The 144,179-nt window shown below is 43.4% G+C and overlaps 1 protein-coding gene across 2 annotated transcripts; it reads right to left on the reverse strand.

The window, feature by feature from the left end:
• Positions 1 to 17,792: 17,792 nt before the first annotated feature.
• Positions 17,793 to 77,293, reverse strand: PAXIP1 (PAX interacting protein 1). 2 transcript variants are annotated; one of them, XM_088450361.1, is made up of 22 exons: positions 76,986 to 77,293; positions 71,902 to 71,955; positions 67,142 to 67,276; positions 58,647 to 58,690; positions 54,206 to 54,269; positions 53,415 to 53,528; positions 52,531 to 53,175; positions 50,528 to 52,052; positions 46,889 to 46,983; positions 46,056 to 46,151; positions 45,642 to 45,779; positions 37,513 to 37,634; positions 37,087 to 37,271; positions 34,196 to 34,239; positions 33,168 to 33,229; positions 32,031 to 32,133; positions 29,148 to 29,316; positions 28,690 to 28,790; positions 27,858 to 27,992; positions 19,948 to 20,023; positions 19,804 to 19,868; positions 17,793 to 18,267 (listed from the first exon to the last, which is right to left on the reverse strand). In XM_088450361.1, the coding sequence occupies exons 1-22, from the start codon at positions 77,064 to 77,066 to the stop codon at positions 18,256 to 18,258; spliced, it is 4,065 nt and encodes a 1,354-aa protein (XP_088306487.1). In that variant the 5' UTR covers positions 77,067 to 77,293; the 3' UTR covers positions 17,793 to 18,255. The 2 variants fall into 2 exon arrangements, with proteins under 2 accessions (XP_088306487.1, XP_088306488.1); XM_088450362.1 differs by lacking the exon at positions 71,902 to 71,955.
• Between the last annotated feature and the right edge of the window lie 66,886 nt (positions 77,294 to 144,179).

The raw sequence follows: 144,179 nt of genomic DNA on the forward strand, positions 1-144,179 counted from the left end.
GTTAAATATTCTGTTCCTGACATTGGAGATTATGGGCCTGATTCAGACCCGGATGCTAAGCAGTTATCGTTCGCTATGGGCGATTGTCGCCTGCCTGTGCATGCGTCGCAGGGCATGTGCACGAACCAGTCACTGCGATTGGAATCATGTGCTAGTAACAGAAAGACTGAGCGCTACTTTGAGTGACAGATAGTGCCGTTTGTGGGTGGTTACAGGGGAAGGTGCTTGTGAACGGGGGAGCGGTGCTGCAAACGCAGGCGTGTCTGTGCGTCAAAACTGAGTTTTATGGGTGTGCATAATTAGCATGGAAGTATCATTGTACACGTCACATGGTTGTATTTCAGCCAGCAGTGATCGCAGTGCTTGCGGTGGGGTAGGGTCTACCTCAAGCGCTGCGTGCAGCTCCGATGGTTCTGATTAATCATACACTTCCTGGAGATGACGTGTGCTAAGAAAGAAAAGTGGGCATCTTTAGACCGGCGTGCGCTCACTCTGCCGTCGCTCTCTAAGACATAGAGGGCGTCCTTACACCAGACAGTGCGATTGCGGAATTTGCAAACCGAGCCCCTTTTGGATGCGAGCAGTCACGGCTTAGCGTCCGGGTCTGAATCGCCCCCTATGTCCTGATTTGACAGGGTCAACTACTTGTTGGTCAGCCTAGCGTAGGATGCCTGTTTGGAAGTCAATGTGGACAGCCAGTCAGGTCAGGAGCCTGCTTCAATCACTCTCCTTGATCTTGTAGAGGGATCACCCCTGCCCTTCCTCCTGTTCCTCCCATTTCTTAATTTTTCTGCTACCCTTCGGTCCTTTTTCTCCCTATAATCTTTACTTTACCTCCTCCATTCTTTCAGAAAATGTGGGGTTGGTTAAAAAACAGGATTTTGGTACTTACCAGTAAAATCTCTTTCTCTGATTCCAGACACTGAGGGTATAGACAGGTGGATGAGATGAGCTGGCACTTTAAATGTATAAGTTTGAGTGACTCCTCTACCTCTATACCCCAGAAGCCCCAGTTTGAGAACTGGAGTTTGAGGAGATGAAAACAGAATGAAAAGAGACAACGTAGGAGGAGTCAAACACAACAACAGAGCTGAAGAAAAACACATATAACATTCAAGATGTTTAAAACAACATAAAGCAGGTAAAGCAGTGCTGGGAGGGCATCCAGTGTCCCCTGTGGAATCGGAGAAAGAGATTTTACGGGTAAGTACTAAAATCCTATTTTCTCCTTCATCTACCAGACACTGGGGACATCCCAAAGTTTTCTCCCTGGGTGGGAGAGCTCTGAAAAACCTACAAAACTCTGCGACCAAAACTAGATTTGGGGGCTGCAAAGGTATTAAACCGATAAAATCAAACAAAGGTATGGAACGTGGACTAAGTGGATGCACGGCACAACTGGGAAGCAGAAGCACTCTGATGACAAGCCCAGGAGGCTCCCATGGAGCGAGTGGAATGGGCAGAGATAGAGGCCTGCTGAACCCGGGCACCAGAGGTATAGGCCTGTCGAATGACCACACGAATCCATCTGGCTAATGACTGCTTAGAAGCCGGCCAACTTTGTTTGGAAGCATCATAAAGAACAAATAAGGCTTCTGCAAGGTAGCTGTTCAGGCCACGTAAATCCTAAGAGAGCGAACAACATCTAGGATAATAGAAGACGGAGAACTATCCAACAAAACCGGAACCACAATAGGCTGATTGATGTGAAAAGCAGAAACCACCTTTGGCAAGAAGGATTCCTTAGAACAGAGTTCCACATGATCATCATGAAAAATTGGGTAAGAAGGTCGACAAGAAAGAGCTCCTAATTCAGAAACCCTCCTAGCTGAAGCCAAAGCCAACAGGAGGACAGTCATCCAAGTGAGAAGCCAAAAATCTACGTCTTCTAAAGGTTCGAACAATGAAGATTGGAGAAAGGTCAACACCAAGTTAAGATCCCACGGTGCTGTAGGTGGTATAAACGGAGGTTGTATCCGAAGAAGCCCTTGTAAAAAGGTCTGAACCTATGGGATCAAGGCAAAACGGCACTGAAAAAAAACAGACAATGCAGATACCTGAACCGTCAGAAAACCAAGGCGCAAACCCACATCCAAACCGGACTGGAGGAAAAGGAGGAGACGGGAGATCCAAAAGGCAGTAGTGTGAAAACTCTGTTCCTCACACTAGAACACAAAAGCATGCCAGATACGGTGATATTGAGCCGAAGCGATTGGCTTACGAGCCCAGAGCATATTAGGTATTACAGAGTCCGGAACACCACTGTGTTGAGAGCGGACTCAACAACCATGCCGTTAAATGCAGTTGCTGTAAGTCTGGGTAAAAGTCTGGGTAAAAGCAAGGACCTTGAAGTAGAAGATCTGGTCAAAGAGGCAACCGCCAAGGATCCCTGATGAGGAGCTGCTGATGATCAGAGAACCAAGCCCTCCCTGGCCAGTTTGGAGCCACTAGGATGACAATTGCCGCTTCCCTCTTGATCCGCTTGAGAGCACGTGGAAGCAGAGGAAACGGAGGGAAGAGGCACGCAAGTTTGTAACTCCAAGGAACCGCGTCTTGAGTCCTACAACAATATCGGGGTACCTGATGGTTGTGTCTGGATGCCATGAGATCTATTTCTGGCATTCCCCCATTTCTGTACTAGCTGTCAGAAAATGTCCGGGATGAATGTACTGGTGACTGAGATAGTCAGCCTCCCAGTTGTCCACTCCTGGAATGAACACTGCGGATATTGCCACCACGTGGCCTTCTGGTTACCTCGCACATGGCCATGCGACTGACCGTCCCGCCTTGCCGATTTATGTATGTGAAAGCTGTCGTGTTGGCTCATTGGACACGAACCGGCTGACCAGCTTAGCAGAGAAACCGCTTCCAGAAGGACCTTGAAAATCACCCAGAATTCCAAAACATTGATTGGTGACTCGACTCCTGTCTAGACCAACGGCCCTGGAAGTGACGGTTCAGAATCATTGCTCCCCAACCCCGAGGCTGGCATCCATTGTCAAAATGATCCAGTTCCAAAGGCCGAACCGGTGACCTGCAGTTAGGTGATCAAACTGAATCCACCAGAGAAGGGAGATTCGTGTCTGAGGTGACAGTCGTACCAAGCGGTGCATATGAGGATGTGATCCGGACCACTGGGCCAGAAGATTCAATTGAAAAGGACTAGAATTAAATATGCCAAACTGAAAAGCCTTTTTCACCACCACTGCCACCATTTTTCCTAAGAGATGAATGCAAAGATGAATGGACACCCGCTTCGGCTTGAGAACCAGGAGGACAAGCTGATGAATAGCCTGAGCCTTGTCCACCGGAAGGAAGATCCTTAAAGCCTCTGTATCTAAGATCATTCCCAGAAATTGTTGGTGTTGAGATGGAATCAGACTGGACTGCTGAAAGTTGATTAGCCATCCATAATGGATAAGGACCAGGTGTGTTAAAACTACATGTTCGCTGAGAATATGAACAGATGGAGCTTTGATGAAGAGATCATCTAGATAAGGAACAATAGTGACCTCCAATGATCTGAGATGAGCGATCACCATCGACAGAATCTTGGTAAAGATCTGAGGTGCCGACGTCAGACCGAAGGGTAGAGTTTGAAACTGAAAATGTTTCTTCCTTAGAGCAAATCGAAGAAAAGCCTGATGTGGCTTCCAAATGGGGACATGAAGATTATTATTAGCATAATTTATTTATATGGCACCACAAGTTTTCTGCAGCGCCTTACAAAGTACATAAACAAATAGGTTGTCCAGTGACTTACAGTACAATACAATACAGGACAAGGACATAGCTAATATATATTGCTGTTTTAGCAACCATAACACCCAGATTAGCAACAGAGCAAAGTAACCAAGTGTTTGGTGCCCTAGTGGGGAGTAAGGAGTAGATGAAAGCAGAGTAAGGAGAAGCACAAGAGGGTAGAGAGCCCTGCTCATACAAGCTTACATTCTAAAGGAAAAGTGTTATGATTCCTGGGGGGAATCAATGGTATTAATGTAGAGCCAACTGATGACAGCCTTGAGGGCTGGAATGTACTGTGCTAGTTGTGGCCTTTATAGTCGTGGCCAAGGGACTGATGGTGTGGAGCAGCCTTGGGGGCCTATTGTGGCCTTTATAGTCGTGGCCAAGGGACTGATGGTGTGAAGCAGCCTTGGGGGCTGATTGTGGCCTTTATAGTCATGGCCAAGGGATTGATGGTGTGAAGCAGCCTTTGGGCTGTTGGAGCTGCCTTGGGGGCTTATTCTGGCCTTTATAGTCGTGGCCAAGGGACTACTGGTGTGAAGCAGTCTTTGGGCTGATGACACTCAGTTGAGGTATGCAGCAGGAACTGGGGCTGCTACTAGTGCCGCCGGGATGACACTGGCGACTGTGTGCTTAACAGTGCACCTGGAACACAGAGCTGCTACCAGTGCCGCCGGGAGGACACTGGCGACGGCGTGCTTAACAGTGCACCTGGAACACAGAGTTGCTACCAGTGCCGCCGGGATGACACTGGCGACGGTGTGCTAATTTGCACACTTGGAATGCAGAGCTGCTACCAGTGCCGCCGGGATAACACTGGCGACGGTGTGCGAGGCTGCGCACCTGGAACGCAGAGCTGCTACCACTGCCGCCAGGATGACACTGGCGACGGTGTGCGTGGTTGTGCACCTGGAACGCAGAGCTGCTACCAGTGCCGCTGGGATGACACTGGCTACGGTGTGCTTGATAACGCACCTGGAATGCAGAGTTGCTACCAGTGTCGCCAGGATGACACTAGCGATGGTGTGCTAGTTTGCGCACCTGGAATGCAGAGCTGCTACCAGTGCCGCCGGGATGACACTGGTGGCTGTGCGCGAGGTTGCGCACCTGGAATGCAGAGCTGCTACCAGTGCCGCCGGGATGACACTGGCGACGGTGTGCAAGGTTGCGTACCTGGAATGCAGAGCTGCTACCAGTGCCGCCGGGATGACACCGGCCACCGGATGGTGACAGACGCTTCTGGGATAGGAAGCGCTCTGTGCTGCCCAGATGGTACAAACAGCACGTGTGGATGGAATGCAGGTGGAGCAGCCTGGATGGAGAAAATGGCACACATGAAACACAGCTAGACTGACTCAGGAACTCGACTGACATGCAGGAGACAGGAACCGGAAGTATGAAAAAACTTCTATCACTGGCATGGGGTGATGTTCCTGTTAAATTCCAGCCAGTCCAAGGCCCAAACAGAGCAAGTCTCCCCTAATGATAGACCAGTGTGCAGCTGGGCACAGACAGGAGAATTAATTAGCATGCACTTGACACTGCACACAGAGAGGCAGTAATTAATGCAGTGCTTTAGGCTGGAAGCTGCAGATCCTGACAATAAGCATATTTGATGTCCATGGATGCTAGGAACTCCCCTTGTTCCAAACCTGCAATCACCGAGTGAAGAGACTCCATCTTGAATCGGTAAAACGCCAGATAAAGATTTAACGATTTCAGATTCAAAATAGGCCTGACAGAGTCGTCTGGTTTCGGAACTACAAAGAGATTGGAATAGAAACCCAGACAACGCTGTTGGACTGAAACAGGTATCAGAACCTCGGAATCCACAAGTATTTTCCATTTCTGTTGGGAGATGGGAAGAACTGTGGTTCTGCAAATTCTTGTTTGTACCCCAGAGACACCAGGTTGTGAATCTGAACTGACGAACTGGTTGGAAACCAGACATCCTTGAATCGCAAAAGGCGAGCCCCTACTCTGGAGTCTCCCAGGTGGGCCTGGAGCCCGTCATGTGGAAGGTTCTTTTGCCGGTTTGGGATCAGGATGACGAGTCGAACCAGACTGTCGACCTCTGCCTCCACGGGAACGTCCCAGAAAGGAATAAGGGGCCCAAAATGAATGAAAGGAAGGACTAGCCTGGGAAATCCATTTGTCCAATTCAGGTCCAAAAAGGAAGACCCCCGTAAAAGGGAGGCCCCTCCACAGCACTTTTAGAGTCCACATCTGCTTGCCAAGACATTAACCAGAGAGCTCTTCAAGCCGCTATGGCTGATGCTGAGATCCTGGAACCGACATGACCAATGTCTTTAGACGCTTCTCCCAAGGGTAGATTCATGAATGTGTTCTGCCAAAATGATAAGTTCGGATCTTGACACTCCTTAGAAAGTCGTGAGACTGACAAGTCTACTGGAGGAGATTCCCATTTTTTTTGGAAATGGGTAAATGAACAAAAAGCGTTTGGGCATCTGAAATTTCTTGTCAGGATGCTGCCAGGCTATAGCCAACTGCATATTTAATTCCTGTGAAAAAGGAAGAAAATAGTAGACCTTTGTTTTGTTCCAAATAATGATGCATCAGGGGATTCCGTGTACTCGTCTGGAATCTTCAATATATGTTAGACCGCCAGGATAATGGCTTCCACTCCCTGGACACCTGAATCAGAGGACTGTTGGTGAAGGTCATCACTGACTGACAAAGCTCCCAACTCACCTTCCTCCTCTTCCTGCGAAAGAGATTCTGCATCAGAGTCGTCCGACTGGATGACCACAGGGAGAAGCTTCTTTTTCTTAGATGGTCAAGCAGCTGCCCCGACCTTAGAAGAGGAAGCAGAAGAACCCATGCATTGAGCCAAGCCCTCCACAGAATGGGCCAGGTCTCTTGCCCAACGTGGCTCTTTCTGCGGAATTCAAAACAGGGGTCTGGTTCCTAGCCAATTCTCTATCTCTGCATGCAGCAGCCAGTTCCATGGAGAGATCAGCCATAACACCCACTCAAGTAGATATCCAAGGTGGTGTAGGGGCTGCATCTGAGATAAGCCTGCAATAACTGGTCCTGACATACAGGACTCATATGAAGCTGCACCACCAGAGTGTGCCGGAGGCAGCTTGGTATTACATTTAGAGCAAACAAACACCTTCTGTGATTCTGTGATGTGTTTTAGCAGATGTCCCTCTACCTGTCATGATGCAGTCAGACACACACATAGACAGAACAGAGAACACTCAGACAAGGAGAGGAGCCACAGGGTACAGAGGTAGAGGAGTCACTGTATGCCACCCCAATGGAAATTCCCTTTGTTGCTCAGCAGCCCAGAAAACACCCCAGTGTACTCACAACCTTAATAGGGGGAGTGCTGGAATGCTATAGCCACAGCCATGTTGCTGTGGAAGATACTGCAGGAGGCTGCTATCTGTCTTTGGAAAGCACCTGTCTCTGTAAAATGACGCTGAAAAAGGAAGCAGAGGGCTGTACTGGTCCCCCCCCTTCTGGGGAGAACAAATGAATGCACTGCCTCTGCCTGTCACTTCCCCCTTCTGGGTGCCAAGGAGCGCAGGTTAGGCTCTGCGCCCCCGCTGATCCCCTTCAGCCTGCAAGGCTTTCTGCATGGACAGCCGCGCTGGCCGCTGATTCTGTGAGCGCTGTTCAGTCTCCCCTTTCTCACCCTCTCCCTTATACGCACTGCCCCGAAGGAGGCTCCGTACACTGTGCCTGCTTCAGCCATGCAAGGCTTTCAGGCACACTACAGGAGGCTCCATACACAGAGCTCAACTCAGCAGCAGTCAGCATGTCTCATGTGAAAGAGCTGAGGGAGAGGTAATAACGCTACGAGGAGAGGGAGGGAAGCAGGAAGGGAGCACCGCAGTATGAAATGAACTGTCCCCTGCTAAACAGGGGAAGGAGTATAACTTACCTGCTGCCAGCATCAGGACTGCGGTAAAGAGGGAAACTTGGAGAGATCCTCTATACTAGGCTGCGGCATGTCCCTTTCCTGACAATGTCAGGATAATTGGGACCTGGACACTCACTTTTAATTAGTGGCGGCGGGTCCCCTGATGCCTTCATGTCGCAGGGTGACAGGTGGCAGATTTTAAAGAAAACATATGGTGACCATATAGATTTGCAAATATGCGTCTTCTTTATTATTATGTAGAACACACGTCTCTTTTTGCTGACCCATGGCAGAGTGGCGGGGTTTTTTTTTCCCCTCTCTTTCTGGTCTACATTCTCTTATATGGCAGCTGCAACCCCTAGATTTTAAAAGAATAGCGGCATTGGTACTAGTATCCATATTCCTTTAGAAATAATTTACCTTAATATAGAAATCTCATCAATGTCAAACATTTAGAAATTTTTTTACATACAATTAATTCTAAGCTTCACCACAATGAGACGGACAAGACACAATGACCAATGAGGAAGAGAGTAAAATAGCATCTAGATAAACGGCATGCGTTCCATATATACAGTTATAGAATATATTCCGGACCCAAACAAGAAAAAAAAAATCTATATATGGTGTGCATTGTCCAAATAATTGGCGGCCATATAAATATTGTTCCCCGTGTAACCAGGTAAGGCACTTTGATTACAGGGAGCTAATAAAACCACACAAACAAAATTTGCCAGTTAAAAATATTTATTGCAAAAGTAGATAACTTCGCTTTAGATTAAACAGTTCGGTCTAAATGTTCATGCTTTTGATCCAGGAGCCCCATCTCTGTGTGGAGCCTGAACCGCAAGATAACAGGCACCGCTGCAGAATAGTCCTGGGCAAAGCTGCCTGGAATTTGCAGGGCCCCTAACGCTTCTACCTAATGGGCTCCGCACACAGCTTACAAATATGGGTATAAACATGTCTCAGACTACACTACTGGCTAAATACTGATAAGAAAACCTTAAACAATCTAGCACATGCGTAGATACTAAAAGACAACGTCCTGAGGATATATTATGTATCTAGTTTACACATTCCTTGTACCACCAAATGCCTGACACACTCATGAAAGTGCTGAAATAAAACATGGATTTCTGCAGCTATATTTGCTCTCCTATGACAAATAGATATTAAACTTACTCAATTGATGCAATTTCAAGTATTCTACAATCTAAATATTTCCACTGTGTTCAGGAGGCATCAATCCTCTGAGATAAAAAAATAAAATAAAAAATTATATAGGTGTACTCTGTGATCACAAATTACATTTAAGAAGTGATTTTAATATATGCTCACCTTTGATGAGTTAAAAGCAGAAAACAGTTTAAATATGATTGTTCCAAATTTCCAGATGATTGTGTTCTTTGTGTTGTTCAATAAAAATAAATAATAAAAAAAATTCCACACGATAGAGAGGTGAGGGCATTATAAATCTTTTTGATAGGCAAATAATACATTTTACCCTTTGGAGCATAAGTCAAGGAAGGATGTCAATGGGAACAGATCAGTATTTTTATGTCTTCTGTAAAAATAATAAAGACTAGGCAATCTTTCAAATTTTAAAAACAATTTTGGCTCCATATCCATTATATGTGAAGTTTTTATACATTATTTATGGTTTCATTTCAAGCACAATGCATAACAATATGACATGAGTTTGAAATCCAGAAGTGATGTCACTGCCTATTTGGAACCCTTAGGGTATAAAAAGACTCATCTCCCAATCGGTGCCTCATACTTAACAAGGACACTGACAAAATGCGTCAGATGAGGCACGTACCTTTGACTGTTGGTTGCCCACCAAACACCTGGTTTTTCTGTGGTTCCAACTTTTAGGGTCTGGACCATTGTAAACCCAGACCGATGTCTCCATCATCTGCTGGTAGTTTTTCCAGAAATTCATCCTTCCGGATTCCATGTTTTATTTGATTCTTTGTATATGTGTATAAGAAAAGACCTACCAGATACAATTCACTAGAGCTTTTTTCTTTTTCCACATGATTCCGGTGTGAGGGAATTGTTAATATATATTTTTATATTAATTATATTGAAGAATCTATCTGCATTTCAAACATAAGCAACAATACTGCTTAATGTCACTATATATGCATTTTATTTTCCACACTCCTTTTCCTCACTGTCACATAACTGGGTAATACACAGAGCCTTTCTTTTGTTTTTCATATATTCAGGAAGAGATTGCCTTCCTTTGTCAAGTGAATATTTTACGCTCACTCATTTGACTATTCACCTATTGGATGGAACTTTTTCGTTTTGGATATACTTATTCCAAAAATGACTTTTTAACCACAAAGGTTTATTTTAATATTTATTTGTATCACAGCTTTTTTTTTTTGTATCACGGATTGCCCTTTATTATGGTTACATGCTCTTTTTTTCTGTACCATTGATGTGGATCTGGTGATAGTCATTTTGGTTTTTGCCTGACCAACAATCTAAAGCGCACAAAAGCAAATTGCAGCTTCAATAATTGCATTAATATTCATGTGGATAATAAAGGACCAAATCAAACAATTGACTGTGAAAGCATTGACCTAATTTCAGAAAAGGGTGAACCTTTTCGCCTTACCACCACTAGTGGAGAGAAAACTATAGAAGTGAAATTTAATCCTGGTTCAAAGTTCAACATGACCACCAAATTACTACTTTACCAAACTGATCCACAATGCATAGTTAATCTACTAGCCTACTCGGAGTTGTACTGTCGCTGAGTTTAAAATGTTCCAAGGCATATTATCAGTCAACTAGCATATGCAGTTATTGTTATATAAATATATATATATTTCTACTATGACACATATCACGGTCATTGTCTTCTATGTAGAAAGGCCAAGCTTGGGTCATCACTCCTGTTTAGGAAGAACACTGTACTGTGCCACTTTAGGATGTTTATATAGATCAATATAGTCTGAAAGATTAACGAGTTGGCCTGATGACCATATCAGTTTCCTAGATCCTTCCCCTTTATCAGGTAAGGTCATGTTTGTTTTAGAACTAGACAGTGAATAGTCAAGCTAGCAGACAGAAAGACCAAATTATCCAATAAACAAAATGTGCACTGGAATTTTTGGAATCGGTATGATATGCCTCCTGTCAGAAAACTGACAGCGGCATCCCGATGATTGGACATCCCGACAGGTGTCGGGTAAGTATACTTACCCTCCCCCGCCCTAACCCTCCCTTCTGGTAGCTTAACCCTCCCCGCTAGTTCCTGAACCTTAGTCCCCCTCCTTCGTGCCTAAACCTAACTCTCCCCCCTTACTGCCTAAACCAGTGGTGCCTGACCCTAACCCTCCCCCTTGGGGTGTCTAACCTTTACCTCCCCCCTCAAAACTTAATGCTAACCCTCCCACTCCCCCCCGCGGTTAAGAGGACGGCCGACCCGGACTTACCTCGTTCGGGCATCCGTCTGCTTTCTGGCGTCGGAATTAAGATAGGCATCAGCATTTCGACGCCGATCTTAACTCCCTTGTCAGGATGTCAGCATCGGTATTCAGACTGGTGGTCAGCTGACATCCCAGAACTTTTATTTCATGTTTGTGGCAGTCTGGAGCAAAGTGTCAGACAAATAAATTGCCACTGGACTTAGCATTTCAAAGGTTAAACAAAAAGGAACATGAAGCGCCAAATACCAATCACATAAAAGCACAGATATGGGCCTTGAAAAGACAACTGGACAGTAAGTGGAGCAAATGACAAATCCCCCAGATAGAAGACAATAGACTGAGGAAAAATCTCTGACTCCGAGGTCCTTTAACCAAGACTAGCTATGCTTCCTTGAATGGGAGGTGGATCCAAATATTATGGAGTGCATATCACATGAATGTTGTTCAAAGAAATACAGCATTAACTGTCCACAATATACTTCTGCAACACCTGATTTTCAGACAGAATATACAATTGTTGGCTGACAATACCCTGAGGGCTAAAGTGTTTTTATTACCTAAATTATCTATTTACAAAATACTTTAATTTCTTCTTTTCCTTCAGGCACATCTAGATAAAGATCTAAGCCTTCAGTCATCAGTGATACTGATTTATTACCTATTAAATACCCAAGTGATATATTTCAAGGAATGACAGCTGTAGCTCCTCCTTCTAGATGATCACCTGTATCTGTATTGGATATAATTTTTGTGGAGAAAAAGAAAGATCAATTCAAACCTGTCGATTTAATTTTATGTTGACAGAAAAAAAAATTCTTCTGCTACTTAAATCACAGCTGAGAATTTCTAACTTAAAGGTATTTTTTGAAGACAAACCACTATCATTTAAAAATAAGACAAGGTGATTTACATAGTTCGTGACATATCAAACATTGGATTAGTCTTCCTTTTTTAGTGTTCTTGGAGAAAGTGCACGTTACATGTGCTTGATTTGACTTGAGATCTTAGATAGCATGTGGATTTGACGTCTGTATTTCTTGAAGGCTTTAAGCAATGTTACTTATCAAGTTTTTATTGCTTTTTAGATTTCTACTATAATCTTTTCTAAAGCATAAACTTTCAAGTAGACACATTTTTTCCCTACAAGTCATTATGCCTCTTTGGTCATTCGAACACCACATCACTGATAAGCAATGTAGTCTCAGTTGATAACATCAGCAAAATCAATGTGGTCCAACTTGCAGCCTTGGCAGATGTGCTGCTTGGCAGGAAGGCATGTCAGAAGATTATAGAAAAGCCATTGACCATGTATCACTCGATACGACTTACAAGAAAATGTGACTCCTATATATACAGAGTTGTAACTTTTTTTTGCTGACATGGGGCTACATGACTCATCTCTATCTTCTTAAAAAAAACACTTTTGTATTTATCATTTCTGGTATTCAAGAGAAAATAATATCAATGACCTCTGACCACAATACAGCCAGAGATGGAGGAATTCATTTAATCTTTTGTCCTCATTTCTTTCCCTTCATTTGCTCCGTTGCCAGTCACTTAGCGTGGAATCGATATGTAATACCGCCGGATGTATTGCCGGCGGACTAATTACAGACGCCTGAAAGAACAGTCAGGATTCCGACTGGGGCTGTTAAATACCATAACCCTCCCCTCTCCCTCCCTAAATGGTGCCTAACCCCCCCCCCCCGCTATAACAGTCCACGCTTACATTCGTTCGGAACGCCGGGTGTTGGTATTTTGGCATCTGGCTAAAGATAGGCATCGGTGTTTAGACGCCTATCTATCTTTAGTAGAGTGGGGCTTCCAGGGTCAGGATTCCGGACGCTGGTAAATTAACTGCATCCCCTTCATTAACTGCACTAGAAATTGCAGGGATTCTATACTCCTCACTCACTCTCTGCCATATCATTCTCGTCTGTCTGCCTCTCCCCTTTAGATTGTAAGCTCTCACGAGCTGGGCCCTCTTCCCTTCCTCACTTATGTTATCTCTTGCTCATTGCAAACAATGGCACCTAACCTTTGTGTTCAGTTGGCGCTGTTTCTGTGGGTAGTATGAGTGCATGTGCAGCAACGGTTACATAATTTTTAATCCACTTTATACTATGTTCCATACTGCAAGTCTTTTGCATTTTTGAAATTTAGTTTGCACTTCTATTTATGTACTATGTAAGGCGCTGCAGACCTCTTCTGGCACCATATAAATAACTACTTCCTACAGAATTTTCTCTAGTGTACAACCACATTATTTACACCTCTGCCTGTTCGAGAAAGACAAAGTGCATAGTTATGTTCTACTGTCCTGTTGTCAATGTGCTCATATTAAGAAAGAGGGTAACACATAACCCTATCACTGTACTCTACCTACTTTTTTTTTTTTTTTTAGACATGCAATCAATGTATGTAGATGTTGAGGGACGTCAGGTATGTTTTTTTTGCTAAATAAAATGAAATGTTTTAGACGTCATGGCGCTTTAGTAGAAAAACTGGTGTACATGGCACAAATATTGGCAGATTCAGAGGTTAAGCCACTTTTGTTGATGAGTCTATTACTTCAGGCTAGGGCTGGTCATCGATGGTATCAGCAAACAATGGCTGAAGGTCCCATACCTTCCGAGGCTCCTGTCATCTGCAAATGCGCTGTCCTCAATCTTCAATGGCAAAACCATCCATGGCTTTGAATGGAGTGAAACCAAGAACAGTTTCATCCTCGATGGCAATCACTAATGCAGCCCTCTATTATTAACAATAAATCTGTTTCCTTAGGGCCTACTTAAAATGAAAGTGTGAAAATTTGACTTTTGCATAAATGGCTCTACATTTATGTACTTACATCTATATGCTTAAATCTAGTGTATTCAAGTAGATCTACGCAGTGCATAGATGCAGCCGTCATCAACTTTGCAACTTACATACTTATGGCATGTGCGAATATATGCCTCTTAATAGGAATACTTGAAACATGTGTAAGTTGACATCGGACCAAAAGCTCATGGATGACTGCCTGCCTCTCCATGTGCAAGGGAATACAATACAAGATACGCTCATGTCAAAATATGAGTGAATGCTGTTACAGTGCAACAAATCTTACATGAGTATATTTTTGGCTGACAAATATGGACTCAAATCTGATCATAAAAACAGTCCATAATACAGAGATCATTTTAGTAGTTTTACTTCTATTAAGAGGCAATTATCTGTACATGTGAAAGTAACAAATTGTTTGTTTTGGACTTATTTTAATAAAGTGTGCAGCCACATACAAATGAGTAGTGGAATGGTGATGGTACTCAACTTCTAGATTAACTATAAACTCAAGTGTTTCAACTCAATCATGCATCGTTTTGCTTCTCGCCCTGCACGTGGTTTGTAGCTCTCCACCCCACAAGCACAGCCGGCTTGCATTGGGCATTCACTTAACTTGTGCTCCTGGGAGCAGATCAATGGAACAATATTAAATAATGTCAGAGCTTGTTAAAAAATAAAAAAAACTAGCTTTCAATTGCTTTTACAGAATGAGAAAAGACTGAATCAAATTACCATCAGCAATTTTCCAATACTGAAAAAGGAGTTCTCACTGATAACACCAATTTAGAAACCATTTAATTTGGAAGTTTTGTTCAAGGCTCTAGGATTAATAGGAAAAATTATTATTGCTTTTGTAACTTCTTAAATTTGATATTTCTAAATGTTACTGTTTTCACTTTGCGTTCATACTTGCTCATCTAGATCCATATTTAATGCCAACTACTGTATATACAATTCAGACCTTCCCCCAGCCAACTGCATAATTTAACACCATCAGCCTGAAAATACTAACAGCAGGTGTTTCTGGCCGAAGAGTGCGTCATATGAGGACATGAGTCAGGGGCCGCCTGCTGCTTCAGGCTTTTGGTTGTGTTAATGATGTGATAAGCCATGGGTAGCCCAGCCCGTTTAACCTATTCTCAACTATCACATGCATTCAGCCCCCTTACAATTGTATATACATTATAAAGACAATGGCTTTTTTTTTCCCCTTACAAAATATATCTCTATATTACAATTACAGCTAGGAAAGTTCTGTAAATGTGAGTCTTAACAAAGCCACACATTAAGAACAAATTTTAAAGATACATGTAAATCAATTCCTGTGTCAGATATTGAACAGAGTATGATGGTATTACAAAACAAAAATGACAAGAACATTGCTAGAGCATCTTTAGCTTAATATTATTTGTACTAATGCTAGAAACTATTCTTGCTATAAGAATTTATTAACAAACTATTAATCCTGGAACCTAGAATCGAATACATCCAATGCAGGAATAAAGTCAGGAAGATATTTAAGCTGAATGGGATTGAAATACCAAAAGGCTGTTTAGCCGCTGGTTCAAATCCCGACTATGGCAGCCCGACAGCAGGACATGCCCACGCTGGCTGGTAAGTACTCTAACCCTCCCTTAGTGGTGCTTAACCTTAAAACTCCAGGGTGGGGGGGATGGGGGGGCGGGGGTGCCTAATCCTAAATTCCCCCAGGGGTCCGTAAACCTAACCCCCCCATCCCCAGGCTAAGTATTATACTTACCCGGCTCTTGACGATTGGGATGGTGGGGGTCAGTCTTCCGGCATCGGGATTAAGATAGGCGTTGGTATTTCGACACCTATCTTAAGTCCCGTGTCGGGCATGTATAGGTGGGATTTAGACCAGCAGCATCGCATCCGCCGGACAACATCCAATTTAAACTACACTCCTCACGGAAAACGAAGCCTCTTATTTACATATGCAATGGCACTAATATTATTTTCCCATTAAGGGCCAGATTCAGTTAGGTGCGATGTGCCTTTTCAAGAAATATTATCGCACCTGCGATATCATTTTTGCACCTGCGATTTCACAGCAAATTATCGAACATGCGATAATGGAATAGTGAGAAACAGGCGAAAAGTTTTCACCATCTCAGACCATGGCCCGTATTCAATTACAGGCGAAAAGTCGGAAAAGTTTTGCCTGTCCGACTTTCCGCCTCATTCGCCTGTTTCAGAGGCGAAATCTTTCTGTGCAAGTCCCCACTTTCCGCCTAATTAAATTCCAAAACAGGCGAAAACGGAAAGCGCCGAATGCGGAACAGGCGGAAAGTACGGAATAGATTGGGGGAATCCATCTGTACTCCAAAATAAGATGCACTGAAATCAATACAGATGTGTACTATTAGCCCTAATAAAGGTACTTTGTGTCTTAAATTTGTGTTAAAAGCTTTATATCTGCTTATTTCTAAAAGTGCTGAAAAATGGTAAAAAACAGAATTTTTTGAAAACAGGCGAAAGTCCAAATCGGCAAAAACTTTTCTCCAGACGTCACTTTTCGCCTATAATTGTATCTGGCCCCAGGTAGAAAAGACCTATTTTTGCCTAAAAATGTGGGGATTTCTTTCAGAACCCTTTGGGCATCCCCCTAATGATAAATTACCCCAAAAGTTTTTTTGTAAGTTTGCGAAATTTGGCAAAAAAAGGACCAGTCAAATTTTAGGTGAAAAAAAATAAAATAATAATAATAATAATAATAAAAAAAAAAAAAAAAGAATCGATGAAAATGGGTTTAACGTAGTGGGTCTGGTATTTTGGGGATGCATCAAGTGTTTTAAACATTGCACGAGGTTGCAGCAGGTGTGCAGGCAACTTAACGTTTTTAAGAGCGCACTTTTACAACACGAAAATATACTACACCCATTTTAATATACCCCCAATGGACATGGAACAGTAATTTCATGAGATTAAAAAAAAAAAATTGGTTTTCTAAAATTATTTTCAAATACGCAAATTATCGCCAACTGAACTCAATTTCAAGTACCCCTATCTTTTTTTATAGCACCTACCCGTTTTTGCCTGTTTTTTGGCAAAAATGGGAGGGAGCATGCCAATTTTATCGCCAGCGATATTATTGCTGTTAATTGAATATGGCCCTAAATGTCTAATTTAGACAAAAAGGATCATTGTAAAGCTTTATAGCAATTAAGGCATATGAAAAGTCAGATCAATACACATTTTTTCTTTATAAACAGCTGTTTATTTGCCTTTGGGCAGCATGTGCTAAGCATCGCATCCTCAATACGGTACATCCCGCCTCTCGAGTACATACCGTGGTTAATTACCACGGTATGTACCTAGATTATCGCAAAGGACAGCTCCCGATTAGAACTGTCCTTTGTGATGCCCCCAGACAGACGAACTTCCGGGTTCAACACCCAGAAGTCCCTCTGGCGTCCTTCTGTGCAGAAGGACGCGGGGAGTGATCCCATTGGCTCCCTCTCAGGGGGAGCATCCCGAAAAGAGGCACACAGGCGTCTATTGGGTAACGAAGCACCAGAGTGCAGTACATATCTAGTACATATGGTGCATGTGGTAAAACCCGCGAAAATTGCATTTTGGTTTTTTTTACCGCATTTCCCCCTTAGTACATCCCGCTATTTGTGAGAAACAGGCAGGGCCTCTAACAGAACCCTTGCTTTATACCTCCATATCCACTGCATACCATCAAGACAGGTATATTATGTTAGACAGGCATTACATTTTAAAGAATCACATCTATTCTCTTCCATTAAAAAAATAATTCTATATACATAAAATACAATGTGATAATTTTGATATTTTTCTTACATTATTCCCAAAAGTAATTTATGCATACAAGTAAATTAACAAATAAAACATACAACCAAAGTACATTTATTTTAAGCTTTGGAAAATAACAATATAAAAATTAACTCTGGGTTTAGAAATATAAAATAATACAAAATGTTTATTTTTCCAATTCTATTATTTTAAAACAAACCATTAGACTTTCACCTTCCCCTCCTCACAAAAATACAAGTACCTTCATTATATTACATAATAAACAAGAAACCCATGGAAATGTATTAAACCCCATGAGGGTTTTTAACCACACTATGATACATAACATAATTTTTTCTGTTAACTTAACAAAATACACATCCTAAAAAAAAAAAAAAAAAAAAAAAATGTACATAATTTACTTCCCCATTCGCTGCTGCATATTCACCAATAAAACCTGTTCAAGAAACACAAGATCAACAAAAACATTTGGTGTCCTTCAATATGACCGACATTGCAAATGTTCTTCAAAGAATCAGATCCTGGGACTTTCATAAGCGTTCATGTGAATTTATATGTGAGCTGGTTGGTTAAGGAACCTTAAGATCTACAACACTGCGAAAAGGTTGTAAATAGGATGTGATTTTGTCATTTTTTTTTCTTTGACGATTAATTTTCTGAAGTTAGAGGCATGTGACAAAGTGGAAGTCCGTTTTTGAAGCACACAAAAATGATAGACAGAGAGATACACATAAATTACAGAGACTTAAAGGTGCGTATCCACTAGCAGATAGTGAAACAACAGTACGATTAAAACACTGTAATTGTACAGTCGTTCCTCTTCCCCTGCAGTGCCTACACTGGACGACATATCGTTCAGTGTAGGTACCCACCTTCATCCCTGAACATGGTCAATCTGTCGTCATCGGCAGATTGACCAGCATGTTCAGGTAATGATTGATGTCGGAAACGACCAACGGGAGCACGCATCGCTGGTCGTTTATGACATTTGCATGCACGATTTGTGCACGATTAATGAGCGATTGCACGATAACGATCTCGTTATCTTTCAATCGCTCATTTTAAATCAGCAAGTGGGTACCAGCCTTAACTTTCTAGATCTTTAGACACACAAAAAAATGCGGTATCCTTATTGCACCAGACAATCTGTAACTGTAGGTGGTGCTGTTGTCACTAAAAAAAACAAAAACCTATTAACTCTCCACATATATCCAGGAACAAAGCAACCCAACAAGGATTTTCTGTGAAAGAACTTGCTCACAGTGGTAAATCACAAGTTCAAAAGAAATGCAGCCTGTCAACAGCAAAATAGTTGGGTAAAGACACCTCTCCTTCTCCTCCTACCTGCAACTGTGCCTTGTACAAGAGGACTCAGCAAGCTGGTCCAAACAGTATTTCTGTACTGCCCACCCATTCCATGCTATGCCAGTGAGTGTATTAAAAATACTCTTCAGACTACCACTAATTAAAATATGAGAAATGTAGTTAATAATATTGTAATCGTGACCACAGCAATGTGACAATGCTTTTAGGAAAAATGTTGTCAAGCACTGGTGTAAGCAGAGGTTAGTCATGCATTCAAAATAAAGACTATAAGGGTCACCGATTCTTTAGACAGGCTTTTCAATAAAATGTTGGGAAAAACAAGCAGTTCATTATCTATACAGAACCTCTGCAGCAATTGTTGATAATCATAATGTCGACATGCTTGCAATGTTAACATTCACCAGGTCGATACTGCTTAAATGTCAGCATGATTTGAATGTTGATAAAATGGCCTTGGTGGTCTGGTGGCCAGCGCATGACCTCCGGCAGTAGGGAGTATACCTAACCCTCCTCCTAGTAGCTAAACCTAACCTCCCCTTCCACAGCCTAACCCTCCACTGCCAGTCTGTGCAGAATGTCGGCATTAAACATGTCGACATTCCACATTCGATCATGTTGAATGTTGAGAACATCCTTCTGCAGTTGAGAGCACAGATATTATGTTAGGTTTTCTATAAAGCAATGAAATCCTAAATACCTGTGTGGAAACCTGAAGCTTGCTTTGCAATATGAAATCAGCAAATGTTTACATTACTGTAAAGGATATGATTCATAATCCAAGGTTTGTGTGAGAACTCCAGTGAGGACAAATTCTGCACTGTGGACATCTATTAAAAATAAATGTAGATATTAATACACAATTAAATCAATCACTGGAGAAATACATCACTAAAAGATTCTACTTACCTATACTGCCAGCAAAGTATTCTCTGCACAGATGAAGATCATTTTCACATGATACCAAGATAATCTCTGCTAAACTCTACAAAAGAACAGATAACTCTGAAATTAAAGAATGGATTTTTTCTTGTTTTATATTCAAACAATCACTGGAATAAAAGATTTAGGGGTATAATTACCAAAGGAACAAAAGCACTCTCTGGCAAAAAGTGGGCGTTTTTCTAGAAGACTTTTCCCTATCTATCAAAGACTACCACAGTGCTGCAGTACTTCCATGTGCCAACTACATGTCAAACTGCAATCCTCCTACAACAATCGGCATCTCGGAATACAACAGCAGCTTTTTTTTTTCCCAAATCTTTAGTAAAAAAAAAAAAATATTAAAAAATTTTTGGAACTGGAAGCATAAACCCAAGCTTCCAATCCCACTGTGCATGTGTAACCCAGCAAACTGGGTCTCACATGCGCAGTTCCCCTCAGCTTGGCCCAGTGAAGTGGTTAGTTAAGTCTTAGGCTGGGTACACACTGGAGCGATGTGTACCCGGACGATATGGCGACCAACCAGACGATAACAAGAGATATGGTAAGAACTTACCTTTGTTATCTCTGTTTCTACGAAGTCCATAGGGTCCACAGGGTTGACCTTGGGGTATAGGTTGGGAACCAAATCCGGGCACCACGCAGTTAAAGCTTTTAGCTCCCAGGATGCACTGGGTCCACTCTCCCTATAACCCCACCCCCAAGCCAGAGGCACCTCAATTTGTAAGTAGCCAAAGGCCGGAGGAGGAGAGAAAAAGAGAGAGAAAACTGGAACACTCAATAACCATACTCACAGAAATGGGAGACGGAAAACCGGTGACCAGCCACACAACCCATATGAAGCCAGGTGCGTCAGGGCGGGCGCCCTGTGGACCCTATGGACTTCGTAGAAACAGAGATAACAAAGGTAAGTTCTTACCATATCTCTTGTTTTCTACTTCAGGGTCCATAGGGGGTCCACAGGGTTGACCTTGGGGATGTCCCAAAGCAGTTCAACCAAGGGTGGGGACGCTCCTGTGCTGAGAGGAGAATCCGTCGCCAAAAAGGAAGCATCCTGAGAGGCAAAGGAAACCAATGCCTAGAACCTTAAAAAGGTGTGGACAGAAGACCACGTGGCCACCTAGTAAGGCAAAACAGCTGAGGCGCCACAGCGAGCCGCCCACGAGGGTTACATGGCCCGAGAAAAAACAAGCATCAACAACAGAAAGGCCTACCCATGGGTAGGCCCCTGAGGAAGACCTACGAGGCCATCCACCAACATTTGGTTATAGGCCGGCCATCCTTTCCTGTGAAAACCAGAAATCTCAGACCACCAATAAGGAGTCAGATTTCCGTAAGGAACCTGAACGGATCACATAAATCCAAAGAGGCCGGACCACAGTCAATGAGGCCACACCAGCCAAGAGGACTGGGGACAGAATGGCCGTACCATAAGTTCCAGAATAATATGGAACCTGAAAACCACTAAGAAGAAACACAGGGCGAGAGCAACTCACACCCTGACATGATGCCCTCCAGAAGAGGGAGCCACATGAGAACGCTCCCAATTCAGACACTCTCCTGGTTGATATAAACACCCTGAGAGAAAGAGAGAGCCTAAGCAATAGACCATGTAATGGCTATCACAACCAGCGGTTCCATTGACTGTCCCCGGAGGGAACGAAGAACCACTACTAACTCCCAAGGAGTCCCTAGGGAGGACAAATGGAAGCATAATCCAGAAAACACTCCAAAGGATGAACTGGATACCAGAGTGGAGCAATTCCATATCTTAACCATACTGACAGTGTAGAGATCCGCACTGTCAGGAAGACCAGGCCGAGTGTGAAACCCAAGCCAGCCGGAAGGAATGCCAGAATATCTGGAAATCCTGGACACCGGAGGATTGTATCGACAGGTACAATACCATAAGATTTATGGTTGCCACAGTTTGTGGTAGGTCCCAGCAAAAGCTGATCCATGTGCTCTAATCATTCCAACGATGACAAAGCCAGGGAAGCCGTAAGACCACTGTAGGGACACAGTCAAAGACAAACGACCCAGGTCCAAGGCAAAACCAAGGACCCTGAGACAACAGGTCCGGGCAGCGAAGCATCAGGAATGGAGTATCGATGGAGAGACTCCGAAAATCCAAGTACCCCTGACATCTGGGGCAATCAGGAGCCACCAGCAGGAAAGCATCTCCGTCTCAATTGAAACACTTCCAAAGACCTCGAGGAATCAGGGAGACCGGAGAACACAGGTACACAAAGTGAAAGGACCACTTCATCGACAAAGAGTCGCTGAAGGTTGCTTCAGAATCCCCAGAGCTGGACTGTAACACCATAGTGTGATAAAGTCAGAAGGCCCTGAGGGTCACCTCAGGGGGGCCCCCCCTGCTCACCAGGAGATGAAACCTCTCTTGGGGAAGAGACTAGTCCCCAGGATGCACGTCGTGACGGCTGAGGACTCCCGCTTCCCAATGGAGAGCTCCTGAAATGAACGCTGCCGAGATGGTCGGGAGGAGACCCTCGGACTATGTCCGAATATGTGACATACCTGTCATTGCCACCCAACGAACAATGTTGCTAAAAAGGAAGCCACTGTCCTGACCCTGTCGGACTGAACCTTTTCAGGTTCACCGGGAAACAAGAGTTATGCCAGAGTAAGTTAATTGACAGGGTGGAATCGACAGACGTCCAACTGCACTGAAAAGGATGCGAACCAGACACTGTCCATAGCAAAGAATACCCTGGACGAGATGGCCATAGCCACCCGGACAGGGACCGACTTGCCTCCGGAGAGAGCATCATCGTTTGAACAGTGATCCGACAGAAAAAACTCGTTCCATCTGGAGATGAGCCAATTATGGAAAGGTCTGGAATGGAACTGAGCCCATTCCACCATGCATCCCAGAGTGTAAAGACATATGTCGACTGCGCAGACAACCACGTACTCCTAATGGAAGAGTGGAGATTCCGTCTTACGCCAGAAGAATTCTCAGATTCTGAGAATCCAGCAGGGATCCTAGATGAAGAATACCCAGAGAGGGATACAGGGAGGACTTTTTCCCCGTTGATTAAACGTCTGCACCCTGAAGCCACAGTCATCCTGACCTGGCTGTAAAGTACCCCGGTGATCCCGCTAAGAGCAGGAGGCCGTCCAGGTACAGGAGCATTGGGATATACTGAACAGGAGAACTGTCAGAAAATCCAAAACACTGGTAAACCCCTGTGGGGCTGAGGACAGTCCCAACAGGCAGAGCCCGAAAAATTGTAAGTGTTGCTGTGATACAGCAAACCTCAGCCCATGCTGAGGAAAGGTCTCTGTAAGTACCCGTAGGCACGCGTCCTGTATATCCAGTGATACCATAAAGTCCCCAGGTTCCAAACATCGTATGATGGAGCATAGGGATTTCCTCCTGAGCCCAGGTAGCTTTAGGAACTGGTTCAGGGAATTGAGACAGAGAATAGGCCAAAAAGGACCATTCAGCCACCGCACCAGAAAGAAAGCAGAACAACCAGTCCCTCACTGAGATAGTGGGGATGGCCTAATTAGCTCCGCTTACCGCAACAACTGCATAGCTTTCTGGATCTGTAAGGCCCCTGTAAAGAGGCCGCCTGAGCAAAGAGAGGGCGTACCCTCCTACCCACGTAGCCACGGCAACTTGACACTAGTACCGGGCGAACTGAGAAAATCGGTATCTCCCAGTTGTAGGCCTGTCCCGTCAGGCTGAAGAGATATCCGTAGGTTCAGAAGCAGGATCGGCTGGCAGTCCAGGCCTGCTCGGTACTGGATATGTCGGCCCTTGTAGATGCCGACAGTCTACGAAGAAACAGACCTTTAGGCTGACCCAGAGGACAAAAAGACTTAACAGACTTAGTCTGAGGCCTTGTAGAGGGCATAGCTGAAAGCGGTAAACTCGTCGTTAGTAATACTGCCAATGTTACTACAATCTTGTCAAGGTCAGGACCAACCAAGATCAACCCTAAAGATGGTATCTGCACCTCTGCATTCCCAGAGCGCAGCCATAGCGTATTACGGAGGATACAGTCGCAGCCGGAACTCTGAAAGTTAGGAGACTGGTATCCAATATAGGCATTTCCACCTATGACAACTGCATATATTACGAGAGCGACCAAATACATTTGAACCCCCGACGTGTTGGAGGGGAAAAAATGTTACAAATGCATCAGCCCAATAGTATTAACCAACCATGCTATAGCCATGGTAGGATGGGTAACAACCCCTGAAAGCAAGTATACCGATTTCAGGCAGAGTTACCACCTACGGACCACGCAGGAATGGGAGGCGTAGTAACGTCTGTAATCAGACGAGTAACATGCCCATCCACCCCAGGAGGGGCTCGTGATGACCCTCAGGGAATTTGGGACAGGAGGCCAAACACTGTTGTAACACCTCCTATCTGGCAACAGCCAGAGTCCCACTATGCGATCCACCCGCTAGTCAGCAACAGGGAACCCGAAGGCACGTAAGACTGAGGGTGTATGATACAGGTGCAGGTCAACATTCACTCTAACCAGAATGGACCTGCTACCAGCCCTAAAGCAGGGATAATAATACCTGAAATAGGCTTCCCCCCGTGTAAGAGGGAAAGAGCCCAAAACAGTATCCAGTTCACGGCAGAGCCAACTGGGAAGTAACCACAGGGCGTTAACCACGCCAATTTGCGTTCGTAGAAAACGACATCCACCCAGGGTGGCTGTTGTGGTAATCCCTGCAAGGGGCATGACAGACTATTGTGGCACCAGGGGGAATTCATATACTGCGAAAAAAACCCTGTAGGGAGCGGTAGTCTGTGTCACAGGGGAAGAGTGCAAGAAACTGCGAGATACCCTGAGATGAAAAGGGCAGTATGGTGAAGTAACCCCAAGTGAGGTACAACAATGGGGCCCGCCCGGCGATCCGCAATTGAGAGGATCCCGAGAAAACAAACCGCCCAAGGGGGTCGTGAAAGGGGCCGGCACCAGATGACGCCACATACAGAACCCTTTATGAGTCAAATCCTCCGCACTAACACCTGCAGCACATGACTTGCAGGATAGTAAAAATGGGTGCAGTATAACGCTCTATCTCCTGGTCAGACATATCTGACCAACCCTCTTGGCGGAAATATTAAGCAGCGCTATACTGGTCCTGACTGATGCCAAAAATTAGCTGCAGGGACCCATTTTCAGCGTATGCAACACACAGTTCCATCTAAAATATGGCAACGTGCAGCACGCAACAGTATGTGACAAACCTCACAAATATTAACCAGTATATAAATGTGAGGTCTCAGAACCACCCCAAGTACAGCTGTATTAGGGCAGATAAGGAAAAGGGATAGATATACACTGACAGGTGAGAGAATTAAATACAGACAGTCAGCACTAGCATAAGTCACATACAATGCAGATATACACATATATACATAAACATGTCATATAATATACTGCACTATTACACTGCATTCAACTTACCCAGATTCAGTGTCTGGGAAGGCTACAGCGCGGTGTACACTGACCTGATGGTGAGGTACGCAGGGGGACTGGACTCACTGCCATCTCCGGAGCTCTGCTGCTGCACCACAAGAAAATGGCCGCTGGAGACCTCAGAAGAAGCGTGGCCCGCGGAGGAAGCAGCTCAGCGACGCCAGACTATACATACTGAAAGGCGCGCTGAGCTGAGGGGAGGAGCCGCTGTAACAGGGAAAGCTTCCTCCCCTGGCCGGCTATTAACCACCGGGACGCCGGCTCCCTGCACCGAACACTAAGTCCCTGGTGGTCTAGTGGACACACGGGGTATGGGGGGCCCGCCGCCACTGCCGGCGCCTCCGGTCTGTCCCCGGAGACCGGAGGCACAGGACTGCATATTAAATGCGCGGATCACCGCAACCGGTGATCCGCGACCTTACCTGCTCCCCGTGGATCCGGCAGCAGTCCTGGGCGCCCGCAGAGTCCGGCTAGTACAGACTCTGGGGTCCCGCTGAGATCCCCAGATCTGTACTGGCGTCTCAGCGCCGGCGGGGTGACGGAGCGGCAGCTTAGACGTCCTATGGACAGTCCGACGCTGCCGCTCTGAAAGTCCAAAGTAAAAATAAAAAAATAAAAACTCTGTACTTAGAAAAAATAAAGCTTAGGGGCTGCTAATCAGCTCCCCACTGCACTAAACGGTGACCCGACTCCGGCCGGGCACAACTTAAACTGAGGTGCCTCTGGCTTGGGGTTATAGGGAGAGTGGACCCAGTGCATCCTGGGAGCTAAAAGCTTTAACTGCGTGGTGCCCGGATTTGGTTCCCAACCTATACCCCAAGGTCAACCCTGTGGACCCCCTATGGACCCTGAAGTAGAAATTAGTATTGCTCCAGTTTGTACCCAGCTGTATTGCTGCAAGCTAGTATCACCAGAGAAGTGAGTACCACTTAGCTGCCTCTGCAAGATTTTGATAATTTGTAATTATTAGCAAAAGAAAACCAGTCCTGATGGCAACTATTAATAAATAGGGACCAAAAAATCCTTCTGGATCACACTAAATTCGCCATGGACTTTAACGGGGAACACTTTCAAAACTGAGTGACTGGGGACAATTCTTCAGTACAAACTGATACAGTGCTCATGGGAATTTTTTTTTAAATTTATTTATTGAAAGTACTTTAGCGTCTAAACTATTTTTACATCAATACACTTATATTTACGTTTTTTTTAAATGTATTTATTTTTCATTTCCACCTCATTATATACACCACTTATTGTAAATATACAACAGTGGTCCTTTTTTTGACATCATGCAAGTGTTTGAGAATAACTTGTCTTTGAACTGTGCATACAAATCTTGGCTGTGAAAACTCCTGTGGTGGGACGTAGTCGGCATCCCGGTGTGCGGGATACCGATGGTCTGAATACCGGTGCCGAAATCCCAACCGGTTGGGATCCTGGCACCAGTATCCCGACCGCCGGCATCCCGAAGGTATTGGGGTGTTAGGGGGAGGTTAGGGTTAGGTAGCGGGGTTAGACATTAGGGGGAGGGTTAGGCACCGGGTAGGGAAGGTTAGGTTTAGGCACTAGGGTGGAAGGTTAGGGTTAGGCACTGGGGAGGGTGGGTTAGAAAAATACTTACCATTACTTCCTATGGGTGTCGGTATTCTGGCTGTCGGGATGTCGCTTTCGGTATTCTGAACAGTAGCATCCCGACAGCCGGGATTTCATACCCAACCCTCCTGTGGTAGCCCAGTTAGGGAGAGTTAAATATTGAACTGCCCAACATTCACAAATTTTAATGAAACGTTCGGCACCTTCTTCCTTTTCTCATGATCATAATTCAAAGTATTCATTTGGCAACTGACCAACTGTAATGTTGCTAAAATATCTCTTGCTTTTAAACTAGTTGCTGTCGGCTGTTATACACCATGTAGGCAGCAGTCATTACAGAAAGTGCCCTTGTGTCGCTTCTTAGGAAGAAACTAGCCTAAGTGGTTTTGTATTTTAAGAAATTATGCAAATATTCATATTTTAATAAATTATTTTTTTGGCAAATTCAGTTTGTTAGTGAATTTCTCAAGCCAGGGTCAAGACACAAAAACCTCTATGCAGGACTATTCTAAATGTGTTTGCAGATGCATACAAATACTTTAATGGTACATTCACACGTGCTGCAAACATAAGCAAAACATATAAAAATGAACAGGTCATAATAACGGGCTGTCTATTACATTTGTTGTAGTAGTGCACTTTAATATACATGAAACATAGGTTATGCTTGGGACTTGTTCAATGTGGAGTTCAAAGAATGCAATCATGGGGTACGGCACAATTCATTCTTCTTATTTTTTACTCATTTATTAAGACGTGAATAATGCAAATCGGAAAGGTGTGCCAATAGTCATTCGTTTCACTAACCTTATTTTGCTTGTGCTCTACAATTTTCCGAAAGGAAGGGGGTTTAGTTAAGATTTTTCCACCTGCGCACTCCACAATAGATTTCATTGTTGACAAGCTGGGGCATATCCCGGGAGTGATATAAAAATACTTGCCCTAAAAAATAAAAGTAATATAGACTGCTACATACAGTGAAAAGTGAGAAAAGATGGTTGTTGAATTAATTGTTTTAATTATTAGATTGAAATAATATTAAAAACGGTCTCCTAAAATCTAAGTTTTATTAAATGCTTTGTGTACAATAAATAATTAATATTTATGCCAGTTGCTGTGCTTTTACTATACCACAATAGTGCTCCTTAAGCTGGGTACACAATATACGTTCCATGGTGCGATATATCGCTCCGCAGTGCAATATAGCATACCGCCGTGGATCGGAATTATATATCGTATGGATTGTGCAGTGCATTCGCCGTACATCGCATCGTCCCATCTGCTGTGCTGCACAGCAGATAAGATGATACAATAAACTAAACCATGCAGCAGGTAACAATATATTGTGCCATCATATACCAGATCGTGCAGTTTGTACAGCGCGCACAATGTATCGTTACATTGCGCTGTTACATTGCTGGGTACACTCATATCGTGTAGTGTATAACCAGCTTTAGTGTATGCACATTCTTAGAACCTGAAATTGATACTATGGATTATGGAGGTTTTTACACAAGTTTCAATTCTTGTGACAGAATGATATTGAAATTTACAGTAAGCTTGTAACAGACACACAGAAATGTAGCTAATGCCTTCCTGAACTGGTGTTCTGATTGGTGGAGCAGTCATGGAACCCTACCTTGAAGAGGGGAGCAACATGCGCTCTCTTTAGGGATTCCTCTAAACTAAAGCAGAAAAGCACTTCAGCTTCAGCATCGCGCAGTATGTAGCTCTGTTCCTCTAGTCGGGGGGAAAAAAAGAGAAAAAAATAAATAAATACTGGCTATTTAAAAATATATAAATAAAGACTAAAACATAGCAGGGCTAAAATAAATATAAATTTTATTTATACATTTAATAACAGGGACTTGTAGAACAAGGTGGTTGTTGTTTTTTTGGTCAGCATTTTAATTTAAAACTTTAGAGTTGGTATATTCTTTAGTGTTACACCATGAAGAAAAACCAGGTGATACAACAGCACTATTACAAGGGGAAAAAGACTTCCTTTCTGTTACATCTACTTGTGGACAGCTACAAAACACCTTATCTCAGTCTTCCTCCCTCCATTAGCAAAACAGTAGAGTCCCACTGACTTACCAACAAATTTTTGGCACTTAAAACTTTCATCGAGCCAGTCTGGAGTCACAATGTGCTTTGCTACAGAAATGGCAGTCAGAAATTTGACTGTTCTAGTGACTTTACTAGCAATCAAATGAGTGCATTTCTGTGCCGAGTCCACCACTTCTCCCCCAAGAATATAGAGTTTCTGAAAAATACATTTACACAAGTGTCAAGGGTTATCTAATAAACATGGAGAACCAATACAGAGTACTATACCAATTTAAAAACAAAAAAACAAATAACTCCCACAATAACAAAACCTAAAGAGAAATCTGATATTGTGCATGTACTCGCTGTAAAATCAATTTCTGAGTCCATCTGGGGGATACTGCAAAACGTGGGTTTAGAGGGGGGGGGGGGGGGGTTTGAGGAGGAGGCACTAAGTAGTTAAAACTATTGGAGCTGAAACACACTCCCCCTCCCCTTTTAAGCCCTCCCATCTGCTCCAGTAAGCAAGATATTTACCTAACAAAGCCTAAGGACAATACAACGTGCATCAGGAACAAACACAACAACAAGGGAGGGAATGCAGCGGACCCCAGATGGATTCAGAGGAATTGATTTTACTGCTAGTACGAAAATCTGCTTACCTCTCAATTTATCTGAGGGACACTGCCGATTGTGAGACTTCCCAAAGCAAGCCTTAAGAGGTATGAAGGAACACAAGTTTGACCAACAGAGGGTAAAATTACCCAAACCACGCCCTCCATGGCCAGTCTGGAGCAATGAGGAGAACATAAGAGAACATAGGACGGACCAGGTAACCCAGATGAAAGACCACCTGGTGGTCACACCGTCCAACAAGGCTGCCTGATCGTCCTGTAACACCGCAGCTTCTTGTTAGTTTGGAAGCCATGCAATCGATGTCAGGAAGACACCAGTGCTCTTCAAGAAGGTTGCACGCAGCCTGGTGCAATTCCCACTCGCCCAAACGGACCTTGTGCCAACTGAGAAAGCTGGCTTTGGAACTGTTCAACCCTGGAATGAATATGGCAGAGATGGCTGGAGTGAACAATTTCTCCTACCACATAATGCAAGCTGTCTCCATCATGGCATGATGACTGCTGTTTCCTCCCTGCTGGTTGATATATGCCACAGCCGTTGCATTTTCGACTAAATGCAAAAAAGCAGATGGTTTGCAATTCCAGCACACTGATGGAAAAGTGGCCTCTTCCTGGGACCATAGCTCCTGATACTGGAATCCCAGGGTCACCCCGTCCCAGCCCAAGAGACTGGCATTGATCATGACCAGGATCCAATCCCAGATCGAGAACTGAAAACCCTTGGACAGGTTGGGGGAGTAAAGCCACTAAACCAAGGTACTGGCAGGCTGGAAGAGAGAGACTGAACTGTTTGTCCAAGTAAGGATCAGATTTCTTCTAATGCTGCAGAGACCTGGAATGAAATCAAGTGAAGGGGACCGCCTCAAAAAAGTAGGTACCATCTTCCCCAGCAACTTTACACACCGGTTGTAGAAGGGACCGCACCAAAGACTGCAGGGCCACAATCTAGGGTTCTGGGAGAAAAACGCCCCAACAAGATGTGTTGAAGAGAAGCCCTAGAAAGATCACCCTCCGAGCCACCACCTGTAGATGACGGCTGAGAAGGGACCTGGAGGACGCCTTGATCATAAAGTCATCCAGACAAGGGATGACAGATCTCTTTGTGATTCAACAGGGCGCATTGGGGTCAGGAGCTTGAAGACCCTGGGTGCCGTAGAAAGCCTAAAGCGTAAAACCCCAAACTGGAACTTGTGGGATCCAATGTCAAACCAAAGAAGAAATCACATCACAAAGAAATCACATCCATTTACACATGACCAACATATATGTAGGTCTACTTCAAGTGGTTTATGAGGACCAGAAGAACAGATGGCTCTGAAAACTGGTCGGACCAGGCTTCCATGGCCTTGTTAGCTCAGGCCCGCCAAGACTGGCCGAGAGGTGGCTTCTTGCAAAGGAAAACAAAGACTTAAGCAAAGCCTCACACTTAAGGTCATTGGTATCTTTCAATGTAATGGCCTTTGCTAACAGAGCAATAGAAGCGTCCACCAAAATATCTCAAACAACCATGTCTTTATCAGACACGTGCACAAAAATCCTGCAAGAAGCTTTCTGTAGAGTGAGAAAAGGAAGGGAAAGTGGAAACCGGCTGCTTCTTCTTAAGAAGTCTGTCACTGAGGCAGGGGACTCATCCTCCACAAACTGCAAGGTCTGGTGACTGGCCATAAATAAGTAACCAACTCCAAAACTCTAGGGAGAGCTATCTACAGAGGCAGCGGCTATCGTGGGGGACACAGACTGTGGAGGCGGATCCAACTGAGGGACAATAGGAACTGAAGTGCTCACCTACAATTGGTTGCTGACTTCACATACCTCACTTGCCAAAGCTACAATGGATCGAGGCATGATCTTCGTCTAAGACTGTAATACCTCCTACGCCGGAAAGTCCTCGGATGCGCGCTGACTGAGTGTCTCAGCCTCACAAGCTACACAGAGAGGACACTGCTACCTCAAAGGAGTTTTTAAGAGCATTATGAGCAACTGTATCGTTGGAGATGTTTGCCCACAGGAACTAATCAGATACTAGCTATTATCTTCTATAAGGTGCTACATAAATGTTAAGTAGAATCTGATTGGTTGCTATGGGCACTTTAGTAAATATACCCATACTGAGTTTGAGAATGGTGATTTGTATTTAATTTTTTTTCATTGTTTTATTAAGGAAGATATGGAATGGATTTCCTTTTAAAAGGCGGGGGACAGTGGGAAGGCACGGGTACATAGGATGCGGCAATGTCAGCTGGCTACATTCGTATCCTATGAGACGGTGCCAGTTATGTAGTTACAGGGGTATTACCTTAACATATTGCTGGATTTGAGTTGGGTCAAATCCGGTGAACATTACATGGGGGGTCATATCAGGAGACAGTTTCTTAGTTGGAGGTGGCAGATCTTCAATTCTGAAAGAAACCAGAGCATACAATTAAAAAACTAAAAAGGAGGATTACAGATGTGTCCACAAACACCTATCTTTAAACCGTGCCAAATAGCCACGTTTAACGTGCTATGGACCTTACAACTTGAACAAGCCAAAACAATAATCCAAGTACCTAGTACACCAGTGGTTCCAAAAACTTTCTTAAATCAGGTCGCCCTAGAAGAAGACCAGCATGGTGTCCACGGCACCACTAGGCCAAAAGTATCTTATTCAGAAATTCAGCAAAAATTATCAAATTCAGTAAATTGTGCTTAAAAGGTCACCCCTATGTGGCGGTGGGCAGGGTTGCACTTCTTTATAGCCACATAATTTATGATTGGCAGCCACCAGCATTAGTTTTGCCTCTCACATGGACCATAAATAATTTAATTTGGTCCTGGAACCCAGTTTGGAAACCACTATAGTACACTATAAGCAAATCAAGATGCAAAATTGATAAAAATGTAGCACAATGGCTAAAAAAAATAAAAATAAAATAAAAAGAAGCCTTTTTACACTAGATTGTGTATTCACTTAACTTTGCTAAAGACAGATCCAAAACGAGTGACACTACACCATGCAAATTTATACCAATTCCTTTGCTACAAAAAAACATAACCCAAGTACCTAGTACACTACGTATAAGCAAGTAAAACATGAAGTTGAGGAAAAGTATGCAGCGTGGAAATCTCTACCCATGAGTCGCGCCAGCAGACTCGCGCCATATGGTGCAAAACGAATAGCTGTATGAGGACACATGTGTATATATTATACACTAGTAATTGCCTGCTGCATATTAAAGACCACACGTCTGCCCATAATAAGACATTTGTGCTTTAAGTCTGGACTGAGGAAAACATTACACAGCATATTTAAAGAAATATTTATATTAAAAGTTAAAAGCAGACCTTTACAAGTTCCTCAAACAATATGCATTTGTTTTACTACATCTATAGACTATTCTATACATAGGCACGCATAGGCACATATACACACATTGTACACACTTATTTATACCTTGGTCGTTTTGGCTGAACAGCTGGTACATTCTGCTTGGGCTTCAGAGGAATTCGGATACTCTGCAAAATCACATATATACACAACAGTATATTATGCAAATGAAGTGATTTGCAGATTGTTATTTTGTCCCCCAAGCACCTGTTTCTGCCAACCACTTCATTCTCTACATATTTATTTATTTGAAACCAACATATGTTGCATATGTTTCAGAAAAACTATCATAATAATGATCCAACTACCACAGGGACTAATGGTAAAAACAGTACTAAAAAGATTTCTGAACACAAAAGAATTAAAAATCCCACAATTAATAAATCTGAAAATGTTGTGTTTTTGAATAGAAAACAATTATACATCAACATGTACTGTATGTAGTACAATGCACAGTAACACAGCCTTATGTCAGCAAGACATTTATCTTGTGTTAGGTGGGGGTGCAACAATGCCAAGATACTGATTTTAGACTAGTGTTTTCCGATTAAAGACTACATTTCCACAACATGTGACTGAGGGAGTTTTAAGTAACACTAAAGATCTGCCTAAGTGTATGTTAGTTATTGCAGACAAAGGCACCACCGGGTCTGGTGACAACCAGTGCACACTACACCACCCCCCTGCCTGCCCAAATAGGGGGCATGGCCTCGTGGAGATCCCATACTCATCAATCTGGGGGAGTGTCCAGCATCCCTGGGAGACTGTGCCTGCACGGTCAGCTCCTCCCCTGTGACAGGAGTCGGCTGCTGCAGGAGAATTTCACACAGCAGCACCAGGCTCCTCTCACTGAGGAGGAGGGAGCCGGCATTTAGGCATCTTCCCCTCCGAGGGTAAACCCCAGTGTGGCCGCACCCCCATAGCAAAGCCACCGATTGTAGCAGATGAATAGACTGCCTATACTTTATTAATCGGGGAATACCAAAAATATGTTGTTAGGAGTATTGCAATACAAACAGCTAAACATTCAGTATTGTGAACAACACCTCATATCCAATTTTGTATGGTTAGCAAAGCGAAACAAAATACCATACCATTAGCACATCTGTTGACACCTTTATTGGCATTCTCCATGCATCTGTGCATAAAAAAAAAAAAATATATAGTGTGACAACAGGCAAATTTAGGATAAACCACCCAAACATTAACATCAAAAGAAAAAAATTAAATGACGAGGACTGTTAAATGCAAAAAAAATAAAAAACGTTTCTACTTCCAACATGCCATAGAAAGCTGTTGAGATAAAATGGTGTGACCTGATTACGGATCTACTATATCAGTGCAATAAGGGGCTCTGTATGGTCAAATTAAAGAGAATGTTCACTCAGCTGCAGATCCACTCCTGTGTTTCAATTGGCTGACCTGGGCGGTCAATTTTAAAGCATGTTAAGCTGGGCATACAGCGACGGTGCCATGCGACGTAACGATGCATTGCGTGTGTAGTACACACTGCATGATTCAGTATATGACAGCGCGATGTGTCGTTACATGCTGCATGTAGCAGTATCGCGTCGTTCATTTAATTGTTGCAACAGCAGATGGGACGATGTGATGAATGACCGTTGGATCGGGCATACGCACTATACGATGTGTACGAAATATCGATGCGATCCACGTCAGAGCGATATATATCGAATAGTGTGTACCCAGCATTACAATACTGAACCACACAACAGCAACATAGTAAGCACTCCCACTAACCACCTTTTTTGATTTTTTTTAAACCTGCAACATTTGTGTAATGCATTTAAATGACCCATAACAAGAAACCAATGTTTCCAGTGTCACCAAAATTATTGGGGTTTTATTTTAAATATAATTCTGTTGAGCTCACCTTTTAATAGGCTACTTATTTTTGCAGAAAGCAAAAGACGACTTTTGTGTGGGGCACACAAACCCATATTATGCAATGGTTATTAATGTTAAAATGTAGCTTTTATTTCAATACCCATAAACTAGATGAAGAACTGTATATGAGGCCTGATTCAGAGACGGACACTAATGTGATCGCAACTGCGTTCCCATACACAATGAGGTTGCGAAAATATGCAAATGTCAGCAAAGATCACCTGAGCGTCAAGACTCCCACTGCTGCCTTCTCACCTGTGTTTGAGTATGCATACCTACGTAAACATCAGTAACATAGAAGTACATTGGCGGCCATCTAACCCTTGCGGCAGGTCTGACCTGCAGCAGCCATGGGGGCTCTTCTGACAAGCAGAGCTGTGAAAGCAATCGCAGTGGCTAATTTATGCACACCTATGTAAAGGCATTTAAACAGACAGGCACACCTGCGTTTTTGTGACCACTCCCCCCTACCACCCCAAACGCTGGCAGTCCGTCATTTGGCGATGGATTCCTCTGTGCGTGTGTGATCGCAATGCGATCGTAGTGCACGCTCAGTGCAATGCATGTGCAATGGCAGACAATCGCTCGATTTGCGAGAAAATTGCATTAGCGTCCATAGTGTGTTAATCACCTGTTCTTTAATCTTAAAACTCTAATAATGCTGTAGCATAAATCTTTGTGGCTATATCAAGTTATATACAGTATATATTTCCTTATATCCAGTTAAGGAGAAAATATAAAATTAGTGCTTGGATATTTTTTATAATATTTATCATAAATTGCAACACATAAATCATAGAAACCACAGGTTTGTAAGTAATAATCTTCGACAACAATTTCACTTCATAAAGGACCACAGAAAAAGAAACACTTGGTCTAGTTGCACAGATCTTTAATGCTCACAGTTCTTTTGTTGTTGCAATACACTTTGCATGTTAAATATTAATTTTCCGCAGTATGGTCATAAAGGGCACAATATTGTTTCAAAGCAAATTGAGTGTATACCAAGATAATAGGGATGTAAACATAAAAAGGATCCTCTATCATAATGAAGAGAATATACTGTCTCCGGAATAGACTGATATATCAATCAAATTCATCCTTGCATATAGATACAATTTTCAGTTATTATAACAAATAATAGTTTGCATAGACTGGTATTTCAATCCAAATCAGCTATGTATATAGAGAAAGTTAATTTATCATAGCCGAAATAAATTTTTGCATAAAAACGGCAACAAAATAATGTGCAATTTTGCATTAACACGTTAATAATTCACTCAAACTTTCTTTACATAAACACAGCCCTACTGTCCTCTCATCAGCTGTTCAGTACCTGTCATAACAGCTGACAGCAGATAGGGTATGTGCTCAATATCCTGACAGTTGGAATGGCGGCGCTTAGAATGCCGGAGCCGGAATCCTGACACTGTCAGAAACCCGGTGCTGGCATCCTGACGGTAAGTACTGTGGTTAGGGGAGGATTAGGTTTAGGGTACAGGGAGATTATGTTTAGGCACCGTGAAAGGAGGGTTAGGGTACTGACCGACAAGTGTCGGTATCCTAACCATGTATGGATGCCGGCGTCAGGATTCTGCCCGCAGGATCCAGAGCCCCAGCAATCCGTACCCAACCTGCAGAAACAGGAAGGCACTATTGTGTTTTTCTTACTAAACACAGCCTATAACACATCTTCAGTGCTTTCCTTATTAAGGGGTTCCAGGCAGAGAGGTGAAGGCAGGACTCGAGAGTATAAGAAGGGAAGCGGACAGGCTGGCTTACACAGAGGCAGTCCAATCAGTGAGATCGGGGTAGGTCTGAGCATGAAATAAGAGCAGCAGAGACTTTTGCATACCCAGGTACAGCAGTGTACTAAGCTGGAAAATGACAGATGAAAAGTCACATTGTGTAAGTATCGGCACCATAGCAAAAACATACATGGTTTGACAAAACGTATTTATTTTTGCATAGCTGTTTGCCGACAATTATCCATAAGTGAACTTTCCATTTAAACCCTGAGGCAATGCCTTCTTAAACACTTAAAAAGCACACGGTAAACACTAGAAGAAAATCATACCAAGGAGATTGGAAACCAGATGCGACGAAGGAGCAAGTGGATCTTGAAGGTTGAACATTGTGTATCGGTTGTTTTGAATTTGGCGCAAGGCTTCAAAATTTCCAAGTAGAATGTCACAAAGCCAAAGAGCACTGACACAGGGAATCCTCCATTCTTTAGCCTTCTCATACTTCATACCACTGGGCCTAATAACAGGAACAAGTGTTATGGACAACACAGTAACACATTTATCTGCTAAACATACAGCAAGTTCAGTTGTTACTGGGCTGTAAGATCCAGCCAACACCATTATGCAGTTCAGTTCGCAGTGTTACACAGGGCCTCTAAAAGTGTTGCCCATGCAGTTTACATTACTAATTCAGACCAACAGTGAACGGCTCAATAAGTAATTATGAATACAAGTCTATATGTAGATCCGCTACTCACTCTTTACAAATGAGAACAGTGTTGCTGCGACACAGATACCCAGTGTATTTAGCACCAGCCAAATAGGCCATCAGTTTGAGGTCATCTCTATCACTGTCCACAAACCCAGTCACTGAAACGATCTGGAAACAGAACAAAAATGGATTTGATGAATTTCCATACTTTATTTGCTGTTCAAAAGTGTGATGGTAACATTGTGACACAAAAAACAAAAAAAAATACAACTACGAAGTTGCAATGTGTTTGTGAAAGTCCACCCCTGCAGAGACAGATTTGGGATTTTTGTACATATGTTAAATTATTTTCTGTGAATACGTTCGAGGACACTGATGTTGATGTATAAAGGGTGTATTTAGGAATATAGTCCAAGACTGAAACTCTACTATAATGCCCTCCATGAAGGAACGTCAGTTATTTTGTAACAAAGTTTCACAGGAGACAATAAAAATCGATCAAGAAAAAGAAACAGCAGCAGCATTCCCCTAAACATTTAAATAAGTACGAAGGTCATTCAAAAAGTAATGCCTAAATGCTAATAACTCTGAAATAATATGCAACATTTACTTGAAACTTAGTCAGTTTGTAGTTTAATATGTCTGCTAACTATATATGTAGTTTTGTTTAGGTAGTCCAAGAAATACTATGGAATCCAAGATGAAACAAAGAGCAGTCATTGAATTTCTGGAAAAAGAAGGCTGCAGTGCTACAGAAATCCACAGAAGACTGATAAAAAAAGTGTATGGTGAGCATACTATTGACTATAGCAATGTCAGATGGTTGATGAAGCGTTTTCAATTGGGAGAATCGTCCATGTGCGACAAACCTCGTGGTGGCAGACCATCAACTGCAGTGACAGCAGAGAACCGACACAAAGTCGATGCCACGATTCAGAAAGAACGTCGTATGACCAGTAGAGATATCAGTGATGAACTGGAATGTAGCCATGGCACTGTACAAACACTAATCAATTATTTGGGATATCGTAAAGTGTGTGCTAACTGGGTTCCAAAGCAATTAAACAGGGATCATAAGGCCCAGAGGGTGGAAGTGTGCAATGACCTTTTGACCAACTTTGAAGCCAACCCGTAGATGTTTTTGGAAAATGTCATTACAGGAGATGAGACCTGGGTATTCCTTTATGACCCAGAAACAAAGACCCAATCAAAGCAATGAAAACACCTGAGTTCACCTAGGCCAAAAAAGTTTAAATCACAGCAATCCGTAAACAAAGTCATGGCCACATTCTTCTGGGATTGCCAAGGTATTATTCTCATCGATTACTTGGAACAAAACCAATCAATCAACAGTGATCGATACATTATTACACTTAAGAAGCTGAAAAAGTCATCCGCAAAAAAAGGTAAACAATTCGATTGTCAAATGTCATCTTACACCACGACAATGCCAGACCTCACATTTCGATGGCAACATCTGCGGCCATTGCCAAAATGGGGTGGGCAATAATGCCACAACCACCGTACAGTCCTGATATGGCCCCTTCTGACTTTCATCTGTTTGGCCCTCTCAAAAAACTGTTACCGTGGTCAACATTTTGAAGACATAGAGGTTGTAAAAACGCCATACGTTCCTGGGTCAAATACCAACCACTGGAATTTTTCCAAAGTGGATTCACAGCTTGGGTTGAGAGGTGGAGAAAATGTTTGAGGGCAGATGGTGATTTTTTTTGAGTAGAGTCATTCTGTTACTAAGACTTCAAAGTATTTTACTGCAAATTGTCAAATCTGTATCTATAATATGAGATATGGTAAGAACTTACCCTTGTTATCTCTAATTCTACGAAGTCCATAGGGTTCCACAGGATACCTTGGGGTATAGGTGTGACGTCAGTCGCTGGGCACCATAGAGTTAAGCTTTTCAGCCTCCCAGGATGCACTAGGGTCCCCCTCCTATACCCCGCCCCCGAGCCAAGGCACCTCAGTTAGTTATCAAGCCATAGGCCGGAGGAGGAGAAGGAAGAGAGAGAAAAAAAGATCTGGACACATACAAGAATCACATTCTCACCAGAGGGAGACGGAAAACCGGTGACCAGAGCAAAGCCCATCTGCAGCACAGGTGCGACAGGGCGGGAGTCCTGTGGAACCCTATGGACTTCGTAGAAATAGAGATAACAAGGGTAAGTTCTTACCATATCTCATATTTTCTACTTCAGGGTCCATAGGGTATCCACAGGATACCTTGGGGATGTCCCAAAGCAGTATCCTTTAAGGGTGGGGACGCTCCTGTGCAGAAAGGAGAATCCGCTGCCCGAAGGAAGCATCCTGAGAGGCGAAGGTGTCAAACCTGTAATACCTCACGAAGGTATGGACAGAGGACCACGTAGCAGCCTTGCAGATCTGAACTGCCGAGGCACCACGTCGAGCTGCCCACGAAGGACCCACAGACCTAGTGGAATGAGCCTTCAGAGAAGGAGGGACCGGTAGGCCTTCATGAAGATAAGCTTCAGAAATAGCCATACGGATCCAGGCTGCCAAAGTTTGCTTTGAAGCAGGCCAACCCTTTTTACGGAAGCCATAGAGGACAAACAAAGCGTCCGACTTCCTAAACGAAGAAGTGCGGTCAACATAAGTCCTTAAGGCCCGCACAACATCCAAAGAGGCCTCACCCACGGAAAGACCCGGTGAGTTAAAGGCCGGAACAACTATTTCCTCGTTAACATGAAACTGGGAAACAACTTTGGGAAGAAACTCGGGCCGAGTGCGGAGCACTGCCCTGTTCCCATAAAAAACCAAGAAAGGGGGTCTACAAGAAAGAGCCCCTAACTCAGAAACACGTCTGGCCGAAGCAATGGCCAGAAGGAAAACAGTCTTAGCTGTTAGCCATTTAAGATCCACTGAGCCCAGTGGTTCAAACGGCGGTCCTTGGAGAGCCCTCAGGACCACAGCCAAATCCCAAGGCGCCACAGGTGGAACAAAGGGCGGCTGAATGCGGAGAACACCCTGCATAAAGGTGCGCACATCCGGGATTGTAGCAATCCTATGGTGAAACCAGACAGATAGGGCCGAAACCTGTACCTTCAAAGAAGCAAGGCGAAGCCCATGATCTAGTCCCGCTTGCAGGAAGGCGAGAATCTGAGACAGACGAAACTCCCGCGGTGCATAACCTCTCGGTCGACACCACTGGAAGAACGTATGCCACACGCGATGGTATATCCTTGCGGAAGACGGTTTCCGAGCTCGTAACATGGTACGCACCACAGAGCTGGAAAACCCCCGGGACCTCAGCATGGCCGTCTCAACAGCCACGCCGTCAAAGACAGCCGAGTCAGGTCCGGGTGAAGGCAAGGACCCTGAGACAGAAGGTCCGGTCGTAGCGGCAACCGCAGAGGACTGTCCACGGACAGACCCTGAAGGTCTGAGAACCAGTGCCGTCTGGGCCACGCGGGAGCTATCAACAGGAGCGTCCCTCCTTCCTGTTTGAATTTCCGGATTACCCGTGGAAGAAGGGAGACCGGAGGGAACAGGTATGCGAACCGGAACGTCCACCGGACGGACAGAGCATCCACCAGAGACGCCCCTTCGTCTCTTGTGCGAGACCCGTACACCGGCAACTTGTTGTTGTGCCGGGACGCCATGAGGTCGATTTCTGGAAGACCCCACCTGTCCACCAGTAGTTGAAAAACGTCCGGGTGCAGGGACCATTCCCCCGGATGAACGTCCTGGCGACTTAGAAAGTCCGCCTCCCAATTTAGCACTCCCGGGATGAAGACCGCTGATATGGCCGGAAGATTGCGCTCCGCCCAAACCAGGATCCGAGAGACCTCTACGAGGGCCGCCCGACTGCGAGTTCCTCCTTGCCTGTTTATGTAGGCCACGGTGGTAGCGTTGTCCGACTGGACCTGCACCGGGCGACCCTGGAGAAACCGCTGTGCCTGCTGGAGAGCATTGAAGACCGCACGGAGTTCCAAGATATTTATTGGAAGCTCCGCTTCTGTCGGCGTCCACCTGCCCTGGAACAAGTGTGGACCCGAAACTGCTCCCCAGCCCCGAAGACTGGCGTCCGTTGTCAACAGGACCCAATTTGGAACCCAGAACGGACGTCCCTTGTTGAGGTGGGTCGTCTGTAACCACCACGCAAGGGACAGGCGAACCTCCTGGGTGAGCACAATCGTCTGGGACTTCAGAGACTGAGGCAGCCCATTCCACTTGGACAGGATCAGGTGCTGCAGAGGTCTGGAGTGAAACTGGGCGTGTTCCACCATGTCGAACACCGACACCATGGAGCCCAGTAACCTCATCGCCGAGTGTAAGGACACCCGGCGGCTGTGCAGGCAACTGCGCACCCTTGACTGTAAAGCAGAGATCTTGTCCTCCGTCACGAAGATCCTTTGCTGTCCCGAGTCCAATAAGGCTCCAAGATGCAGAATCCTCCGAGACGGGATTAGAGTGGACTTCTGCCAGTTGATTAGCCAGCCGTGCCGTTGCAGCAGTGCAATGGTGAGGTCCAAGTGGCGTAACAGGAGCTCTGGAGATCCTGCCACCAATAACAGGTCGTCCAAATACGGCAACATGCGGACTCCCTGCAGCCGCAGAGAAGCCGCCATGACCGCCATCACCTTGGTGAAAACACGTGGTGCTGTTGCCAGGCCAAAAGGTAACGCCCGAAACTGGAAGTGGTCGCTGCGGATTGCAAACCTGAGGAACTGTTGATGGCGCAAAAGAATAGGGACATGCAGGTAAGCGTCCTGTATGTCCAATGACATCAAGTAGTCCCCAGGTTCCAGCGCCAGAATGATGGACCGTAGGGTCTCCATCCGAAACTTCGGGACCCGCAAAGACTTGTTGAGTGCTTTGAGGTTGAGAATCGGACGATATGACCCATTGGGTTTCTGTACCAAAAATAGATTTGAATAGAAACCCTGGCCCCTCTGGGAGAATGGAACAGGCACTATAACTCCAGCCTGGAGCATAGTGTGCAATACCTTCCGCAGCTCCGTAGCCTTGTTCCGGTCTGATGGGAGACCCGTGGTGAAGAAGCGAGCCGGGGGTCTGTGCCGGAAGGAGAGGGCGTATCCGTGGGAAACCACCTCCAGAACCCAAGTGTCTGTCGTAGTGGTCGACCAACACTGGGCGAACTGTAGCAGGCGGCCTCCCACCCTGGGATCCCCCAAAGGGAGGCCCGGACCGTCAGGCCGCAGGCTTGTCATCTGGCTTGGGGGCCGGACGTCTGGTACTCCATGCCTGCTTCCGGGGCTTGACCGATTTCTTAGGGCCAGCCTGTCGAGGAAACGACTGTGGTTTGGGCCTGCCCTGGGCCCTAGATGACCGAAAGGACGATGGTCCCGAACCAGAAGGAGCAGCGGCCGACGGGAGACAAGCAGATTTGGCTGCCGCCAGCGTGGCCACAATCTTATCCAGATCCGGACCGAAGAGAACTTCTCCGGTAAACGGCAACGCTTCCAGACCTTTCTTGGAATCTGCGTCCGCCTTCCAGGATCGCAGCCACAAGGTGCGACGAGCAGCTACCGCTGCTGAAGAAATTCTAGACACCAGAGTACTAATGTCTAGAGCCGCCTCGTTGATGTAGATGGCCGAATCACGGAGATTGCCAATCAACTCCGCCTGTTCGGCCGGACAGTCGGATTCAAAAGAAGCCTCTAATGAATCCGCCCAGCGCTCCATCGCTCTGGCAACCCAGCAAATGGCCATAGCCGGCCGTGCTGCCCCCCCTGCAAGGGAATAAGCGGACTTCAGGCAGATTTCTACCTTGCGGTCCGTAGCATCCTTAAGGGAGGACATGGATGGCATCGGCAATGTGGCACTACGGACAAGACGGGTCACGTGAGAATCCACCTGTGGAGGGGATTCCCACTTAGCAAAATAATTATCCGCGAACGGATAAGCCACCGCCAGGCGTCTCTGCGGCTGGTATCTTTTGCCAGGTTGTTTCCACGCCTCCTCTAAATGGTCCACCAACTGACCCGAAAGAGGAAAGACTGTGGCATCGCCCTTCACATCTTTGAAAAAGGCATACTTAGATTTAGCCGCTGGGGGAACTTCGTCCTCAATCACCAAGGCTGTGCGGACCGCCCGAATAAGTCCAGGAATATATACTTTGGACTTAGCATCAGCGTCCTTAGTATGGAAAGGTTCCTGATCGTAAGGATCCAGAATCTCCCCATCATCAGACGTCCCTTCGTCATCCTCATAAGGAGCGGACAGAGACGCCACCGGCCTTTTATGAGGCCGCATCACAGACTCCCCTTGCAACACATCCGACAAGTGCTGTACAGAACTCGTCAGGGAGTTAACCCACGCTGGCTCCTGAGAACCCGGGAGCGGGGAAATAGGGAGACTGTGGGGTACCACCAATTGTCGTGGGAACCCCTGCATGGGTGACGACACCACAGACTGCTGGGACAAACCCATCGGAGTAAACGCGGGCTGCGGAGCTAACTGGCCCACTAAAGCTGTTAACGCCTGAGCGAAACAAGCCCAGGGCGGCTCCTGTACCGGTGCTGTAACCGTAATAGGCCGCGCCATGGACAAACACTGCCGGCAAAGGCCCTCCGCGCTACCCTCCCCCTCCGCTAACGGTACTTTGCACGTGGTACACTGTAGCCGGAGGGGAAAATCACTTTCAGACATGATGGCACCACGTATGTGATCTCTCTCACCAATTAAGTATTAAATAGGCGAGAGACCACCCTGCAGCACCGCACCGCAAGGGCTTTAGCAGAAGAACAGGGACAGTAATAAAGCTGACAGTTTAGAGAAGAAAAGTTACAGGCAGCGCTAGCACAGTCACATACAATGCAGAGAAATAACAATTCCTGCACTAACAGCGCTGATCACTCAACTACACAGACACAGGGCCTGGTAGGACACAGCGCTGCATACACAGACCTGAGCCACAGCGGAGGAGAGGTATGCGGGGGGACCCAGACCACGATGCTTCCGTCCAGCGCTTCCAGCAGCGTTCACCATGCGTTCTGGAGAAGATGGCCGCCGAGGAGCAGAGAGGAGGCTGGCCTGGGGGAGGAGCGCTGCCACAGGACCAGTCGGCAGCATGCAGAGAGGGCTGTGTGCAGCGGGGGAGGCGCCGGCTGTGAGACAGGGAAGGCGCGCTCCCCTGGCATGCATTTAACCCCAGGGACGCCGCAGCGCTACCGTTCTGCTGCGGTCCGCTGTCCCAGGGGGTAGTGGAAAGCGCAGGTTGGTCGCCTGGCTCCACGCTGCAGCCAGTCCCCAGGGAGCCCCCTGCCTGGGGACTTAGGACCATGTGACCAGCGGGGACCCACCGCGGGACCCCGCTGCTTACCTTTGTCCCCCTTGGATCCCCGGATCGGTACCGGCGTTCTGGTACCGGCGGGGGTGTAGAGAAGACAGCATGGACGTCAGGACTGACTGTCCATGCTGTACATCCAGATGTGCAGCCACAGCTGCACTGAAGAAAGCTTCAGGGGCTCTTCTAGCCCCCCACTCCGACAGGTGCACCCGGCGCCGGCCGGGCACCAAACTAAACTGGGGTGCCTTGGCTCGGGGGCGGGGTATAGGAGGGGGACCCTAGTGCATCCTGGGAGGCTGAAAAGCTTAACTCTATGGTGCCCAGCGACTGACGTCACACCTATACCCCAAGGTATCCTGTGGATACCCTATGGACCCTGAAGTAGAAAATAAAATTTGAGTTGTGAGCATTTAGGCATTACTTTTTGAACAACCCTCGTAGTTGTTTTAAAGGAGAAGCAGTGAGCACAGTGGGTGTACAGTGACAGGTGCTGGAGGGATGTAGAGGGGAGAAGCCACGACACCACAAACAGCTACAGTTTGAAGATGTGTGCCTGCGCCAAAGATGGCTGCCTCTACACCCCATGGTAGCAATGTCTCCCAAACAGAGTGAAAGAGAAAATCCCAATGATGCTGTGGACTTAGCATTACTGGAGGGTAATGCTTGGAAGTTGCAAAGTGGTGCGCCTTCTAAACAAAACTAGCAAATTCTGATGTAAATACATTGCACTTGTGAAGCATAGTATATATATGCACAGGTGACCAATAACAAAAAAAAAAAAAAAAGTTACTCAGCCGAGCTGAAGGGCAGGTTTCCCAATCACAATGTAAGCCTGTCTAATTACCAAAGTTAGATATGCCAGATTGATTGTATAGTTTCCTTACATGCTGAGAACAAGGCTTCCCTCCTGGTGGAAATGCAACAGGAAAATGCAGAGTTCGATGAGGGGGCACCATCTTTTTCTTTTTTAAGACAGTGTTCAACCAGTGAGCTGTGATGCAGCGCCTCCGTTCTTTCATAGCCTAGTAATTAAGAAGCAATAAAAGCTAGCTTTATAATTTAATTAACTGGATTTAAAATTAAACAAATAAAATTTTAAAACAAAACAACATTTGTGAAGCTTGGAGAAGTTTAAATTACACATCAAATAACAATTAATAGGCAGTTCAAGAATTTCAGTCTCTGAGCCAAATTAACAAAAGGTTGTGGTATTTCAATTTTGAATATTAAAAGGTGTACTGCATATGATTATATAGAAGTTAATTCTCTTAGTTTTGTGCAGTCACAAGAGAACCCACCTGGGCATACATGCTACTGACTTGACTTTCACACAATAGATGTGTACAGCGGCTTGTGAGTGTTGGGTCCACAGTACCACCGTGCGCTTGTATTATCTAAGAAAAAGGGGGGAGGGGGAGAAACTGTCCTTATACAAGAGAAGACAATATACACAAAATGTTAAAATGTCTAAAACATGGCTGATCTTCAAGGTTAGAGGTCTCGGGTATGTCATTTTCTAAAACAGTCACATTAAACTTTTGAATTAAGTATTTAGTACAGTAGTCATGGGGCCTTAGAGTATCAGCATTATTTTCATTGCACCCCTAGGCCAAATAGTTTAGTCTTAGGATCAGTTATGTGGTGGTGGACAGGGTTCCACACATTTTTTGATTGGCAGCCACTATAACTGGTTTTGCCCACCATACATAATATGATTTGGTCCTGGACCACCAACCTTTGGCATCCCTGCAAGTGCCCCACAGCACCCAGTTTGGAAACCACTGATTTAGCTAAATGTTTAATTTATGAAGATGAGCTCCGCATATGTAACATATATTCTCAAATACTTAATTTCAATAGTCTAGTTAAACTTGATGTAAGCCTTTCTGTCTAGAAACAATAAACCCTCATTATCCAGGGGAAGGGTTTCATCTATCGACGTGGCTTTAAAGTTACCTATTAATGTTTATTGTTGCTTTGTCACTTAAGCTACTATTATGTTGCAGTCTATATAAGCAACATATTTCATTTAATGATTTTGTTCACACAATAAACGTTTGCTAAACCCCCAAAGACTATGCAAAGAAAACACAACATAAATAGAAGAGGAGCCAAAAACAAACAAACATACTCTTTTCCACGTTGCAAGAAGCTGCTTATCAGACATCTGCTCTGGATAGTCCGCGATCGCAAACACACAGCCCATCAAGAAGCAGTCCTCAGGAACTAACAGAGACCAAAGTCAACAGTAGGTATTAAATGCAATCTCAGCCTTTTTGTCATTAATAGAATACCCCAAAAAATATTTACAATAAAGTTCAGCATTGGTGAGCTGTGCTTAACAGTAGAAACAATGGGATGCAATAATAATTACAAGACAATTAAGCATTAAAATGCACAGAACTGTAAAACTAATAAATACAAAATGTTTGTGTATGTATACAAATGCAGGTTCCTTTAAGTAGGCAGTCACATGCATCTGGCCTACAGGTATATCATTGCATTATATTACAAAGTTTGTTAGACTACATAGGTAATAAAGACAGACTAGGGCACAAGACCAGCATAATCGGTATACATTACTCTGTTACACTAATTAAAGACACTGCACAACACCTCTCAGTGCTGGAAATGGTTGGCATAAGAAAACAGTTGCATTCATGAACATAGTTAAACATTTCAAATATGTGGGATTTTTTTTTTTTAATCTATATGTGTTTGTTGCAAGAACTTAACATGTTGGAAAATCTTGTAGACTTACTTTGTAGCAGCCCTTCAATTACATTTTACACACACCTCATCACAACATATCTCAAAAATGTGAAATCTAAAAAATATATGAAATCCTTTTTAGGGGAATCTATTGGAGTAAGCCGAACCCAAGGAACCTCCATTAAGTCTTCAGTAGTCAATATGTTCATACCCCTGCCCCCCACCTCTCAATTATATAACCCCATCCTGTTAGCAACCAAGCTCCACAGTTCAAACACCCTCCTGGCTGTGGAAATAGCCAGGAGAAATAGTTTTCCATGCAAAAAAACTTCACCTCCACTGATTCCAGAGGATCAGAAGGAGGTTGCTGTAATGCCATATACATGAAATTCAAGTCCCCAGGAACTAGAGGACTGAATGGTTATCTTAAATGAGTCACACCTTGCAAAAAACGTCTGAACCATTTTTTCCAGAAGAGATTTGCAGAGTGCTCTAACCAATAAAAGGTACTTAGATTTAATTACTTATCAAAGCCATTCTTTAGAAACAGGAGAAACAATGGTATAACTGAAGAGAAATAAACCTCATCAGTAACTAAGAATATAAATCTTCTAGAGCTTAAGATAATTCGTCAGTGCTATAAAGACTTTCTAGCTCTGAGAACACTTTTTTTTCTTAGGATCATGGCCTTAAAAAAAAGTTATGATGGTAAAATGGTCCTGGAGTTAACAAATCCTTCCTTTGAGGAAGACACCACAATGGACTCGCTGGCATCTTGATAAATGTCTTTGTACCAGGGTTCACCTTGGCCACTGTGGTACCTTGGCCACTGTGGTACCATGAACAGCTCTCTGTTTTTACCTTTTTGAGAGTTTGTTGAAACATCGCCACTGGAGTTAACAGATAAGGTTGAAATCCCATAGGACCAACATAGTGTTTATAAGGAACTTGTGTATCCCTTGCACTGGAGCAGAATTGCTTCACCTTGTTGTTAAATTGATATGCCATTATATGGTTATCTGATTTATAATCTCTTCCCAAACTCCTGAAATACATCTAGATTGAGAGACCACTTTCTGGGATCCAGGACTAGCCTGTTGAGATAATCGGCTTGAAGTTTTACATCCCAGGCATGAATATGGCAGATATCGCCAGAACATTTTGTTCTGCACCGTGCATGATCCAGCTAGTATCCTTCTTTGCAAGGTTCTGATTTAACCATATGTGCTTAAGCATGTTAAACTCTGGACTGTTAAGGTTCAGAAGCACTGGTCTAAATACATATGACAAGTGGCTGGTTGCAGTTTTTGAATCTCAACAGAGGATACATCCTGGGAACAGATTAGTTGTCTGGTCAGATGGTAGCGTGATTTGTCCCATTTTGAAAGGAATTAAATCTACAAACTATATGTCTTAATGGCAATACTATAGCTTCAAGGATTTTTATATAAATATATAAACACACATACTGATGCCTGTTTGCGAGCTAGTAGACAGTAGACAGTCTAATTCCACTAGTCTGTGGAATTAGATTATTCTGAACACCTTTCATCTAGTGTCTACCAAGAGAACCAAAAAGTCAAGCCTCTAAGGAAGGACCAGTTTGGATCACAGAAACTTAGTAATCTAACCGTAGGACTACAGTATCTATGTGGTCTTCTTGTTGTCTCCAGCAAAGTCTGGGACTTGATCAAAATACTGTCCAGGTAAGAGATAACTGCTCCATGGATTCAAGAAGCAAGGACATGACTGACATAATCTCATGAGTACCCAAAGAGCAGTCACCAGACAGAAGGAAGGAAATGAACTGCCTCTTCTTTTTAAATAGCTATTGTTAGGCTCTACCAAATCCTCGCTGTCTTGGAAGTGTAGTGCCTGCCACACTTGAAGAGTCCTCCTCAGACCAAGGACACCTCCATATGGTGAGGAAATACAATGCTGTCTTGGGGTTTGTATCTCCCCAGGGCCCATCATACTATGGACTACCATCCCGGCAAGGATAAGCCTCTCTTGTCGCCTGTGCCTAGTGTAGGGCTTCCTATGATCAATATTTGCCCTACCATAGCAAGCTGCGGCATCCTGCACTCAATGATCTTGACTGAATAACTCACTCCTCTGACCACCCAAGGAAACTCCCATATCTGGCCACTCCTCTTGGGCGCAATCTGACACTATTGAAACTGCTCAATGATGCAGTGGCAGCGCACAACCCCAGTCAAGACCTGAGTCTGCAGTGAAAATTACATTTCCAAGTGAGCTCAGTAAGAAGCACTATAAAAACAAACCTACAAAAGTTCCCAGTATCGGGATATCCTACTGAAATCCTGATAGTGTCTATGGGGACAGACATTATCAAAGTCCGAATGGAGGCTCTATATGGCAATGCCCTAGTGTCTCCCAAAAGGATGAAATAGAGAAGTCAATAAACTGAATATTTTCTTTAAAAAAAAAAAGGAGGTCAGTTTCATTAGGTACGTAAACGTGAAAGTCAAAGCTACACAACCATATCAGCATCCTCATCTCCCACAGGGCCCGTTGCTTGGTTTGGATGCAGACGTAGCTGCGTCTTTTGCCGCAATTGCGTCTTCTGCTAATGCCGCGGATGATTTTCACAAAACAGACGCACACGTGCAGCGTCTTGAGAAAGCACAGTTTTATCACTATGAGATGCACCAATCAAAACTTGCACCAGCCCTGTGGCAGGTGCAGTTTCTCTGTCCTAGCATGGCCTCCAGTGAGAGGGGTTCAGTGTTTTTGGGCGCAGACATTTTTAGTGGCACGCCAGTGCCACCTTAGCCAACCCGGTAACCCCACTAAAATTCACAAACCACACGTCAGATTCTGCACTACGTCTGAGCGCTTGCAATCAGGACTCTTGCGCAGGCTTAAAACATCGGCCAGGTGCAGCATCGACTTAGAATCAGGCCCACAAAATAGCCCACTTTACGACTAACACTGGTCCTGAATGGACCATACCATACCATTTCTAACCAGAAAAATATCCATGGTTACAACAACAGGCACAGGAAAACTTTTTTCGCATACATGTTCAACTTACTCTCTAGGGATGGGTCATGGCCGTGTAACTGCTGAGGCTGAGCTGACTGTTGATTAGGTGCTTGAGGTGGCATCTGCTGAGGCATCTGGCCTAGCTGCTGTGGGGTCGGATTTTGCATTTGCCGCTGCTGCAAACGCTGAAAGTGTTGTTGTTGGAGCTGCTGTTGCATTTGATGGAGATTGTGTTTCTGCTGCTGAGCCTGTTGACTTTGAAGTGGAGGCTGTTGAATTGCTGTCTGCTGGATCTGCGGCTGCTGCAATGCCACTTGCTGAATTTGCGATTGTTTCAGCGTTTGCTGTTGAATTTGCGATGGCTGCTGTTGAAGAGCGGTTTGTTGAATCTGTTGTTGCTGTTGCAGTGTTTGCTGCTGAATTTGCTGTTGCTGAAGCAGAGACTGCTGCTGCATTTGCTGCTGTTTAAGATGTTGCTGCTGAAGCTGTAGAGACTGTTGTTGCTGTAATTGCTGTTGAGTAAGAGTCTGCTGTTGCAGCATCTGTGATGGGATTTGATGCTGCTGATGGCCCTGCGTCTGAATTTGATGTTGCAGCTGAATATTGTGTGGTTGAATTTGATGTTGCTGTAGTTGATGTGGCTGCTGAAGTGATTGTGGTTGTACATGATGCGGTTGCTGTGGTAGTTGTGCCTGAAGCTGATGCGATTGCTGAGATTGTGCTTGATGCTGCTGAATGGCCTGAGGCTGGACCGGTTGTTGAATGGTCTGTGACTGAATTTGTTGCTGTTGTAAAGTCTGGGTTTGCTGCTGTTGTTGCAGTGTATGAGACGTAATTTGCTGCTGTAGAGCGTGAGGTTGAATTTGCTGTTGCTGAAGAACATGTTGCTGAAGTTGCTGCTTTTGCTGCAGAGACAAATGCTGTATATTCTGTTGCTGAAGCTGCTGTATGCCTTGTTGAATATTCTGCTGCAAAGCCTGATTCTGTTGCTGCAGTGCCTGTTGCTGCTGTATAGCTGGCTGAAGGGCCTGTTGCTGCTGAATGCTTGTTTGAAGGTTCTGCTGCTGCTGAAGTGTCTGTTGCTGTATAGTTTGTTGTTGCTGCTGTAATGTCTGTTGCTGTGAAGGAGTCTGTTGACGCTGAAGAATTTGCTGTATATTCTGTTGCTGCTGAAGATGCTGCTGCTGTTGTTGCAGCTGTTGAAGCTGTTGCTGCAATGCATGCTGCTGTTGGAGATGCTGCATTGTTTGCTGTTGTGGACGATGTAGCTGTTGTTGTGAGAACTGTAGTTGAGTGAAGTGGTGCGGTTGGTTCACTTGTGAAAACTGATGTGGTGGAAAAACTTGCTGGGTAATTTGTTGTTGTTGTTGCTGCTGCTGCAGTTGCATAAGTTGCTGAGGCTGAAGCTGCACCAGAGAATGGTGTTGTTGTGGCGTCTGATGGGATTGCGGTTGTAACAAATGTTGTGTTTCGGATTTCACTTGATTAAACAACATAGTGTTTGGATGCCCTTGCTGGGAATGATTACCTTGCTGTTCTAAACTCTTGGTGGAGGCAGACAGGGTTTGCAAAAGCTAAAAACAGAATAAAATAAAAATGGATTACAAAATGACTCTGTTAAGATATTATACTATACAAGCAAAAACACATTTATTGAACATAATAAATGGACTTGCCAGTTTAACACACTTTCCTACAAAAGTGTGTTAAACTGGAATACAGACCTGGATACACAGACATTCAATGTTCAAGAACCCACTTCTACAGAATCTGGGGCATTTCTAGGCAATAATATAAATGGTATATTTAAAAGTGTTTATAATGTTCATCTTTCATTATCTCAAAAGTAGAATAAACTTGCCCATCTTTTACTACTTCCCACAACAAGTCACATTTATTTCCTGTTTGTGAAAGTGCGGTTGTAGCCAACGCTAATCTCCCAGACTTACAATATGCAGATAAATTGTCGACCCAAAGACAAGTAAATTATAAAGCCAGGTGTTTATGTAACAAAAACCCCACATAATATAAATTAAATGCATAAAAACTTACATGTGCTACATTTGATGGTCTGTTAATCTGCTGTATGTCAGCACTGTTTGTAATGTTCCTAAGTGTCCTTGCTGCTGGACTACGAAAAGCCATTATATCTGGTCTTTCTGAACCTGTTGTTCCAGGGACTGATGTAAGCAAATTACTTCGGGCTTCAGGTGGCAAAATATTCCCTGGCACAGGTGGAACATTTGCACACAAATTAATCAGTCCCGAATCTTTGCCCTGGGGAAGCCTTCGCTTTGCAGTAGTCATCTGTGGGACCTCTGCTGGGGTCCAGTTCAAATTTCTTTCTTGTTTTTCAGGCGAGGAGTCAGAGGAGTCGTCAAACATCAGTTCCTCTTTAATTTTTGATGCACTGTTGCGCTTTGGTGAAAACTCATGGTTAAGAAAAGGAGATCCTTCACGCGATGTAATTGGACTAGATTTAGAGGAGTATCTGTCATCATCTGCGCTGGCATTTTGCGAATCCTGATCTTCATTTTCTACCTCTTCATCTTCCTCCTCCTCCTCTTCTTCATACACTATAAGCCGTGGGTGATAAGGTGCTTCATCTTTTCTGGTCTTCCCGGATACCGAGTCCAACACCCAGTCTGGTGTGACGATCTTAATGTTCTCACGTTGATAAGCATATTCATACTTTGTCTAAGGACGACAATAGAAATAATCACACTGACATTTATTGTAGGAAAACAAAGGGAGACTACAGCATTACTGATTTTTTGTGGGATTAATTATATTTTGTTAACACAAACTTTAGTTCTTATATTAAGCCACTGCAGTTTGTATGACTTGTTGTCGTTTGCCAGCTAATAATGGTTGCCATCATTAAATGCAAGGTAAATAGTGATATAAAAATTTGTGATTTCACAGATGGTCCTTACCCCTTTTGGCTCAGGAACAATTAAATGAGAACACTTTTTATTAAGACTCAGCTGACAGTCGCCACCGTAAAACGTTATTAGTGCCCAGAGAGCACTGCGGTCATCAGGTGACACCTGAATGTAGAAAGCAGAAACAAGGCGTGCAAGGTTTTAACAGCAGAAAAATAAAGACCCGGAGGGTGTATGTGATAAAAGATTCATGGGTACCATGACAGTATTTTGACAAAAAAAGGCAAGAGTGTGGGAGTAAAGTTAGATACACACTATGCAATTATTGGCCCAATTTGCCAATAATCGGGTGATCGGCCTGTTTTTGTATGCAGTGTGTAGGCATGAGGGTTTCGCCGATAAAACAGGCAAAAAGATGGCCACAAATGGTCAGACTTGGCAGAAGATATTTGCCAATAGGTCCTGATATTGTGCAGTGTTTGAGAATTCCTGATAATGTGCCATTCACTTTTTCATCATCCTCCTTGTGGGCAGACCTATACAAATTATTGATCCACAAGCCAGAAAATCAGCAGCTTTTTCATTTAAATTGTATAATATGTACCGCAAATATCGGGACCTTCCACTGGCAGAAAAATTGTGTAGATTGTCGTTTTGTCGAGAAAAATTGCATAGTGTGTAGCTATCTTAAGGCAACTTCTTTACAGCCCACCCCCCTAATCCCTCCAACCCTGCCTGCACCTCAAGCTGCAAAGTTATACAGTACAGGTATCAGATACATTCAAATATGCATACACGTATAGGTGCACAATTAATAAACACTTTCAAACATATCAACATACCTGCGAAAGGCAAGCGGTCACACCAAAAAATATCTGACCAGACTCCGGAGAAAAACCATTTTCCCTAATTATTTACATTAAGGAAAAATTTGAAAACATGTATAAGAACAGTTTTTTTTTTTTTTTTTTTTAAAGAAGAAACCTAAAAGTGTTTCCACATAAAAGGGTGGCTCAATAAGTAAGGTAACAAGACCTCTCATAAGTGTAATGTTCTCTATTTCATTCTAATTTCCAGCCAGGCCAGAGCATGTAGACCGCTGTTTCCGCTCACGGCCATTAGACTGTGCCTCATATCAGTCATACCGTCCTGATATCAGTTGTAAAATGGCGGGGCTGGCGCAAACATTGTCATACACTGAGGAGCGTAGCGTGATCAGATTTATGAGTCTTCTGCATCAACAGCTGAATTTCATCGCCAACTTGTCGAGGTGTATGGTGAGAACGTCATGTCACAGAAACAAGTTTGGTGCACGGCCTTTGAAAACGGCAGTACAGATGTTCAGGATGAGCAGCGATTCGGTCAGCGAAGCAAGTTTACCACATAGGACAATTTGCGCCACTTTGAAGGCCTGATTCAAGAGGACAGACGCATTCGAGTTAGTGACATTGCTGACAAATTGAACATCTCAATGGGTACTGTGCCCATTATCATTGTTGAGCAACTGGGATACAGGAAAAAAAAAAAAAAAAAAAAAAAGTGTTCACGGTGGGTACCGAAGTAACTCACAGAAGTTCACAAAACTAATAGGATGTAATGGTCTCTTGTACACTTGATGTGGTACCATGAGGAGAGAGTGCCGTTCCCGCAGCGTATTGTTACAGCCGATGAAACGTGGGTGCATTTTGTGCCACCTGAGACTAATCAAGCATCCATGACATGGAAGCACGCATCTTCCCCACCTTCAAAGAATTTCAAAACATCTCCATCAGCGAAGGTGGTCATGGCGACCGTGTATTGGAAACAGAAGGGTGTGGTTCTAGTCGATTTCCTCACCAAGGGAGGTACTGTGAACGCTGTCCACAATTGTGACACATTGAGCCGGTTGTGGAGGGCAATTCGTTAAAAAACGACCATGGTTGTTGCGAACAGGCATCATATTGCTACACGATAACTGCAGGCCACACTCGTGAGTTGTTTATGGCACTACCATTGGGAGGTACAGAGATATCCTCCTTACAGCCCTGACCTTGCACAGAGTGATATCCATCTCTTTGTGCCATTGAAAAACCACCAGGGTGGAGGGTGATTTGCAACAAACTGAGAAGTTCAGCAAGCAGTCATGTCCTGGCTTCAGGCGCTTGACACTGATTTCTTCTATGCCGGGATTATGTGGAAATGATGTGGTATTATCTGTACCAAGGCCAAACTATTGATTAAACATATATGTACGAGGTGAATAAATTTACGCAATGAGAGGTTTCCTTATTTACTGAACCACCCTTGTATAATCAACCACCACATTAATTATTCTATACTAAAGCAGTTCTCAGGCACACATTCTAAATATACATTAAAAATTATTAATTATAAACTATTAAGAATACAGCTTGCTTATAAGTAATGTATACCACCCGCCATCCTTAAAAGTGTGCTACTTTAGATCATAAATAAATGCCTATGATTTAAATTAATGTAAACTTGCTCGCTACTTGGCACCTCCCTTCAAGGTATCTCTAATAAGCTTGTTTTTACTACTGATGCCTGTTAGTATAGATCTCTTCTCTGTTTCTTGTGACAACCACATCCTTTGCTTTGATCAGTGTTAAATCATACAAAAACACCAGCACTTTCACGTCAATGTACCTAACACGGTCTGTGTTTTAGGGTGGTATCAGATGGCTGATTTTAAACCTTTATTTTGTTTCTTTGACATACAAAAAAACAAAAACAAAATACAAGTCAGTCTAAAGCTGCCAGAAATTTGCATACCCCTTTGCCACCAAACTTTTACCCTGGGTTTATTGTTCGGGCAACCCGGGTATAGGTTTGGTGTGAAAGGGTCTGAGAAAAATTGCCGTGTCGAGTTACCTGGGAATCTTACTCGGGTAACTGCGAGAGTCGAACCCGGCACCATCCAGGGTGCAATCCGGGTTATCAGACCTGGGTCACACTGAAAACCACTGATTGGAGCTAGTAGGTGCGATGAGATGATGTCATCACGGGTTGGAACCTTGTTTGAAAACCCGGGTCGGACCCAGCATTTTGGTGGAAAAGGGACATCAATGACACATGTAAGTCACACAGTTTTCATGTCACTCTATAGCTGGGATATAGCATTTTTTTGAAACTCGACATTTAACAGTTTCCCATGTATCAGACCAGATAAGCTTAAGAACGTAGCCTTAGGTGGAAGTCAGGGAGTGCTCAATAACTTGATACATAAACTTTCTCCCAGGTAAAGTAATACAGTTCAGTATCAGTCAGAATCAAATCATAACAATACAATCACGTATAAAACAAAACAGGTACAGGACATCAGGCAACGGCTAAAGAACACTTCTATCTTAGCAATTACAGCACACAAGATTTTTTTTCCATTATCCTTTAGGACTTCCAAACTAGAATCATTTAGACCATTGTAAATTCCTGCCATTGAGGGCAACCTCTAGTTTGTGTATAAATAATTTGAAAATTGTTTGCCCCTAGAAATTTGCAGGAGCGCTGGTTTCTTCCAACAGATCCTTGACAGATACACATATATATTTTCTACTTCATAATTAGGAACATAAAACATCTGACTTGTTCTTGAACATATCTATCTGAAAATAATAATTGCATACTGGAACATTGTTCCCATCTGTCCCATCAGAATGACAGGTAATTTCGTTTTACACAAAGATAAATGGTTGCATAACTTAAATTTCACGCTTGTATACATTATTTATAATGCAAAAGACGGTACGAAACTGTTCCAGCAGAGTTTTAGATGTTTACCACAATACTGTACAAGGTTTATTATGTGCCTGGTTTATTACTATAGTGCATGATATTATTTTAGAATAGGGGTCCAGTTTTTGTCTTTTTGCAGCTAGTTTATAAATTATTTCACCCTTATAAATTTTCAAGTGCTGACATATGGGAATTTCAGGATATCCAAAAGCTAAAACAGCAATGTCTTACAGCACCGCTTTACAGAATGCCTTGCAGATCCAAAATTAAAGTGTGGATGACTAGTGATTTTTAAGAGCTCGATAAACTCCCGCTATATAATTTCATTATCTCTTGCTATATTATACCACTACAAAAGGAAAACAAAGTAAAACAGGTCTAGTGTACCTTTCATACAACATATAGGCTTTTACTTTGCTATAGGCTTTCACTCACTGACATTTCCAATATTAAAACAGGGACATCGAAATACCTTTTATTGGCTTAACTGGGCAGATTTGGATTCCAAGCATTCAAATCTGCTTAACTCTCCAACAGACATGTTACAATCTAGAAGATGAAGGGGCTGATGCAGAGTTGAATGTACATCTATTTGTGATAGCGTATTTTGCATGTTTTTGTTCTGTACAAGATGCAAAACCAAGCATATCCAACTAAGGGCAAGCAAGCCAGAGTCATACACAAACCGAACAGGTGTAACTGGGCGTCCTCACTTAGGACGGAATGTACCAAGGCTAAAATGCGTCAAAACTCAGAAAACTGCAATTTTGTCGGTATTCCTATATGTATCAAGCTGCAAAATGTGATAATTTCTGGATCTTGGACCCGTTAGGCACAAAATCTATAGATGGCATTGCCTAAAAGAATGCTTTGGGCTTCTCTTCTCAAGCACGTCGGCTGCCAATGTGCAGATAGGACTCCTGGGTCATAAACCCGGAAGTTCTGTCATCGCAAAGGACAGCCCTTATCGGGAGATGTCCCCTATAACAGGTAGGGTTCCCGTGGGGCGTCGCATGCTGCCCGATTTGGAGTTGCTGAAATGCGCCCTGCCCTTCTGGCGGCGCTCCACTGAAACAGCCATCCCCACCCGTCAGCCGCAGGGTGGCCGGGGAGTTCAGATGAAATAACCACTGGCGAGCCAAGAGCCGCCTTGCCCATCCTAGAAGAAACACTAAGCAGGGACGCAAAATAGTAAATGAATTTAGCACAGTTATATGTTGAAGAAGTTGTATGGATTTTACTATTACATATCCTAAACAATACACTTTTCTTTTTACCAACATACATCACAAATCAATTCTCTAGACTAAGGAAGAAAATGGCGAGGGGGCGAAAAGAAACATGAGACAATTGTACACAGCAAAAACGGTTTTTGATCTGCATCACTGGAGAACTCTGCCTAATCTAATGCTTCTATGCCAATTTCAAGTAAAAAGTCTAAGACGTCCGACATTTATTGTTAAAGGAAAACAGGAACTAAACAAGAACATGAATGTAAAAGCAAAAAAACACAAATCCACTTATAAATGAGAACAGCAATTTAAAGGATACGGAAGACGAGCTCCACATCGAACAGATAATATGACCCACGAGGGCTGTAGAAGAAAAAAGTAATTAGATCTTCTTGCAGAATTCAGAATACATGGTTCACTAAAGTATTACAAAAAGCAACAGCTAGCAATACACCGTAGCACAGGATGTTATTTTAGAAAGTTACAGTGAAAATAAAAAAAAAAAAAAAAATTACCAGCTACCACCATTTACTACTTGTGGTAATTCAAATGTATCATTAAAAATATATTACTGGAGAAGGCAAAAGTGGTTCTGGAGATGTTTTTGTTTCAAGTCCAACTCATATAAAGACATTGGATGACTGATATCAATATAATATGAGCATGTGTCGGACACATTCAGCTTTCCAAGTTGGGATGGCCACTAAGCAATGCAAGTAAGAGACGAGAACATGTTACTATTTATTCCCATTTTCTATCCCACAATTCACACTCTTCTTCACACTGTCTGCCCAGCATTTAGAGGTTGCAAACACAAGGTTCTATAATACTATCTACAGAAGAACTGCACTTACACATTTGTCCTCCTTTCTTCATTGAACCATATTCAGAGTTGGATGCAAACGGAATCACATAACGTCTAAAAAGAGGCGCATTTTTTACAACCTATGCAGAGTTGGCATCATAGGCAACTTTACAACAGTAGCTCCCTAGCCTTCACATACATGGGTGAGATGCGAGTGGATTACGTCTGGAGGTGAAGCTTCACTACAAGTAGTAAAAATCGGTTAAAAAAAAATGGAAACATTACATTTAATGGCCAAATGCTGCAGATAATAAGCGACCAAGGGACTTGGAGCATCTGAAATTTGAAACAAACCAGACGCATGTCCATTTATTTATTATTTTTTTTAATGACAATACGTGTAGATATATGTGCATGCTTCCCCTTCCGCAGAGGAATGTGGAGCATTCTTTATTTGTGGAAATGCAGTGTAAAATTACTTTTAAAACACAGTTTCTGACTTACTGTGTATACATACAGTAAATGGTAGTTTTTAACATTTGCGGCCAGATGCAGTTTTCATCAGTGTGTAACTTAAATCAGGGCTGAAGCTATTTTGAACTTTTCGCTGTCCATTTTAACTGCAATTCACAGTCCCCTATGCAGCAGCTGTGACACTGTTGCATTTTCATCTGACTTTGAATAAGGTCCATTATTATGATTTACACAACAGGCTTACCATTATACAGTTCACGTTTGTATTATTACATGACAAAAAAGTCAACTACTATCAAAACAATATTGATTCATTCATATTGATATTACAAAGCACTTCAGTACATATAAATTCTATAGTACATAAAGCACAGATGGTGTAATGGTTAGCGTTACTGCCTCACAGCAATGAGGTCATGGGTTCAATTCCCACCATGGCCCTAACTGTGTGGAGTTTGGATATTCTCTCTGTGTCTGCATGGGTTTCCTCACACTCTAAAAATATACAGGTAGGTTAATTGGCTCCCAATAAAAAAAATTAACCCTAGTGTATGTGTGTGAGCATGTGGTAGGGAATATAGATTGTAAGCTCCACTGGGGCAGGGACTGATGTGAATGGCCAAATATTCTCTCTAAAGCGCTGCGGAATATGTGTGCGCTATATAAATAACTAGTAATAATAAGAATAATGATGATAATAATAATATTAATAAAGAGATGCTGCACAAATGGAGGCAAATAATAAAAAAACACAAATGTATACAAGAAAATTAGAGTTATGGTAGACTTACCTAGATAACTCCTATTCTTCAAGGTCCATAGGTACCACAGGGATATTATGGTTGGAAGACCAGGCACCAAATAGTTAAAGCTTCTGCTACCAGAATGCCCCGAGTCCTTCCCCATATATACCCCGCCCCTAGCCATAGGACTTCAGTTTAGTTAACAAGCCTCAATGCAGGAGAAGGAAAGAGGAGAAGGAAGAACAATCGTACACCAGAAACACTCTTACATACGATGATGGAATCTGTGACTGAAAGAATATAACCAAATTAAGCCAGGTGCATCAGGGTGGGTACCCAGTGGAACTTATAGACCTCGAAGAAAAAGGGAGTTATCTAGGTAAGACTACCATAACTCTAATTTTCTTCTTCGGGGTCCATAGGGATCCACAGGGATACCATGCGGATGTCCTAAAGAAGATCTCAAACAAAAATAAAAAAAATAAAAAAATGGCAGCTGCTCAATCAATCTGGTAGTACTTTTCAGGTGCATGAAAGGGAGGGGTCATACCAAGTAGAAAAGAGAGGGGGGTTTTAACCCCCTATTGTTCCTCAGCACACTGAATTATACTTGCAACAATATATGAACACTATATGGTAATAGAATTTTAGAGATATTGGTTTCATGCATTTGCAAATACATGGGAAGCTGCTAGGCCATGTCACGGCTTCTCTGTCACTAGCAGTCCCTAACACTATTGGGTTCACGTCCGGGGTGCAGAGCACCCCAAAATAAGTCCAGCCCAGGACCCCCCCAGGGCATCACACAAAAATGGAAAAAGAGTGACAGTGCAGTGTAAAGTATAGATGTGTGCAAGTAGTCATTAAGTGTTGAAAAAGAGGTTAAAATATAAGTGAAAAAATTACATGAATAAAAAACAAACATAAAAGGTGATGTGAAAAAGTAACTGTGTATTAAGTGGTGATGCCTTGAGGGGGCCCAGCCAGAGTAGCCTCGGGGGCCCTACGCCCAAATGCTCACCCCAAATTTAATATATACCAATTATAAGGCCTCATAATAAAGGCACATATATAGTTTGGAAAATGAAAGGCCTCATGATAAAGGCACATACATAAATGCATCCAAATGAGAGCCAGCTTACCTGGGAGTCACCCCATGGAACTCCAACTAGCACTACTAGAACCAGCATACCCTGCTAATGCTGGCTCATTCATGCATGTCATGACCACAAATAAAAAAATGGCAGCTGCTCAATCAATCTGGTAGCACTTTTCAGGTGCATGAAAGGGAGGGGTCATACCAAGTAGAAAAGGGAGGGGGTTTAATCCCCTATTGTTCCTCAGCACACTGAATTATACTTGCAACAATGTATGAACACTATATGCTAATAGAACTTCAGAGATATTGGTTGCATGCATTTGCAAATACATGCAACCAATATCTCTAAAATTCTATTACCATATAGTGTTCATATATTGTTGCAAGTATAATTCAGTGTGCTGAGGAACAATAGGGGGTTAAACCCCCTCCCTTTTCTACTAAAGCAGATCCCCCAGGGTGGGAGACGCTCCTGAGCAGAAAGGAGAACTCGTCGCCCAAAGGAAACATCCTGAAAGGCAAAAGTATCAAAGGCATAAAAACCTAAGTGTGGACAGAAGACCACAACTGTTCAGCAGAGGCACCACGACTAAATGCCCACGATGGCCCTACAGACAGAGTAGAATGTGCTGTCACCGTGCTTGGGACAGGGAGATCAGCCTGTGTGTACCCCTGAAAGATAGTCATGTGTAGCCATCTCGCCAGAGTCTGCTTACTAGCTGGCCATCCTCTTTTGTGAAAACCATATAATATCCTCATTTGTGAAAACCATAATACAAAAAGGAGCATCAGATTTTCTAACAGTTTATACACTCCACATAGATACGGAGAGCACGAACTATATCCAGGGAGGTTTCACCTACCTAAGGTCTGGAGCCTGAAAAGCTGGATCAACAATTCCTTCATACACATGAAAATGGGACACTACCATAGGAAAGTAACCCTCCCTTGTACGAAGATCAGCTTTATCCTGCTGAAAAATGGGGAGTGGCAAGAAAGCGCTGCCAAATCAGAGAATCTGCGTGCAGAAGAAATAGCAACAAGAAAAAGTGTCTTTGCTGTTAACCACTTCAAATCCAAAAGGTTCAAATGGGGAAGTTTGTAGTCCCTTAAGAACCAAAGGCAAATCCCACGGTGCTACCGGTGGAACAAAGGAGGCTGAATTCGCAAAACTCCTTGGAAAAAAAAATTGTAACATCTGGTAACTAAGCAATCTTCTTCTGAAACTAGACCGACAATGCAGAAACCTGAACTCTCAAAAGTGGCCAGGTGTAGACCTTTGTCTAATCCCGCGTGAAAAAGCCAGTACCCTGGAAATTCTGAATATCTTAGGATCAAATTTCCCATGGCAACACCATTGACCAAAGGAATACCAAACTCTGTAATAGATGTGGGCAGAGGCAGACTTCCATGCCCTAAGCATCGTTTGAATTACAGAACTAGATAAAATCTTTTGCTCTTAGGAGGGAGTGACGAACCTCTGGAGTGAGAAGGATCCTCTGAGACCTTATAAGACGATGCTGTCCGTTCCACCTGGAGAGAATCCATTTTTGTAAAGGCCTGAAATGGAACTGAGCATATTCCACCATGTTGATGGTGGATAGCATGGAACCCCAGGACCCACATTGCTGAGTGAATGGACACCGTCTCATTGCGGAGCAACTTGCGCACCTGCAATTGTAGAGCCAAAAACATGTTCACTGGTAGAAAGATCCTTTATGACAGGGTATACATTAGCACCCCCAGATGTACCATCTGCTGTGTTGGAGAAAGGGAAGACTTTTTCCCAATTGATTTTCCAGCCCTGCTCCTGTATACAGGCAGTGGTCAGCTGGAGATGTTGTAAAACCTCCATAGACTGCCAATATCAGGAGGTCGTCCAAATATGACAGTATCCTGACTCCTTCTGAATGAGCAATCATGACCGCCATTATCTGGGTAAACACCCGAGGGGCTGTGGACAGACCAAAAGGCAAAAGGTAATGTTGCTGACGAATAGCAAAAATCAGAAACCCTTGGTGCAATAATGCAATAGACACATGCAGATATGCCTCCTGTATGTCTAGGGAACCATGAAATCCCCAGGGTCCACTGCCAGCATAATTGGCAGTATGGTCTCCATACGGAACTTGGGCACATGGATGAACCTGTAGAGATTTCAGATTCAAAATAGAGCAATGAGATCCATTTATCTTCTGAATCAAAAACAAATCTGAGTAAGAACTCCTTCCTTGTTAGCTAAAGGAATCCGGGATTATCACCCGTAAAGTTAACAGGGCATGAATGGCCTTGATAGGATCTGATGGGAGAGTTGTGCAAACAACCTTCTGGGGAGTAACCCTTTAGGAAGGTATCAAGTAAGAATCCCTAGTAGGGGGATTTCCCACCAAATGCACTCTCCCTGTGGGAGAGGGTAAAAAGACACTAGTCTTTTTGGAATCTGGAACATTTTATCTGGAGTGTTCCATGCTTCCCCCATAAACTCAGTGACCTTTTCAGATTGAGGAATTCAGCCTAAGGGGTCTATTTACTAAGCAGTGTTAGGAGACAGAGTGAAAAGTGATACGGTGCCAGCCAATCAGCTCCCAACTGTCATTTTTCAAACACAGCCTGTGAGATGACAGTTGGGAGCTGATTGGCTGGCACCTTATCACTTTTCACTGTCTCCTAACACTGCTTAGTAAATAGACCCCTAAATCACCTTCTGGTGTCTGAACACCAGGCTTATTAGGCTTTAGGAGCCGGTACATCATCTTCTATAATGAGAATTGAATTAACTGCCCCTGAGAGAGAGGAACATCGACTAACGAATGACGCTCTTCTTCTCCGAGATAGGCCCAGAGTGAGAAACCTGTATATCCCCTGCCTCCACAGATGATGTATCAGAATCTGAAAGCGGGGTGGACTGAGGGGATGGTGCAGTCCACCTATACGCTTAGACGGCTGATGCCTTATTCGCCTGTAACATATGCAGATAGGTAGATGATAAAAGCCAGATTCTGGACATAACCATCCATATCCAGGAAGGATGTATGGGAAGAGGAAACATAGCAGGCTGTTCGTGTTCACTCTAGGTCCGGCAGCAGGCAGGACTCCGGACGTAGATCTAGGGCACATCTGCCCGCACGCCTGAAAAGGGGATGTGGCCAATGAAAAGGGGGCGTGTTTATGGCAGGTCCCCTTTTAGTCACTCTTGGGGGCATGCCCAGCACTTATGGACATGTTTTCCCCACCCGCGGGACACTGCGACCCGCGAGTGAAGGACAGAACCAGCAGGCTTTTTCAGCAGGGCACTGCCCTAGTGGGCAGGGTGTTTTCTGCCTTTCAGAAATAAGGCAGGGCGCGGCGCCCCACTGAAACAGCCTAGCGGGAATGCTAGGCTGTAATCATTGTGGGTAATCCAAAGTGGGAGGCAGTGTGGGGGCTGATAAGCGGTCCACTAACTGCATCATTACCGGAGACCAGGAGGACATTCAAGGTGACCCCTGAACAGGTGCTGGCAAGGTGGACTGTTGTGGTGTATAATAATCAACACACAGCCCATCCTGTATGAAATCCTGAGAGGCCAACTGCACAGGATTTACATGAAACCAGCACAGGGACAACAGTATCATGTTTACCCTTGTCCTGAGACATGGGAAATACTTGCAAGTAACCTACAACCAGTGTAGGGTTAACAATGCAATGTGACTAAACCAGGTAGTTGGGCGTTAAGAAAAAAGAAAAAGAAAAAAAAAATATGCTAACTCTGCTAAATATATATATATATATATATATATATATATATATATATATATATATATATAAGTCACATAAAATGCATATATGATATTTGCAAAAGGACATTAAAATCAACTACCTAAACAAATAAACATATAAGTTTGGTAGGATCTACATGCATATAAATATATTTGCAAATGGGTACTAAATTGCAGTCACATTGGTAGGATATAAGTGCAATGCATACAAATAGGCACTGAATCAACTTATACAAGCAAAAAAGTTGGTAGGATTCCAGTGCTATATACCTTGGTCCTAGGAGAATGGTATACTCAGAGAGCGAAACCAAATCTCCCCTCAGCAAACATTTCCATGATCAACTGCAGCTGAGTGTCTCCAATTAATTAGGAGAGAGGGGGATGGGCAGCTCAGTCTTCACAAGTAAATGTGAAGTACAATTTAACCCCTACCACATCCTGGTAGTTGAGGGTCAAATAGAGCAATAGCAGTGATAGTTATAACTGACAGTCATAAATAAAACCTGCCTTAACCCCTTACACTTAGCATACATACGTATAAAGGTAACAATGCAATGTGACCACCTTCACAAATATCTTAATGAATGTGAAGAAAGAAACCCCCACCCCAAGAGGATTGAGAGAAAAATTAAAGACAGTGTCAATACAGCAACTAGCAAACAGTCACATAAAATGCATATGTAGTATAATTACAATTGGCTCTAAATAAACTACAGCAATGCCAAGGTAGAGGTATACAGGGAGACTGACCCAGACCCTCCTGAGACCAGCAGCTACAGGGCGCACTGAGCTGGACCGTGAGCGTCTCATATACAAATGGAGGGTAGGTGGAGCAACCCAGAAGCGCAAAACCCTTCATAGGGACTGCATCTAAGTCGGGGGAGGAGCTGCCGGGGGAGCGCCTACCTCCCCTAAGCTGTGTTAACCAGCCGGGTATGCTGGCCTCGTGGTAGCAGATAGAGTCTACTGCCAATCCCCGGCGAGAGACGATAAGGCCCCGGCTGGTGTAGTGAGGATGCGGACAATTCCGGGCCCTGACAGGAGCGGCTTCTGGTGCATCTCTGACACCAGAAGCAAGGAGTGCCGTGCGCGATTCCTCGTAAGCGAGGAACTGCCTTACCTGACATCTGCAAGGATCCAGTGCAGTCCAGGTCGCCGCATTGCTGCTAGCCAAGCTCAGCCTCGACCTGCCGAAATCACCAGCACAAATACTGATGTTGCGACCCGGCGGAGGTACATGGAGTTGCAGTATGTGCGTCTTAATTCAGACACTAGACACTGACGACTCAGAAAACATAAAATAAAAGCTTAGGATTGCTCTGTAAAGTCCCCCTGTTACAAAGGTGCATCTTGATCCTGCTGCACCAAACGAACAACTGAAGTCATATGGCTAGGGGCGGGGTATATATATGGGGAAGGACCCGGAGCATTCTGAGAGCAGAAGCTTTAACTGTTTGGTGCCTGGTTTTCCAACCATAATATCCCCATGGTATCCCTATGGACACCGAAAAAGAAAGTTATATTGTATAGCATATGCTCACCGTATAAGGCAAATTTAAAATATCATGCCAGTAAGCGCTCCTCTGACGTCCCAGCATGCCCTAAAAGTCAACTAAACAGCCCAATCAGTTTTGTTCAAAATTCATGGAAATTCACCCTCCATCTTAGTTTTCAATGTGCTTCCATTTTATACCAACCTAAACAGCAGGATACAATTTAAATTAAAGCATTTAAATCTTAAACTTGCTCTCAGTTGACTAGTTTCTAGTGAATATTTATCTACAATAAGTCTTTCAACATGTATACTGTATACAAGTATATTGAAAATTTTGATTAGGCAGCGACATTTCTACATTACACCGTTATGGCTCCCCATCAATTTAATAGTGTTTATTGAAACTGTATATCTTGTAGTTTTAAAAAATAATCACCTACTTTTACTATAGGGAGATCAAAGACCTCTCTGGCTTCGCCAACCTCAGGATTGTCTCCATCCTCTGCAATAATGTGCGTAGCCAAAGCATTATAGGACACTTCTTTCGCCTTTCCCGCTTTTAGCATCTGTACAACCTATTAAAATAATAAAATATTTTTTACAACTTTGTAAAACAAACAAAAAAAATAATAAATTTTCAGCGGCACAGAATGTGTTTAAATAAGTACAAATCAAAGGCAGAATAAAAGAATTAATTGGGATTTTGAAATTCTAAAAAAAAAAAAAAAAAAAAAAAATGAACCGCTTCAATATTTGCTGAACACCTGCATAAAATGCTTCTACATGGGTAGTTTTATATTCACCCACAGAGAGCTGCAAATGACCTCAAATGGATGCTTGTAAAAAAGCAGACTATGGTATGTATCTTTGGCATCCATTGGATCTACCATGAACAAGGCTTTCAGCACTTCTGGTATCGCTGCCTTAAATATGAAAGGAGAAGGATTTAATGATCATAAGAGTTCAAACACCTGCAGCAATAGCTTTCGCACGGAGCATTTTACAACCCTAGAACTGTTAAGAGAATGATGCCAAACAAACATATACCTACTCCTACGCTGATTATACTGATCCCTATGGAAGCCATTTATAAACTGTGAAGAAAGAGCCATTAGATAATATAATTCATCACATGTAATTTTAAAAGGAATTAATTGGCATTTCAGTATTTTAAAATATATATATTTTGACAAACATGTGCATGGTCGCCAGATCTTTTTTAACCAGGTTGCAGCTAAAAATGAATAACAAAATGTTTGCATATAATATTATTTCCCCTCCAATAAAGCTCCTGCTCTCAGTGCTAGATGACTAGACATCCAATAGAGCTCTAAGGAAGAGTTGTAATAAAGCTTATTTTTTCTTAAAAAAGTTACAAACATCTCTACCATACCCTTGTTGAAAAATATATTATATAGACCATGGCTCTCTGTAAAAAGGTGTGTGGAAGGGAGGAACGGGGCTCGTTTGCCATGTTGGAAGTGAGGGAGGGGCAAATTGGATTAAGGAAGGGCCCACTTGAGAGTACATATTTTCTTTGTCTAGACTCGAGTCTAGACTAACTTTTGTGAAGCTTAGGTTTTTTTTTTACACTAGCCGAAAATCTATATGTGGTTCAGTATAGAAATGAAGTATAAGGTCAAATACTTGAATTGTTTGACCTCAGTAACCGATATACACTAAAGACTGGAAAACAAAAATCAATGCAGATGAGAGTTGCAGTTAACCAAATGACTGAATAAAAGGGACATGAATTGAACGTGGATTTGCAATATGATCGAGAATTCACTAGAAAACAAATATCAATCCATAAGAAAGCATAGAGGGTAGCATAACTGCTGGAGTACCAACTGTCCAATATCAGTGGGATAGCCCTGAGCTAATGCAACCAAAAGCTTCAGGTGACAAATTGCATGACCAGAGTATTCCACCGGTAGTACATTGAACTCACGGAGCATAACTACATTACTGCTATGATTTCACTCTAGTAAAAGAGATGGTATGCAGAATTAACTAGGTTTAAAAGTAAGGCACGAATATACTATCGAGCGAATATCACATTTGACAACCTACGAAATAAGCCAGTGGTTCCAAAATTGGCTGCCACGTCACCCCAAGGCACTTACAGGGCTGACATCTTTTGTAGTCTGTACTGCATATGCGGCCTGTTGCCTTAGAGAGGCAGCAAGTGGTCCTTTATACAGCCTGCACGGCTTATAATATTTCTGCTATCCTCACCCCCCCCCTGCAATCCCCTCCTTGGTAGATCTCCTCCTTATTGCTTCCTATGCAGAGTGACAGCAGGCCTCAATGTAAGTAGGGTCTGCTGCCTTCTAGAATCTTATCCCAATCCCTTGTTTGTCCCATCCAGTCTGTGTCTGCCATAATCTTTGTATTAGTGTCTGTGACAGATTCAGAGGTGGACGCTAATGCCGCCGCCGTGGCTGCGATAATATACAAACTCTGTGGACAGTGGAAATTAACTGAACTCAAACCCCTCACCATTTGTGCAGCATCGCTTTGATCATCGACATTTACGACGCCCTATAGCTGGCACAGTGTCGCCTTCTGAACTTTCTTTAATCATGGCCTCTTTAGCTGCGGCTGTGTGTCTGAACGTGCCTGCATTCTCACTGACATGCCCTTGACACTCACATAACACGCCCATGTCATCTCTACAGGCCACCTCCCAGGAACGCCCATAGCATTCAGCCACCAGCTTTATTACAATTGACTGTTCGCAACAGTGGCCTCTGACTACAGTCAGTGGTATGCATGCGCCGTAAGGGTTTCTCAGACTTTTCGGACATGCGAAGTAGCCCCCCCCCAAAATTGCTTAACCGCGCAAACAGACACAGCATCCACACCAGAGTCAGGCCCTCTCTCTCCAATCTGTATGTGAATCTGACCACAGCCCTCCATCTGTGTATGCTATGCATTGCTCCCCCCTTCTTTTCATCCCCTCATCTCCTCCCACAACCCACTTACACAAAACTCTTCAAAATCCCCCACCTCCTTTTGCTGGCTTCAACTTCTTTCCTCTTTATCATTCTGCTCTTCTGATCAATGTGATTGGCAGCTACCAGCACTGGTTTTGCCAATCAGAAGCCAAACAGAACAGAAGGGGATCAATCTATCCCAACTGACCCAATTTTGAATTTTGTGGTTGCTTGACCATTTTTTTTTTTAATCATTTTTTGCCCATCACCCCCCCATGTATGCCAATAGTCCAAAACTACAAGTATTTTTATTTAATTCATGGCCTTTTAAAAATGGTAGCCATCTGTATGGCGGACAGTGATTTTCATGTTTGTAGGTATTTATGCTAACAGCTCAGGACTAGAAGGAGGCACAAAAGCCATTGTATCATATCTCTTGCTGGCAACATAGGATTTTATTTTAAATCTTGGCTCAAGTCAAGGTCTATATGATAGTGAGCTACTCTGAAAATTTCAAGTTTCAGAATGAAGTGGAACTAGAGTTACATACCAAACAAATGCCTTCGATAAGGCGGTATTATACAGAAAATACAAGACAACTTTTGCCTGTGGATACAGGCTAGTGTTCCTGCTACGCTGTTTTAGCAGGACGCCACGCCCTGCCCGATTTCAAAAAGGCAGAATGCACCCTGACCTTCTGGCTGTGTCCCGCTAAAACATGCCGGGTGACGTCCCCACCCGTGGGCCGCAGTGTACGTGGGTGAGATAAATTGCGGTGCAGCGATCACCACCGGTAAATAGATGTCATGTGCATGGCATCTATTCGCAAATAAAGCAGAGCTTGGAGGCAGCCCGGCATGTCCGTAAGTGCCAGACACGCCCCCAAGAGTGATGAAAAGGGGGTGAGTCTTAAAGACCATCCCTCTTCTTGTGACCACGCCCCCTTTTGGAAACGCTAGAGTGCCCTTTCTATGGTCCGTCACCGGATATAGAGGGAACACTATGGGCACAATGTGGAGTAGGATGAGAGGCAAAGGATGTTATTTATTCAACCATATAAAAATTATACCAAGCATTACAAGAATCAGTCATGTTTGGAGAAAAGTTGAAATCCCAAGTAGTATACAATTAGACGACCTAATAAAATAAATTTTTTTAGATAATTTTATTCTGCATTTATTTTTTATTGAAAAATAGGTCTTGGAAAAGATAAAACCCTAAAATACTAAGGAATAGGATAATGATTTGGATATAAACAGATGATACAATAGTGCATTATCTAAAGGTTTTGTTTGGTACATAACTCTAGTTCCACTTCATTACCAAACTTGAAATTTTCACAGCAGCTTAGTATCATATAGACCTTGACTTAAGCCACAAAATATATTTTTTCCTGTGTTGCCAACCACAGATATTTAGCCCTAAAACAGGTACAATTTAAAAAAACAAACAAGTTTTATTTAAAAAAAATATATATATATATCTAACAAATTGCAGCAAATGACAACAAAAAATTACTAGTGTATATAAATGTACCTCACACAAACAAACCTGAGATTTTTTATCAAGCAAAGATAATGAATCTTTTCAAAGTCACATTTTCAGAAATATTTAGTTATGATTGAGCTCCCTTTTTCAATTATCAAAAAGTGTGATCGGGTAATCAATGTATGATGAAAAATGTAGCCCAGACTTTGCTGAGAAGAATGGGTTTTGTCCTAAGACTCTACCACCTCCCAGTCCTGAGATATTTGCATAAATGCCTCCAAATATGAAAATCTCTGTCTGCCATTATTTAAAAATGGCTGACCTTTCTAAAAGGAAGCGAGTAAAAGAAAAATATTTGTGGTTTTGAACTATGGGCATATAGGGGTAATAACAATTAAAAAGGTCCTGCAACCACTTCATCGGGATTAACCAAAGGGCACAGTGTCCGCCAACACATAACTGAACAGTCAGATAAAGCACCATTTTCTTAAATGCAATGACTTTGCCAAATACCTCAATAAAAAAAACAAATTGGACTAGAGGGTGCCGTGAAAAAGAAACTGCTGAGACTCTAGGGCCCTCAAAGGTTTGAAGATGTGATTTATTTTTAATCCATTAAAAGGAAACATTATTATTAAACATTTACATTGGCTATGATTAAATAGTCATGCATAAGAAAACAAAAATACAAACAGGTTTGGTTCGTGAGAATTATTTGTGCAGGCTCTTTGCACAAAGGCCAATGCAAAAAAAATAAATAAAAAAATTCTTACAGACTTGCTGACTTCTAACTTTCGTCTCTGGTTTTCAGATACATTTGTCCAGATCTGAGAATATATATGTACATTCTGTTATTATTACAGTGTTGATTTGTAAGGTGCCACAGTGCTCCACAACAGCAGACAGAACATACATTAATAACAGACATAAAAGGTAGAGAAAATAAAAGCAGACAATGGGTAGGAAGCACCTTACTAAGGAGAGATTACAATCTAGTGGGAAAAGGCCAGAAAGGAGACCAAGAGGAGTGGGTAACTTCATGTAGACTACAAACAATTAGTTATAGGTTATAATTATTATATAGGTGTGCATTTACTATCAGTAGATTTACTGTCCTTCGGTTTGTCAATGCCACCTATCAGCAGCAGCTTTAACAGATCGTTTTAAAAAAGGCAATAGGATTTAATGCTAAACAGGACTCATTTAGCAGTAATTCTGATTGCCTTTTTTAAAACGATCGGTCAAAGCCACCGTTGCTCTGGAACTGTGACAAACTGGTGGATAGTAAACATTCCTTTTCAGCTCAATGCCATGTCGTAATAAAATCACACCAGCAAGTGCTATATAAGAACCCTGATGTTTGATGTGTAATTTAAAATAATGATCAGATTCAGACGCATGTAAAATGTTGTATAATAGCTAAAGTAAAGATAATGCCCTACTAAAAATGTCAAATGTTTCCAGAAATGTTATAGCATTGTCATTTAGAAACATTTTTGATTTGTATTTTAGAAATGCTACAAAAGAGGGATGCAGTTTTTTATATATGTAAACATTGTTTGCAAGGACATCAAAGCAGAGTGGTATAAAAAAAACAACAACAGATTAATCCTTTATACTATATTTCACTTCTCCATCAGGAAGGACAAACTATAAAATAACACATGGCTTGACGCTTAGCTTGAATGAAATTGGGCGCATTTATTCTCTCGGACTGCATGTACGGTAAATATACATATATTCACCTGTATGCAGTGAGCCTATCCATACTCTCGATTTGCTGCAAGTCATCATCAGTGTGCACTTGTACTAAGTGTAAAAGGTACACCGGCAAACAAGAGCATCTATGCTCATGTCCAACTCTGCGTAGCCCGCACCTGGGTCCACACACCCTCACTGAAGTTTACCTACACGAGAACGTACCATTACGCCTCTTCAAACGCTGCATTGCCCATACTCGCATACGCTGCTGCGGGGCATGTGCAGTGCAAAAAACACACAATATGCTTTCTCCCACAGGTGTACATTCAACATCATCAGCTCCACAGTGTCTATATCATTCAAAGGTGATACAAGATAAACAGCAGGTTTGCGAAAAAATTGGTTTTACATAATGTGTCCATACAGTTTGTGATTGGCTATGCGAGCCAAGTACAGATGAAACAGGCAGTAAAAGTAAATGGCAAATCCTTTATCCTTCTTAGACCCGGGAGAGAGTGCGCAACATCTAATATTTGCACGGACTATGCAAACGCTGTACAAAACTCTAGTCTGGCATAGAATTAAACATTATCGTATCGCAGGTAAAAAAAAACTCAAAAGGATGTTAAAAAAATAAATAAAAAGGCTGCTGTTTTTTACTGGGTACACACTGGCAGATATATAGGCCGATCAATTGATCACCCAAAATATGGGATGCCCGTCGGCCAGTGTGTACCAGCAATATGTCTTTGAACGACGTCGTTCACAGACATATCGCGTTGGCTCTGCTGCAGAGCCGATGCCCAATACATCTGTAGGTACATTGGGGCATCATGCTGTGTATGGGCGGTCTGCCGACCTCCTGTTGTACACTTGAAGCAGGGGCAGCAGGGAGGTGGCCTGACACGAACCCCAGACAGTGGGACCCGTGGTCAGAAGACAGATGATGGCTGTTCAGTGTGTATGAACAACCATCATCTGTAGATATATATGTTATGTGTGTACCCAGCTTTAGAGAATGTTTAATAAAAGCATACAAAATAGTAATATCCCATGTCTGTTTTCACAAGCTTGTTTATAAATCTGAACACAATCACTTAAACTTAATCAGGACTACTCTGGCAAAAAAAAAAACCCTTCAGCCATTTATTAACTTATTGGGGAGAAATTAATTGTATTTGGACGCCAGTAGATCTCGTCTAAAGTGACGGGAGCTATTTAATTGTTTGTGCCAGTGGATAGCATTCCCACTAGGCTGTTTTCAGCAGGGCGCCGCACCCTACCCTATTTCTGAAGGGAAGAAAGCACCCTGCCCTCCAGCGCAGCGCCCCGCTGAAACAGCCTGCGGGTTCTGTCCTCCACCCGTGGGCCGCAGTGTCCCGCAAATGTAGAAGACGGCAGAGCAGCGGTCACCCGGCATCCATCAGTGACTGCGGCGCTTGGGGGCTGCACGGTACGTCCGTAAGTGCCGGGCACGCCCCCAAGAGTGACGGAAAGGGGACGCAGCATAAAGACACGCCACCTTTTCCTTGCCCACGCCCCCTTTTTGGGTGCGTGCGGAAGTGCCCTTGCTCTGGGTCCGGCGCCCTGCCTGCCGCCGGACCTAGATTCAACACTAAGTGGGCACGAGTGACGCATTCTTGCACCCCAAATGCATCGGGATTAGCTGTGTAAAGTGGCTTTTCCCATCCAAACTACCAGGTGTGCTGCAGTTAAAACATCAAAAGCCCTACCTTAGTCAGATTTCTGCTCACACCTAAGGAGGAGAAATCCGCAATAAGTGATAGGCGTCCGGTAGCACAAACAATTGACTAGCTCTTGGCATTTTAGATGAAAGCTACAAGCATCGAAAAACAACTGAATCCTCCCCTTTGAGCATATGTGACCAAAGCAGTGTACCTAGGCACTACCAACAAAGGCTAAATCCACTGGGGACCAACTCCTGTCAGAAAGAATACCAGTGGCCCGTCCCTTAGAGTTTCTTAAATTTCGCTATGTGGCAAAGTTTATCATCCAGCACAGTCAGGTTAGATTTCCATTCTGATACCGCTCTTTGTAGAGACCTGTTCACTTCTGTATGACCATCTACAGGAGGTTATGCTTGGGACAGATGGCCTTTTATTTTTTGCCTGATAGAAGGAGAAAGAGCAAATCCCTGGAAATTGTTAAATTAAAAGGAAGACCAAGTACCCAGTCACCATTGCTCTTTATGTTAATTTGCCATTATTTACATTTGTGGACATTTTGATTTAACTGTTTTACAATAAAGAGCACTTTTTTAATTAAGAAATATTTCTTCAAGTGTAAAAATAAGCTTAAGATACCAAAGGGGATGCTAGGGTGTCCAATAAGGAGACCAACACTAGGTGGCCAGGAAATAGGTTCTGGTGTATTTGGTCATAGCCGATGGAGGGACTCAGGATTTGGTGTTGTTACAGTGCATATCTTAAAATACACTTGTCAAACTTTACAATGAGAAATGTACTTTTAATGTAAACAAACATGCCAAGCTGGAAGTTTGTTGAAAAATAAATATCCAGTAGCAATACATTTTACACTGCAAACATGTAATGTACAAAGCAAAACAACAGCTTAATGGTGCATACACACGATCAGATTTTTTCTTCAGATATGGACGATAACGATTTAAAAATCGTTCAGTCGTTCATATCTGAAGGAAAATCGTTCATATCTGACATGCCTGAACGATGGACGATCAACGATGCGCGTTCCCGTTTGTCAGATAACGATATCTGACATCTGATGGGTTTGCAGTCAGACTTGGACGATTCCATTCATTTTAATGCAGTCAAAAATCGTTCAATCGTTCAAATCGTTCAAAACTTTGGTCAAATCGTCCAAATCGTTCAAATCGTTTAATCGTTCAGTCGTTCATCTGACAAATCTGACAAGTCTGACAAATCTGACCGTGTGTACGCTCTTTAACAAGTCTTTAAAAGCAGATTTATATAAAAGTTGTATGTGTTACTATAATGTGACTTGCAGTATCATAGGTGTTTTTAAACATGTCATGACACAAACACCATCTTCCTGCACATAGGCGAGTTAAATAATTTAGAAGTGAGTGTACTGATAATAAACATTATTTCAGAATGTATCATTTGCCCAGGCACAAAACAGCACAACACTGGGTAAATTAATCATTTATTTAGTGTAGAGGAGAATGGCCTTGTGTTCAGCATATCGCTCAACAGCCACTCTAAAAAAGCTTAGCCATAACCACATATATTACACAAAATATTATAACACATACAGGTAAACCAATAGGCACGTAATAACATCTATTCATACAGCGATTCATTAGTAACTGAGAGATTTTTGTTGGTCAATTCATATAAGGGTGATGTGTGGGAGATGCCCGTGTTGTTGTTAAACCGTCAGATGCATCAGATCCCTTCATTGCCCCCTGAATTGCCCAGATTTTGACCCTAAATTGTGCATCTAATTATGCTGCCCCATAGGATAACGTATTGCTGTGCGCTACATCTCACATTATTGAACTGGCTCTTGCGCTAGGGCCAACCTAAAACTAGGCTCCACTGGAAGAGCCTCAGACGTCAGTTTTGGGTACAGACGAGGTCGATAGAGTCACCTGCTGCCCCATTGAAGGGTTGTAGATAGACCACCTTCCGTAGATGAACCCCGACGTCATCAGCTACTGTCCAATGTCATTACCCACCATCTACGTGAACATAAAGGGGGAACATAATCCTGTAGCAAGCAAAGCGAGCCTGCAAAGGGACAAATGTCTTCTTGTGGTGGCCTTTATGGGCATGGAACTGCACTACCACCCTCACTTGACAACTTCCAGGTACAAAGACTGATCTACACACAACCCCACATGAAGGGGGTGACCTGCCCGTATGTGATGTCCCAGGTGACAGCTGCCTAGTACACGCCTCATACACATACACTGCCGGGACATTACACCAGGCTGGGAGGGAACAGGGCGGAGCAGCAGAACTTTCCTACATAACAATAAGAGTAGTGAGTGAGAGACAGAAGACACTGGGAGCCACAGGGGCCCCTGCACCCCCCCCAGTGTCTCATTAGCAGGAAGTTCCCCGCGGAGACGGTAACGGGCACCTGAGGACCAGGAGCAGCCGACCTCATCGTAACCCCCGGCCCCCCCTACCTGTGGATCCAGGTCCCCCACTAGGTAGAACTTCACATCCTTGAACATGTCCTCCGGCACCGTCAGCTCGGAGTCCGCCATGGCGGCGGAAGCCGGGAGTGAGGGGGTCACTCTGAGCCGTGCACAGCTTAGTACATTCCCCCCTTAGCCGGTGACTTTCGGGCGGGAAGCAGTGAAGGATCAAGGGGATAGCGCCACACGGTGACCAAGATGCAGGGATCGCGCCGCGGCATGAACCATACAGCGCCGGGGTAGGGGCGGCCGGGCGGGCTATGTCCTTCTGTGGACGTCTGCGTTCTACCGTTGTGCCTCCCCTCCGTGTCAGCGAGCGCGGTCAGCGTGACAAACCCTGTGAGACAGCCGGCGTTTTTCTTCAGAATGGTTAAAGTTCCGTATATTGGCTGATGTGAGGGGAGATCACCCCTCGTGTAGACATGGTACATTCCAAGTAGGGGGCGGGGCTCGGAGCTGCTATCCTATAACCACAGAGGGAAGCGTCGCTTAGAAAATGCGTAATCATCGGCTCGTTCCCGAGCGGGTTACGGGCTCTGTCATCTCTGTCCGCCCTCTAGGCTATGGGCAGGTGAGCTGCTCGATATCTGTGGGGCCGGGCGCCGCCGACGTGACGGACTATTGCCAGCAGCAGTGCTAGTACATCGGCTGCGGTGACGCTATCACCCTGCATGGGACACTGTTTAGCTGCGCCTCCGTCGCTGGGAACTGGAGTGTGGCACGGGGGCGCCGGCTTAGCTTCATGGAGCAGATGCCGCCGACGGGGGAGGCGGTCGGGTCCTCAGTATCTGCCTCCCTGTTTGATGTACACATGGCGTCCACCTGCTACAGAAGCTCCCGGCCCGCCGCAGCCGCTCTGTCCATATACCGATTACCCTCCGGGGGAGCTCTGTCTGTGTATATACCGATTACCCTCCGGGGGAGCTCCCGGCCCGCCGCCGCCGCTCACACCCGCCGGCGCTGTACGTTGTCTTCTCTACGGAGCCTGTTTGTTATTTGTCTGTTTTGATATTTATTTGAGTTTTACATCAGCCAAACCTTCCATTAGATGACCCATATTAATAGTCCCATCACTTGATGCCACCGTGCATATATTAAGGGGGAATCTGTATGTCAAAATACCAAAAGTGGTATCCCGATGGATCGGGTAAGCATACTTACCCTTACCCCATCTCCCACTAACCCTACCTTCTTGTAGCCTAACCCCCCCCCCCCCTCCTCCCCCCTTAGTGCCTAACCTCGCCTCTCAAAACATAACCCAGCTATGCTTCCTAAACCTATCACCTCCCCCTGCGGCTAACTCTAATGGTGCCCCGGACTTACCTCGTTCGGGCTGCCATCCTTAAGGACTCTGGCGTCGGGTTCAAGATGGGCGTCGATATTTTGACGCCTATCTTAAGTCCTGTGTTGGACTTTCACGATCGGGATTCAGACTGGCGGCATGCTGTCCGCCGGTCTGATAACTACTTCTGTATTATGGGCCTGCTGTAAGAAATAATGATATAACAAGGTGCCTGTGGACAGCTTTTGTGTGTATGTATGTATCTATAAATGTCTATCACAAATTGCTACTCACTACCTGTAACTTTTATGTAGGGGTGCAATGTTGGCTGTGTTTATTGGTAAGTGGGGCCGTGCAATTAGCCAAGGCCTTGTGCTGTACACATGACTGTAGTCTGTAGCTCCGGCGAAGCTATTATGGCAGTAGCTTGCATGTGAATGAATCGGCCGCAATATGTAAGGCAGACGCACACCATGTGGCAATAGTGAAAAAACTTCAATCTATTTTAACAAGGAGATACTTTTTATATAAATACTAGCTGATGTGCCCAGTTTCATCTGGGTAGACCACATTGGTGGTCCTCTCGGGTGCTAGGATCACGAGGCAGCTGGGTGAGCGCTCTCTGGAGCAAGCCACAGAGAACTGCCTCCCCCCCCTGAGCACAGCCAGTAAACACTGTGCCCCCCCTGAGCACAGCCAGTAAACACTGTGGCCTTGATATTCCTCGAGTGCTTTTACTTGTAGACTGCAGTGTTTGGGCCGGTTGAGGTTCCACAACACTGGAAGCCCCACTTTGCGGAGAAGCTTGTGGGCTAGGAGGGCTAAGGAACTCCAAAAGGTAATAGACCGTATAATCCATATGCATTATCTGCCCCTTCAAATGACTAAGGTAGAGTGTCATTAATGACCGTAGCATGTCGTTCTTGGGAGTCAGAATAGCTTGCTCTCGCACAGCCAGTCCATGGACTTTTTCTTTTTTTTTTTTTTTTTTGTGGATGCTAGCAATATCTGTATATCCTGGCTGTGAGGTCTGCTAGGGTCTTCACTACTGTTCCTAAATCTGCATACACGTAAAGATTTTCTGTTCAACCATCCAACTAGTTGATTGGTTGGAATGAAAATCTGGTAAGGTATGGGAGTAACTGATGATCAGCAATTTGCTCCTAAATGCCAGAAAACAGATGAAAATGGTCGTCAGACAAGTTTGAACAAATTGTTTATATCAAACATTTAACAAACGACAGTTTTTGTCCATTTTTCCGGCATTTGGGAGCAAATTGCTGATTGTCATTTGCTTTCATACCTTACCAGATTTTCATTTCAACCAATCAACTAGTTGGATGGTTGGACAGAAAATCTTTACGTGTGTATGCAGCTGAAGCCTGCAGGGATGGTCCCCTTTCCCTCGGACTCTTGATGCTCTCCGTCCCCTATTTTGAATAGGAGTTCGGAGAATTGCCCAGTGGGAGACATCACCCCTCAACTGGACCCTCAACTTCCGCTCGATACTACTGGCAGAGTCTGCCGGAAGTCTCTAGCTAGCAGCGTGGTGACACCCATCATCACTCCATTGTTTCCTGTCTTTAAGGGCTCTGCTCAGTGGTTCAAATCACTCCTTGTGTGTCAAAGTAATCCAGTTGCACACAATGAGCTTACAGTGTTCAGTCTTTAGCAGTGGCGGCTTCAGAGGTGGGGCTGCAGCGCAGTCCAATATTCAAATAGGGGAACCACACCAACTGCCACCCCAAGTGCTTCCAAATACAGCAGTTGGTGTGGCCCCAACTTAAATATTGGACTGTACTGCAGTCCCACCTCTGGAACCGCCACTCGTCCCAGATAGTGAGCTTGCAGTCCTGCAGCACTTGGGCCCATATGCTTTGTCACCCAATCACCTTGGTTGAGAGGTAACATTTTACACCTTTTTAGCTCCTTAGGAGTCTAATTCAGAAAAATCCCTGCTTAGTGGGTGCTTAGGTCATGGAAGGAATATACTCCCCAAGTTGTTGAGTCGGTCAGGACATTTGTTTTTATATATTAAGAAAAAAATACAAAATAAATATAGCCTCATGCAATTGCTTTCTGAGTTGTTATAAGTTGTCATTGTTTTGCAATGGTAATTCTTACTCATACAGGTACTGCATTAGTAGTCAGGCTGTGGGGAACCTTAGCAGTGCATGTTTTCAAGGTATCACAAGATTATCATATGGTTTATTTTTAAAGTAATAGGCAATAAATATACCTGTGCTCCAACTAGAGGGACATTGTTATGACAAATTAAAACATTCTAATGGGTGAATGCTACATTCACATGTAATGAACTATCTTGTGACAGGTACTTTTCTTAATTACTATTTCTACTTCAGGGTCCATAGGGTATCCACAGGATACCTTTGTGTATAGGTGTGACGTCAGTCACTGGGCACCATAGAGTTAAGCTTTCAGCCTCCCAGGATGCACTAGGGTCCCCCTCCTATACCCCACCCCCGAGCCAAGGCATCTCAGTTTAGTTCGGTGCCCGGCCGGAGTCGGAGGCACCTGTTAGAGGGGGGCCATGAAGAGCCCCTGAAGTTTTCGTTTTGCAGCTGTGGCTGCACATCTGGAAGTACAGCATGGACAGTCAGTTTTGACGTCCATGCTGTCTTTCCTACACCGCCGCCGGTACCAGAACGCCGGTACCGATCCTGGGATGCTGGTAAGCATCTGGGGTCACAGCTAGCGGTGACCCCAGATGTTTAGGACCATGGCCGGAGTCAAGGGGGGCAGCAAGGTAAGCAGCGGGGTCCCGCGGTGAGTCCCCGCTGATACATGGTCCAGAAGTCCCCAGGCAGGGGGCTCCATGGGGACTGGCTGCAGCGTGGAGCCAGGTACTAACCTGCGCTTCCATTACCCCCCTGGGACAGCAGGACCGCGGCAGAGCGGTAGCGCTGCGGCGTCCCAGGGGTTAAATGCATGCCAGGGGAGCGCGCCTTCCCTGTCTCACAGCCGGCGCCTCCCCCGCTGCACACAGCCCTCTCTGCAATGCGCCGACTGGCCCTGTGGCAGCGCTCCTCCCCCAAGCCAGCCTCCTCTCTGCTCCTCGGCGGCCATCTTCAGAACGCATGGTGAACGCTGCTGGAAGTCTGGACGGAGGTATCGTGGTCTGGGTCCCCCTGCATACCTCTCCTCCGCTGTGGTCAGGTCTGTGTATGCAGCGCTGTGTCCTACCAGACTCTGTGTCTGTGTAGTTGATTTATCAGCGCTGTTAGTGCAGGAATTGAGTTTCTTTGCATTGTATGTGACTGTGCTAGCGCTGCTGCCTGTACTTTCCTTTCTGACTGTCAGCCTTATTACTGTCCCTATTCTTTCTGCTAAAGCCCGTGCGGTGCGGTGCTGCAGGGTGGTCTCTCGCCATTTTAAAAAATTGGTGAGAGGGGTCACATACTTTCTACCATCATGTCTGAAAGTGACTTTCCTCTCCGGCTGCAGTGTACTATGTGTAAAGTACCTTTAGCGGAGGGGGAGGGTAGCGCGGAGGGCCTATGCCGGCAGTGTTTGTCGTTGGCGCGGCCTATTACGGTTACAGCACCGGTACAGGAGCCGCCCTGGGCTTGTCTCGCTCAGGCGCTTACAACCTTAGTAGGCCAGTTAGCTCCGCAGCCCGCGTTTACGCAGATGGGTTTGTCCCAGCAATCAGTGGTGTCGTCACCCATGCAGGGTTTCCCAAGACAATTGGTGGTACCACGCAGTCTCCCTATTTCCCCTCTCCCGGTTTCTCAGGAGCCGGCGTGGGTTAACTCCCTGACGAGTTCTGTACAGCACTTGTCGGATGTGTTGCAAGGGGAGTCTGTGATGCGGCCACATAAACGGCCGGTGGCGTCGTGTCTGCTCCTTATGAGGATGACGAAGGGACGTCTGATGACGGGGAGATTCTGGATATTTCCGATCAGGAACCTCTCCGTACTAAGGAAGCGGACGCTAGGTCCAAGGTGTATATTCCTGGACTTATTCGGGCAGTCCGCACAGCCTTGGTGATTGAGGACGAAGTTCCCCCAGCGGCTAAATCCAAGTATGCCTTTTTTAAGGATGTGAAGGGTGACTCCACAGTCTTTCCTCTTTCGGGTCAGTTGGTGGACCATTTAGAGGAGGCGTGGAAACAGCCTGGCAAGCGATACCAGCCGCAGAGGCGTCTGGCGGTGGCTTATCCGTTCGCGGATAATTATTTTGCTAAGTGGGAATCCCCTCCACAGGTGGATTCTAATGTGACACGTCTTGTCCGTAGTGCCACATTACCAATGCCATCCATGTCTTCCCTTAAGGATGCTACGGACCGCAAGGTGGAGATCTGCTTGAAGTCCGCTTATTCACTTGTGGGGGGGGGGCAGCGCGGCCGGCTATGGCCATTTGCTGGGTTGCCAGAGCTATGGAGTGCTGGGCGGATACGTTGGAGGCGTCCTTCGATTCCGGCTGAGCAGGCGGAGTTGATTGGTAATCTCCGTGATTCGGCCACTTATATCAACGAGGCGGCCTTAGACATTAGTACCCTGGTGTCTCAAATTTCTTCGGCAGCGGTGGCTGCTCGTCGCACCTTGTGGTTGCGATCCTGGCAGGCGGACGCTGATTCCAAAAAGGGTTTGGAGGCGTTGCCCTTTAACGGAGAAGTTCTCTTCGGTCCAGATCTGGACAAGATTGTAGCCACACTGGCGGCAGCTAAATCGGCAAGTCTCCCGTCGGCTGCTGTCCCTTCTGGTTCAGGGCCATCGTCCTTTCGGTCTTATAGGGCCCAGGGCAGGCCCAAACCACAGTCTTTTCCCCGACAGGCTGGCCCCAAGAAATCGGCCAAGCCCAGGAAGCAGGCCTGGAGTACCAGACGTCCGGCCCCTAAGCCAGATGACAAGCCTGCGGCCTGATGGTCCGGGCCTCCCTTTGGGGGGTCCCAAAGTGGGAGGCAGCCTGCTGCAGTTCGCCCGGTGTTGGTCGGTCACCACGACAGACACTTGGGTTCTCGAGGTGGTCTCCCACGGGTATGCCCTCTCCTTCCGGCACAGACCCCCGGCTCGATTCTTCACCACTGGTCTACCATCTGACAGGAACAAGGCCACGGAGCAGCGGAAGGTCTTGCACACTATGCTCCAGGCTGGAGTTATAGTGCCTGTTCCATTCTCCCAGAGGGGCCAGGGTTTCTATTCCAATCTCTTTTTGGTGCAGAAACCCAATGGGTCGTATCGTCCGATTCTCAACCTCAAAGCACTCAACAAGTCTTTGCGGGTCCCGAAGTTTCGGATGGAGACCCTACGGTCCATCATTCTGATGCTGGAACCTGGGGACTACATGGTGTCATTGGACATACAGGACGCTTACCTGCATGTCCCTATTCTTTTGCGCCATCAACAGTTCCTCAGGTTTGCAATCCGCAGCGACCACTTTCAGTTTCGGTGTGTTGCCTTTTGGCCTGGCGACAGCACCGCGTGTGTTCACCAAGGTGATGGCGGTCATGGCGGCTTCTCTGCGGCTGCAGGGAGTCCTCATGTTGCCGTACTTGGACGACCTTCTCTTACTGGCAGTATCGCCGGAGCTCCTTCTGCGTCACCTGGACCTGACCATTGCCTTACTGCACAGGCACGGCTGGTTGATAAACTGGCAGAAGTCCACTCTAATCCCGTCTCAGCGGATTCTGCACCTCGGAGCCTTATTGGACTTGGGACAGCAAAGGATCTTTGTGACGGGGGAAAAGATCTCTGCCTTACAGTCGAGGGTGCGCAGTTGTTTGCACAGCCGCCGGGTGTCTCTACACTCGGCAATGAGGTTACTGGTCTCCATGGTGTCGGTGTTCGGCATGGTGGAATATGCCCAGTTTCACTCCAGAACTCTGCAGCACCTAATCCTGTCCAAATGGAACGGACTGCCTCAGTCTCTAAAATCCCAGATGATCGTGCTCACCCCGGAGGTTCGCCTGTCCCTTGCCTGGTGGTTGCAGACGACCCATCTCAACAAGGGTCGACGTTCTGGGTACCGAATTGGGTCCTGTTGACGACGGACGCCAGTCTTCGGGGCTGGGGAGCAGTTTCGGGTGCACACTTGTTCCAAGGCAGGTGGTCTCCGACAGAAGCAGAGCTTCCAATAAATATCTTGGAACTCCGAGCGGTTTTCAATGCTCTCCAGCAGGCACATCGGGTTCTCCAGGGTCGCCCAGTGCAGGTCCAGTCGGACAACGCTACCACCGTGGCCTACATAAACCGGCTAGGAAGAACACGAAGTCGGGCGGCTCTCGTAGAGGTGTCTCGTATCCTGGTATGGGCGGAGCGCAATCTTCCGGCCATATCAGCTGTCTTCATCCCGGGAGTGCTCAATTGGGAGGCGGACTTTCTCAGTCGCCAGGACGTTCATCCGGGGGAATGGTCCCTGCACCCGGACGTTTTTCAACTGCTGGTGTACAAGTGGGGTCTTCCAGAGATCGACCTCATGGCGTCCCGGCACAACAACAAGTTGCCGGTGTACGGGTCTCGCACAAGAGACGAAAAGGCGTCTCTGGTGGATGCTCTGTCCGTCCGGTGGACGTTCCGGTTTGCTTGTTTCCTCTGGTTTCCCTCCCACGGGTAATTTGGAAAATCAAACAGGAAGGAGGGACGCTCCTGTTGATAGCTCCTGCGTGGCCCAGACGGCACTGGTTCTCAGACCTTCAGGGTCTGTCCATGGACAGTCCTCTGCGGTTGCCGCTACGACCGGACCTTCTGTCGCAGGGTCCTTGTCTTCCCCCTGACCTGACTCGGCTGTCTTTGACGGCGTGGCTGTTGAGACAGCCATGTTAAGGTCCAGGGGGTTTTCCAGCTCTGTAGTGTGTACCATGTTAAGAGCTCGGAAACAGTCTTCCGCGAGGATATACCACCGCGTGTGGCATACGTTCTTCCAGTGGTGTCGACCGAGAGGTTATGCACCGCGGGAGTTTCGTCTGTCTTGGATTCTCGCCTTCTTACAAGCGGGACTAGACCATGGGCTTCGCCTTGCTTCTTTGAAGGTACAGGTTTCGGCCCTGTCTGTCTGGTTTCACCGTAGGATTGCTACAATCCCGGATGTGCGCACCTTTATGCAGGGCGCTCTGCGAATTCAGCCGCCTTTTGTTCCACCTGTTGCGCCTTGGGACTTGACTGTGGTCCTGAGGGCCCTCCAGGGACCGCCGTTTGAACCACTGGGCTCAGTGGATCTTAAATGGCTAACAGCTAAGACTGCTTTCCTTCTGGCCATAGCTTCGGCCAGACGTGTTTCTGACTTAGGGGCTCTTTCTTGTAGACCCCCTTTCTTGATTTTTCATGGGAACAGGGCAGTGTTACGCACTCGTCCTGAATTTCTTCCCAAGGTTGTTTCCCAGTTTCATGTTAACGAGGAAATAGTTGTTCCGGCTTTTAACTCACCTGGCCTTTCAGTGGGTGAGGCCACTTTGGATGTTGTGCGGGCCTTGAGGACTTTATGTTGACCGCACTTCTTAGTTTAGGATGTCGGATGCCTTGTTTGTCCTCCTATGGCTTCCGTAAAAAGGGTTGGCCTGCTTCAAAGAAAACTTTGGCAGCCTGGATCCGTATGGCAATTTCAGAAGCTTATCTTCATGAAGGTCTGCCGGTTCCTCCTTCTGTGAAGGCTCATTCCACTAGGTCTGTGGGTCCTTCGTGGGCAGCTCGACGTGGTGCCTCTGCAGTCCAGATCTGCAAGGCTGCTACGTGGTCCTCTGTCCATACCTTCGTGAGGTATTACAGGTTTGACACCTTCGCCTCTCAGGATGCTTCCTTCGGGCGGCGGATTCTCCTTTCAGCACAGGAGCGTCCCCACCCTTAAAGGATACTGCTTTGGGACATCCCCAAGGTATCCTGTGGATACCTTATGGACCCTGAAGTAGAAAATGAGATATGCTAAGAACTTACCCTTGTTATCTCTATTTCTACGAAGTCCATAGGGTTCCACAGGACTCCCGCCCTGTCGCACCTGTGCTGCAGATGGGCTTTGCTCTGGTCACCGGTTTTTCCGTCTCCCTCTGGTGAGAATGTGATTCTTGTGTGTATCCAGATCTTTTTTTCTCTCTCTTCCTTCTCCTCCGACGACCTATGGCTTGGTACAAAACCGAGATGCCTTGGCTCGGGGGCGGGGTATAGGAGGGGGACCCTAGTGCATCCTGGGAGGCTGAAAGCTTAACTCTATGGTGCCCGATGACTGACGTCACACCTATACCCCAAGGTATCCTGTGGAACCCTATGGACTTCATAGAAATAGAGATAGCAAAGGTAAGTTCTTGCCATATCTCATATTTTTGTCAGTTTTCATTACATACATATTTCTTGTTTTTGTTATGTAATTGATGCAAGAAAAGCATCCTGTCCCACAGTGGTCTTGTGAAGTAATTCTGATTGACAGGGTGCTACACGGGGGGGGATGGTCTTGGCTAAAGCTGGGTACACATATGATATATTGTGCAATAATGTGACCCATGACCATCGTATAGTAGTGTGTACATTGCATCGTCCCATCTGATGTAGTGCACATCATGAAGTGTACGTAGGACTGCACAGCCAAATGATATGTTGGACAGTTGCAATGCTGAAGTTTGGCACTGTTCAACATGATTGCATAGTGTACAGAAGCAATGATTAATTGATATGATCCCTGGCCACAATATATCTGGTCATTGTTCTGAAGATCAGTGTGTTCTGGGATCGTATTATTGTAAGTGAAATTACCATCACATAGTTTGTTACGTCATTCAGGTGTGTACCCAACTTAAGGCTACATTTGTAGATTGAATGGCTTTCCATCTGTGCTATGGTAACTTTGTTCTATGAAAATTTGAGCCTAAAAGGCACAACTTCTGATGGGAATGCATGCATAGAGGATGTTGATGTGTAGACTACATATAATGTCCTCTGTTTTCATTAAACTGTTCAATGCAGAAGAGTTAGCATACCACAGTGTCATTGCAATGCTGATGTTGACTTGAGTAAGTAATTATGGTTGTTCAATATGACTCTTATGAGTCAGTCTAAGTCCTGCAGTTCACAAAGCCTATTTGAAGGTGCATGCCCACTTTTTGGCTTATGTAATCATTCATTGTTAAACTCCATCCTGCTATCGCCCCACTAGCCTTATCCTGCCCTGTTTAGGTCCTTTTAAGTCTTTAGTTAAGAGCGAGTATACATCAGATTTCTTTATTGCATGTGTTACTTGTGTATGTGGATTTTTATCTCGCTGATCAAAGTGCACCCTAAAATACATTCAACCCGAGTGTGTTATTAAAAATGTAGAACTACCAGTTCTTTGGGTCCTTAGGTTGTGGATAATTCAAAGCCTTTTGTGATGTAATATTCCCACCACCCTTCTTTTTATTGGCTGGTGCAAACTTTACATCCCGCATTTTTTTTTTGTTCACCCCCCACGACCCAACCTTTTTCCACTTTTGGTATTTGTAGATGGTAGTGTGTGAAATATTATGTTTTAGTAGTATCTTAACAGAATTACTTCAATTTGTTCACATTTATAATATGCTGGTTACAATGTGTAGGTCAAAGCCTGGTGTTTAGAATTGAATAACTCGTGTGCTGCCATAGAGATGGACAACTCTGTTGGAGAAGGTATCAGTCCCTTATTGGATTTAGGAAACATTAACATCTTATGTGTGTAGATCTTTGGTAATAAGTACTGTTTTTAGCAGCTGTGGAAATGGTCAGGTACTATAATTTTATCCGAATATAAAATAAGTGCACTGCCATACTCGCAAGATATGCAAAACACAGTGAAAGGTCAAAAATAAAACCTATACTTTACAATGGTTCCAATTTTGTTGTTCATATCCACCAATTCACATAAAATATAAAGGAAAAAGCGCACTGGTGTATTAATGTTTTTGAAATATTTATTGCTAGACTTTAATTTGATGATAGACAATTGCTTGCAGTCTTTTCAGCCTTCTTTAAAAAATGGCAAAAAAGTCATCCATTTGACACCTTTTAACAACTTCACTGGCTAATAATTTTTTTTCTCCCCAAAAACGCTCAAATTGTTTTTTTATTTTATGAATTAGGTCAAGAAAAACCTATAACTTGTCCAACACAACTTTATAAAAAAAAAAAAAACACTTATTTTTAAAATGTATATTGTTTGTGTTTAAACATCAGTCAGCGATATATCGGAGGATCGTGACTTTGTATTCCCCCAACAGCTGCTCCGCTAAGCAGCTGCCGGGTATACACTGGGCTGCTTCATTTACATTTCCCTGGCACCTCCTTTCTGCAGACAATGCGACCACGACAGGCAAGTGTTTATGAGCATACAATACATTCCATATGGCTACTAACTGCCTGGTTATGCTATCTCAGTTGTCACATCTTTGAGGTTCAGGAAGGTTTCCCCACTTTGTCATGCTCTTCTACCAGTTTGCTTTTTGGACAAATTATGCGCAACATTGCCGTGAGTAGCACAAACTGGTATTTCTAATTGGATTGTGTTTCTCATGTGCGCACATTAGCGACTAGTTTGGAAACTCGCACCTACTTGAATTCCCCTGTCTGTGTACTATCTCAACATTCTAAATATTGTTACACGAAGATATCAAATAGAATGTCCACAAATATCGATGTGAAAAAACATGGGACTAGAAAGTGTTGGAATAATTAATGAATTAAAGAATGCTCTGGATCCTCCTGTTCCAAACACGGGGTCATCAAATGGTAATTGGTTTATCAGATTTTTCTAGATTGAAATCCTAAATGTGTCCACTTATTCCTGTTGTCAACGTGTTTTTGAGCTGTGTTAAGCTCTTCCTCAAGGCAACTAGGCAAAGCATAACTTTGCTAGAAACTAATGGTAAGGACAAAGAACAAAACCGTAGGCTTAACATCTAGGCTCTGTGCACAGCCAGTCTAGATGAGATGCGTCTCTGGTGGGTTTTTTTTCAATGTAATAACGACTAAACAAAAGATCTGATACCATATTAGAAACTCCCTACTCCAATCCATAGCCAAATGCAATTATTACACTCATTACCAGCTGGCTCAATCTATTAAATCCTTTTCGAACGCCAAATCCTCTTGTACTCAGATACATTTCAAGAGCCACTACTAAGTACCATCAAGTAGTCTCACAACTGAAATTGATTTGAGTTTGTGAATTAACTATAACAGGCTTAAAAAAATATATATATAATATATAGTGTGTGTGTGTGTGTGTGTGATATTACATTTTCCAATGTAGGGGACACTACTCCACCCAGGGGCTGGTTACTTAAGAATTTAATTGCACAGTTTCAGAGGCTTTAACCCTTTCTATACTGTATTCAGTGAGCTGAAACAAATGCCCCTGTGAGTTGGTTGCTTCTACACAGGCTGCTATTGTGGCTTAAATGGTTGAAACCTGGATGAAATCATTCACTCTGGTCATCACAGAAATGACATGATTTCCTGTGAATTCTAAGGAGGTAGTGACAATCATTCTCTTCCCCCCTCTAGGGTGGCTGTGGTTAATTCTCCCCATCACATGACTATTGTCAAACTTTTGTAAGAATCTATTGTAGGGCAGAGGTGCAGGAATTTAGGGAAATCTTTTGGGACTATCTTGTGTATCTTTGTCCCTTGAAAATTGATTGCAAGGCTTCTGAGTAGAAGCATATTCCAATGGTATAATTTGATGTAAAATTGTTTTTATGAATCCATGTTCTGAGTATCCCGCAGAATTTAAGGAATAATTATTTAGGAGACAGATGGTTGCTTACCTGGTTAGTACAATGTATCAGGCCCTCATCATGCAGGACCCAGAGTAGTCAAAAAACAGTTCCTTTATATAAGAGAAAAAAAAAACTTGTTTCTTTCCCTTCCTTGCTCCATCTGGTAGAGCTTCTGGAGTAAGCTTGGTCAGACTATGACAGAAAATGTCACATTCCACAAAGATTCCAAATCAATTATCCACTGCTCTGAGTATATGGGAAAGTGTAACTTCCTGTTCAAGGTGGACATTGTACACATAAATAAATCCTTTTTTTTTTTTTTTTACTATGGCGCTACCAAGTGTCTGCAGTGCTGTATAGTGTTATTAACCTGCAAAGGTTCTTTCTGTGATTACATGTACTCTGTGTAAAGCAATATAAATAAGTCAAGCATAAACCATAATACAGTTAAAGTGAAATCAAATAGCATATAGGGGAAGATGTACTAAGCCTTGGAGAGTGATAAAGTACCAACCAATCAGCTCCTAACTGACATTACAGGCTGTGTTTGAAAAAATGACAGGAGCTGATTGGTTGGTACTTTCTCTGTTGACTTTCTCTTTCCAAGGCTTTGTACATCTACCCCTTAGTGAGGATCCATAACCTTTAGAATAAACAGGTTTAATAACTTTTTTTGTTTTGTTTTATTTCGGCTGATGGATGCTCTCTAAAATATTCCCCCTTAGGACGCTCTGGATTTGTTTTATCCTTAATATCATGATTTGGATGAAATAATCTCTTAATGGATGTAAAACTTGATGTAGGATACTGTACTTGACTCACTTATTACTTGTCACAGATGTTGATATCAGACGCCATCTCTCTCAGGTTATATAAAACCAAAACAGAAAGGAGAGACTAGTGCAAAACCTTCTAATAAATTTATTTTATTAATATTGTGGAACACTCTCATTCTTTTAAAAGTGACAAGCAGATCCAAAATGGCCAAAATGTGAAAAATACACAGTCCCGGAAAGCAGTAGTTTCAATCCAAGTAGGTGTCCAAAAATTAGTAGGCAAGAGCACCTGAGGTACCAATAAACACCTTTTTTACCTGTACAGGTTTTTCATCAAAAGCATTGTTTCGGTTTTTTGTATAGGCAAAATTGTCATGATGCAAACAAACACAGTAAGGAGAAATAAAAATCCAGTACCATGTTTAACTGCTGTTACCGGTAGCACTCAATGACCCTGTGTAATGTATAAGAGGGTATTGAAATGACTCCAGACAGGCAGATACTTGGCAGTGTCATTTTAATGGTAGCAGACCCTGCACCTTAGTATACGTGAGGCTTAGGCCTGGACACACGCAGGCACATAACAGAAATTAAGCAATCAACATTACAGTAAATGTCTCAGCACTCCTTGTGCTAATGTCTGTGGACTCTCCAAGTCCTGGCTGTCAGGGTGCATCCTGGGATCGGCTGCTACTCACCCATATGTCAGCTTCTGCATGCACCGAGGCATGTGTGTCAGGCCTAGGAACCGGTAGTGGCTGAGTATTCCCCCCAGGGTCTGCTAGAATCCCCATGTGCGCATTTTGGGTACTACTGGCGTGGACATGGACGCTGCCATGTCAGCCTGTGGTCGGTCAACTGAATCATCTGACCAGCTACCTAGGGGTATTTTAGTCTGACTCTGAACAGGAAATTGCCTGTACAACTTCGCTTCTCTAGTGTTCATTTGCTGAGACTGCGTCCTAGGCTCAACACTATTCTCTAGTGTTTTCTATCAAGTTGCAACCCCTGTGATTCTCATTGCTATACAGCGTCTCGTTCACTCAAGGCTGTTATCCATTGCTATACGGCGACTGATTCACTCCAAGCTGTTACCCATCACTATTTAGTGTCTGGATGCTCGGGGTCTCATCTCCACTATTCAGCGACCCGATCAACCAGTAATACTATTTCATCATAAAGCGTCTGGTGTCCCAGTGCAGCTATCCATGGCAAACATTATCTGGAGTGCCAGAGTTGTCCCCATCGCTATTGACAACTGCCCCATCTTGCTAGTCCTTCTAGTTGACCCTACAGTTGTTACAAGTCACGGTCACGACTTGTCTCCTTCAAGCAAATTACCCAGTCAGGACGGGGTTACTCCAGTTTCTTCTGTTGCTAGGCGATTGGCACGCCTCTGGAAGTGATGTATCATCCTCAGTACAGTTTGATTGGTCCATCCTATTTTGTACACACTGGACTTTGCTGCCTCGCCGACTACAGCGTTCCTGTGGATTCTGTAGGCTCAGTGGCATGAGCAGTATCCTGTCGACTCTGCTGGAAGGATCTCTGTCTCCTCTGTTTTGTCTCCTAGCTGTCTCCGGCTCTTGTGGCCTCTCCTACGCTCCCTAGCCGCACCATTAACTCCCGTGCTGTGCTCTGGCTTTGTTATTCCACTTGTGGCTTCCTAGCTGTACTGGCATTGGCTGCCCTCCAAGCCGTATCCGCATTCTAGGCAGGTCAGTGGATGCTAATTTGTACACAAACATACTTAAATTTATGTATTGTCCATCCGGACTTTGGATGCTAATTTGTACCATCCTGTACACAAACTTGCACTCAAACCTATGTATTGTCTGTCAGGATTTTGTATGCTAATTTGTACACAAACTTGTACTCAAACTTGCGTACTGTCTGTCAGGACTTTGGACGTTAATTTGTACATAAACTCTTACTCAAGTCTGTGTACTATTTATCAGGACATTGTATCTTGTTCAGTGCTCAAGCCACAACATCGGCTCTCCAAACCAAATCAAATATATTCCTCTCCTCAGCACGGGCTCCAAGCCACAACAATGGGTCTCAAAGGCAAATCAATTATTTGACTCTTCAGTACAGGCCTCAAGCCGCCTTTTCTATTCTTATAACCATACCACATTTACTACCAACAGCAGCTTGAACCAGCTTCTTGCCACATCGATAGTGTACCACTTCCTGTTCTGGTTTTATTCTCATATCTACTATCCACGATTTAGTCTCCATTCCAACTGTTGCTCCCACCATTGTATCCTTTTGCTCCTCCATGTGAATTGCTACTACCTCGAGCTATAAGTCCAGGTGGCCGCCTAAGTACCGGTGACGTATCCCAGTTCTAAGGGATCAACGGGCAGTTGTTATTGGCAGATGATCTTGCTAGCCTGGTTCTAGACTTTTTCACCTGGAGTAGGCATTGGATATCATAACACCAGTACTGACATAGTCTGCTCAAATTGTGCTGCAGGTCAGGATTTCTGCCTGACCTTGTTCGAGAACCATGCACTGACATCACCATCATGCATTTTGTCAGTGGCTAGCATTCTTCCAGTGGGAGTGCTCCTGTATCAGCTGACCTCAGCAGCCTATCAGAGACTAGCAGCAGATGCATATCCCCTGTGGCTCCTTTGTGCAGAAAACCATCACTGCTACCTGGCTCTATATCTAAAGTTTTTGTGTCCTGATTTGTGTGCTGCTGTATTCCAGTTTAGGAATCACAAGCTGTTCCAGTGAACTTACTCAGCAAACATCAGTTGCAGTCTATTATACCCCTTTCAGACATTCGACCCAGTAAATTTCCTGCTCAGATCCGGGATTTTCTCCTATGTTATTCCCGGGTATTTGTTCGAGACCCCCCCCCCCCCCTTTCACTCTAAAATTCCCAAGTAGATCCTTTTCAGGCCCTGGTGGTCCAGGGGGAGTGTGGGTGGCCCACTGTGGCAGAGAACTGCCAGCAGTCTCCAGCGCCGGTGGGTGTTCCCGGGTGTCTGGCTGGGGTTCTCTGTGCCTGAGGAACCGGCACGGAGGGTGGAGAGCAGCAGCACTGCGCTGCCAATGTGAAAGCTGCGTGGTGCAGCCCGGGAGAGAGATTCCCGGGTAGCACCATTCAGACATAAGCAGGGTAATTTCCTGGGACTTAAGTCCTGGGAAATACCCTGGTCAATTGAAGGGTTGGCTACCTGGGAATGTGGTCCCGGGTAGGTACCTTTCAGACATACGCGGCAACCTGGGAAATTGGCTGAGGCAGGGTATGTCTGAAAGGGGTATTATCCAGCTCAGTGCAATCACCAGCTGCACTGATTAGAGGATTCCTGCAATCAGCCACTATATGTTTGTTCCTGACCCTGGCTTTGTTTCTGACCTGCTTCTGTCCAATGCCTGGTACTGCATTTGGTTATCTAGTTCTGACCTTGGTTATCCTCTGACCTGCATACGTCTGCTCCCTGGTACCTTGTCCGTTTGGTTCTGACCTGGCCTGTTCACTACGCTGAAAGTCTCCGCTCCATCCAGAGTTCACCAGCTCCAGTATAGGGGAACCTATTCTGAGGGCCGCGACCTGTGTCGGACGCAGCCAAGCCCATACCCTCTTGCGAGGGTCCCTGGTGAACACCGCCAGCACATTAGACTCCACACCTTTAGAAATAGGTCACGCCAATCCCCAAATACGGGTTGCGTCCATTTGCCATCCGAGAGTTGTGACAAGTACATTCGTGGTCTTGTCCCTTATTTTCTTTCTACTCTCAGATACCTACTCCGGGGCTGCAACCCTAAGAATTGTAGAGGTTTTATCAACCAATGCAAAAATAATTTTGAATGCTTTCCACAAAATGTCCCACTCAGAGGTCTAGAATTGCTTACATTATCCCTATTTACTGGTGCTGCACTGGATGGGTGTCGCCCCTATGGGAAAGGGTTGATCCACTAGTGTCCAACTATGTCAAATTTATTAAAGCTTTGAAAAGTAAATTCGATGACCCTGGAAGATCAATATCGACTTCTTCTGATCTACAACTTCGATAGGGTGCTCATTCTGTGGCCAATACATAGTATTCTAGACAACTGCGACCGAAGTACAATGGAACGATGCAGCCCTCGGGGCAGCCATCTTGCATGGTCTGCATGGAAAGAATGAAGCACGAACTAGCTTCTAGGGACGTCCCTGAGACTCAGAACAATCTAATTTCCTTATGTATCAAAATTGACCTGCGGCATTGAGAAAAACATGCCATTCGGGGATGTGAAGTTCATACATCTGCCTGTTCTGCCCCATCTTTCCATCTGGATGAGCCCATGCATGTCAATAAATCCCGGTTGACTCCTGCTGAACAGAATCGTTGGATGCAAAACCTCTACTGAGCTGGACCTGGTCACTTCCTAAAAACCTGTTCCCTGCTGCCGGGAAATGAGAAACCTTAACCATTGATAGAGGAGTACGGTTAAGGGTGGTGTCCAAATCTCATTTTAATAGACCCTTTTTTTCCGATCTCACTCTGTGGATTCTCGTTCTAAGGACCTTTTGCATTAATCTATTCAGGAGCTGCCAAGAACTTTATTTCTGAGTCCATTGTCCATGAATCACAAATTCCTCTCCATGCCCCTTCAGTGTAATTTAGTTATGGCCGGAGTTGATGGGAATACTCTTCAGGCTGGAATCATATCTTCCAAATCTGCACCTCCTAGTTCTCTGCATTGGTGCTTTTCATTAGGAAGTTATTGAGTTCTTTGTGTTTACCCAGTGATACTCACGATTTTGGTTCTGGGTCTGTCGTGGTTGAAAATCCATAACCCAACCTTGGACTGGACCAACATGCATGTGCTGGCTTGGGCAGATAATTGTTGCAACAAGTGTCTTCCAAAACTTCTGCCAGTACGGACCATTCCAAACTGTACCCCAGAGCTGCAACCCTCACCTGGCTCTAATCTTGTTCTTTTACCGGACCATACCATGAATTTACAGACGTCTTCTGTGAAAAGGCAGCAGATAAATTACCACCCCACCACAAGTGGGACTGCGGTATTGATCTTGTTCCTGCGAAGACGCCATCTCGTTTCTGTATCTTTCTGTACCGGAAATGGCTGCAATGTTGAATTACATATAAGAAAACTTAGCCAAGGGCTTCATACAACCATCTTCTGCTTTGGGCGTTTTTTCTTCATCGAGAAGAAAGATGAGGGTCTCAGACCCTGCATAGAATACAGAAGCCTCAACAACATCACTGTAAAAAAATAAAAACTGTACCCTCATTTCAGAGTTATTCAACAAGGTGCGAGGAGCCAATATCTTCACTGACCTGGACTTTCGGGGCACATACAACCTCAGTCGAATACGTGAAGGAGATGATTGGAAGACTGCCTTCAACACCAGGGGTGAGCATTACTGGTACTTGGTAATGCCCTTTTGGATTGTGTAATGCCCGGCAGTCTTCCAGGGGTGCATCAATGACATTTTTCGACACATTCTTTACATCTTCGTTGTATACCTAGATGACATTCTAATCTTTTCAAAAGATCTCAAATCTCATCACCTACATGTCAAAGAAGTTCTTTTATGGCTCCGAAAACATCAATTATACGGAAATATCTAAATGCATCTTTGATAAATCTTCTGTACCTTTCCTGGGTCACATTATTTCAGGAGAATCTTTGCAGATGGATTCTGAGAAATTGAACGTCATCAGGGAATGGCCCTAGCCAAGTTCTTTGAAAGGAATCCAACAATTTTTGGGTTTTTCTAATTATTATAGAAGATTCATCCACGAACCCTGCCCTTTTAGCCGCCTCATGCGGTGTTAGCATTCCAAACTCTCAAGGAAGCTTTTGTGTCTGCTCTTATCCTCAGTCAGCCAGATGTAGAAAGACCATTCACAGTAGAGGTGGATGCATCTTCCATCAAAGTAGGGGCAAGTTTGTCTCAAAGTAGCCACAAATGGCCGAAATCATTCTTGTGGAGTCTCCCATAAATTCGCCCCTGCAAAGAGAAACTACACCATTGGAGACCAGGAGATTTTAGCAATAAAGCTGGCTTTGGAGGAGTGGAGGTATCTTCCAGAAGGAGCTAAGTTTACAGTTACTCTAATTTCACACCACAAAAATCTTCTGTATTTAAAAACTGCATTAAGACTCAATCCCAGAGAAGCAAGATGATCACTATTTTTCTCCCGCTTTGACTTTTAAAGTTGTATTTTGTTCTGGTAACCTTAACAAGAAGGCGGATGTTCTTTCAAGATTATTTATATCTGTCGAGGGTAATGACGATTGCTCCGAATCCCAAACCATACTTCTTCTTACGGTGTTTGCTCAAACCCAAAGTGACACTCCACCTCCGGGCAAAATTTTATTTGGTTCCTGATCTACGAAAACAGCTTCTTACGTGGACTCATGCTTCTTTGTTTTCTGGGCACTCTGGAGTACTGAAAACTCAAAAAATTTTATAGCGGGCATACTGGTGGTCAACAGTGGGTAAAGATGTCAAGGAATTCATTGCTTCATGTGTCAAATGTGCCCAGCCCAAAACTCCTCATTGGAAAATGTTGGGGCTTCATCAACCTATTCCCATCCGTACTAGACCATGGTCCCATGTCTCCATGGATTTTGTCACTGATCTAGCCATCTCCCAGGGCTACAACACTGTTTGGATGGTCATGGACTGCTTTTCCCAAATGGCTCATTTTGTTCCATTACAAGGTTTGCCTTCTGCATCTCAGCTAGCCAAGATGTATGTGTGGGAGATTTTTCGTCTGCACGGTCTACCATCTGAAATTGTGTCCGATAGGGGGGTGCAGTTTGGGGCTAAATTTTGGCATGCATTGTGTTTCTCCTGTGGAATCCAGCTGAAATTCTCCTCTGCATACCACCCTCAGACCAACTGGCAAACCGAATTTGTGAATCTAGAGCTGGAAACCTTCATAAGGTTGTTCGTATCCTCTTCCCAGGATGATTGGCTGGATCTGCTACCATGGGCGGAATTTGCTCACAACTTCAGATACCATACTTCTACTAATTCTACACCCTTCACAGTGTTCAGCAGACATCCCAAGCTACCAGAATTTCAAGGTCTGTCTCCATTAGAAGTTCCAGCAGTTACGAAACTTTTTTTAAGCATATTCGGGAATTTGGAAGGAAATCCTTGCCTCTTTAAAAAGAACCTCTTGCAATTCTAAAAAATGTGCTGACCAGAAGCGAATGGCCCTTAAACCTAGTGACAAGGTTTGGGTATCCACAAAAAACATCAGCATGAAGGTGCCAAGCATGAACTTAGCTCCACGGTTTATTGGGCTTTATAAAATTTTGAAAGTCATGATTCCAGTCGTTTTATCAAGTGGAATGGCCTCCTCATCATATCAAAATCCTTTCATATCTCACTGCTTCGTCCTTTTTATAATGGGTTTCAACAATTCCCACTAAAAACTCCACAGGTTCACACCCAACGAGGAGTTGAATTTGAGGTTAAACAAATTCTGGATTCTCTTCGGTTGGGACCACTCCAGTACTTGAGTGATTTGTAAGGGTTATGGCCCTGAAGAACACTCGGGTTAAATCCTTGGATGTCTGTATTCCTCAGCTCATCCGCTCCTTCCACAGGAAATTTCCTAAAAAACATCCCGGTGTCGGCATGGGAACAAAGTGACAGGAAGTGTAGAGAGGGATTGTTGACTGAGGGCCTGAGTCAGAGATTGACGCAATGCAGGTGTTTTATGCAGTTTTAGAGATTACCTGTATTCTGCATATGAGTCATACTGCGCATATGTTTGCATTTTTGTTGCTGGCAGAGAGGATTAATCTGCAAAGTGATTGACGGACTGTATGTGGGCAGCAATGGGAAGGTGGTGGCTCAAACGCTGGCTTGTCGTGACCGTTCTCTGGACGTGTCTACCTGCAACTGCAATTTCATACATAGTGAAAATTGGTTTTGATGTCTTGTTTCCCAAGGCCATTCTGTGCGACCATAGGGTTAGTCAGAAGGCTGATAATCTACTGATCTGCAACTGATACTGCTCTTTGTATACAGTTGCTTAGACTTGCGAAGCCGCATGTGGATGTCTCACTACAGACCTCAGTGGCTGCAACATTTGCATATTTTCGCACAGCCGCTGCGTACAAATTTACAGCTGCAGTGGCTTTAGTGAACATCTCTGAATTAGGGCCTGAGATGAGGTCAGGAATCTAGGAGGGTGAGAACTCAATTGAGTGTTTGGAATGTGAGGGTGTATGGGGCAGGGGAGCCAATGAAGGAGAGAAAAGGTAGAATCAGATTGACATGCATGAATAAGAGAGAGAATCTACAGTGGTTGGAAAGTTCTGATCCTGGAGCTAAAAACAACAGAATTGGGAGATGGCATGAATATGGGGGTGAAGGAGAGGGAGGATAGGATGACACCCAGTGGAGTTGAAGGGCAGGAGAGAGGATAGTGTTGGCACAGAAAGGGAGAGGTTGGAAGAAGGGACCCTGGTATCTACGACAATTGCCATTGCAAATGTTAATTCTCTGAAGGACCACACTCAATGTGACTGAGAAAGAAAAATATTTTCAAATTCTGACTCTGTCAGCCTTGGCTAATGGTTGATCATTGCTCAGGTGAGATATCAGAGGGGAAACGTTAACACCACTGAAAAGTGTATCCTAGGACTACTAATCACCATATTTCTTTTCATGTCTTCATCAGGGGTAGTAGTGTTCACTCTAGATGCAGGGTGCAGATCAGTGAGAAGGGCATATTTAAATTTTGCTGGACACAATTTTAGACTGGATGTATTCCTACAGCTACAATAGCTGTTATACATCATGTATAAAATTTTGCCCTTTGAAAATTTAAATATGCTTTCCTCACTGATCAGCACCCTGCACCTAGAGTGAACACTAGAGGTAGTCAACAACAGCTGTGGAAAATGTTGACCCGATTTGCAGTTGTTCCCTGCATTAATCTCTGTGATGCCCTCTGGGAGCAAAACTGGCACGCAAGGGTTACCCTTCTCAACTGGGTTATGGCAGACATTCATTTTATGCACTGTGAGACGTACACGGCGCACTGATGTGAGACCCGGGCAGCTGTAGTTGCCATATGGATAGGAAACAACTGTTATTTTTTTCTTTTTAATCTATTACTCTCACTGAACCTGTACATGTGAAAATAAGCTGTAAGATGCACCATATTTTGTGGATGGTTATGAAGTACAGGTTGAGTTTCCCATATCGATACTTCAGAATATTCCAGATTTCTGAATATAAGTGTGGTTTTTTTTTTCTCTTTTAGCGCGACTGAGGTAGTGTCACCTTTTTGCCCTCTGATGGTTCAATGTACACAAACTTTGTTTAATGCACAAAATTATTGTATAAAATTACCTTCAGGCTATGTGTATAAGGTGTATAGATCTGGGTCCTATTCCCATTATATCGTTAAGGTATGCAAATATTCCAAAATACAGAAAAATCTAATATCCAAAATACTGCTGGTCCCAAGCATTTTGGATATGGGAGACTCAACTTGTGTTATGTTTGTAGTGTATGGCCATTAAAGTTGATTTGGAGCAGCTTCAAGAGCAATAAAAGGATTTCATGAATTGTATGATAAAGTACTTTGTGTCTAAATAATATATGCAATCTAGTCAAGGGGTGCAAAAGAAGTAGATTATTGGTGTGCGTAGTCATAGAAGAGAAGCAAAAGATTTCCCCCAAAAGATCTTTAAATAAAAATGAAGATACATATCATAGCAAGGACAGAGATGTTAAGGAGTATAGTATGGTATTTACCCTGGAGTAGTAGAAATGTTAATCAAACATATCAAGAAATTCATTGTGATACTGGATATACCCTCCATGTACTATGCTCGGGAGGATTACTTTGGTGAAAAAAACAACATAGAGGTAGAGCAGTGGTTCTCAAACTGTGCAGTGGCATCCTAGGGTGCCTTAAGACACTTGCAGGGGTGCACCAAATAAAATATTAGTCAATGTAATGTAAATATGTGGACAAACAGAAGTACAAACCTGTCCACTATCGCATATCTCAATTTCTTAATAAGAGACTTTTGGCTTAGGGGTGCCATGAAAACAATTGGTGCCGTGATTCAAAAAAGTTTGGGAACCACTGAGGTAGAGTATTCCTTATTCACAAGGTAATAAAATATCATGAAATGAATCAACGTAATTGGATTAAAGACAATAATACCCTGGGTGGTTAGATGTTCTGTTTCCTGTCCTAGATAATGACAAAATTAATTGATATTCTATAATCAGAGTATATACAGATGTAGCTTGTTTATCAACTAAGACAGCTATGCCATTAGAGACTGATTGAAGAACATACACGTGCAAGAAGACAATCCCTCTCACCACAACACATAATAAAAGATATAGTAGACTTACCTAGATAACTCCTTTTCTATAGAGTCCATGGGGTAATGTGGTTGGAGAGATCCAGGCACCAAACAGTTAAAGCTTTCAGCTCCCAGGATGCCTCGGATCCTCCATGTATACCTCAGTCACAGGCCTTCAGTTTTGTAAACAAGCCTCATGGCAGGAGAAGGAAAGAGGAAAATGAACAATTGTACACCAGAAATACTCACACAAGATGAGGGAATCCATGACCGAAAGAAAATAAAATTTACCCAATGCAGCCAGGTGTGTCAGGATGGATGCCCTGTTGAGCCTATGGACCTAGAAGAAAGTTATTAAGGTAAATCTACCATAACTAATACCAGGGATACCATGTGGATGTCCTAAAGCAGTTCCCCCTAAGGGTGGGGAGCGCATCTGAGCAGAAAGGAGTACTCATCGCCTGAAGGAAGGATCCTGAGAGGCAAAAGTATCAAAGGCATATAACCTAACAAAAGTGTGGACAGAAGATCATATGACTGCCTTGCACAATAGTTCAGCAGAGGCACCATGACTAAAAGCCCACGATGGCCCTACAGACCAAGTAGAATGCTCTGTCACCATGTTTGGGACAGGGAGATCAGCCTGTGTATACACCTAGAGATAGTCATACGTAACCATCGAGCTAGAGTCTGCTTATTAGCTGGCCATCCTCGTTTGTGAAAACCATACAATACAAAAAGAGCATCTAATTTTCTAACTGAGTTTATACGCTCCACATATATGGAGAGCACGAACTACATCCAGGGAGGCTTTACCTACAGAGAGGTTCGGAGCCTGAAAGGCTGGAACAACAATTTCTTTATTCACATGAAAACTGGACACTAGCTTAGGAAGGTAACCCTTCCTAAGGACAGCTTATCCTGGTGAAAAATCAAAAATGGGGAGCGACAAGAGAGTGCTACCAAATCAGAGACTCTGCGTGCAGAAGAGCTAGTGAGTAGAAAAAGTGTCTTTGCTGTCAACCATTTCAAATCTACAGAAAGGTTCAAATGGGGGAGCTTGTAGCCCCTTAAGAACCAAAGACAGATCCCGCGATGCTACTGGTATGACAAAAGGAGGCTGAATTTGCAGAACAACCTGAAAAAAAATACTAACATCTGGTAATGATGCAATCTTTCTCTGGAACCAGACTGACATTGCAGAACTCTGCACTCACAAAGTGGCCAGGTGGAGACCAAAGTCTAAACCAGCCCGGAGAAACCTTAAACACCTTAGGGTCAAAGAATGCCAAACCCTGCAATAGATGCAAGCTGAGGCAGGCTTTTGTGCTCTAAGCATCCTTTGAATCACAGAGCTGGAGAAACCTTTGGCTCTTAAGATAGAAGATTCAAGATCCACTCCGTCAAAGCCAGACAAGGTAAATCTGCATGCCGGGAGGAACCTTGCATTAACAGACCCTGCCATAGATTATACGGACTGTCTAGGATAGATCCATATGTCTGTCAACCAATGATGTCTGGGCTAAGCCAGAGCTACTAGTATTATAGTTCTGCCTTCCTGCTTGAATTTCCTGAGGACTTTTGGGAGGAGGGAAATTGGAGGAAATACATACATCAGCTTGATTTTCCATCTTACTGCCAGTGTATCCATGAATGCTGCTGATGGGTCTCTGGACCTGGTCCCCTACCTGGGGACCTTGTGGTTGTGACGTGATGCCATGAGATCTATGTCTGGTAGACCCCATTTGTTCACTAATAGCTGAAACACTACTGGGTGGAGAGCACTCTCCGGCATGTATGTCCTGATGACTTAGGAAGTCTGCTTCCCAATTGAGAACTCCCAGTATGAATATCACAGAGATTGCCGGAAGATGACACTTCCTTCATTGCTGCATGACTTCATGTGCCTCCCTGATGATTGAGATAGGCCACTGTAGTCGCTTTGTCAGACTGGATCTGGATCGGCCTTCCCTGGAGCAGGTCCTGTGTCATGATAAGTGCTTTGTATACTGCTCACAGTACCAGAATATTTATTGGCAGATGACTTATCTGTCCATCTTCCCTGACAGGTGTGATGACTTGTCACTGCCCCCCATCCACGAAGACTGGCGTCCGTGGTGAAAAGCACCAAATTTAAAATCCAGAATGGGCGCCCTTTGTCCAGATGATCCTTTCTTCGCAACCACAGGAGGGAGAGGCGAACCTCTGGAGTAAGAAGGATCCTTTTGGACTTTATTAGATGATACTGTCCTTTCCACCTGGAGAGAATACATTTTTGCAGAGGCCTGGAATGAAACTGAGCATATCCCACCATGTCGAAGGTGGATACCATTGATCCCAGGACCTGCATCACTGATAGGATGTATACCCTTCACTTGCGTAGCAGTTTGCGCACTTTCAATGATAGGGCCGCAATCTTGTTTTCTGGTAGAAAGACCCTTTGTGTCTGAGAGTCCAGAAGTGCTCCCATATGTACCAGCTGCTGTGTTGTAACTGTGCTTCTGTAGGCAGGCCAAAGTCAGCTGAAGGTGTTGTAAAACAACTGGATTTTGTGTCAATATAAGAAGGTCATTCAGATATGGTAGTATTCTGACTCCCTGATGACTGAGACTATTATTATCCTGGTAAATACCTGAGGGGCTGTTGATAGGCCAAAGGGCAGTGCCTAGGATTGGCAATATTGCTGTAGGACAGTAAACCGTAGAAATTGTTGGTGGGATGATATAATGGGAACATGCAGATATGCATCCTGAATGTCAAGGGAAACCATAAAATCCCCAGGTTCCATTGTCAAAATAATTGACCGGAGAGTTTCCATACGGAACTTGGTACAAGGATAAACCTGTTGAGGGTTTTTAGATTTAGAATAGGGCGATGAGACCCATTCGGTTTCTGAACCAAAAATAGATTAGAATAATAACCCCTTCCTTGTTGTACCACTGGAACCGGTATTATTACCGCTGCCTGCAGCAGTGAAGGGCCACCATGACCACACCTGATGAGGCTCAGGAAGCAGACGGTGGTTCTGTGAAACACGTTGCTAGGAAAACTATCTTTTGGTACCTTACATGATACAAGCTGGTTTAACAGCGTTCCTGTCTATTACCGGGGATCCAAACGTGAGACTGCAACTACAAAGCCATATCAGCTCCGTGAGTGATGAACGAGGAGCTCCGTCTGAATTCAACAGACGGAGTGTGACACTTCTTCCAATAGTCGGCCGGCGGTAAGCAGCAACCTATTGTTTCTATTACATGAGAGTCAGTCTCTAGCTCATGTGCTTTGGACAGTGATGCAAACCATCGGGTCTAATGCCCATCACTGAACCAGTGTCACGGATCATTTCACAGGCTTATTGATTACCTGCTACAGTATAACTTGCTGAAATTGATGTGTGGACATTAAGGTACTAACACCATACCAAGCAACTTGAGGTGTTGGAATCACAAGCCGTGATACTGGTACAGGAGACACCTTCTGCAGAGGTGGATCTCCTATGTACAGATATGAGATATTATTAATACTCATTACTAGCAAGTATTTTATGTATATGTTCGTTATTTTTATTCATTTAATTTCCATTTGTATATTTTTGTGTTATATAAACATGTATTAAATTATTAATTTTTATGTCAAGCAGTCTTTTGTCTGGTTAAGTGGGATCACATATAACAGCATTGTTGGCCAATTAAGGCACATTATATTTATTACCAACCTATTTTAATATCCAAGATTCTGTATCTTAAATCTAAGGTGTATATTGCAGATATATCACATCTAGGAGCAGCTTACAAATCCGCTAAACATCATTTTTAGTTTTTATCTATTACATGTGCGCCTGAATCATATATGTGACTACATATATATATTTTTTTGAGTTTATTACATAACTTTGCAGAACCTTGTTTTGTATATACTGATTTGATATATGTTTGCATGTTATGTGTGTCCCCCAATAACATACATTAATCCAGAGTGAATCAGCGACACTAAGTGACTTGCGTGCACTGCTGAATTAAGCCCAATGTCCAGATTAGGAAGTATAAATAAAATAGATCCACCTTTTACCTACTTCCTCATACATGGGTCTGCTCAAACTTGCCCACATAGGTTAGCATAACCTGGTCCCATGACCATCCATCGCACCCTGTAAATAATAAAAATCAAACAAAATAGAGTTGTATGATAAAATAAAGTGAATAGAGTGCAAAATTAATTGCTTCTATGAGATATCCACATCCTGGCTCAATACCTGATCATAGATAGACCTTTGATATTGGGAATGCATAACTCTTTGACATCAAGGGCGGGATGTAATAAAGATCGAGTGGCTGGCTTTGCCTTGTAAATGACTGCAACTTTAAAAAAACGATCGAGATCAGTCTGCATCCCGCACCTCCGGCAGACTCGATCTTTATTACATCCCGCCCCAAGTGTCAAAAAAAACATAGATCCTTCCATATAGTAGTTGAAAAAAGATAATAAATGGGTTGAGTCTCAGATGTGGGACTTCAGAGATGAAACTTTTGGCGGATAGATGGAATCGATGTATAAGAAAAGTGATAAAGTGAGGGACCCAATACTGGAGATTATGGGACACCCAGAAGTAGATATCAACCATTTTCTGAATTTTGGGTAAATGGGAATGACAAGGTAAACATTAAACAAGAATGTAAATATTTTCTTTGCAATGAAGCCATTGGTAACAGCATTCTTCAAAAATATGAAAAACTTCATATTCTAAGAAAGTAGTGGGGTTATCATTAATGATTTCATAAAATTTCTTACCACAAAGTTGTTTCATGGCTTCAGCTCTATATGTTGTTTAGTCCTGTATTTCCATTCTCCACCACCTTTCTCTGAATGTATCACTGTAAGGGATTTATTTTGTTTTAGGTTGCCATAAGATTAGAGAACTTCTTGCTTTTAAGCTTATTACAGATTTGTTTAAATGTGTCTGTCAAATAGATATATAGAGATATATCAACAGACCTTTCAAAAGTAGAAGACATTAAATATGCATTTAATTTTCTTAGACTGTATACCCATAGGACCATTAATATCAAATATCCTAACAGATTGTAAATCTCAAATCTTCTCATGGATCCCCTAGTGAGTGCAAGGCAAATTGTTCCTCATTATCGAATACAATGAACAGCGTATCTTCACTATTGATAGAACTACTTTGTAATTGTTTTTAAAATTCTTTTATTTTTCGAAAAGGTGATTTTTATAGAACAGTTAAGTCCTACAAATGAACCCAAAATATAAGGTTTGGAGGTATAGGTGTAATTAGACCTTTACAAAGCAGAATCATTTGCACTTCAGATAAAGATTTACTGGAAAGATTGAATACTCCATTATGATTTAATCTATTATTGGTTTTATTGTAAATCATCTTTCCTTCTCTATATTTCCTCTTTTTGTCTGGGAGGGGGATAGCAGTTGAGAAGTGATGATAAAAATTCTTTTTTGGATGTTGGACGATGTGCCTCTACAAAACCTTGTGAATTCCAATCTGTATAGGAATTGAATTAAAGATGGGCTCCTAGTCTTTGATCATTCTTATTAGTAGCTGATGGACTTTTCCTAGAGCAATATTTAGTGCTCTGAGGTTAAACCAATTAGTTCAGAAATAGGAAAGTCCTGTGAAACACGGTAGCGCCGAGTGTCTTTTCATGCTTCTTATTCACAAGCTAGGCAAATAGGATGCACAAGCAGCTTCTGCTGATTAAAATGATATGCAGCATGTCTATATTCTGTGTGCAACTGCAGGTGTATCGGCATGTGAAATACTACTTGGCAATATCTGTGGCTGTGACACTGTAATATAACATTTAACAGGCAGATACACCTGCAGCAACACACAGAATATAGGCATGCCACATATCATGTTAATCAGCAGAAGCTGTTTGTATGTCATATTCACATCGATTTATGAATTAGACGCATTTGAAAGTAAAAAGTCGCACTAAAAAGACTCTTGGCGCTACCAAGTCACACCACGGCATGGCGCCTATAGAAGGGCTGTTTAGCATGCAAGGAAATAAGAGGTGTGTGGACACATCTGTACGTTGATTTAATTGGTGGTCCTTCCAAAACATATGTACAGTATCATGAAGTTTTGTGGTTGTGCTGGCTAAGGCAATCAAAAATGTCATCTAACATGATATGTCAGTTCTGAGATATCCCTATGGTTTTTAAATAATTTTTACTCAGTGATGATTGTTTAGGTTTGTAAAATTAAAAAAGCTAAATTTGACAACCCCAGAGGAAGTCCTAACATTTCCAAATCTAGATTTTTATGAGGTGGCATGTCCGTTAAGTCAGTCTAGGGACTGATTTTCAACTGATTCACTTAAACCCAGGATAGGCTGCGAAGGAGTATAAATCTAGACCTGCTGTAATTATCATACAAAGCCAGACTGTTCTAGGCACTTACAGGTATATACTTAAAATAAATATATTTTTTTGTCATTTATTTAACCTTTCAGGACATCTTAGTGCAATCAATAATAGATGTTAGCAATCCCCTTGTGGATTTATAAATAAAAGGAAAACTATATACTGTATACATACTAGCTGATGTACCCTGATTCACCCAGGTAGACCGTAGATATTTTAATTTCATTCATATCATCTTAAGTGTTTAGTTTATTTTATGCCTCTGGTGTAAAGGAGTGTGCTAGTATTAAAATTAAGTAAATTATTATTATTTTTTTTGCAAACAATTTTTATTGGCATCAAGAGCAAACAAACCCAGAAACACATTTGTACAAAGCCGTGTTGGCACTAGAGGGAGGGATAGGGTTAGGCACTAAGGGAAGAGGGTTAGGTTTATGGTGCCGGGAGGGGGAGGATAGGTTTAGGCATTAGGGGGGAGGTTAGGTTCAGGCACCAAGGTGGGAGGGTTAGGGTAGGAAGAGGGGAGGGTGAGGATACTGACCGACAAGTGTTAGTATCCTACCGTGTTGGGATGACGGCGTCAGGATTCTGACCGCCAGAATCCTGAGCGCCAGCATCCCGTACCCAACCCCTCACAATTAGTTCACACACCTCCCTAACCATTAGCTGAGTGTCATGTAGGAGATAGGAAAGGGATCAGAATAGGCAGACTCCATTTCCTGTGATGGTGAAAATGGTGAGAGGCAATGTTTCCCCTTTAACATTAAAAAAACTCAATTGCTTACAGTTCCACAGTACTTGGAACATGTTGTTTTGTCACCCAATCATCTCAAGAGCAAAGATTTTACTATTTTTCACCCCCTTAAGGGGTTGAATCTCGAAAAATCTCTGCTTTGTGGGTGCTTATGTCATGGAAGGAATATACTCCACGAATTTCAATCTAGGTCCTTGAATTTTCGATGAGGGTTGATGAGTAGGTCAGTTGATGAATCAGTGAGTTACAGTAGTCAGGACATTTGATTATATATATATATATATATATATATATAGTGTGTGTGTGTGTGTGTGACACCGTCGGCAGCCCCACTGCTGACACCAATGGCTCCCCCATGCTGCCAACACCACCGGCACCCTGCATTGAGAGCACCCCTGCATTGCCGACAGCAAACCTTCACTGAGGACACCCCTGGTACCCCCGCACTGCCGGCACCACTGGTACCCTTTACTGAGGACACTGCCAGCACTGCAGCACTGCCATTCCATGTACTGAGGACACTGTCAGAAACCCCCGCACTGCCGACACAGCCAGCAAACCTGCACTGAAGCCACCGCTGGCACCCCCGCTCTGCTGACACCGCCAGTACCCTGCACTGCCATTTCATGTACTGAGGATACCGTCAGTAACCCTCGCACTGCCGACACAGCCAGCAAACCTGCACTGAAGAACGGTACCCTGCACTAGGGACATTGCTAGCACCGCAGCACTGCCATCCCATGCACTGAGAACAGCGTGAGCAACCCCTTTTCGGCTGACTTTGCTGTCACAGTAAGTGCACTATTGGTGTATCCAACCCACACTGTAGAACACACTGTATACGTGTTGGAAATTGGAAGCTGAACTGCCACATGTTAGTGCTGTCCACTGTATCGTTTCGCTTAGCCAGCTAGCTGGATGCAACCTTTTGGTCTTAACTAGATGAAAAAAATAATATTGTGAGGTGGTAAAAATTGATTGGAAATAACTAGAAATAAATGTTATTGAGGTCAATAATACTGTAGGAACAAAAACAGGCCCATTTTATATGATTTTAGCTGTCTTTATGATTTGTTAAGAAAAAACGCCAGATCCAAAACCAAAACTTAAAAACAAAACATGGAGGTGAGGTTTTGGCAAAACCAATCCAGATCCAAAACCAGGGGAGATCCAAAACACAAGGGTCGGCGCACATCTCTAATAGAAATGATCAGAATTGGGAGGCTTTAAAAAAAATTAGATTGGGAATTTACCAAGCTCTCGTGTTTATCAGGATTGTGTTTCCCGATGGTGTATATGATCATTTCTGCCCATGTTTCATGCCCGTGTTTCCTTCCCAAACAAGCAGCCTGCACATATCAGTGAGATATGTGCAGGCTGCTTGTGCATGTGAAACTTATTAAAGGGTTAATATATATGTATGTTTTTTTTTAAATGACGTAGGATACCCCCCCTCCAATCATAACCAGCCCAGGACTCCTAAGCCATGTGATGTTTGGCATGTTGGCAATTTTACATTAATGGCAGTAACATTTCCCTTCATAATTAGATGTGATGTTTTTCTTAAAGATTGTTAAACATTGTTTAGATTTTGAGTGCCTTGAGTTCTTACACCTTCTTTTCCTTTAACCTTCTTTAAAAGTAGATGTAAAGAAGTAAAATGACTGCCAGCGTTAGTACTGGTTTGCTCCGTTTGCTCCTCTTCTTCATTCAACTAGTCCATGATTGATTTTATTCTTTACACCAGGACAGGAGTAATGAGGGACTGTTAACTTTACCATACAGTTTTATTAAAACACTGCAGATTTTTTTTACACCAGAAAGTATTTATTTTATCTACCTTCATTAGTTTGGGGTGCAGCTAATGGGGGGACATGACAACACCCTGTAACTACAATAATATATGCTGCCTCCCCAAGACTCACGCTCCTGGAAAAAGAAAATCCGGTTTAAACTGAATTATAAAAGACTGGAGATAAAAAAAAAAAAAATTTTTTGCAATTCTGGGGTGCAGCTCACTCTTAGCATTTTTTGGACAATGATCTTGAAATCAAACTGTCTCTGACTTTAAACACAAGTGCCAATGTATATACTGCAGTGTGGATAGATTTCCTTGTAAAAAACAAGTCCATGTTCACTGTAACAAACATACACTGTTGTGTTTGCAGCACTGGATTGCAGGAGCTACTATGCTTGACAAACAAACAAACACAGTCAGTGGCGTCCTTACATTTGGTTTCACTCGGTGCAGGTGTAATAGAATGAGCACGGTGCGTCAGGGAAAGGGGGCAGAGCCTTGGAACAAGTGGGCATGGCTTCGCGTGTGGGGGCGGGGCCACGCACCTGAACCCTGGTTTTAGTGTCTCCAGGGGGTCCAGGAGGTGCGGGCTTCCCCCCAGGAAAACAGTGTGCTTGTAGTGCTGGCTCCCTCACTGTGACAGGAGCCGAGTGCTGCACGTAATTCTACAGTGCAGCACCCGGCTCCTGTCACCAGAGGGGGAGTCTGCATTTTGGTGTCACCCCTCGGCGGTCCGCACCCCCCTTATGATGCCACTGCACACAGTAGCCTGTGTGCAGTGCAGTGCACTGGATTGCAACAAACACAGTGACAAAGATGCCTGCAGTCACCCTTCCCACCTCCATCTATCTAACAAAACTCTATTCTAACGGCATCCTAAAGGGGTCTTTTGAAGAGCAACTACAGCCCACACCCTCTCCATACACTCTCTTTTGTGTGAAATGGTGCTTGCTCTTGCGGGAGGGAGTCTTATATGCAATTGAAAACATGCAAGATCCGAGCTTTCCAGGAAAATTATGTTTTGCCTCATTTTGAGATCAGAACTTTGTGGGCAGACCTGAGCCGGGACTCGGTTCTCCTTGGAAACCCCAAGTTCGGGTGTTTTTGAATTTCTGCAATACTGAACCGCTCATCTGTAGTTTAAATAGCTATCAATAACTGTAAAAACCTTCAGAAATCACAACAGTAACAAACAGTATGTTCAGTTTATCCTTAGTGTATGTGAGGTACTAATTTTATATAATCATAAAAAATATAACAAAGATACCAGAGTAGACTTAGAAATGAATAGAGATGTGCAGTTTGGTTCTCCAGAAATGCGAATTCACCCAAATTACGTGAATCTAGGTAAATCCAAGTCGCTGTTCTGATCTTTTGAGGAAGTCTTGTTAAATCCGAGTTGCGGTTCTGATCTTTTCGTAGTTCAGAATTCAGATTTTAAATCCGAATTTCAAGTTTTGAATTGCATAAATTACATTATTTTAGCTGTTTTTAAAAACTTTTTATCAATTTAAAAAAAAAACCCAGCTCCAAAACCAAAACACTTGAGGGTCGTTTTTGCAGAAATTAACAATCTATGGCCCTCATTCAGACCTGCTCGCAAGCGGGTCGATGGTGGCACACTGCGCATGCCACGCGTGTGCGCAAGCCCCGTAGCGAGTGAGAAATTCACTCGCTCCGGGGCTCGCTACAAACGGGACGGCTCGCTACAAATGGGACGGCTGTCGATGTTGATCGACAGCTTGCCCCGTTTTGTAGGCGGGGAGGGGGGTTGGCTGGACAAAAGGAGGCATTCCTAAAGGAACGCCTGCCATTTGTGGGTGGCCCTACTGACATCTGTTTGAGCAGGAAGGTCACTGGGGCTTGCGGCAGACGAGACCCTACCACAAGGGTCTCGTCGCAAGCCCGATGGTCGCGATAATCGCAACCATCACCTGGCTGCTCGCAAAAGCTGTGGGTGGTCACCAGGAAGCCGTTTTTAAAAAAGAAAAGCGTCCGCCCTCATTCAGAGCGAGTGCTCGCTTTTTGCAAGCGCCTCTGAATGAGGTCCTATGTTATAAAGGAGATCGCAGATGAGTTAGTAATTCCTATTTTATACGAGCTGCCTATTAGTTAATGCTAATTCTATGTTGCACTCAAGTCTACAAGACTGCACAATATAGTAGCATAATTTAAACAGCATTTACAACCACAAACTTTGAATTATATATACAGTATATAAGTGTATATTGCAATAATCATACATATGGTATTTGCTTTTTTTTAAAGCAAAATTTTATTCAGTGAATGAGAAATATTATAAACAACCTATGCAGAGGTCTGAAATAAATAACCATAATAACCACATACAGCACATTATAAAAGCACATAATTTCAATGTAGAAATAGTCACATTAAATAATTATACTCATCCAAAAATATTTAATATATGAGAACAGAGGGTAGAGAAGAGAAAGAAGAGAAGATAGTAGATGAAAAGAGCAAGATAAAGGAATGGAGTGGCCATAGTTAATGCATTTTTAATGTCTAGAAACATAAAATTTTTCGGCAGATAAGAACCACTTGGCCAATCTAATCTTCCCTTTATATTTTGAATAACAGATTAAAAGATCCCTTATTTACCATGGATGTTGTTGTATAGTATATATCAATTGAACATCTTCAAATCAGAGTCAGTTATTTAAACCCATGGCACTCTATTCATTAAATTAGGATAATATAAACTACAATTAAACATTTAAACAGCTAAAGTGATCCAAACGCAGGCAGATTAATTGTTAATTATCTCTTAAAAACTGTAAGAAAATACAGTTAATACAATAGTCACTTATAGAGGAAAAGCCGATGACTAATCAATCTGCAGAAGTACATAGCCAGAGGCACCTCATGTATATATCGGGATCAATATCACTTGGCTGCCAAAAGGAAATCAACATTTGTCCTCAAATACAGCCATAATTCATTGTAGTATTCACAATGAAAACATTGTTTTGTCATACTGTTGACAGGGAATGTAGCATTTAAATATGAATACACAATCTACTAGTTTTCATTTATCAGGTACCTGGCAAATAGAGAAACATTTGATTAGGAACAGTCTTGATGTGTCAAAATAACATGGAGTAAAGTATATTCAGCTCTATATTCCAGATTCCAAACATTGCAGAACAAAAGAAATAGCAACTTAACATGCAACGTTCATACTCATTCACATTACAAAAATTACAGTTAAGCTAAATTTTATGTTGTTGAAAAGTATTCCAAAAGTTGGTATCTACTATATAGTGATTATGAAATTAGTGATTAATGTCAATAAGTATATTTAATTAATTTTAATAGAGTTTTAATTTTTTCTAAAGGTAAAAGACACATTATAGGAGGCGAGTGAATATGTGAAAATCTTCCAATCTTAAGGTGACCAGAAAACAAGTAAATAAAAAAATAAAACAAGCAAAAAATAACGTCTCAATACTGAACTCTTAACTAATATCCAGATCTATTGCCTTGCAGAGGTCTTTTGGATGTAGTCATAATAATTAATCCAGAATGCCTAACTAAAAAAATCAATGGAAACAATCCCCATCCCTTGTTGTAGAAAGAATATATTCAACCTATAAGTCACAGGAATTGCTATCATGTATCTCTAATAAAGTACCAAGAGATACTATGGCTAGTAAATTTCTTCAACAAGTTTCTGTTGTGTTTTTGAAATCTAATGATAAGAGCATGGGTAGTGTGTACCAATGGCGGAACTTGCGAGTAGTTGGCCTAGGTGCAAAAATATGCTTTGGGCCCCCTCACCTCTAGGCTCCATGCTGAGTTCATAATGTGTGCCACATTACTGCCAGATAATACAGACAGTGTCCCAGTGTCTAATAATATGTGCCCCCTTTAATCAAATAATATGTGCCTCCTATAATCCAATAGTCATAATCATTGCCCCCTTTAATCAAATAATCTTTGCCCCCTTTAAACTCCACAGTGTCTTCTGTCAGCAGTGCTGCTCGATGACTGCACAGTTGGGTCTGCTCGCAGAAGGTGAAGGGGAGTGGCAGAGGGTGAGGTGGAGTAACAGAGGGCTACAGTGAGAGGCAGTAAGTGACAGGCATAAGGTGATGGGGAGAGGCAGAGGATGACTGACAGTGGGTGACGGAGAGGTAGATGGTGACAGAGGGTGATGGGGAAAGGCAGAAGATGAAGGGAAGAGGCAAAGTGATGGGCAGACGGTGACTTGGAGAGGCAGATGGTGATGGTTAGAGGGTGACACGCAGGGTCAGAGGTTGACAGGGAGAGGCAGAGGGTGATGGACAGAGGATGATGGGTAGAAGGTGATGACAGAGGGTGACGGGCAGATGGTGACATGGAGAGGCAGTGGGTGAAGAGCAGGTGGTGACTTGGAGAGGCAGAGGGTGATAGATAGAAGGTGACAGGAGGAGGGTCACTAATCATAGGACTGAAGATGTCTTCTCCCGCAACACTCATAAGATCACCTCTGAGGATCTCTAATCTCCAGATCTTGAAGGTGGGATGAGGATTTACAGGCATCACCTTCATTACCCTGCCTCACTCCTTACTCTGCCTTTATCTGTCCTGGTACTGGAGATCACCTCCAAGGATCGCTAATCTTCAGCTGTCCTTGACGGTTGGATGATTTGCAAGCATCACCTTCATTACCCGGCCTCCCTTCTCACTCTGCCTTTGTCTGTCCCGGAACTGTCAGTGACTAGCTCTTGGAGCCATGACAGCTGTAGCAGGAGCCACGGACAGAGTGGCAATTTGCAGCTGTGCCTCTCACCCAGTGTGCAAGGCAGTGGAATCGGGAGGGCCAAGCAGTCCACCTCCTCCCTCATCTGACAGGTGTAGCATTTGGTCCCATCATTGTGGCAGTCTCCTGATGCAATGCACCATCTTGACCTCTGGTCAGTACTTGGACACAGTAATCTCTATATTATATATTTGGCAGGGGCGTATCTACCCCTTGGCCAGGATGGCACTCGACAGGGGTGCCATCTGAGGGGGGTGGTGCTACCTGCAGCCAGGGGGTAGATTCATCCCTAACTACATGAAGTGCTCCCTGCTCACAGCGCATGCCTGGGTGTTGAATTTTTAACAATGGCAGCGGCTGTGGAGTTTAATAATAGCACAGGCCACAGCACATCAAGGGTCTGTCATCCACTGCAGCAGCCAGCTGTCTTTCATCGAGTAGGACAGATGCTTGCATGCTGCTGCTGCTCCTCCCCTCACAGGCAGCCGCACAGAATGGCTCCGCCCCTGAATCTCTATGATGACTTCGCCCCCGGACCTCTGTGGAGGCTGCAGCCAGGAATAGCCAGGCACCCTGCTGACATCATGATGTCTCTGTGTAGAGCTCAAACAGGATCAAAGAAGGTAAGTGTGGAGGAGATGGGGAGAGGGAACCTAGTAATGTAATGGGGCTGGTCAATTATATATTAGTGTAGTGGGGGTGAACCATTTCATGTAATAATGGAGGGTACTGAGCTATTAATTTTATTACTATTTTTGGGTTAGTAATTTAATGTAAGTGAATGGATAGATGGATATATTATGGAAAGTGTTTGAATTTTTTTAAATTATTTATGAATGCCCATGAGACTAGAATTTAAATTTTTCTCGAATGTAAGTATAGCACATTTTTTCCAGGCTCTATTCTAGATTAAATGTGACTAAACTATTATATTTAAAGATTAACTACATAACTTTGCCTCTTATCTCTTTCTTATAATTTCTGCCAACAGTGTTGTTTTCCTATCCAAAATTAGGGATGTTGTTTATACATTGTTAAAAAGTGAAATTGGATACTCTTCCTCTTTAAAAGCATAAATCAATATGCTGGCTTGTTCATGTTCTCAGTGGAACAAGATTAGATTCTTGGATCCAAAGATGTTAATCAAGCCACACAAACAAATATCAGTTAAAAAGTCATTTATAACAAAGTAAAAGAAAAAGTAAATTATTAACACTTAACATGCTTGTCAGATCATCTACTCAGAACATAAATGGTTTCCTTCCCAGGAGCCCCTACAACACTTTGGAGCTGGAATCTCATACATCGAGCAATAGGCTGATTGTATACTGACAAATGATGTATTATATAGGAGGAAAACTCCTACATAAGCATTTTAACAAGTATGAAGGTCATGTTTGGAAATATACAGTACATAAATATTAGTAGACAGTAGGGGGCACTGTTGCCTCAATTATGAATGTTGGAAATCTCACCAACAACTGTGTTAATGGTGCTTTGCTTTCAGATTAATTGAAGGTAAGGTCGTGTTGACTCAGGATTAAGTATGTCTGGTCACATAACTAAACAGTGATCTTTGTCCTTTTCTTCAGTTCTTTCTGTCAAAAACACCTTATGCAATGTCTGTCCACCTCCTAATGTCTGACCATTATCTAATCCCTGATACATTTATAAAATCACTACACTCAATATGGCTTTCAGTCCCCATTTTCTATACTCCCATTACAGTTCATTAAATGTACCTTTTGATGCACAATTTCTCTGTAGCATTTGCAGATGCCCATCAGGTAGACTATTAAGTCAGAATTTATAGTGTAAAAAATATTTTTGATCCACCTCCTTGCAAAAAGTTATGTTTAAATAGCATCATCCACCCAGAGAGATGGTGATATCCAAATAATTAATATGAGCAAGATTAAAATAACTGATTAAGGTGTGTTACAAACTCATTAATGATAAAAATAGGTTCGGATGATTGGCGCTACTATCCTTAAGTGGTCTTATAAATGAACTGAAAGAAGGTGCAGCCTGGAATAATCGGAACTTTCAAGATCCGAGCAAAGATAGTTTTTTTGTATAGAAGTATTCCAGCGCTCCCAAGGATCAGTATTATTTTGGGGAAAAAAAGAGAATGGAAAAAAATATAGTGTAAAGACCAAGAAAGAAAGTATATAGACATATACTCACCCTTTATAGGTGATATTAGTACAATGGACACAAATCAACACCATGGTCCTACGGTGGTTGCAATAGCAATGATGAATTGATCTGGATGGTCCTGATAGGAGTCGTTATGTGGAAAAAATAAAACATGCCTCCATAGTGCAAATCAGTTGTCATCAAGTCAGAATAATAATAAATAATATCCTGCTCACCTTATTCCAATTGCATAAGCGCCTTAGACATTCATTTTAAAACCTGATGTCCGTCAGTAATAAAAAATATATATCTCTTAAAAATAATTTTATTTAACTTCCATTTAAAAATTTCATATATGGCCATACAAAAAGGAAAATCAATAAAAATATAAAATATAATATAATTATAGTGCCAAACCATAATGTAAAAAATGTGAAGAAGGCACTAATAGCAGCAACGCATTTCACAGACCCTGTGTCTGCTTTCTCAGGCTGACAACTTGAAAATGAACCTTCCAGCCCTTAAGTAGGGGACTGAGGTTCAGACAAATGATGATTGACATATGGTTAATTAACTTAAAATATACATCAAATACATAGAAAAAACAATATAAGACATACTGCATATCAAAAAACAACATATGTTTTAAACAATGTTTAAAATGATGCCCAAAAGTTCATAAGAAGATGGAAGGAGCTAAGCCAGCAAATTAGATAATTAACAGCAGAGAGAGAGCGATCAGCATGGTAAGATTCATGCATAGACACATACGAAGATAACTGCATGGATAGCCCTCCTGATTGTGTAAACCTGAACCCGTTTTAAAAACTCCGATCAGCGCTGTGGTCTGTAAACCATCAGCGCGATCGGTAACCATGGAGACAATAGACAGGTGACCTTATACATATGTAAAAGGACGCGCCCAGCAATCCTATAGGTGGAGTGGTTGTCCTGGATACCAGGGAAATACACTCCACACACATAAACTAAATCTCATGAAAAATATAACCAAGAAATATATATATCTATATGGATCAACCTCCTAGTTATATAACACTGAAGCAGTTGTTAAAAAGCACTCCAATCAGCGCTGTGGTATGTAAACCCTCAGCACAGTCGGTAACCATGGAAATAATAAAGAAATTATCTCATAAATGTGTGAAGACACGCCCAGCACTCTAATAGGTGGAGCGCTTCTACTGAATACTAGGTAGCCACATGTCACCAACATAGTCAAATACTCCATAAAGCCTGTTAATAGATTATTAGTATAGCATCTTTAGTTACTATATTGCTATCGTTGTATAGATATTAGATATAATAACTATCCCACCTCTAGTAATCATATATAATAGAAAATAATTAATAATTTAAGCGCTCTGGTCAATAAACCGTCAGCGCAATCAGTATCCATAGAAACAATAAACAAGTGACTTCATGTGTATATAAAACACCCAATGTTCCAATCAGAAAAAAGTGACCCTAGATAGAACAGGTTCTCACCGCTTCAAGAAAATGTAGCAATGGCCTCCCCTCTAAGAAGAAAAAGGGGAGAAGAGGAACAAGAGGAAGAAATCGTAAATGCAAAAAAGAACATATGGTAGAACAAAATACCGGAATATTTAAGTTAAGCAATTTTCTATTAAACTGATCCCATGAATCTCTACTCAAAAAGGGATTAGGATTTGCTGCATCAAAAAACATTGATCCATTCAACGTTTTAATTGATGTTCATAAATACACCAGGAATTTAACCTTAAAACGTTACTTTTTGAAAAATGATGCGGCTTCAAGGAATTTTGAAGCTCAACAAACTATATCTTCTAACAATTCCTTTTTACACAGTAATTTGAAGCCAACTTCTACAATTAATCCCACATTTTGTAAAAGGAAATTTTGTTGAAACTTTTAATAATATGGTATTGAATGATTTGGATGATCTAGCTGGCAATTATCAGTTGAATAAGGACAAAAATTTGAGCAGGAAAGAAAGATAAATCCTAAAAGAACTAACTAAGGAGGAGTTGATCATTATAACACTGGCTGGTAAGGGGGGGTTACTGTTATTATGAATAATGAAGATTACTATTTAGAAACTGAGCTATTGAGTGACGTCACCACTTATAAAAAATTGGATAGGGATCCTACTATTATTTATAAAAGTGAACTATATAAAATTTTAAAGACGGCTTCAAATAAGGAGATCTTATTGAAATCAGAATTTGATTTCTTATTTATTACCCATCCAAGGATCCCTTACTTTTACATTTTACCCAAAGTTCACAAAAATCCAGTAAAACCGCTCGGTCGACCTATAGTGTCAGGGATAAATTCCCTCAGTTTAGGACTGTCCAAATATGTGGACACATTTTTACAACCTCTAGTCAGTATCCTCCCCTTATATCTTAGGGATTCCACTGAAATTATCAGTTTACTGAAGAGTTTAAAGTGGGAGAATGGATTAACTATGTGTATAGTGGATGTATCATCACTGTACACTTGTATAAGACACCATCAAGGAATTGAATCCACAAAATTCTTCTTGGAAAAAGATGATCGATTACATGAGGATCAGATTATTTTCATTTTGGTTAGTATTTCATTTATTTTAAATCATAATTATTTTAACTTTTAACACAATTTTACCTACAAATACAAGGTACAGCCATGTGGACCAGGTTTGCACCAATTTATGTTAATTTATTCATGGGATATTGGGAGTATAACCTCATTTGGAACAACAATCCTTTTGGTGCAAACCTGGTCCTATGGCGAAGATATATTGATGATATCATTTTTATTTGGAAGGGGGGATGAAGACACGCTGACTCAATTTTTAATCTATTTTAACACCAATGATCTTAATCTGAAATTTTAATCCAATATGAGTACAGAAAGAATTAAATTTTTAGATTTAGATATATTTCACTATCAGGATTCTTTTAAAACTAAAACTCATTTTAAACCAGTGGATGCAAATAATTATTTTATGCCTTCAAGCTGTCATAATCCCCAGTGGGTTTGCAACATCTCTAAAGGTCAATTTAGGCGTATTAGGAAAAATTGCACAGATCTTGATGTTTATAAATAACAGGCCACTTTTTTAACACAGAGGTTTAAAGAAAGATTATTCAGCTCCCCTTTTGGAAAAATGTTATACTGAATATGGAACATTTAAACAAGATGAATTGTTAAAGAAGAATATAACTGACAATAGCCAAAATGACATTATTTTACCCTTTATCACAGGTTACAATTATCAATCAAATGTTATTAAAACCATTATTGAAAAACACTGGCCTATACTATGTTGCAATCCTATTTTTGGGTACACACCTTCCAAAGAAACCAAAAGTGATTTTTAGAAAGGCACCAAATATCAAGAATATGTTGGCTCCAACTGTACTACTTGCATTCGGCAAGAAATCCGAAAATTGGTGAATTATCCAACAGGAAGGATTTCTTCCATGTACTTCATGCATTTCTTGCAAGTATGGATAGAAGTTCACATCATTCACCTCTATTGTGAAGAAACAGGAGTTTTCAATAAAGCAAAATATCAACTGTATCAGTGATTACGTGATATATCCATTGGAGTGTCCATGCCATTTACAGTACATCGGGAAGACCGTAAGACCTTTAAAGAATAGGATTCGGTAACATATCCTGAATATAAAAAAAGGATTTCTCACTCATAGTGTCTCCAAACATTTTTTAGAGAAACATTCAAGTAATCCAGTTGGACTTAGAGTTATTGGTATTGATCGTGTCCATTTAGGAATAAGAGGGGGTGATAGAGCAAACCAACTCGCCAAAAAAGAAACTTATTGGATTCATAAATTAAAGACCCTTCTCCCATTGGGATTAAACATGGATATTGATTTGGCTGCCTTTCTGTAAGGAACATTACATTCATACTGGTTTTTAGTTTTTTGCCTTGTATTTCATGGATAAATCGTATTTATTTTTTCGGATCCTCATTATGTTATATTGGTTTGATCCATGTGGGACCATTATTGCGTTTTGTATTCCACAATTTTTTCATGCATTTTATGTTTTTCATGTTTTTTTCTTGTCCATTCTTTTTCCAATTAATTTTTCTTCTTGTTTTCTTCTCTTTTGTCTTGTATTCACATAGTATATATGTTATGTGCATATAGAATCATACGTATAGGTAGGGTTTAGTACTTTTAAGACACTGCATTATAGAGTCACTAATTTATATAGTGTATTTACATATTAATTATATTCACGTAATTTATACTTCACATTAATGTCACACATATTCGATTCCCTTATATATTATTATTATTATTATTATTATACTATCTTTTATTTAGATTATTCACATGAGTGACTTTTAATTAGGATCTTTCCTTCTGATAAGTCTATGGAGTTTGGATCACAAGATATGGTGTGGCTTCATAGTATCTAGGGTCACTTTTTTCTGATTGGAACATTGGTTGTTTTATATACACATGAAGTCACTTGTTTATTGTTTCTATGGATACTGATTGCACTGACGGTTTATAGACCAGAGCGCTTAAATTATTAATTATATATATGATTACTATAGGTGGGGTAGTTATGATATCTAATATCTACTCAAATGTAGCAATATAGTAACTAAAGATGCTATACTAATAATCTATTAACAGGCTTTATGGAGTTTTTGACTATGTTGGTGAGATGTGGCTACCTAGTATTCAGGAGAAGCGCTCCACCTATTAGAGTGCTGGGCGCATCTTCACACATTTATGAGGTCATTTGTTTATTATTTCCATGGTTACCGACTGCGCTGAGGGTTTACATACCACAGTGCTGATATAACTAGGAGGTTGATCCATATAGATAATATATATATTTCTTGGTTATATTTTTCATGAGGTTTAGTTTATGTGTGTGGAGTGTATTTCCCCAGTATCCAGGACAACCGCTCCACCTATGGGATTGCTGGGCGTGTCCTTTTACATATGTATGAGGTCACCTGTCTATTGTCTCCATGGTTACCGATCACGCTGATGGTTTACAGACCACAGCGCTGATCAGAGTGTTTAAAACAGGTTCAGTTTTACACAATCAGGAGGGCTATCCATGCAGTTATCTTCGTATGTGTCTATGCATGAATCTTACCATGCTGATCGCTCTCTCTGCTGTTAATTATCTAATTTGCTGGTTCAGCTTCTCCCATCTTCTTATGAACTTTTGGGATTTATTTTAAACATTGTTTAAAACACTTATATGTTGTTTTTTGATATGCAGTATGTCTTATTGTTTTTTCTATATATTTTGATGTATATTTTAGTTAATTAACCATATGTCAATTATCATTTGTCTGAACCTCAGTCCCCTACTTAAGGGCTGGAAGGTTCATTTTCAAGTTGCCAGCTTGAGGAAGCAGACACAGGGTCTGTGAAATGCGTTGCTGCTATTGGTGCCTTCACATTTTTTACATTATAGTTTGGCACTATTTATGGTTATTTTATAATCTATAATTATATTATATTTTATATTTTTATTGATTTTCTTTTTTTGTATGGCCATATATGAAATATTTTTAATGGAAGTTAAATAAAATTATTTTTAAGAGATATATATTTTTTTATTACTGCCGGACACTGGGATTTAAAGTGAATGTCTAAGGCGCTTATGCAATTGGAATAAGGTGAGCAGGATATTATTTATTATTATTCTGACTTGATAACAACCGATTTTCACATAATGACTACTATCAGGATTTGAGATCCATCCAGATCAATTCATCATTGCTATTGCAACCACTGTAGGACCACGGTGTTGATTTGTGTCCATTGTACTGATCTCACCTATAAAGGGTGAGTATATGTCTATATACTTTCTTTCTTGGTTTTTACACTATATTTTTTTCCATTCTCTTTTTTTTCCCCAAAATAATACTGATCCTTGGGAGCGCCGTAATACTTCTACACAAAAAATAAACTCATTAATGAAAGTTTGTACCTAAGGGATCTGCAAAAAAATGGGACGATGTATTCCTATGGACCCTGTATGCTAATCCACCAGTAGCTCCAGCTGATATACTGTACACTATTTTGTATACAATTTTAGTCTTCCATATCCACATGTTCAGAAATACGGACTATTCCGAAATACGGAATTTGGTAGCATGACTGAGATAGTGAAACCTTTGCTTTTTGGTGGTTAAATGTGCACAAACTTTGTTTAAGGCACAAAATTATCAAAAATAAAGTATAAAATTACCTTGAGGCTTTGCATATAAGGTGTATATGAAACTTAAATGAATTTCATGTATGTACACTTTGTTTGAGCCACAAAATTATTGAAAACATTGTATAAAATTACCTGCAGGCTTCTGTGTTTAGATTTGGGTCCCATTCCCAAGATATCTCATTATGGTTTGCAAAAATTTAAAAATACCGAACATTCCGATATCCAAAATATCCCTGGTACCAAACATTTTGGATATGGAGACTCAACATCAGCAACTGTGTACAGTCCTGGTGCAATGGCACAGTGAAGAAACAGTAAGGCTATTTCTGCTTCCGACGCTGGCTCAGAGCTTTACCCTGTTGCTAAGCAGCACAGCCCTGTTCTCTCACCAGCACCTTCAGCGGCTGGTGAGAGAACAGCTGAAATGAAATAAGATACCTGTGCGGTAACAGCATAAGATTCTCAGTGGGACGTTGCTCTGAAGGTGCGGGGGTTCTTCGTGTGCACAGAGGTACCCTGTGAGTGGCCTAGAAACAGGGTAAAGCTCTGAGCCAGCGCTGGAGCAGAAACAGCCCTTCACGGTGAGTTGGATTGTTAATAATTGCGGCAGTAACAAGATTATTAATACATAGGCCCCTATATCTTTGCATTCAGTTAAGGGGGCAGTTGTCTAGTTTGGAAATATACAACTCCTAATCTATATTTGCAGTGATGTAAATTAGCTATGTATCTAAAAGTATGTGTATAATATTAGTACATGCTTTTTAATTGGTATTGCCTGTTTTGAAGATGTTGTTCAGAGAGGTGTAATTTTTGGCCTAGTGTTTATTTAATACAGAGTAATTCAACTCCTTTGATTAGACGGTCATGTTGTTTCAGCTGTAGCCTTTCTTAATCAGACCTACTATGGGCCTGATTCAGACCCTCCCATGAGCACATAGCGCTCGCAAGCAAGCCGATGGTCAGCCAGTGCACACACATGGCGTGCGCAAGCCCCGTAGCGAGCGAGCAATCACTTGCTCCAGGGCTCGCACCAAAACAAAATGGGGCGGCTGTCAATGTTGTTCGGCAGCTCGCCCCATTTTGTAGGCAGGGAGGAGGGGGTGGCTGTACAAATGGAGGTGTTCCGGATGGAATGCCTGCCGTTTGTGGGCGGCCCTACTGACATCACTCGTGATGTCAGTAGTGGAGTTCCTGGTCTATTAGAGCAGGGAGTCCACTTGGCATTGCGTCTGCTGAGACCCTACCACAAGGGTCTCCTCGCAATGCTGATGGTCGCGATAATAGCAACCATTGCCAGGCAGCACACACAAGCTGTGGGTGGTCACCCACAGCTGTGCGAGCAGCCTGGAGGCCAGAATTTTAAAAAAAGGGACGCCCTGATTCAGAGCGAGCGCTCGCAAATAGCGAGCGCCTCTGAATCAGGCCCTATATATTTTCATTCAGTTAAGGAGGCAGTTGTCTGAGTTTGAAAATATACAAATATACAAAGTGAATACATTTTAAATAACAGTTAAACAAACATTGAACAACATCTGAGACCAGGTAATTCCAAAATTCAACTTAGACTTTAGCATTTTCTAATATACTCTCTGACAATGACTGTAAAAAAGATGCACAAGCAAAACTTTTAGAGCTATGTGTGCAAATGCCAGGAGCATAGCTGATAAAATATCTGAGCTACTTGCAATAATGACAAGGAATGAACTAGATATTGTAGCAATTAGAGAGTCATGGTGTAAAATGAAAATCATGACTGGGACATAGCTATACCAGACTATACGCTATTTAGAAGAATAGAATGGGGAGGAGTGGAGGATAAACAACATAAATGCTACTATAATACAAAATATTGAAGAAAAAACTGAGGCTCTTTGGGTGGACAAGGGTATAATTCCCACTGGGGTGATCTATAGACCACCTGGACAGGGACAGGAACTGGACAGGTACCTATTGCAGGACATTACTAGAACGACTTTAAAAGGAGAGATCATAATCATTGGAGACTTTAATTTACCTGACGTAAACTGGGAGGTGTCTGCTGCAAATTCTTCTAGAAGTGGCAACTTTCTAAATTCCCTTCAGGGAGCATGTCTCAAGCAATTGGTGAGGGAGCCCAAATGCTATTCTAGACTTGAAACTTACAAATTGTGACAGAATATCAGCTGTAAATGTGGGTGAGAACCAAGGATCCAGTGATCACCAAGCAGTATGGTTTAGTATAAAGACAGGGTCAAATTCATACCAAAAAAAAAAAAGTGTTAGACTTTAGGAAGGCTGACTTTGCAGTGATGGAGAGATGTGTTAGCGTGTCAGGGGCAGATTGGAGGAACTTGTAAGGAGTGCAGGAAAGATGCGAAAAAATTAAAAATGCAATACTAAAGGCTACAGACCTATTAAAAGGGTTAGGAAAAGCACCAGGAAAAGGAAGCCAGTGTGGTTTACAAAGGAGGTATCAACTAATGTCAAAGCAAATAAGAAAGCTTTAGGAAGTATATGTAGACTCAAAATAATAATGACAAAGAGGTGTATCTTGCCAGAAGGAAAGAGGCTAAGAAGGTGATTAGGCGTGCAAAGGCAGAAGCTGAGGAGAAAATGGCCCAGTCAGTAGATAAAGGGAGCAAAACTTTTTTTAAAGGAGGAAGTCAAATGGAGGAATAATAAGACTTAAGACAGAGAGTGAGTTCATGATCAAGGGAGACAAAGAAATAGCAGATCATCTAAATAATTATTTTTGTTCAGTATTCACTACAGATGGAGAGGGGAAGGGGCCACACTTAAGTTGCAGAGGCAGTCATAAAAATGAAGTACATGAAAGTACATTTACAGAACTCTCAAAACTGAAAGTGGATAAATCAATGGGGCCGGATGGGATACATCCAAGGATACTAAAAGAGCTTAAAGGGGTTCTGGTAACACCATTAACATTGAATTCAGAGGACTGGAAAAGAGCAAATGTAATACCACCGTTGAAAAGTGGAATCAAAGAAGAAGTAAGTAACTACAGACCAGTAAGCCTTACATCAGTAGTGGGAAAAATAATGGAAACACTATTAAGAGAGTTGTGGAATATCTCAAATCCAACAATTTGCAGGATCCCAAACAACATGGATTTACTCAGGGGCGATCATGCCAAACAAATCTTATTGACTTTTTTTGACTGGGTGACAAAAGTAATAAATCAAGGGGGGGGGGTTGGGGCAGTAGATGTAGCTTATCTAGACTTTAGTAAGGATTTTGACATGGTCCCGCATTGCAGAATGATAATCAAACTGGAAAGCTTGGGATTGGATTCTATGACTGTTGAATGGATAAGTTCTTGGTTGCAGGATAGGAACAGAGAGTTGTAGTAAATGGAGTGTATTCATGGGAGGGAAAAGTTACCAGTGGAGTTCCCCAGGGATCTGTACTTGGGCCAGTGCTTTTTAATATCTATGTTGGTGCTATTGCAAATGGTATTGAAGGGAAAGTATGCCTTTTTGAAGATGACACAAAAGTATGCTGCAGGGTAGACACACCAGGAGGGTTAAAATAAATGACTTAGGATCTGGGTAGACTAGAGGAATGGGCAAGTACATGGCAACTACAGTTTAATGTAAAAAAATGCAAAGTCATGCACTTGGGTCTCAATAGCCCAAAGGCTAAATATAGTATCAAGGACACTATATGGAAACTACAGAAGAGGAAAGGGATTTAGGAGTCACCATTTCAGATGACTTGAAGGCAGGCAAGATATGTACCAAAGCATTGAGGAAGGCAAGTGGTTGCATAGGGAGATGAATCAGTAGCAGAAAAAAATAAGTAATAATGCCCCTGTATAGGTCTTTGGTATGGCCTCATTTATAATACTGTGTTCAGTTCTGGAGGCCATATCTCCAAAAGGATTTAGAGACAGTACAAAGAAGGGCAACTAAAATGGTGCATGGCTTACAGCACAGAACTTACCGGGAAAGACTAAAAGATCTTAATATGTACTGTATAGTTTGTAGCAGAGAAAGGAAAGGGGGGATATGATAGGAACTTTCAAATCCATCAATGTTATTAACAAAGTACAGGAGGGAAGCATTCTTCAAAGGAAGAGATGTACAAGAACACGAGGACATGCACTGAAACCTGAGGGAGGTGGGCTCAGAGGAAATTTGAAGAAAAATTACTTCACAGAAAGGTTACTGGATAAGTGGAATAGCCTCCCATCAGAGGTGCTTGAAACTAAAATGGAGGAACAATTTAAACACACTTGGGATAAGCATAAGAATATTGTCAGAAACTGAGGAGGTTTCAAATAGTAAAGACTTGATAAAATAGTAAAGACTTGATAATGAAGAATACAAGGTTTTACTAGTATCACAGCACTGGTTAGAATGGTGCATAGTCAAGGTAGAACAAAGTCCAGAACGTAGAGATAGCAGATGCCAAAAGGTCCAGGTCAGGGAAGTGATTTTAGCATACAAATCCTTGAAGGTGGTATTGTTATTGGAGTAGAATGACTGGTACCAATGTACGAGCACTGCAACAAGCCGTACACTAGTCAGATGACATTGAATATCTTCAGTTAGATGAGAGAAGGAATCCTGAGTCAGATACACTGGGGTGGACCCAGCTAGACGAGAAGGAAATCCTAGGTGAAAAGATACTGTGGAATATCCAGATAGACTGTGCGTTAATCCTGGCTTGAAACTAGATGCGTGGACAAAGTACAGAAGGATGCATCGCAACTCCTGGAGTAGTTCCCCGAGATGCGTCTTTAAAGTACACAAAGGTGCATCGACTGTCAGTACACTGAGATCCGTCTTTAGACAAAAGTAATGCAGGAAAGGCGTGGGAGATCCAAATACACGAGAGTATCAGTAGCCAAGTACTTAGACTTGAAGAGACTTTGTATAGGCACTGAATGAACATCCATGAAGAGTTTATATAGGCAGTACCTGTCACTGATTAGCAACTGATTCCCAGCTGACCTGAGAACCTGATCTGACTGGGAGATCTAGAATTACATGACTGAAGCAAGATTGCCGCGCCCATGAACTGGAATCCCCACTGATAGTGTTGAAGGATGACGCATCACTGCAGCAAAAATGTTAGTCAGCATAGTAGAGAAGATCTGAGATGAAGGGACCCACGCTCAGAGCCCATGAACCAGAGACGGAGGTACGTAGCGCAGCTGAGTGGGCTTTGTATCGGGGCCTGGTGGTCACATTCCTGACAAATATCCTTAAGAGAGACCTGAGGAGCAAATACTTGTAGGGTTTAAGTTGCCAAAAGGATTAATGAAAAGGGGCAGACTAGATGGGCCAAGTGGTTCTTATCTGCCATCAAATTCTATGTTTCTATTTAAACAGAAAGGTGGAGAAAGAAAGGACAGGTACACAAAATACAGATACACAAAACACAAAGGAGGGGAAGGGCGCAAAAAGAGAAAGATGGGGAGACAGATGGGTGCATACAAAATTAGAGACATACAAAGAGGGAGAACAATGGGGCAGACACAGACAGAAGAGACACCTAAAGCCTGTTGGGTGGCTACATCCAAGTAAGTTTCAAAGTACATTTTTTCTAAGTTTCTGAATGATACATGTTCAGTAATGATAATACTTCTTCTAGTTAAACTGATTTTAAAAAAAAGCCTCATTTGAAATAAAATGAAATGGGCCGAGCAAAAATAGACCAAGGAGAAAATCTGCTACCCAGCCACCACACATAAAGGAACAGGCAAGACATAGGAGGAGCAGAGAGGTGAGGTCGAGAGGTGCTCATGGCCATTGTGCACAGAAAGAGACTGTGTTACCTGTGTAAACTGATTGGCTGCATATTTCCTATATGAGAGCAGGCAGCATGTGACTATCTGTGAAGAGGGATGGCAGCTTACTGTAGGCTGGGTACACAATAGATGATGGTCGGGACGATTTACCTTTTCCCTGAATCATGCAAGATTGCTGGTACACATTACCTGATGTAATGATTGGCAGAATGATACTTCGTTACTTACACTGCAAAGTCCTGCATATGATATCGTGCGATTGACCATGCATCATGGCCAATCACACAATATCACATGCGACTTGCGGGAGCGTGCAATTGCAGGAACACATTATATGATGTGCCCGAAATATTGTTCCGATCTGCCTCAAAATGATGTATCGGATGTTATATTGTCAAATGTGTACCCAGCGTAAGAAAACAAAATAGGAGTCCCATAACACCGAAGAAAAAACAACCTGGCCCTAGCCTCTTATGCAAAATGGCAGATTTAATACCACAAATTAGAAATAGTGCAAATTGGCTGCAGCTTCAGATACCAAAATGGGGAATACTAATACCCCACAAAATAATCATAAAAATGAGAAAAAGATAACCTTAAACACTGTCAAAAATAGCACATTTATTCACTAAGTTAATACAATATTACAAAAAAATCATAAGGCCAATGTCTTAAAAACATAGATCATCAGTGTCGGACTGGGACAATAAGGGCCCACCGGGGGAATGCAGTTCTAGGGGCCCATGCTTAAGGGGAGTGGTCTTCTACCAGTGGGGGTGTGGCCAGCCACCACAGATTAATAGCTCACAGTTAGACAAATTTTGGTGTAGTTACTATTGAAGGGAACCAAGCCCCCATGTTGATCAGTGGTCCTGCTCCACCTCGTGACTGACCATCTAGTAGAGTAACAATCTATATTTTGAGGTCTGGAACCTGACACCTAGAGGAGGAGGGTGGGCCCACAGACAGTGGGGCCCAACTAGGATTTCCCCTGTATCCCTGTGGGCCAGTCCAACCCTGTAGATCATGTACACTTAGTAAAACTCATACTATGCACAGTATACTTTACCAATATTATCAATATACAATGTACAATAGAAATACTTTTACACCAAATAAAAGCAATGATCGGCACCAATAAAACAATAAAAATTGGTACTAGTAGCTTAGAAGCTGTTCATAAAACATAGTTAATTCCAGGATATACTTAATCCCACTTTAGTATTTCGGCTAGCAATATATCTTCTGTAGAGTTGTTAGTAGAAGTTAATATAGATGATAGCAAAAAGCCTTGAAAGTGCCTTAATAGGTTCCTTTGAACAGAACCATATAATTAATTTCACAATTGGGCAGTGGGTATTAGTTGCAATGACTTATCCTAAGAACCTTGTAAACTCGTTAGTGAAGCAGAAACTTTGTATGAATATACGTAGGCTACATAGCCAACAGCTGTCACAAAGTACCTTGCGAAAGGATCACACAGTCAGTTAGGGAGAGTATTTTAAAATAGCATACATAACGCAGTCCCATAACAACGGCCCAATAAGGACCAGCCCAGGGAGCAAATGCCCCCTGACCCAGCCCACACTTTGCTGAGACTCAACAACATGGTGGCCTGTATGCCAACAAGGAGAAAGTATCACTAATTGAGAGAGATTTATGAAGATTTTCTTTGAGAGCATAAGTGACCTTGGGCTGCAGGGCAGAAGTTGGCACTACCAGGGTCATAATTTGTGCCAGATTCATTAAGTCTGGTTGCCTAGGCTGATCCAATTTACACTATTATATGACCTTTTGTAAGTCTTGTAGCTATTACATAATTAGTGAGACCATGTCTATTCTACAGCAAGTATCGTGAGGTAGAAAGACGTAAACATAGGCTGATTCAGAGCCGCTCGCTAGATGCGATTGCTCGCACAATGTGTATGCAAATTGCTTAGGCAGTGCTATCGCACAGTAATGCATTAGCACGCCCAGTATTTCTTAGAGAGCGATCACATAGCGTATGCAGACACCCACCAGCCTGTTTTAAGACGCCCACTTGTGCACGTCATGTTCAGGAAGTGTATGCAACCATCGGTACATCGGATGCTATTGCAGCGCTTGAGGTTGCCCATACCCTGCCACAAGCACTGCGAGCAATTCAGTGTAAAAACAAGCCAGGTGACGGGTACTATGATGCTGTCTTATAATTATGCATACCTCTAAAATGCCGTTGAGATGCTCAGGCACGCCTGTGTTTGCACCTCCACTCCCCCGTTTTTAATGGCCAGCCCCTTTTACCATCTACAAACGGCTTCCCCTGTCACTCACTCTGCTGGGCTGTCTATGCGCAGCGAGCGAAGGCATTGTGAACTTTCGCTAAGGTATGCACATGTGCACAATGCATAAGCATTGCATACCATCGGCAGCAGCGAGAGAATGCATCTTAGTGAGCGAGTGTGAATCAGGCCCATTGTCCTTAGTTCCATGAGTGACATAGGTATATGTCATTTACTCATCCTTAGGAAAACGTAGATTCAGAAATATAGACTTATAGATTAAATAGACCTGTCCAGGTCTTTATCCAGAACGTCACCAGATTGGCAATATTTAAGTTGATTTCTAAGTTTGTTAAAAATGAATGTTCCCGCGTGCACTGCATTCCTACCCGCACCAGATGACACAGCGGGAGGGACGTCACTGACATATATCACCACATTTATTGTTAAATGTTCCTAAAAGCATTCTTCAGAATTTCAAATAGAATGACTTTATCTCTTTGCAGACTCTGATGAAAGTTTACCATGCTCACTCATGTTTTTTTTATCATAGGAAACTGCAAATGTTTCATATTTTTACTCTACTTAATGTATGAGAATAGTAACACTTTGCTTAAATTGAACAGCATGAGGCCCCAATCCATGCAGGACTGATTAAAGCGTTAGATACTCAAAACCTTTTTATTTAAAAAATAATTGGTGGGACATAAGCTTTGAAGAATATTGCACTCAAAAGCTAATTCAAGCACATAGCACACGCAGCATGATATAGTGAGCAATAGCATTAAATAGCAAAATCATAATAAAAAAAGAACAGCAATCAGGAAATATATAAATATATTCAGAGTTTATGGGCCTGATTCAGTACGGATACGCTAATGATTGCAATTGCAATGCCATGCACAGCCTAACATAAGGACGCCCACTTTACCTTACACACATTCGTAATACTTAGCAAGACTACAAAACCATCAGTAACATCGAGTACCATCGCAGCCTGGGATGGGGGGGTTAGGTTTAGGGACCTCCAGGGGGACTTAGGGTTAGGCATCCCCCAGGGAAGGCTAGGGTTAGGGTAGGGGAATGGGGGGTTAGGTTTAGGCACTAGGGAGGAGGTTAGGCTTAGGCACCCCCACGGGATGGTTAGGTTTAGGGTGCGGGGAGGGGGTTAGGTTTAGGCACTAATGGAGGGAGGTTAGGGTTAGGCACCCCTAAGGGAGGGTTAGGGGGGGAGAGGGGTAGTTATAGTATACTTACCTGCGCTGTCGGGATTTTCACCCATCGGGTTGCTGGCGTCGGGTGGTCATTCATACTGATTCCGTTGGAAGAACCAATGCATGTGACTATAAAGATATGTATTGGATACGATATTTGCCTCATTTTAGGGATCATGTGTGATAGAGGAATATAGTAACTGCACCAGCCTATTATGTAGATCTACTATGTATTAGTCTTGTTGATCCGCAGATCCTTATTCGGAGAGTGGTATAGTAATCCCAAATAACTACAGTACTTTTATGGTGGTGCTGTCTACCTGGTTAATGGTCAATGTCTGGATGATAAAGGAGGGGGGGAAACAGATTTTGGATGATGCAATTATGTCTTTTAACTTTTAGAGATCTCCCAGAAGGTAGACGCAAGGGGCAAGTATGTGACTGCCCCCTCTGTGTGATGACACAATAAGGAGTGGGATTCACATCATGAAGGCCCTGGATTGCTCACTTCAACAATGCAAGATATAGGACAGTGGTTCTCAAACTCTGTCCTCAGTACCCCACACAGGTCACGTTTTCCAGGGTGCACAGGTGTAGTCATTACTCACTGACACATTTTAAAAGATCCACAGGTGGAGCTAATTATTTCACTTGTGATTCTGTGTGGAGACCTGGAAAACATGCACTGTTTGGGGTCCAGAGGACTGAGGTCCTGATTCAGAGCCGGACGCTCTGACAGAGCGCTTGCTCTGAATCAGGGCCGTCCCTCTGAATTTAAGAGCGGCCCCCTGGCCGCTTGCATAGCTGTGGGTGACCACCCACAGCTATAGTGAGCGGCCAAAATGATGGTCGCGATGGTCAAGACCATCGTGCTTGCGACGAGACCCTTGTGGTAGGGTCTCGTTGCCACAAGCCCTGGAGTGCTTTTGGCTCTATTAGAGCCAAAAGCACTCTCACTGATATCACTAGTAATGTCAGTGTGGCCAGCCCCAGACGGTAGGCGTTCCCATGGCCAGCCACGATGGTTTTGGAGTCTTGCTAAACATTACAGATGTGTGCTGAGTAAAGTGGGCGTCCTTGTGTAGTGCTGCGAGGGCATTGCGATCGCAATGGATTAGCATACTATCGCAGTTGAACTGCGTGCGTAATCGCTATTGCAAATGCAGTTGCGTACGGTAGTGAATCAGCCGCAGAGTACGATATTGCAAGTAACTGTGTACCTGGAAAAACCATGTTGCAATGCAAGGGGTGCAAATATATAAATTTTATTTGCATGTAGGGTATATACTGTCTGCTATTGCATGTAGCCCATAAATACTGCACAGCTTTATATTTACATTGCAATTTAGATGTCAGTTTGGACACACCCCTCCCAAATCTAAATCTCTGTGCACATTTTAAATTTGCCCCACCTGCAGTGCAGCATGGTTTTACCAAGATGCATAGTTACTTGCAATATCGTACTCTGGGCTTGATTCATCACGGATCGCAACTGCAACAGAGTACGCAGATTGGCCGATTGTGCATTCTGCTTATGCGTATGCTTCACAGTGCACGTGTGTGAGTCTGCATTGTGATCGCACTGCAATCACCTATGAAGACACAAAGCCATCGCAGATCTAGGGACGGGATGTCAGCGTTTGGGGGTGGTGACGGGGGAGTGGTTGGAGAAACGCAGGCGTGCCTGTCCGTTTGAACATCGTTGTTTGGGCGTGCATAAATTAGCCAGTGCAACAGTATATGCAGCTTGTGTACTCACTGCGTGCGATGAGGTTAGCAATTACTGAGTAAGGTCAGACCTGTTGTAATTATGCATGAGGGGCTGATGTTACTCGATGTTCCTGATGTATACGCAGGGCTGCAAGGTATTACGGATGTGAGATAGTGGTAGTGGGCTTCTCTATACTGGCTGTGTGACAGTCTATTTTCACAGCAGACCTGCGTGTGTAATTGCAGCCGCGATCACAATAACAATCCGTAGTGAATCAGGTCCTCTATTCCCAAAGCTGAATCAGGCCCAGAGACCAATATATTGCAATTAGGGCCGATTCAGACCCAGACGCAACAATGCGCTTGCTCGTAGCTGGACGATTTTCGCATTCTGCGCATGCATATGCCTCACAGTGTGCGTGCACGAGCCATTCACTGTGATCGGGAATCATGTGCTCGAAGTACACAGACTGCACTACTTTGAGTGACAGATAGTGCCGTTTGTGTGTGGTAACGGGAAGGTCCAGGAAAAAGGGGGAGTGGACGAGCGAACGCAGGCGTGTCTGAGCATCAAAATGGAGCTCTTTGGACGTGCATCATTGTACACGTCATCTGGCTGTATTGTAGACTGAAGCCGTCGCAGTGCTTGAGGTAGGGTAGGGTCTACCTCAAGCACTGCGTATGCCTCCGATGGTTCTCGATGTTACCAATAGTAAAATACACTTCCTGGAGATGACGTGTACTGCGAAGGAAAAGGGGGCATCATTAGACTGGCCTGCGATCATACTGCCGACTCACTCTAAGATATAGTGGGCGTCCTTAAGCAATGCCATGCGACTGCATAATTTGCAAACCCTGCCCCTGACGGCTGCGAATGTGCACTGTGTTGTGTCCGGGTCTGAATCGGGCCATTAGCTCCACAGCCAATGTAAGTACATTTTTAAATGTTCTTTGAAGGTATTGGAACTTTAGGCCAGTTATCCACTGGCATTCAGGTTTTGTGAAAAAAAAAATTGCATGTGAAAGTACTCGTGAACGTTATACATTTATATATACGTGTGCTATGTAGTTCACATGCTTGTAGATGTAAGTAGCACAGAGGTTTACCCATTCATTTTAATGGAGGTATCCTGCATGTGTGTTACATGCAGAAAGTCCACTGAAATGAATGGGCTATTGAAATGAATGGTATAAGCTCTATAGATGAAAATGAAATACAGTACAATCAGAAAGCATGCCCCCCTACAACTAACTCAACCTGCTCCATAACTACCCTGACCAGTCTCCCAGTATTACTGGGCACAATATGTTAATGAAGTCTCTATGTCTTTGTGGAACCAAATCAAGCTGATCAGCCAACCACCCTCCAAAAGACTATAGCCCTGCTCTGAAAAGTGATGAGTTTCTGCCTGGCATCATTGGACTGTAGTTACTGAGGAATAGGGACCTCTGGAGTGGCAACTTAAATAGTTAAGAGTTCCAACGTTTCTATTCCATTATACTAAAGTCGTGCAGTATCCAAAAAAACAGCTCCATTACACTCAGAAGCAAATTGGTATGAACACATACGTCCACATATTTTTGCCTTAACACTACAGTAATTGTTGCTTTGAAGCTAGTACCTATATTGCCAGAATTGCACCTGAACCAGCAAATCGGAGCCTACATTTGGGCCATAGAGGAGATTGAAAAGGAGCACAAATTTTGCAGCAACTTGTAAATCGCCAAGGTACAACACTGCCCCTGATTGGCTGCCCGACTGTTGACTGCCTAATTTGAAATCATTGTGGCGGCCGGAGCTATTTAGAGCAAGTTGCATTCGGGCTATGGGCCTGATTCAGAGCCGGACGCTCTGACAGAGCGCTCGCTCTGAATCAGGGCAGTCCCTTTTGTTTTTCCGAGCGGCCTCCTGGCCACTCGCATAGCTGTGGGTGACCACCCACAGCTATAGCAAGCGGCCAGGAAGATGGTCACGATGGTCAAGACCATCGGGCTTGCGACGAGACCCTTGTGGTAGGGTCTCGTTGCCGCAAGCCCTAGAGTGCTTTTGGCTCTACCAGAGCCGAAAGCACTCCCACTGACATCACTTGTGATGTCAGTGGGGCCGGCCCCAGATGGTAGGCATTCCCATGGGAACGCCTCTGTCTGGCCAGACACGCCCCCAGCCCTCCCACCAAAGGGGGCGTGCTGTCACTCGACATCACCAGCACGCCCCCTTTGGTACGAGACCCGGAGCAACGGCTTGCCCGTCGCTATCCGGGTCTCGCGCATGCGCACAACGGAGCCGGCTCCATCGTGCGCATGCACACTGGGCCACCATCGACCCGCTTGCGAACGCTCAGCACTCGCGAGTGGGTCTGAATCAGGCCCTATGTTTTTTTTTTCAAATCCCATTGAACTGTGGTAGATCATGACAGGAACAATGGATCAAGTAAGTATTGTCTGAGAGTGACTGTTATGAGAACCTTTTTATGTACAAGCATCATATTTTAGGTTTAGAAGACCTTTAAGGAAACATTTAAGTACTCTGAATATTCTTCCTCAGAGTTTGGACATTATTTTAAGAAAACTACATAAGAAAAATATAGACAAAAATCCAATGAACTAGTAAAATAAAATATGAACTAATTAATTGGTGGCATGTTAATGAGTAACACATTTATGTTGGCCTTTTGCCTCTTTATATTGACATTGCCCTCTCTGGCTATGCTTCTCTCTGCAGCTTCTTCCTCCAAAGTATTCAGTCTCTCTGTGATTTCTGTCCTCAATGGCAGGCATCTTGCTCAGCTGTGTTACTTCGCCTTACCCATCGAGTCCTCTGAGACAGGTAGTGGCAACAATTCTTTCCTCTATGGACGTACAGTCACTCTTTTCTTTCTCTACTAGCAAACTTTCTCTAGTGTCAGGCTCTTCCTTTTGTTCTGCTCCTTGGGCACACTGGGAGGTGTACTGCCCCCAGGCAGCAGCTCGTCTTCCTAAATCTACTCTGTTGGGACCTAAGGATGGACATCGGAAAGCCTGTATTGAATTGTGTTTGTTTTGCATCATTGTTTCTGCCTAATGATAGTATTTAACCATTGTTTCAAAAAGCTAAGAAAAATATATATATTATACACATATATTGGGCAATTATTACCCAAATTGGATATAGTTATCAGTTTTGGGGATGAGTTTGGGGTGCAGTGCCCCTTGGGGTTGGTGTGGCTGGGCTGCTCTGGTGTGGCACACATTAACACTCTATTTAGCACTTTTACACTTTCCAATATATTTTGTGTATATATATATATTTTTCTTAGCTTTTTAATTACACCTTCTCTTATTAACACATAGTTTTTCCTTTAATCCTATACTAACACTTTAGTCTCTCACTGGTGTGCTTCACTGGGGTGGCTGGCTATCGCCGGCTTTTTTGGGGTTCTGTACCCCAGATTCTGACCAAGTGATAGGGACCTCCGGTATCAGAGACGCCGTGACGCGGCCCGGAGGCTTAGCCATATCTTTGCAAATATATGCAACTGAGATCTCTGAATTATCTACCACCATGTAGTTTTTCATATCTTATTGCTGATTTCATTCTGAGTGCTGGGGGAATACTTTTTGTTGTTTCTTGTATAGACTAACCCCTCCCTTACATGCACCTGAGTGATATTACTGAAGTGATTGAGCAGCTTCCAACTTGTATTTCTGTATTGAGAGGCATAGACGGGACCAGCGTTAGGAGGGCGTGCTGGTTCTTGTAGTGCCATTAGGAGGACTTAGGGGTGACTCCAAGGTAAGCTAGCTCTCAATTCAGGTATATTTGTATGTGCCATTATCATGTGGCCTTATATTGGGCAATTATTACCCAAATTGGATATAGTTATCAGTTTTGGGGATGAGTTTGGGGTGCGGTGCCCCTTGGGGTTGGTGTGGCTGGGCTGCTCTGGTGAGGCACACATTAACACTTTATTTAGCACTTTTACACTTTCCAATATATTTTGTGTATATATATATATTTTTCTTAGCTTTTTAATTACACCTTCACTTATTAACACATAGTTTTTCCTTTAATCCTATACTAACACTTTAGTCTCTCACTAGTGTGCTTCACTGGGGTGGCTGGCTATCGCCGGCTTTTTTGGGGTTCTGTACCCCAGATTCTGACCAAGTGATAGGGACCTCCGGTATCAGAGACGCTGTGACGCGGCCCGGAGGCTTAGCCATATCTTTGCAAATATATGCAACTGAGATCTCTGAATTATCTACCACCATGTAGTTTTTCAAATCTTACTGCTGATTTCATTCTGAGTGCTGGGGGAATACTTTTTGTTGTTTCTTAGAAAGGATGAGATCCAAGGGAGTTTTTCATGACAGAGTGATCATCTCCATCAAAGTATTAAGCAGAATCTGAATGCAGTAGTGAGCTTTAGATTTATTTTAATTTATCCCTTCTTTTCATAACCTTGTTAATTCTGTCATCCATTGAAACCACTATAATATCAATGCATTGAAGCCACATTGGTTTCTTACTTAAACCTCTGGGGCCAGATTGAAGGATGCACACAGTCGCTACCGTGGCTGAGTCTATTTACGGAGTCGCAGTGGTGATAATATGCAAATGATAGTTTCAGCCCTCCCCTTTGTGTGTTAGCATGCGCTCGGAATCTGCAAGCTTTCAGATGCCCACTTTTAGTGCACGTACATGCTGCAACACCGCCGGTGGTTCTGAACTCTCCACCATTGGCGCATCATTGCATGCACCATCGAAACGTAACCACTCCTATGGCAGGTGCAGTTTCATTTCCTGAACATGGACTGGCTGCAGCTCTGCATCTGAGAATACAGCTGCTTTCACTGATATGCCCATTACATGCCAATGAGACGGTCTTCTTTAGTGTTCACGTCACGCCACCTCCAAATCACCACCCAGGAACGCTCATGGTTTTGCCTCACCAGATCTAATGCCAGCTGCCCTGTACGTAACAGTACATTAGTGTGTACACACAGGGTAATGCATGCACCATAAGGGTTTTCAGAACTTTTTACGTATTATCGCTCATGAGCATCGGCATTGTGTGCTCCTCTGAATCAGACCCCAGTCTTCTGACTGGTTACACAGCAAGCTTAGTTAAAATGGATGAAACTACTGATTTCAGCAGCAGAACCGAAATAATTTTTAAATTCACATGCACCGATAGTGGCTTTATTGAAACTGGTGATAGCTGTGTGAATAATTGCATATGCAGCCCACAGGTCAAGAGGCCAGCTTCGCCTATTTGTCCATTTTGCATCCCTTGGAGAGATCATCCACATGAACTTATCCATTCCCTACAGTTACTATACCACAGGTCCTACCAAGTTCTGGAATGTAATTATTGACAAACTTTATCTCAAAGCTACTGTACCAGACACTTCCTGATGCTGAAAGTAATTATTTGATTTGGTCTAACTGCACAGCTGCTGCCAATTGATTTAACAAATACTGTGTGGGGCTGGCCACATCCCTATTACCAAGACCTAATCATGAGCATAACTCTGCAGTCCGGTTTAAGTGCATTTTCCAGCTCCGTCTCTTAATGGTGCTCATTAAATTATAGTTTGTTCTGTGTCTGGAAATGAGTTTGTAAAATAACAGTGGAGAATGTTTCCAATTGCAATCTATACCCATATTTTTCTTTTGCCCAACCATTGCTTAGATAAATGGTTCATTTCTCCCTAGCCTGTCATCTAGCTTTGTCCATCTGTGCTAGAACACTGTACAATTCCAGTTTAATTATGGTATGTGCTCAAGGGGAGGAGGAAGCGATAAAGCAGAGACATTTTTCTTCCTAGTGAATTCCTTTCAGAATACATAAAAATATATTCATATACCAAATGCTTGACTGTAAATATTTCCCATTGACCATTTATTTCTTGTTATGTGTGATGATCTATGAGTGCCTATGTGGGTGTCTATGATGATCTATGGGTGTCTATGTGGGTGTCTATGATGATCTATGGGTGTCTATGTGGGTGTCTATGATGATCTATGAGTGCCTATGTGGGTGTCTATGATGATCTATGAGTGCCTATGTGGGTGTCTATGATGATCTATGAGTGCCTATATGGGTGTCTATGATGATCTATGAGTGCCTATGTGGGTGTCTATGATGATCTATGAGTGCCTATATGGGTGTCTATGATGATCTATGAGTGCCTATGTGGGTGTCTATGATGATCTATCAGTGTTAATGTGGGTGTCGTCACACAGGGTGGAAGGCCCTGGGGGTGACACCATCACTGCCCGACGGCCCTTGCTGCTGTTGCAGTGTTGCCTGGAGCATTGCAGGCAGTCATCCTCCGGGCAGTGCTGCGCTTCCCTGCGCTGGTGGTCCCACCCCTTCTGCCTGACATCATAATGTCATGTTCTCGGGGGTGGGGCTGGCTCAGGGAGCCAGGCAAGCTGGTTGTAGTGCTGCCTCACAGTGCACAGACATGCCTGGTGGCAAAGATGCTTTGTGGCTGCTTTGTGCTGTAAAAAGTGTCTACAAATTTCAATTTTCAGGTTTGCTGGTCTTTTTTTCCTGGTCAAAATTTGCACTGACAATGCAGTAGTACACAGATAACAGCAAAGCTGACAAAACTAAATCCAGAAAGAAATCTAGGCATTGTACAGTGGGTGCGGGGTTATGATGACACATTTGCACCGTCACAGCCCCTGCACTGCCCACCTGTGCCAAGCTTTCTGCCCCTTCTATGAGGGGACAGCCAAAAAGTCAGCAAATATTATTTAAACGACATGAAGTATATATGAGATCCCTATGCTTTGAAGAACCAATTATTTAAAAGTTTGGATCCATTTTTGTGCTTGCACTAAATACATTAAAGTTGCTATGAGAAGTAGCATTTAAACTACACTATTACCTACAGTACCTTTCCTACAGTATTTACCTGATTCTGTTTGTATGATGCTGATGAAATAAAAAAATATATTTATTCCATGATGCAGCTAGAAGAAATTCTCTCATATTCGTAAAGGATGAATTGGAATTTAATTTATACTAATTTTCCCACCTCACCCTCTACTAACAGAACTGTGGGCTCATAGGCCCTGATTCAGAGCCGGACGCTCTGACCAGAGCGCTCGCTCTGAATCAGGGCCCACCTCCATTAATATGGAGCGTCCTCCTGGACGCTCGTATAGCTGTGGGTCACCACCCACAGCATATACGAGCATGCAGGATGATGGTCGCGATGGTCTTGACCATCGCGACCATCGCCACTGCGAGCAGAAGCCTGCGGTTGAGTTTCTCAACCGCAAGGCCAGGAGTGATTTTGGCTCTATCAGAGCCAAAATCACTCCCACTGACATCACTAGTGATGTCAGTGGGGCCGGCTTCTGACGGTAGGCGTTCCCTTGGGAACGCCTCCGTCTGGCAGGCATGCCCCCGGCACGCCCACTAAAGGGGGCGTGCTGTCAATCAACATCGACAGCACGCCCCCTTTGATCAGACACTACGAGCGAAGGAAAGTCCTTCACTCGTCGCGTCTCGCGCATGCGCATGACGGAGCTCCCTCCGTCGTGCGCATGCGCAGTGCAAACCATCGACCCACTTGCGAGCGGACAGCCGCTCGCGAGTGGGTCTGAATCAGGGCCATAGTTCAGGATCCACAGCAGTTCTGGGGTACAGACTTTTATCAGCGCTGACCCTCTCCCTGTGTCTACAACAAGAGAAGTGGAAGAGCCTGAATCCGCAGGGCTGCTCAGTCAGATACTGTGGCCGGATTCAGAGGTGGATGCAATGCTGATGTTTGCAGTGTTAAGCAATTATTTTTGTACTGCGCATGGACATGAGTCACCCTGAGCATGTGCCAAATTTCATTACCAGCAGTGGTCGCAGTGAGGACTAAGGGCCTGATTCAGAGCCGGACGCTATTTGCGGATGGTCGTTCCTAAAAAGGGGCCGGCTATTTAAATTGAGCGCTCGCTCATTGCGGTTTGTTGACGCCTCTATGTCTGAGCGAGCAAACGAAAAATGCGCTCGCTATTTTGTAAAGACGCCCCTTTGCCGTTTGCATCACACGTCATCTCGGGTATTTATTTGATTAATCGGGTACATCGAAAGGCTTCTGAACTGCTCGCAGTGCTTGTGGTAGGTTTATCCTACCGCAATCACTGCGAGCAGTTCAGGCTAAAAGACAACCAAGTGACGTGGTCGATGACGCTCCTTTACTAATTATGCACTCCCATGAAACGCCCTTTTTACCGTTAGGCATGCTTGCGTTCAGATCTCCACTCCCCCATTTTCAAGCACCTTCCCCGTTACCACCCACAAACTGTACATTCTGTCAATCAAATTAGCAGCCCCTAGCTGTTTTGCGAGCGCTCGATTTCCGACCGCAATGACTGGTTTATGCATGCGCATTACGACCCATACGCATGCGCAGTTGTGCGAACATCGCTCACAGCGAACGAGCGGCCGCTTACGAGCGGCTCTGAATCAGGCCCTATGAGTGATTGACAGTCGGGGAGTGTTTGTGGATTAACAGGAGGTGGCGACTCAAATGTAGATGTGTCGTGACCATTTTGGGGGTTTGTACCTGTGACTGCAAATTCTGTGGTTAAATCTCTAGCAGCTTAATTCCGATGGACATTCTAAGAGGCCCTAGGGTTGCACAGAACATCGATGCTATGACCGATGGTGCATCTGTGTATGCAAGAGGCGGATTTGAGACACCATTGTTGGGCGTCTCAATACAAATCCCAGCAGCTCTGACATTTGCATATATTCGCACAACCACTGCATACAGGATTACAGCCACGGTGGGATTTGCAGCCAACTCTGAACCAGGTCCTATGTTATAAATTACTGACTCATAGGATCAGCTGCAGTGTTAGCAGGTGTAAGTACTCCCATTCTTTGTGCTCCCTATAATGGAACCCTCACTATTCTGTTTATTGGGGTGGAGGCTCTGTAGAGTAAAAGTTAATTTGTAGAGACTGGAGCTACTGTATACTTTTAAGTAAATAACTGATGTTATATATTCTATAAGTAACATTTGCTTTTTAGTTATATACTTTTCTATGTAGCTTTCCTACCTGATGGGTATTATTTATATATTTATTAGCAGTTATTCATATAGCGCACACAAATTCCACTATATAAATAGCCACAGTGGTGCTTACAGTCTATGGCCCTCATTCAGAGCCGTACGCTCTGAGCAGAGCGCACGCTCTGCATGAGGGCCGGGCTCCTTTTTCATGGAGCGTCCTCCTGGACGCTCGTATAGCTGTGGGTCACCACCCACAGGCTATACGAGCGTGCATTTTGATGGCCGCGATGGTCGTGACCATCGCGACCATCGAAATTGCGAGCCGGAGCCTGCGGTTGAGGTTTTCAACCGCAAGCTCCGGAGTGATTTTGGCTCTATCAGAGCCAAAATCACTCCCACTGACATCACTAGTGATGTCAGTGGGCCGGCTTCTGACGGGAGGCGTTCCCGTTGGAACGCCCCCGTCAGGGAGGCACGCCCCCGGCACGCCCACCAAAGGGGGCGTGCTGTCAATCAACATTGACAGCACGCCCCCTTTGATCGGACACAACGAGCGAAGGAAAGTCCTTCGCTCGTTGTGTCTGGCGCATGCGCACGACGGAGCTCCCTCCGTCGTGCGCATGCTCAGTGCAGACCATCGACCCACTTGCGAGCGTACAGCCGCTCGCGAGTGGGTCTGAATCAGGCCCTATATTCCTTACCACATACACACACACTAGGGTTATTTTTGTGTTGGGAGCCAATTAACCTACCAGCATATTTTTGGAGTGTGGGAGGAAACAGGAGCACCCATGCAAGCAGGGGGAGAATATACAAACTCCACACAGTTAGGGCTGTAATGGGAATTGAACCCACAACCTCAGTGCTGTGAGGCAGTAATGCTAACCATTACGCTGTCAGTGCTGCTCAATATGTTTATGAATTTGTGCCAATAATAGACATTTTTCTATAGCCAGAAAATCCGCTACTGCTGCAGTTTGCTTATAAAATGTTGTAGGGGTCGCTGAGTGATAGAAAACAAATCTGAAAAGTATTTTATTTTAAATAAACCATCTCACTGAAAGAATGCTTTATTTATTTAAGATGATGCTTTTTAAA

Source organism: Taudactylus pleione, unplaced genomic scaffold (assembly GCF_031769625.1).
Source record: "Taudactylus pleione unplaced genomic scaffold, aTauple2 ptg000517l, whole genome shotgun sequence".
Classification (NCBI taxonomy): Eukaryota; Metazoa; Chordata; class Amphibia; order Anura; family Myobatrachidae; genus Taudactylus; species Taudactylus pleione.

Coding starts and splice junctions, on each gene's coding strand:
- PAXIP1 (XM_088450361.1), bottom strand. CDS start 77,066: ATGGCGGACTCCGAGCTGACGGTGCCGGAGGACATGTTCAAGGATGTG. Junction 54,270..58,646: donor CGATGTGGAGCTCGTCTTCC/GTATCCTTTAAA, acceptor GTAAATAATTAG/GGAAAATGGTTTTTCTCCGG. Junction 37,635..45,641: donor GGAAGCCTTGTTCTCAGCAT/GTAAGGAAACTA, acceptor TTCTGTTTCCAG/ATCGTTTCAGTGACTGGGTT.